The sequence below is a fragment of the Mustelus asterias genome, chromosome 8, assembly GCF_964213995.1.
Source record: "Mustelus asterias chromosome 8, sMusAst1.hap1.1, whole genome shotgun sequence".
Taxonomy (NCBI): Eukaryota; Metazoa; Chordata; class Chondrichthyes; order Carcharhiniformes; family Triakidae; genus Mustelus; species Mustelus asterias.
This window is the reverse complement of record NC_135808.1, coordinates 84,725,673-84,869,851: the sequence shown is the minus strand read 5'-3', so window position 1 is coordinate 84,869,851 and position 144,179 is coordinate 84,725,673. Positions and strand designations below refer to the sequence as shown.

Sequence of the window (144,179 nt, the reverse complement as noted above, 5' to 3'; positions counted from 1 at the left end):
GCAACAATTTTTGGAGGAGACATTGATCTAAGACCATTATTTGTGTTGCTGATTGATATCCACTAACCAATACTGCATATGTTAGGTATCAGGTTTGGCTGTTAAATCCACAACAAAATATCCTGCTATTCGAGAAGGTTCTGATGGTTGATCAGTGCTTGTGGAACCACAGGTATTAAAAAGTAGTTGTTGCAAAGCTAAAAGCTGAGATGGTGACCATATACAACCCCATCTCATCTGCAACTCAAAAAGTTTACAATGGGCCAAATGGCCTCTTTCTGCACTGTATCATATGATTCATTCTGTAACAAGTAGTTGACATCTTGGCAAGGGTGAAAAATTGCAGCAATAAAAGCTGGAAATCAAATTCCTTCCATCCATAATTGACAATTTGGTTTAATGTTAGCACTAATTACAGAGCTGGAAGGTTTCTGTTCAGGATATAAGGACACACACACAATCTAGGCTGACACACAAGTGTAGCAAAATCCTAATTTTAGGAATATCCTAAAATCCTATTTTCTTGCATCGTACCATAGAAATAAATGAAATGCATAGTGCTTTTCACAACCACTAGATAATATAATTATTTTACGTTTTCATAGCTTTAATTGATTTGTCACTCTTTCTGCCAATACATGTCTTTTTAAAATCCAAAATAATTAAAGGTTATTACGTGAATCTTTCCTTTCTTCACCTTGTCTGCAGCTACCATTTCAATGTACAATTTAACAGTGCTGGCGGAGTCTTGTGGCACACTGGTAGCTCCCTAGCAATGGACCAGAAGCTCCGGGGTTGAGTCCAACGCCAGGACTTGTTGGCCACAGAGGGAACACTCATGATGCAGTTCAATAGAACATAGAACATTACAGCGCAGTACAGGCCCTTCGGTCCTCGATGTTGCGCCGACCAGTGGTACCAATCTAAAGCCCCTCTAATCTACACTATTCCAATATCATCCATATGTTTATCCAATAACCACTTGAACGCTCTCAACGTTGACGAGTCCACCACTGCTGCAGGCAGGGCATTCCACGCCCTTACTACTCTCTGAGTAAAGAACCTACCTCTAACATCTGTCCTATATCTCTCACCCCTCAATTTAAAGCTATGTCCCCTCGTGCTAGCCAACACCATCCGAGGAAAAAGGCTCTCACTATCCACCCTATCTAATCCTCTGATAATCTTGTATGTCTCTATTAAGTCACCTCTTAACCACCTTCTAACAAAAACAACCTCAAGCCTCTCAGCCTTTCCTCATACGATTTTCCCACCATACCAGGCAACATCCTGGTAAATCTCCTCTGCACCCTTTCCAACACTTCCACATCTTTCCTATAATACGGCGACCAGAACTGTACGCAATACTCCAAATGCGGCCGCACCAGAGTTTTGTACAGTTGCAGCATGACCTCCTGGCTCCGAAACTCAATCCTTCTACCAATAAAAGCTAACACACCGTACGCCTTCTTAACAACCCTATTAACCTGGGTGCCAATTTTCAGGGATCTATGCACATGGACACCCAGATCCCTCTGTTCATCCACACTACCAAGTATCTTACCATTAGCCCAGTACTCTGTATTCCTGTTACTCCTTCCAAAGTGAATCACCTCACACTTTTCCGCATTAAACTCCATTTGCCACCTCTCAGCCCAGCTCTGCAGCTTATCTATGTCCCTCTGTAACCTGCCACTTCCCTCCGCACTGTCTCCAACTCCACCGACTTTAGTGTCATCCGCAAATTTACTAATCCATCCTTCCACGCCCTCATCCAAGTCATTAATAAAAATGACAAACAGCAGTGGCCCCAAAACAGATCCTTGCGGTACACCACTAGTAACTGAACTCCAGGATGAATATTTCCCATCAACCACCACCCTTTGTTTTCTTACAGCTAGCCAATTCCTGATCCAAACCACTAAATCACCCTCAATCCCATGTGTCTGTATTTTCTGTTAAAGCTTACCATGGGGAACCTTATCATACGCTTTGCTGAAATCCATATACACCACATCAACCGCTTTACCCTCATCCACCTCTTTGGTCACCTTCTCAAAGAACTCAATAAGGTTTGTGAGGCATGACCTACCCTTCACAAAACCGTGCTGACTATCCCTAATCAAATTATTCCTTTCTGGGTGATTATAAATCCTATCTCTTATAATCCTTTCCAATACTTTGCCCACAACAGAAGTAAGGCTCACTGGTCTATAATTACCAGGGTTGTCCCTACTCCCCTTTTTGAACAAGGGGACAACATTTGCTATCCTCCAGTCTTCTGGCACTGTTCCTGTAGACAATGACAACACAAAGATCAAAGCCAAAGGCTCCGCAATCTCCTCCCTAGCCTCCCAGAGAATCCTAGGATAAATCCCATCCGGCCCAGGGGACTTATCTATTTTTACCCTTACCAGAATTGCTAACACCTCCTCCCTATGAACCTCAATCCCATCCAGTCCAACAGCCTGCATCTCAGTACCCCTCGACACAACCCCCCATCCGTGACATTCATTGTAAACAGTACGTTTTTTAAAATATGATTTATGGTCCTCAGTGGCTGCATATGGAGCACCTCCGACTCTGCTTATTCAAATCTAGACTAAGGTTCGCCACATAACAGGTTAGTCACTCCCAAACAGGAGTACAAGACTCACTGGCTTTAAATATGTTACATTATTTCTTATTATTATTTGGGTTTTTTGCATTCTGAGACATTGAAGCCTCTGTAACTATATCATATGACAACTCACATTGTTATAGTCAAAGCATATTCTCCCAATGTTGAATTTGAGTGGATTTTGCTCGGACATTTAGATGTTTGGATCAAGCCTGACTAATGTCGTTCCCATTCAGAGCTTGCCACTTGGGCAAGTACTGAAGGGTGGCTGGCACCTTTTTTTTCCCGATTATCAGCCCATTGTTAGTCAAGGACAGTATTACGGTGGCAGAAAGGACATTTGATGAGTCCCTCTCCAGTGTGAATACTGACGAAAAATATTCATTTAGTGCCTCTCCTATCTCTTCAGACTCCACGCACAACTTCCCACTACTGTCCTTGACTGGCCCTAATCTTACCCTAGTCATTCTTTTACTCCTGACATACCTATAGAAAGCTTTAGGGTTTTCCTTGATCCTACCTGCCAAAGACTTCTCATGTCCCCTCCTGGCTCTTCTTAACTCTTTCTTTAGGTCCTTCCTGGCTAACTTGTAACTCTCAAGCGCCCTAACTGAGCCTTCACGTCTCATCTTAACATAAGTCTCCTTCTTCCTCTTCACAAGAGATTCAACCTCCTTAGTAAACCACGGTTCCCTCACACGTCTGCTTCCTCCCTGCCTGACAGGTACATATTTATCAAGGACGCGTAGTAGCTGTTCCTTGAACAAGTTCCACATTACAATTGTGCCCATCCCCTGCAGTTTCCTTCCCCAACCTATGCCAGCTAAATCTTGCCTAATCGCATCATAATTTCCTTTCCCCCAGCTATAACTCTTGCCCTTTGGTATATACCTATCCCTTTCCATTGCTGAGGTAAACGTAATCGAATTGTGGTCACTGTCTCCAAAGTGCTCACCTACCTCCATATCTAAGACCTGGCCTGGTTCATTACCCAGTACCAAATCTAATGTGGCCTCGCCTCTTGTTGGTCTATGTACATACTGTGTCAGGAAGCCTTCCTGCACACATTGGACAAAAACCGACCCCTCCAAAGTACTCGAACTATAGCTTTTCCAGTCAATATTTGTAAAGTTAAAGTCCCCCAGTACAACTACCCTGTTATTTTCGCTCCTATCCAGAATCATCTTTGCAATCTTTTCCTCTCCATCTCTGGAACTTTTCGGGGGTCTATAAAAAACTCCCAACAGGGTAACCTCTCCTTTCCTGTTTCTAACCTCAGCCCAAACTACCTCAGTAGACGAGTCCTCATCAAATGTCCTTTCTGCCACCGTAATACTGTCCTTGACTAACAATGGGCTGATAATCGAAAAAAAAAGGTGCCAGCCACCCTTCAGTACTTGCCCAAGTGGCAAGCTCTGAATGGGAACGACATCAGTCAGGCTTGATCCAAACATCTAAATGTCCGAGCAAAATCCACTCAAATTCAACATTGGGAGAATATGCTTTGACTATAACAATGTGAGTTGTCATATGATATAGTTACAGAGGCTTCAATGTCTCAGAATGCAAAAAACCCAAATAATAATAAGAAATAATGTAACATATTTAAAGCCAGTGAGTCTTGTACTCCTGTTTGGGAGTGACTAACCTGTTATGTGGCGAACCTTAGTCTAGATTTGAATAAGCAGAGTCGGAGGTGCTCCATATGCAGCCACTGAGGACCATAAATCATATTTTAAAAAACGTACTGTTTACAATGAATGTCACGGATGGGGGTTTGTCTCTAATGTACAAATAGGTCCAAACCCAGTCCTTGGAGGAAATTGCATTTGAAACGACACAACACTGGCACACATTATCGATCGTTGCCTTTCCGTGATTAACAACACTTTATTTTTTTGTGCAAGAGACGAAAAAAATACGCTTTAGGCGATATTGCAACAGCGTTCACCCACGAAGAACAAAACAGAAGGCGCAAGTTAAAATCGTTCCCAGCAATGACAAAAAAACAAGTAAAAAGCGGGTCGACTTTAAGTACATCGCGTTATGATTTCTTTCTGCACCCTGGGGAGTTGGAGAGGGACCCGGAAGTTTTTTATATATCACATGGCTGAGAGAGTTAATATAAACACAAAAATGGCGGCAGTCACATTGGGAGAGTGTGTTTGCTGCGTCATTAAATAATATGCATGTAAACAAAGAGAGGAGAGAGAAGAAAAAGGGGAAAAGACAGAGCGAGCGAGCGAGCGGCGGGCAAGCCAGCGATCCAGGAGCATCTGGGCTGCGGCTGATACAGAGACAGAGAGCGGCTGCAGCAGCAGCAGCAGCAGCAGGGTGGGGGCTCCGGGGGCTCATTGTGTCTAGACTCTGTATGGAGCAAGTCTCTACCTGTCTTCGTCAACTGTCTGGATGGATCCGGGGGGCAGAAGTTTACTACTTTTTTTATTTAATAGCTATGCATGCATGCATGTACAAATTAAAATGCAGTAAATGATACTTTAAACACCCGCTCATGGTGTTAGAAAAGTCAGCGCTAAAATGACGAGTTAAATTAGGGCAAAACTGGCACTATTTCAATGTACGGTGTCAATTTCTAGAAGCTGATGGAGTCTTTTAAATGTCTTGGTGCCAGTTAATCTGGGTTTCACGTGGGGTTTATTTTGTAAGTGCGATTTGAATGCATTTTCCCCTAAAATACTGTATTGTTTCGGGGTTTTTTTGTATTGTGTAGTTGTCAAGGGGGTGGAGTTTTTTGATTTTATTTAATTTTTCCAGATTTACGTTTTTTTTCCCCTGGAGGTTGCTGCTGGCAGGAAAGATTGGAAACAGCGCCCAGATCCAACTTGTTTACAAGCGAGCGAGGGTCCTGCCTATAAGGGGGAAGGTGGAAAAGTGAATCTGCTTCTGATAGATCCCTGGGTAAACCAGCTCCTCCTCACTCCGCCCACCCCCCAAAAAAGGGTAATGTGCAAAAAATAATAATCCTTTCAGATCTTGTTGCTTATTGGAAGAAATCTTGAGATGCCAGTATATCTGCATTGAAACCAATCTATTCATAACATGCTTGAATTCGTTTTAAATTCTTCATCCGTGATGTTAGCTTCTAATTAATATTGATAAACTGAAAAGAGGGACCATGGCAGATGCAGAAACACATGCCGCCAGCCAGACCTCTATTTGTTTACACTGCCTCTACATGTTAAGCTTTGAAAGTTGCCTGCAATGTTAGTGCAAGGAAAGGTGCCTTTCATATTATTTGTGCAATAATACCTTTTTTTTTATTGTAAAGCTAACATCTTGCATTTATGTAGAAAGTTTACCTTTAATAAACCATCTCAGGTCATGATCAAGCAAAATTTGACGACAGCTGACTAAAAACCCTGATCGAAAAGAGGTAAGTCTTCTAGAAGCTTCTAAAGCAGGAGAAAGAGACGGAGAGGTTTGGGAAGGAAATTCCAGAGATTTTGACCTTGGCAACTGGAATGATTAAAAATTGGAGATGCTCCAGCAGCCAGGACTGGAGAAGTACATGACTGTAGGGATGGGGAATTACAGAGAAATCCAAAAAGAGGGATGAGAATTTAAAAATCAAGCGTGGAATTGACGACCAAAGTAGGTCAATGAACACGGATGATGTGTGAACAGGACTTGCTATTAATTAGAACATGGGCAGCAGAGTTTTGGATGAACTCTATAGAAGCTGGAAGACAAGGCCAGTGGAGAGAGCGTTGGATGAGGCAGATGAGCATTTCAGGAACAGAGCTGAGTTGGAGTCGTCATAGAGATAGAAGTCATGGTAATCCAGTGGAGGTTCATCTCAGGGTTAAATATTGAACAGTTTGTGGATGGTCTGGTTCAAGTTGATAATATTTAAAAGAATCGCAGTTAACCTGGTACCAATTCTTCATCCAATATAAATATTAATAAACTGTTGAATTCTAATCAACAACATTGTCTTGTAATTGTATGGTAAGGTAGATAAACATTCCAGGGGACTTCAGAGATGCACAATGAGACAAAAATGGGTACCAAAACAACGGTAGTTAGGAGGGGTGACTAAAAGCTTGATCAGAAAGCCGGACTTACAGGAGTGTCCTCGTGGAGGAGGAGAAAGTGGAGAGGCAGAAGTGTGTAAGAGAGGGAATTCAATAGCTTTAAAACCTAGCTGGCTGATGCCATGGCTGCTGGGGTAAAGGAAGTGATGATCCACAGGAGACCACTGTCAGAGGGACAGAGAGTTCAAGAAATTGTTGTAGGTCTGGAGGAGGTTACAATGACGGTGACAGGCAAGGCTGTCAATGGATTTAAACATGTGGATGAACATTTTTACAACTTGAGGTTTCAGAACCTGGAAACACCGTAGGTCAGCATGGCCAGTGGTGCTGAGTGAGCGGGGCTGAGAGAAGATGGGGGATAGGAAGCAGAGGTTTAAATGTGATGATGTTTACAGATGATGGAGAATGGGTGATCAGACATTGCATTTTGTTTAATGTGAAATTGAGAAAACTTGGTAAGGGATCAAGGCATATGGTTGAAAAGAGTGCAAGAGAAGATAAATCAAGAACCAGTAATTTATTGGTTTCCTGACTTTTTATTTGTTCATGAGATGTGGGTATTGCTGGCTAGGCGATTTGTTGGCGATTCCGAATTACCCTCAAGAAAGTAAGTGGTGGTGAGCCCCTTCTTGAACTGCTGTAGTCCATGTGGTGTAGGTACACCCACAGTGCGGTTACGGAAGGAGCTCCAGAATTTTGATCCAGTGACAAGGAAGGAATGGTGATGTAGTTCCTAGTCAGGGTAGTGCGTGCTTAGAGGGGAACCTGCAAGTGGCGGTATAATTGTCTGTCTGCTGTCCTTGTTCTTCCAGGTCCTTGGAAAGTGCTGTTGAAAGAACCTTGCAGTGCATCTTGTAGATGGTACACACTGCTGCCATGTGCATCGGTGGTGGAGAGAGTGAATGTTTAAGTTGGTGGACAGGATGCCGGTCAAGCAGTCTGCTTTGTCCTGGATGGTATCGAACTTCTTGACTGTTGTTGGAGTTGCACTCCACCAGGCAAGTGAAGGGTATTCCATCACACGCCTGACTTGTGCTTTGTTGATGATGGACAGGCTTTAGGGAGTCAGGAGATGAGTTACTCGCTACAGGATTTCAAGCCTCTGACCTGCTTTTGTAGCCACAGTATTAATATGGCTGGTCGGCTACAACCTCCTTATTGTTAATGCAAGGTTAAATCATTTGGAGCTAGAGGAGGTAAGAACCAGTGGGGCTGAGAGGGGAAATGATGCTAATGCTACACTAGGGAAAGTTGGGAAGATGTAGGGGATATCAATTTGAAATGGGCATTGAAAGTAACTAGTTCTGGCATGGAATTTGGCAGGGTGAGAAAGATTGTTACCTTAAACTGAGGGTTGGGGTGACGGATGAAAATGATCAATTTGAAAGAAGCAGGGGAAGGCCGAGAAAGCTAGGGTTATCCTCGTAAAAGATTACATCTGCAGTTGAACGTAATAGAAGAATAATGACCTCATGGCAAGCATTTGAATGGCTGATGAAGAGAAAAGATTTGTATACAGCTGTTCATTTTAGTGTGAATAGAAGACTTCAGAGCTTGAGTTTTTCACACGACTGAGGTCCTTTAAAAAATTGGATTTGATCAGAGACTTTTTAATAGGTTTTAATTTAAATTTAATAACAACCTGGGGGAAGGAAGGACATCTGAGTTTGTATGTTTGGAGTTTGGGTTGAACATAAAAATTGCAGGAGCAATGACTACAGTATATCGATTGCATGGGTGAGAATGGGGAGAGGGATTGCTGGGTAGAAGATTGGTATATGTACAATAAGTAATCTTGTGTTCTGTCTAGGATTGCAAGAGATGCTGGAGAACTCTCCCCGATCTGGGAATAATGTTGAAGTTTTTGGTACTCAGAGAGTTGAACAAATACTGTAAGTACCATCTCTGGTTTGCATTAAACATTGTGGCTGCACTGATTTTTTTTGCACACTCCAGAAGAATACAACTCTGATGCTGTATTCAGATTTAATGGTGAAGATTTTAAAAATTATTGTTTTAAAGATATTTGTTCAGGTCAAGTTAACTGATCTCAATTGAAGTGACATCAGAGCAATTGGGTTGAAAGGGGGAAAATTAGCCAGGATCCCGATCACTGTCCAGTGTCGCGACTGGATATTGGGCTCAGCCGTGATGCTTCTGGTTAAGTAGCCTGTCGACACTTGCTGTTTAGGCTCTTAACTGAGGTGTGGTCATTTTACCAAAGTGCCGGAGAGCAGCTAACCTATGGAATTGTGATCCTGAATGCTGGTCCCCATCCTCAGTGGTGAAATGGTGGTGGATGGGATGGTGCAAAGTATAGCTGATGATCTTACATAAGTGTTTTCATTTGCTTGTTGACTAAACTGACTTGTAAATTCTTAATGCTTCCATTGTGCTTTTTTCACAGCCATCTGTACGTACAACATCTACCATTGTAGTATTTAATTTTATTGTTAAATATTGATGGCATCTATCTGCCATAGTTGCTTTTACTCTAAAGCCCAAGTATGAATACTGACATTTCCTTGGCTCAGTGTTACTCAAATCTGAATGACAAATAGTGAGTATTTGAGATCTGTGACTTTTCACAAGAAAGGCCATTGACTTTTAACTCTGTTTCTGTCTCTACAGATGCTGCCTGACCTGCTGAGTATTTCCAGCATTTTCCATTTTTATCTGCCCAGTTTAAAGCTGACTGCAGTTATAGTTTGCAGTAAGAGTTTTTATTGTTGTTTCTGTTTCCCCCCCCCTGCCCCCCCCCCCCCCCCCCAAAAGAAAGACTTGCATTTATATTGCACCTCTCATGACCACCGAACATCTCAAAACACTTTACAACCAATGAAGTACTTTTGAAGTGTAGTCATTGTTGAAATGTTAGGAGAATGGCCCATTTGCCCACACAGTGTGACAATGATCATGTCTCCTGTTTTTCTGATGTTTGAAGAATAAGTATTAGTCAGGGCACCTGGGATTAACTCCCTTGCTCTTCTTTGAAATAGGCCCATTGGATCATTTCCGTCCACCGGAATACAAAGTTGGGGCCTTGATGCTACGTAACTAGTAGAATAAATAAGGAAGAACCAGTTGATGTGTATTTGGATTTTCAGAAAGCTTTGATAAACATAGAACATAGAACATAGAAAGCCACAGCACAAACAGGCCCTTCGGCCCACAAGTTGCGCCGATCACATCCCCACCTCTAGGCCTATCTATAGCCCTCAATCCCATTAAATCCCATGTACTCATCCAGAAGTCTCTTAAAAAACCCCAACGAGTTTGCCTCCACCACCACCGACGTCAGCCGATTCCACTCACCCACCACCCTCTGAGTGAAAAACTTACCCCTGACATCTCCTCTGTACCTACCCCCCAGCACCTTAAACCTGTGTCCTCTCGTAGCAACCATTTCAGCCCTTGGAAATAGCCTCTGAGAGTCTACCCTATCCAGACCTCTCAACATCTTGTAAACCTCTATCAGGTCACCTCTCATCCTTCGTCTCTCCAGGGAGAAGAGACCAAGCTCCCTCAACCTATCCTCATAAGGCATGCCCCCCAATCCAGGCAACATCCTTGTAAATCTCCTCTGCACCCTTTCAATGGCTTCAACATCTTTCCTGTAATGAGGTGACCAGAACTGCGCGCAGTACTCCAAGTGGGGTCTAACCAGGGTCCTATAAAGCTGCAGCATTATCTCCCGACTCCTAAACTCAATCCCTCGATTAATGAAGGCCAGTACGCCGTACGCCTTCTTGACCGCATCCTCCACCTGCGAGGCCGATTTAAGAGTCCTATGGACCCGGACCCCAAGGTCCTTCTGATCCTCTACACTGCTAAGAATGGTACCCTTCATATTATACTGCTGCTTCATCCCATTGGATCTGCCAAAATGGATCACCACACACTTATAAAGTCCCACATAAGATGTTAATGTGAAAAATTAAAGTGCATGAGATTGGGGGTAATGGTTAGCAGACAGGAAGAGTAGGAATAAATGGGTCTTTTACAAAATGGCAGGTGGTAACTGGTGGGTTACTGCAGGGATAATGCTTCTGCCCCAGCTATTCACAATATATATGAATGTTTTGGATGAGGGAACCAAATGTAATATTTCCAAGTTTGCTGGTGACACAAAACTAGGTGGGAATATGTGTGGTGAGGAACTTGGTAAGAGACTTCAATGTGATTTAGACAATTTGAGTGATTGGGCATATACATGGCAATGCAGCATAACATCGATAAGTATGAAGTTTCCATTTTGGACAGAGAAACAGAATGATGGCGAATTATTTAAATGGTGATAGATTGGGAAATGTTGACATACAAAGGGACCTGGGTGTCCTTGTACACCAGTCACTGAAAACAAGCAGTTAGGAAGGCAAAAGTTATGTTGGCCTTCATTGTAAGAGGACTTGAGTACAGGAGCGAGGATGTCTTATTGCAGCTGTACAAAGCCTTGGTGAGACCACACCAAATCTCCTTGCCTAAGAAAGGATATACTTGCCACTGAGGGAGTGCAGCAAAGGTTTACCAGTCTAGTTCCTGGGTGGACAAGATTGTTGCATGACGAATGAGTGGGTCAACTGGAGTGTATTCACTGGAATTTAGAAGAATGAGAAGGGTCTGATTGAAACGCACAAAGTTCTGATAGACCTGGACAAACTGGATGCAGGGATGCCATAGCCCCACTTGCCAATGCTTGTCAATCACTCACTCATCCTCACAACCCTCAGATTTTCCCCGCACTCAGGTAGTGGCTGAGTTATATTTGCCAGTCTCTAGCTGCACCAGTCAGCTTACAAACATCTGGGGACCTTTCAAACTCCTCTGAAATCAAGGAGCACTTTGGGCTTGATGGTAATGGTTGAGTGTAGGCTATATGAGACCATGAGGTTACAAATTGAGGTTGAATACAGTCTGTCGCTGCTGGCAGTCTACAATGTCTCAAAGAGGCCCAGTTTTGAGTTGCTAGATCCATGCTGAATCTATGCATTTAGCATGGTGATAGTGCCACACAAAACGGAAGGTGTTCCCTGTGTAAAGATGGGACTTTGTCCTCACAAGGATGGTGCTATGGTTGCTCCGACCAATAATGTCATAGACAGATGTATCTGCAACAGGTAGATTGATGAGGATGAGGGCAGGTAGTTATTCCCTCTTTGTTGACTCTTTCGCCATCTGCCAAGGCCCAGTCTGCCAGCTCTGTTTTTCAGGACTTTAGGTCCAATTTCAAGTCCCACAAAAATCAAGACCGACACTCCAGTGGGGTACTGAGGAAGTGCTGCACTGTCAGAAGTGTAGAAATGATCTGTTGTGTCCATAGCTGTCCCAACAGTGCCACCAGACTAATTGTCTCCCCTCCACAATCGCCATTCCTGCCTCAGAAGAGGGACTGTTTGTGATCCCAAATCTAACCTCTGTGACCCATTGGGGGTTGCAACTCACAGTTTGTGAACCCCTGTTTTAACATCGCATCCAAAAGATGGCACTCCTGACAGTGCAGCACTTCCTCAATACACCACTGGAGTGTCGGTCTTGACTTTTGTGGGACTTGAAGCTGGATCTAAAGTGGGATTTGAAACTGGAACCTTGTGACTCAGCGCTACCAACTGAGCCACAGTTGATGTAGGAGAAATGACCTTACTCATTAGAGAATGGTAAGAATGCGGAACTCGCTACTACTGGAAGTGGTTGAGACAGATTGTGTAGCTGCTTTCAAGAGGAAACTAGACAGAGAAAAGGGAAAAGAAAGATATGGTGAAAGGCCGATATGAGGCAGTGGAATGGGAGGAAAACCATGTGGAGTGTTAACGCCAGCACGTTGGATTGAATAACCTGACTCTGCTATACTGCATAATTCTGTGATATACTTGGACATGTACCTGCATTTTTGTTCCTTCAGATGGCCATGCTGCTATGGACAAGTGCTAAATAGTGGAAAGGAATGGATGAATTTGCCTTGTTGTGCTTCACTTGCTTAATGGGTGTCTTTTGGCATGGCATCAACAGATGTTGAGGAGCACATTTCTTTTCTGGGTGTTCTTTGGCTATTGAAGTTTGGCGGATAACCAGGAAAGGGACACTGTTTACTTTAGTGTTCAAATGGAGTAAGCCTGGGAGTACTAAACATTGATTCCAGCTCCTGTGATGTCTCATGGGATCAGGTCAGATTTGGGCAGGAAAACGAACTGATAATTAATTACCATCTACTGTCCTCCGCCAGCTGATGAATCAGTATTCCTCTAGTTGAGCATCAGGTGGCAATGGTACAAAATATGGGCTAGGTAAAGAGTCGGAGAAATGGGCCTTTTGGAGGGTTGGTGCAGACTCGATGGCCAAAATGGCCTTTTTCTACACTGCAGGGATTCTATGGATAGGGATTTCAATGCCCATCACCAGAATGGCTCCACTGCTAGCTGGGTCCTGAAAAACAGAGCTGGCAGACTGGGCCTGTGGCAGATGGTGAGAGAGTCAACAAAGGGGGAATAACTACCTGCCCTCATCCTCACCAATCTATCTGTTGCGGATATATCTGTCCATGATACTATTGGTCGGAGCAACCAGAGCACCATCCTTGTGGGGACAAAGTCCTGTCTTTACACAGGGGACACTCTCTGTCTTGTGTGGCACTACCACCATGCTAAATGCATAGATTCAGCACGGATCCAGCAACTCAAAACTAGGCCTTCATGAGGCATTGTGGACCGCCAGCAGAGACATAGCGTATTCAACCTCAATTTGTAATCTCATGGTCTGATGTAGCCTACACTCAACATTACCATCAAGCCAGGAGATCAGTCCTGGTTAAATGAGAAGTGCAGCAAGCATACCAAGAGTGGCAACAGGCATTCCTAAAACTGAGGTGCCAACCTACAACTCAGGACTATGTACATGTTATACAGCAATAGCTGTATGTGTTAGATTGAGCAAAGTGACCCCACAACCAACAGATCAGATCAAAGTTCTGCAGTTCTTCTACATCCATTCATAAACAGCCCCATTCTTAATGATAGGGGAACCCAGCACATCGATGCAAAAGACAACATTGAAGCATTTGCAACCATCTTCAGTCAAAAGTGCCAAATGGAGGATCCATCTCTGCTTCCTCCTGAGGTTCCCAGCATCACAGATGCCAATCTTCAGCCAATTTGATCCAGTGCACATGATATCAAGTCATGGCTGAGAGCACTGATTACAGCAAAGGCTGTGGGCTCCAACCAGACCCTGGCTGTAGTGCTGAAGACGTGTGCTCTAGAACTAGCTGTGTCCTGAGGCAAGCAGCTCCAATCCAGTTTCATCTCCGATATCTATGCTACAATGTGGAAAATTGCTCCGTTATGCCCTGTCCTCAAAAAGTAAGACAAATTCAATCCGGCAAATTGCCCTCTTTCACCTCCCCTAACACCAATCAGTCTATCCTTGATAATAAGTAGCGAGGTGAAGAAATGCGTTGTCAACAATACCATCAAGCAACATTTACTCATCAATACTCAGGTAGTGTTCCATCGCTTAGTGCCAGACCTCTTTACAGCCTTGGCTAAACCTGGACAAGAGCTGGATTCCAGAGGTAAGGTTAGAGTGACTGCCTTTGACATCAAAACAGCATTTGACTGAATGTGATGTCTAGGAGCCCAAGCAAAAAATTGAAATCAGTGGTAATTGAAGAAAACTCCCATTGGCTGGATTCATGTGCAGCACAGAAGAAGATGGTCATTGCTGCAGGAGTTCCTTGGGGATACTCAGAGTGCACACTCAGTTTACAAATCCTCAGGTAATGAAGCATTTTATGTCTGCTTGCACCTCCCCTAACTCCAACATTCAGGCTTGGGCAGTGTGCACCATCTGCAAGATGCACTGCAGCAACTCACCAAGGCTTCTTTGATAGCACTTCACAAATGCACAATTTCTGCTATGTCAAAGGACAAGGACAGCAGATGTGGCAAGGGAACACCATCATCTGCAATTCCCCACCAAGTCACACACCATTCCTTCACTGTCACAGGAAACTCTGTGAATTTAACTGCATAGATGGGCTGCGGCAGTTCAAGAGGCAGCTCAGCACCACCTTCTCAAAGGCACGTAGGAGCAAAGCCTGTATACCATGAATTAATTTAAAAAGGAGCAAGTCTGGTCATGTTCCTTTCCTTATTAGTTAGTTTTTCTTTCCTATATGATTTGTAGTGAAACTGTTGCATAGAGTCTGCTGTTGGGATTTTGCATCTACTGCTGCAGCATCCTTCTGTGGGTTCTGAGGGTGAACCTCTCTTCCCATTTTCATTTAATGTGGCAATTGTTTCCATTGCTCTCTTGCTTCCCCCATAATGAGCTGAGATCAAGCATTCAGTGGTGTGAGAGATGTACTGGGTATTAGTACAAAGTGCTGGACTGCTGATTTTATTTTTCTTTAGAATTTTATTCTCCATCTCCTTTCCCCTCATCTGTTTGCCTCACCCAAAGATATTGCCTCCTTTTTCTTGGACCTCTACAGCCACTTGGTGTTCAACAATAACATGCCTGAATCCAATTATTGATTTGTGGCACTTATCTAGTTTTGATGTGCCATTTAACTGTGGGTGGTCTCGCAGCAAATCTCAATTTTAATACTTCTCTCCTTTGTTCTCACACAGGCGCACATCCAAGCGGATTGCTGGAATCCTTGCCTCAGGCACCAACAGCATTCTTATCCCTCACCCAAGTAGCCACCCTTCATTATGACTATTGAGTATCCCAGACAATTTGACTGCTGAGGGAGGAATCATAGCCAGGTCCAGTAAGAGTACTAACTAATATTAATAAAGGACAGGAACCCTGGCTGATTTTAGTTTTCCCTCTCTCTTGCCCTGGACCTTAGGCTGTCAATCGTAGGTTTTAAGTCATTGCAGATGAAATTACATAATACAGACAGAATGTCACTCCACAGAAGGAAAACAAGTCCAGCTGTCTGGCTAACATGATGCCTGCAGACTTTGCTCATGTCTTTTTTGCAACAGAGCCAAATAGACAGTTGTTTTTTACATCAGCTGTATCAAGTCATGAGACTTGGATGGCAAACTCAAATAGCTATTATTGCTGAGTGCTGAAGAAGGAATATATTTGCACAAATACATGTTCCAGTGATTAGTATGTAGCATTTTTAATTTTATTTCAAATAGCTTGTGACGAAGCCTTGAGGGCTTAAAAAAAATTGAAACTTGAAGGCTGTTAGTATTCTATTTCTGGATCCCACTGAGTACATTTTGTGGTTCCTCATATTTATGACTGTTGAATTAACTAAATTATAGATGAAATACTTTCAGCAGAAATTTGTTGGAAATCTGAGCTACATCCTAAACTATCCAAAGTTGCTGGTTATCGAAGAATGCTGGAATGCAGTCGTACATAAACATTAGGCGCTTCTCATTTGTGCTGGTGTCTCCCCCTCTCCTTCCAAAACACATTCACTCCCATTTTTCCACAATGAACTTCACCTGCCATTGATCTGCTCATCCTGCTGGCCTATTTGTGCCTCGCAGCAGTCTTTCAACAGTTGCCTCCCTCCCTAATTCAGTGATATCAGAAAATTCTGATATTGTTCCATCAATTCTGAATTATTTAATTTATTAATATAACCCCAAAATAAGCCTTTGCAGCGTAACACTCGCCATACCTTTCTGACCTCAGAAACTTCCTCTTGTCTTTTGATCTCTGTCCTTGGAGCTCCTCTCTATTCATTTGATTACATTTCGCTTAAGTTTATCTATCCACCATTATATTTGTCACTACGTTATCAAATACTTCTTTGGGAAATTCATACATATCATAGTCACCATATTTGCTTTGAACATTCACAAAGAATTTGATACAGTTGATAAGGAATACCCTGTCCTTTAGAAATCTGTGCTGACTGGTCCTTATTAGTTCAAGTTCCTCCAGCTATTTGGTAATTTAATCCTGTAGTAGGCTTTAGTAGTTTACCAACAATTGAAGTAAAAATAACTATTCTTTTGAAGAAAGAAATGTCATGTGTAGTCGAATTTTTATGTCAAAGAAATTTTAGAAAATAAAATTACAGCCTCTGTTTTTCTTCCTTACCGTCCCTGGATGCAAACTATCAGATTCTGGTAATGTCTCTGTAGCGTGTCTGACTCCAGATCTGAAGGTTGCGTGTTCAAATCACATCAGGCTCATGAGTTTTTCTGCAGCTCTGGTTCCAAGAGTGGCATGGTGGCACAATGATTAACACGGCTGCCTCACAGCGTCAGGGACCTGGGTTCAGTTCTGGCTTTGGGTTTGCACATTCTCTCGGTGTCTGTTTGTGTTTCCTCTGGGTGCTCCAGTTTCCTCCCACAGTCCCTAGATGTGAAGGTTAGGTGGGTTGGCTGTGGTAAATGGGTGGGGTTAAGGGGATAGTGCGGGGATGGGCCTTGATGTCATGCTTTTTCAGAGAGCTGGTGCAGGTTCAATGGGCCAAATGGCTTCATTCTGCATTGTAAGGATTCTATGACTCAAAATTTCAGTAACTTCTTTAGTGTAGTCATTCTTCTCTCACTAATTATTTTACATCTGTCTTGAGTGGTTCCGTCGCTCCGTTTCCTGTGGCGGGCGAGGTAGTAAAATTCCAGCCATAGAATCTCTTCACAGCCTGGTGCTATGATATTACATATATAATGCTTGGCTACCTTTCCTCCCTTTCTTCCTCCCCTATCCCAAGAAGGTTTTATGTTATCTTTGCGTCTATTTATAGAATCCCTACAATGCAGAAGGAAACCAATCGGCCCATCGAGTCGGCACTGATCACAGTCCCACCCAGGCCCTATTCCCATAACCCTACATATTTACCCTGCTAATCCCCTGGCACTAGGTTCAATTTAGCATGGCTAATCAACCTGATCCACATGCACACCTTTGGACTGTGGGAGGAAACCGGAGCACCCTGAGGAAATCCACACAGACAATGTGCAAACTCCGTACAGACAATGTTCCGAGGCCAGAATTGAACCCTGGTCCCTCGCGCTGTGAGGCAGCAGCGCTAACCACCGTGCTGCCCGTTCCTAACACAGCTGAAGCCATGTCAACATTTTTTTGTTATACTTGACTGGTTTTCCAATTTGCACTTTACGCATTGATATACACCCATTTAGTTTGGATTTCTGTGGTTTTATTTTATTTTTTCCTCTTTTTACCTTTTCCATATCCTCATTTAATTTTGAACCTTTCCTTCCAAGTAATTAATTTTACTTTTTTAAATTTTGTTTTGACCTTACTATATTAGTTTAAACCCACTCTAAAGATCCAGTTAGCTTCCACCTAAATATATTGATCACGGCTCTGTTCAAATGTGGGCTGTCCCTTCAGCAATACCCCAGATGTGGTAATGATGCCTCAGGAATATAGAACCTTCTCTCTTACATATTCACTCCCTCATTTGTTCCTGTATTAGGCAGTGCTTCACTTTAATGGTACTTCTTAGATTACTACCTTTTGAGATCCTGTTCTTAATCTGCCTCTTAACTCCTTCAGATGGCCTTGCCAGACCTGAATATTATTCTTTTCAGCGTTATTGGTTCTACCAATAAACCTTGAGTTGTAGCCAAAACCCTCTCTAAGAATTTGGGTGGCACGATAGCACAATGGTTCAATTCCAGCCTTGAATGACTGTGGAATTTTCACATTCTCCCCGTGTCTGCATGGGTTTTCTCCGGGTGCTCTGGTTTCTTTCCACGGTCGGAAGATGTGCAGGTTAGGTGGATTGGCCATGGTAAATTGACCCTTAGTGTCAGGAGGATTAGCAGGGTAAATACATGGGGTTCTGAGGATAGGGCCTGGGTGGGGTTGTTGTCGGTGCAGAGTTGTTGGGCCAAATAGCCGCCTCCTGCGCTGTAGGGATTCTATGATTCCAAACACTCCATTATATTTGCTCCCCTGCAAAGTGGAATACAAGACATCTATCGTGACTCATATTACAGAAATGATTACCTACTCCTCTCACTATCAAATATCTCATTAGCATTCCTGCACTTAACTCTTCCCCATAATTAACCATTGTTGCAGGGTGCTATGATGTTTCTTGTGGTTTCTCTTTCTGAGTTGCCATTTTCTTCTTGCTGCAGACCCCTCAGGAATATTCTGCGTTATCTCCACCTGAATCTGCATCTCTCCCCATCCACCCTGAAAAAATGAAATGGTTCTATTCTTGTCTTGCTCTGGCTCATTCTCTTCCTTGCTGTTGGTTGGGAACATATTGCAATATGTAGTTTTGGCGCACAGTTTTTTTAAGTTCAGTAACGTTGAGGCCACCTTGGTTATGCCAATGGGTTTTCTGGATGCTCGCAATTTTTAAAAACCTCCATCTCCACAATGTGTGTTTTGACAGCCATAAAAATGGACTAAAAAGAAACCTAAAACTAATTGCAAGTCCACTATATTCAAATGCCCCACTCCACTTCTGGCAAACCTTTCGTCTGTACTTCTCTGCCTATTCGTGCCACTGGCCTCTTGCTCAAGTAGTTTTCACTTCTACAATCTATTTAAATCTACTCCATACAGTCAGCATGCACACAGTTTCATCCCTGGCCTTGCAGATTCAGGCTTATACTTTTTGTTTGTGCGGAATACCTGACCATTATCAAACCACTTCCCTTGCCTTCTTTCACAAAAACTCATCTGTAAGCTTCTCATCACACGAATATCTTAAATAATTAGAATGAAATACGATTACACTGGAAATGCAATGTACATTGATCAACTTTAACATCTTTCAATGCTAAGTAACTGCAATTTATATAGATTTTAACCCCAGTTTTCTCACCTCTGCTCTAATTTGGGTTGTACTATTTGTACAAATAGTAGGTCATGAAGTGATCATGAACCTTATTCAATGACAGTGGCATTGGAGCCAATTCCAGTTCTGTTCTCTGCTGACAGATTTCAAAAAGTCATTAAATGCTAATCCTTATTGGGAAGGAATAGAACAATCACTGGGGAGATTGAAGGCCCTAAATCTAGTTCCAACTGAGTGACTCAGTACTCTACCAAGAGCTTCATTTTCTTCCTGGATCACTGAGGCAATTTTGTATTGTACATGCTAGGATTAACAAAATTAATATAGTAACTGTTTTCTCTCGGGGCCATCTGTGTTGTAACCAATAATTCAGCAAAGATTAGCTGAATTTGGGTGAAGGTTAAGTGCCACTATTAACAGTGGTAAGATTTAAACCTAAGGGTCAGATTTCTGCTACCAAGGCAGACGGCTCGAGTTGGGGAAATTTTCTGACTAAGCTCACTTGCTTCAGTTCAAAGAACAATCTTCTCCCTGGGGAGGCAGGGGGTATGAAGGAGAGTGTCAGGCCTGCCAGCCTCGCAGCAGATCTTAGACCACCACAGGGTGGGCAAGTGTGGAGACAGGTTGGTTGGGAGGCCTAATCTTTGTTCTCTGGGATTTCATCCCACTTGTATTAGAAGCTGTTAAGCCCTCTAACCCTCACTGTTCACAAACTCTCATGAACCCCTCCATGACCTTTTATGCACCTCCTTGTCACCTCCATTCCCTTCCATGACATCCATGCCCCTTTGCCAACTTCATGTCCATTCACCCAGCATGCATTCTGTACAGAGCCATTGAGTTATATTATTATAATGGCAAGTGGTGAAATACTGAAATCTGCTTTGAAAATAATTGCTGTACTTACAACCCCCTAAGTGCCAATCAGACAGGGCCATTATAATATCAGTAACAGAAGCTTTACCCACTTCAGACTTTGTAATCTTGTTAATAAACATACAGACATTAGCAAACAGATCACAGAATAGCTTAAAATGTCATAAAGATATCAGTCAAGCATCGTAAACCTTTCACTTTAGTTTGTCCAAACTGAACCCCACTGAGCTAATGCATTTGAGGGTCTTGGAGCTCAACCAAGAATAATGAAGCCCTCTGTGAACTGTATCAGCAGAAATAGATGGCTAGGCATCTGGTTCTCCAGATGGCCTCATTATGAATGCTTGACACTCATTCAACTCAGCGAAATTCCAGGCCCATGTCTCAGTCAGTATCTCTGGCCAGACACACACAGCCGGCATGGTCAGGAAGTAGAAACTGTGTAGGTAGTGAGTACTGTAGCATTCATGCATGACTTAAGTCATGCTTGCATATGAAATTTCAAAACAACTAGGACATTGACCAATAAAGCAGCTGATGAAGATGAAGTGTTATATGTAGGTCACAGAGTAGTGTTTATAAACTTGTAGACGCCACACCAATCAATTTGCATACCACAAGCTACATTCAGATGTGGTACGTTTTGCCTTTATTGGTTGGTTGGGTAAAGCGACTTAAAACAGACAGGTTGCTGAAAGTGAAACTGTTCAAAACCAACAGGAAATGTCTTTTGTGCTGGCTGTAAAACTTTTTTAAAAACTAAATGCTTTTACACTTTTGTTAACATCCTCTGTAATTATCCCAGCTCTTGGGCAAGGTGCAAAATTCATTTTATTTCAGATGTTCTGTAATATTGGAGGACTTATATCAGGCCCACTGTGGCCCCATTCTTCCTTGGCTACTCCTGATATTTTGAGTGAATATAGAAACAATGTCCATGTCATGTAGTTGTGGCAAGTTGTAGGTTACGGATATAGAGACAAACATAAAGAATTATTTCTAGAAGTGACCATAGAGTGTCACTATCCACTCTACATAACATAAAATGGTATTTGTAGCACAGAAACAAGTTGTTCGACCTGTCAGATGCATGCATTGTTTGTGTTCCACATGAGTCTCCTCCCACCTTTCTTAACCCATCAGCATATCCTTCTATTTCCTTCTCCTTCATTAAATACATCAACACTAATCACCTCAACTACTCTTTATAATAGTGAGTTCCACATCCTAATCACACTGTGAATAAGGAAGTTTCTCCTGAATTCCCTCTTGGATTTATTGCTGACTCTCATATGTTTATGGCCCCTTTTTCTTGCCTCCCCCATGATTGGAAAGAACATCTCCATGTCAAATCCTTTCTTAATCTTGAAGCCCTGTGTCAAAACATCCACCCAAAGACCCACAACAGCCTGTTCAATCTTAGCTGACCACTATACTCACTCATTTCTGGTATCATTCCAATCAATCCCTTTTTGCATCTTTTCCAGTTCCTCCATATCGTTTTTGTAATATTGAGACCTGAACTCCCAAATATGTTTTAATCAATGTTGTGGCAAGTTTAATGTGTCTTTGCTGCTTTTCAAACCTGTCCCTTTAGAGGTGCTTCATTTGCTTTCATTATGGTCTTATTATCCAATGTTGTAAATTCTAGTGATTTGTATTTGTATTCCTTCTGCTCCTCTACCCCACTAAGATACTTATATTCCAAAGAGTATGTGGCCTTCTTATTTTGCCGACCGAAATGTATTATCTAGCATTTATCTATTTTAAAGTTAATTTGCCAATTTCATGCCATTTTGCAGGCTTTTTAATGTTGTCCTATATTTGGGCAGCATAATGGCACAGTGGGTAGCACTGCTGCCTCACAGTGCCAGGAACTTGAGTTTGATTCCGGCTTTGTGTGACTCGATTTGATATATTATTTGTATATGTATTAGTATACAGTGAAAAGTATTGTTTCTTGCGTGCTATACGGACAAAGCATACTGTACATGGAGAAGGAAAGGAGAGAGTACAGAATGTAGTGTTACAGTCATAGCTGGGGGGTAGACAAAGATCAACTTAATGCGAGGTAGGTCCATTCAAAAGTCTGAGGGCAGCAGGGAAGTGCCAAATCTGTAAGAGATTGAATTAAGGCATTGTTAGAGAGTTTAAAACAGCTAGAATGAAGTTTTAAAAGCATAGAACAAGAGTAAAAGATAGAATTAGAAGGTATGCTGGGCACAGCTTGTAAGAAGTCACCACGCTCTAGCAACTGTGTGTGGAGTTTGCATATTCTCCCCGTGTCTGCGTGGATTTCCTCCCACAGTCCATTGGTGTGCATGTTAGTTGGATTGGCCATGGTAAATGTGTGGGGTTACAGGGTTAGGACGGGAGTGAGCTGGGTATGATGCTCTTTCAGAGAGTTGATGCCGACTCTATGGGCCAAATGGCCTCTTTCTGCGCTGTAGGGATTCTATGACTCTAAATTTCAATAAGTTCTTTAGTATAGTCATTCTTTTCCCACTAATTATTTTACATCTGTCTTTAATGATTCTGTAATCTCAACGTCTAACCACTCTACAACACAATTTGCAAATTTTAAAATTGTACTTCCAATTCTTCAATCCAAATCATTCACTTGAATATTTCTGTAGGCACCAGCTATGCAGTTTTGTACCCGTAATGTCCAGGCAAGTCTAGTAACCATCATGTATTCTTAGTATAAACAAAATGTGAAAATGGATTATCCACCTCCTGTGATGGTTTAGTGATTTGAATGCAGCATACTGTATTGAACTGATCTAAAAAAGACCAAATCTGTCTTGGGCCATAGTCAGTTACTTGTTCTCATCTGGATGGTGCACTAATGGGGACCATGACCTGGCTTCAGCACCTCTAGGCTAAGAAGCCAAAAAAATAGCCCTGTCTCCTGAGAAGAACATAAGAAATAGGAGCAGGAGTAGACCACACGGTTTTTGAGCCTGTTCCCCCATTCAACATGATCATGGCTGATCCTGGGTTTCAACTCCATTTTCCTGCTCGCTCCCCATACTTTTATTTCCCAATTTATAAATTTTAGCTTTCCAATTTTGCCACCCACACCATCCATTAGGTGTGATACTGAAAATTCTGAATTAAACTGATAGTTGTAATTTGATTTAGACAGTAAGAGCACCAAGTGAAATGCTGGCAGAGCAGTTTGAGAAAACTTCTTTAAATTCAAAAATATTCCCACTTTGAACTACAATTATAGTATGAGCCACTTGTGATATGCATGTGGTTACTGTACCTTTTCTTTTTCAGCTAAAAACCTTGACAGCAGCTGAGTGCTCCCATACATTGACTGTCTGGCTGCCCTGGCTCAGTTATCACAGTGCTGATGCTGTTCATTCTCAAGGTACAGTACTGTGATAACTGAAGGATGGCAGCCACCTGGACATCAGAGTCCTTGTGAAAATGTGAAAGATGCTCCAAAAGAAGGAAGATGGTTAATGTTACTGCCTCTTCTGGAAGGTCACGTCTTTTTCTATTCCATCTTGAATGTGAAAAAAAAGTCAGAAATTATGCCAGTTTGGAAAGGGAAGTTTTGAGGTTGACCAAGTGAATAATTTGCAATTATAAGTTGAACAGATGAGACACTCCAGTTATATGGATATTAGTATAGCAAATTGGTTATGTATCTGGACTAGTAACCAAGGGGTGGAGACTAATAATCAAGAATCATGAGTTCATATTCTACCATGGCAACTGGGGAATTCAAATTCCCTCATAAATGTGAAATAAAATGCTGGTATCATTAATAATAGCCATACGAGAACCAGACTGTTCTAAAGGCCTGTCATGGTTCACCACCTTCCTTTAACACCTGTAGCTGTTCCAGCTGATGTGTGACTCAAGACTCAGCAATGCAGTTGATTCCTAACTTTGAATGGCTTAGCAAGCCACTTTTTGTATCAAACCACAACTGGCAAGCACATAGGAAGTATTTCAGATGGCAACTGCAATGCCCATCACCAAAAATGGCTCAATGGCACCACTACTGCCTGAGTACTAAATAGAGACGTGGCAGGCTGGGCTTGAAGCAGGAAGTGAGAGGGTCAATGGGGGGAAAACTTACTTGCTCTTGTCCTCACCAATCTATCCATCACAGTTATGTCTGTCCATGACTTTATTGGTAGGAGTGACCATAGCTCCATCGTTGTGGAGACACTGTTCAATTCCATTCATATCTCAGATATTTCAGCAGTCTGTGCCCACAATGCAGCAAGTGCTGGACAACATTCAGCCTTGGACTGCTAAGTGGCAGATAACATGCACACCACACATATGTTAGGTAATGACCATTTCCAACCAGTGAGAGTTTTAACTACATGACGTTGACATTCAGCAGCATTATCATCGTTCAATTGCCCATCACTGACATCCTAGGAGTCACCAATGGCCAGAAACATGACTATATGAGCCATAAAACATATTGTGGCACAAAGAACGGTTCAGAAGCTGTGCATTCTGGGATAAATGACTCATCTCCTGACTTCCTAAAACCTGTCTGCCACATGCAAGGCAGGCAGCAGGAGTGTGCTAGAATACGCTCCAATTACCTGGATCAGTATAGCTCCAACAACACAAAGAAAATCAACACAGTCTAGGACAAAGTAGGCCACTTGATTGGCTCCCCATCCATCGCTTTAAAAATTCAATCCCTCCACCTGTGTCACACAGTGGTTGCACTGCAGCAACTCATTGAAGTTTCTTCAGTCAGTACCTCCTAAATCCATGAACTTTACTACCTAAAGAAACTAGAGCAGCAAATACCCAGGAATACCAGCACTTGCAAGTTTCCTTCCAAGTCTGACACCATCCCTGACTAGGAACTGTATTCCTGTTCCTTCACTGTTGCTGGGGCAAAATCTGGTAAATCTCTCCCTACCAGCACTGTGTGATGGCAGGAATTCAAGGAGGCTACTCATTACCACTTTCTCGAGGTCAGTTAGAAATGGGTAATAAGTGCTGACTTTGCCAGGGTGCCCATGTCTCATGAATCTGGGAAAAAAAACTCTTTGTGTGGCAAAGTATTCAAAAACCAGATTGTACAAGGTTAAAAGCAAGTTAGTAAATTAGAAGTAAGAAGGACAGTCAAGGAAGTCTTTTTCATCTGAAGAATATATAAAATAGTGGAATAGGGCACAAGGAGAGGACATTGAAGCAAATAGTATTAATAGATTCAATTGATGTGTTTCTCAAAAGAGAACTTGTGTAGGTGGTAGAAAGTAACAGGCATTCTACAGTTAATTACCTTTCTCTATTAGTAAAAGCGTGTTTTTAAAAAATCTACCAAATGCCAGTAGGAAAGTTCTGCCTGTGAATCCTTTTGCTATTCAGTGTTATCCCCTTGTATGTAAAGCTTGAAAAACAAAATTAAACAATCATCTCTAACTGCAACTTGTTGTGCTGCTTTAGTTAACAATATATTACAAACCAGAGGGAACTTCCTGTCTGTAAAATTGTGTCCAGGATTTTTGTTAACATGTGTCGTGGTAATTGTATCCTCTCACCAGTGATGATACTACAATGCCTGAGTTTTCACTCTCCCAGCTTCTCACAGGAAGATAATTCAATTATTTTTTTACAATAATAAGGTGGTTTCAGTTCCTTTCTTAGCACCAAGTATGAAATGCTTAACTGAGACTGTATTCAGCTTGCTGTACTCGGTCTGCATTGCATGGGTTATTGAAAACTGACCATTCTGAGGTTAAACTATTCACTTATTTCAACCTGAGGCTGTGGGTCTTGGGTGTGATTCCTGAAAATGTATACATTTGTATATGTATACATCCCACATTGAATACTCCTGGGGCTTGCACACAATTCAGTGTCCGGTGCAAAAGAGGTTTACTGATTCCAGAACTGAGAAGTTACACCTGACAGGAAAGATTAAACAGGCTGAGGCTGTTTTCTCTAAACAAGAGGACACTGTGGAGTGACCAGATAGATAGAGGTCTCTAAGGAAAGTGTTTGACAGGGCAGACAGAGAGAGGATATTCCATTTGCAGGGAAGTTGAGAACCAGGGGCTATAAATTTAAGCTGGTAATAAATCCAGTAGGAAATTCTGAAGAAACTTCCTCACCCAGAGAATGGTTAGAATGTGGAACTTGCTACCACAATGAGTAGTTAAGGTGTCCAGTATTGAAGCATTTCATGCAAAGCTGGATAACAACAAGAAAGAAATGAATAGGAGGAGGATATGTTGCTGGGGTTAGATAAAGAAGTGTGGGAGGAGACTGGTGTGGAGTATAAATACTGGCAATGACTACAGAAATGGCCTGTTTCTGTGCTCTACTCAGTAATGCTATTTAACGAGCAGTGAAGTTAAATTGGCAGAGAGGAATGAAAAGTAAACCCAGCAGATTTGTGCAGGTAAGGCAGCTGGTTCCATTGCCCTTAGGCAACAAGCTGGTGAAACGTGAAAGGCAAAACCAGGCTGTTCAGGCACAAGTTCGAGATGGAGCCAGAACTTTTCTGACATTTCCTTAAGTACATCCCAACCACATCCCATTGCTCAGGTGGCGCTTAAAAGCAGCAAGGAAAAAGGCACATGTAAACACAACATTAAGGAAGGGTCAGTTGATTGTGTGCACTGCGGAATTCAATGCAGTTAACGTAATGATCTGTTACTGATGGAGATTAAAATCCAACAGAAAAGGGTGCCTTATGTGGTCATTATATCTCCACTAATAGGCACTTTCATGGAAAAGAGCAAACAGAGATGATGTGCTATCATGTAGTGGTTTGAGGTGTTGAGCACACAGCTTCAGGAGTAGCAGCAGTTGGTGTTTGAGGTTCTGAAGGGAATCTGAAGGATAGATGGAGCAAAGCAGACTCAGCAGCATGGGAGTAGAATGCAGAGCAGTGTGGGAATTGTCAGGAAGGGATTTCTACCCTTGACAGTGCAGAAGCCAACCAGTTACTGCAATAGAGCCAGTCCGACAAAGAATATCATCTTGGCAGAAAACAGATGTAAAAACAAGTAGACGTCTTAGCTGTGTCTTGGAACAGGAGGGACACAGGACATTACTGCAATGGTACCACAGCAACCATAACTGTGCCTCCTCCCCATTTTCCAAAAAGGAAGAGCCATTGTCTCAAACCACTACATGATAGCACATCATCTCTGTTTGCTCTTTTCCATGATAATGCCTATTAGTGGAGATATAATGACCACATAAGGCACCCTTTTCTGTTGGATTTTAATCTCCATCAGTAACAGATCATTACGTTAACTGCATTGAATTCCGCAGTGCACACAATCAACTGACCCTTCCTTAATGTTGTGTTTACATGTGCCTTTTTCCTTGCTGCTTTTAAGCGCCACCTGAGCAATGGGATGTGGTTGGGATGTACTTAAGGAAATGTCAGAAAAGTTCTGGCTCCATCTCGAACTTGTGCCTGAACAGCCTGGTTTTGCCTTTCACGTTTCACCAGCTTGCTGCCTAAGGGCTGACATATGCTGCTGTCTAAAAAAACATGAAAATGGCACACACACACACACACAAAACCGTCATTCCAGCTGTTGCCATTCATTGAATACTGAGATGGTTGGTCTAATGGTAGCTATCAGATCCTGAAAGTCTTAGTGTCATAGCAGTCTCTATCTGGAACCAGCTATTCTTGTCATGTGCTATTCTGTTGCCTATTCCCCAGAGGTGCAGTTCATTTTTTTCATGGAGTCATGGGCTGGTCTCTGCATGCTTCTTTAGCTCAGGAGCTGCTGCAGATAAAGCAACCACTTGCTCCATTGATACCTACAAGGAACTCAAATCTTTGATTATGGTGCTGCAAAGGATAATTGTAGACTCAAGGGTCCACTATTGTTACATGTAGGTATGAAGTTCCACAAACATCCTTCTTTTCAGATTAGTAACCATGGGTCACATTACTATGAAGACACTGGCATCCGACTTCCTGGATTCGATTGAGAAAGGGGAACATCCTTATTTACTCCTCTACTGTCATGGTTCCCTCATGCTGTGTGTATCACCTGATGCCACATGTTAATTCCATTATCTAATTCCCACTCCCTGCAAACACAGGGGAAATCTCTGAACTGGCACCTGTGAGAGGAAACAACTTCTATCAGACGTCAGAAGAAGTGTTGTGCAGAGAAAGGCAAAGCAAGATGAAATCAGCTGCAATTGGTGGTTAGCCTAATCCTAGCCTTCTTCCTCTTACCATCACAACAGGGGATGAGGGACAAAAGAGTCCCCAGTTCCCCTGTTTGATCATTGTCCTCCAAGTCTTCTATAGATGTAGTGAATCCAGAGCAGAAGAGGGTGGTAGTTAAGAATAGGTGGAATATTATCCCCTCCTGACTAAGAACAAAAAAAAAGAGGGTGCTATTGCCTGTGTGGTACTGAGAGATGTGAGTGATAATGTAGGTGCTCATTTACCAACCTGGCACCAGCAGGAAGTCACTGACTTCAACATCACCGAGAGCAAATCTAAATTATTGCACTTGTGTTTATAACCTGTCCTCAAGCAGGGTGAGTGAGAAGGTTAAAAGTGAGGATGCTCCTGTGGTGGTCTGCTTTTGGTGAGCATTGTGTACTAGCTTGTCCTGCAAGAATATGGTAAGGCTAGCAGCTCTGTGCTAATGTGGTGTGGGAAAGGTGAAATGAGGGATGTGAGGGTACCAAGCTGCTTATAAGTGGAGGAAGTGGTTTTAGGGTTGAACATGTAGTAATTGCTGTGAGTGATGGTGGTTAGTGATAGTGCAAGAGCTGCCCTTGTAGTGTAAAGTTTCATTGTAGAAGTATTGCTGTAGGAGGTGAAGATTGCCAGTGGCCAGAGTAATAAGACAGAAAAGGAGTGAGCAAGAAGGCGGTATTTTTGAGAACCTCTGATGGCATATCTTTGACCTGAAATGTTAACTCCCTTTTGCGTTCCACAGATGCTGCCAAGCATGCTGAGTATTTCCAGCATTTTCTGTTTTTATTGTTATGCTTAACCATTGGATTGAGCTAGTGCTCAGGAAGGTTCAGACTCAACCAGTGCCGAGCTATCTGATCCCTCAAAACTCCTTGTTCAAGGATGGAAATATCAGCAAGGAAACCACCCAGAGTTATTATCCAGTGCCTCCTGCTGGAGAAAGTACATGTTATCCATCGAACAATTTTTTGAAAAAGTTAATTTGCTCACAACTATGTTTGTCACTTATTAATCTCCTGTGACATTGCATACAAGGAGGGAATCGATGAAATGTAGGGAGAGATCTTACCAAAGAAATTCTAAGTCCCAAACAAGCATGAAAACTGAAGAGTTTCAGATCCGTTTTTTTGGCGAGGCCATGAGTCCAATCTAATGCCACCCTGTGCATTTTTGCACAATCTGTTTCCCGCCAGGAGGGGGTGGAATCTAAGGTCGCCGGAAAGCCAGCAGCTCACAGTAGAGGACGAAATGTGCAGATTTCTCTGTTCTATGCAACAGAACAGAAAGATCTGGCAGTCACCTCCTCCCCCTGGATATCACACCCTGCGTGACCATGATCACTGGGCGACCTGGTCAATTGCCGCCTCCCTGGATGATTGCCGGTTACAGAGTGCATAGTTCCTGCCCCCCCCCCCCCCCCCACTCTCCAGCCAGGCCAATCCTAGTCCAGAGTGTGCAGCTTCTCCCCACCTGCTTCTCCTTAGACCCTACCCCCTTGGCACTGTGTGCTGCCAGGCTGGCACTGCCCAAGGGGCGCTGCTCTTCCTTGCCCTCGGGGGCCTCGATGGCCTCTGGTCGTGCTGGCAAGGCCATCACAACAGGTTCCTGTTGATGGGAACCGTACGTGATCCTTGCCGGTGAGGATCCTTGCTGGTGAGGACCTTCACTGGCGAGGCCGCAAAGACAAATGAGCCCGGATGATTGCGTCCCATCAGAGCGCAAGGCTGATCTCACCGGAAATCCAGGCCTGGTAAGATCGTGAGAGACAAAAAATGGGGTGCGAACCCAATTTTCCACCTCTTGCGCGATCTTACAGGCTCGCTCCCACCATCGACTGATGGGATAAGAAGGTAAGATCACCACTGTCGCCTTCAGCAGATTAGAAGGCAGGGATAATGAACCAGGGTCAGCAGCTATCATTCGGCCCCAATTTGACCTTTGTTTTTTGAACATAACAGTTTCTCTGCACTACGGGCAGTCAAGTATTTATAATGGAAAAGTTGACAGAAAATATGTAGATCATTTAACTTCTCTTTGTAACACACGTTGTAAAACTAATTTTATGATTCCTCACATGAAAACCTTTTCAGAACAATTTAGCAAAATAAATATATCTATAATCCATATTGTAAAGCTATCAGAAAACTTGCTGTTTCATAAATCTCTTGCTAGTTAATGAGAGTTGATATAAACAATAAAAAAGATGCGAAAAAGACAGATCAAGTGATCTAACCCATAACACACCTGTAGGTGATTTGAGGTGAAATAAGCAATGAACCACAATTAAACCAAATTCTGATTTGGTTTAAAGTAGCGACTAAATGTGGACAGACAGAAACTGTTTCCAATCCCTGGAATCTATTTAGGGTGAAGGTAGGACTAAGCTCTACTCACGCAAGGTTAACCAGAAACGTCCCAACCATAAATTCCTTGAAATATGAGCTGTATCTGCAGCTTTAAGGTGAACAGTTTAACATGTAACAGGAAAAATGCCCCACTGCTTGAGTAAAATTAAGGAAAGTAAAACTGGGTCAAAATATGCAAGTTTGTGTTTGTATTTTTGTACTGAAGCTTAGAAACTGAAATTTCTGTGCGCTTCTCTCAACTGTATGTATATCTATAGCTGAGGATTTGGTGAGTCTTGTCCCAGATGCAAATTGCTGTTTTCTGGGATGTTCACCAAAGTTGGAACAGTGATTGAGGAATCCTTACAGAAATTCACAAGATATTTATCATGCAACCTAATGCAGCAGGCTGTTCAGCTTTTTATGTTGAATTATTTTATTACGCAGTAAGCTATGGTCGTGGTTCAGTCATTTAATGATTACATTGTTTATCTTAGTGTACAGTATTAATTTTCTGATGAGAAAAATCTTTGTGTTATGGGTTAGATCATTTGACCTGTCTTCTTAGGATCTTTCTCATTATTCAAATCAACTCTAATTAACTAGCAAGTGATTTGATTTTAACTGGGATACATGAGAGCTGAATTCTTGGGACTGTGCTCTGACTAATTTATATTATGATGTGGAGATGCCAGCGTTGGACTGGGGTAAACACAGTAAGAAGTTTAACAACACCAGGTTAAAGTCCAACAGGTTTATTTGGTAGCAAAAGCCACAAGCTTTCGGAGCCTTAAGCTCCTTGGAGGAGCTTGTGGCTTTTGCTACCAAATGAACCTGTTGGACTTTAACCTGGTGTAATTTATATTAACCATTCCCCAATCTGTCTGTGCCCTTTGTCATTTCTTTAAAGCAGTCCAGTTTAAGTTGGAAGGAGATGGGAAAAATAAATGGATTAAAAGTATCAACTGTTGAGACCTTTTCAGGTTTTTTGCTTTTCTTTCCTTTTTAATGTTATTGGACTTGTAAGGCAGTTGAAAAGCTGGTGTTGATGTTTGTAGGCAGGCGTTGAGAGGCATGTGTATTATAATGTTTAATACACAATGCAATATTTTGTTGAGTTCAGTTCTCCTATTGTCTCTTCAAGGTCACAAGGTATATTTGATGCTATGCAAATTTTGAAAGTCTTTGATTTTGTAGAGTGTCTCTTTTGAAAATCCCAGGTTTATCCCCAAACTCGGATGAAGCCACCAGGAAATAATGGCTTTCTTTGTATGCTTCTTTAAAGCAGAAGTTAGAACAGAAATATTCGTGTGTGGCACAGTGCAGTGTCTGGAGGGCAATGGGCTCAACTCAAACATATGCATTACACAGAATTTCTTTGTCATTAAACTCAGTTGGATTAAGAGAGCCACCGACAACCATTGGACTTTAGCAAGTTGCAAAGATTTTCCCTGGGCGATGGCTAGTTGTTCATTGAGTAAAAATTCATTGATCAGTAAATTTGCGTGGTTTGCATGTATATTAAAATAGACTTGCCATTCTTAAAATAAGTTCAAAGGACTGTATGGTACGCTGCACCCACATATCAAAATGGTTACACAATTTTACTCAGCTATAATATAGCCACATATCTCAAATGCCCAAAACATTATCTAACCTAATCTGGCATTGAATGACCTGAATGTTTTTGCTGCCATTTAAATTTTACATTTAAACATTTTTCAAAATATTTAGTTTGATATATAGTATGTACATCTAAAGCGTGCTTTTCCAATGTGTAATTAACATCTACAGAATGTGATTTTCCCCACCTCCTCAGAGGAGGAAGTGAAAGTCAGTGTAATAACACTGCAGTACTGAGCCAAGTTTCAATTTTTGTGATTTAGAAAGCGCAGGAAAATCTGTCTCCCCTCCCCCCAAATCCACCCCCTCAATTTAATGCTATTAACATGAAGTGATATGTGGTGTGAGAGAGATTACATTAGAAAACCACCCTTTAAAAGCAATTCTTTCTGTCCTGGTAAGGGCAGCTGTACTCTTGGTGTCTGCTTTTACATTTAATAAGTAAACATCAATTATGAACATGATACATTTAAATATATACAGATAGTCTGTAATTGTTTACTGGAGTGACTGAGCAGACACCACTGCACAAATCCATTTTAGAATTAGCATTTTATATCGCTTGCGTTTGTATGTGCTATATTAAGATGTTTCCATTTAGCTTAAAGTTTCAAATGGCACTGACTGTGCAGTAGTATTGTTTAAAAAATTATGGAAATTAAGTGCTGCTAACTGCCAACCTTTTAGTGCAAATGCCAATAATGATTTTATTAACATTTAGCCAGTCCTAATTTCAAAAATGTGCAGTTACTCCAGATGAGTAGCCGCATTTTATTGGTGGATTAAAATATGGATCAGTGATACCAACAAATGTGTTCCGGTTGCTTCCCATTTTGCCAAAATTAAACTAAATGAGAAAAAAATTGAATAACTTTTCAGTTTCGAATTTCTGGTGGAAAAATGAGGTTGTGCAACGTAAAGTGTGTTTATTAGTGTCACAAGTAACAGTGCAGTAAAGTTACTGTGAAAATCCCCGTAGTTTAAAGTCACGTTTCATTAAATGGATGTTCTGTTTACTGCCATCTAACCAGTGCATACATTTAGAAACAGTGTTACTATAGTGCTACCTTAGATGCTTAAAAAGTCGAATGAGTTTTACCAGCTACGTGTTTTGACGAATGACTAATATTGTGTTTGCTGTGATTGCAGCCCCTACTCATTTACCGTTTCCGGCGGGGTGGAAAAATCTCACGTTTTACATCGGAAATACAACCTTTAGAAATTGTCTCGGAGAGAGAAAAAATGCATATACGAAAGCTATCTGAACTTTCTAGATTGCTGTGTATTTTTGGGGGGAGTTGCTCTATTTAAAGCAAAACCAAGGAGTTTTTTTTCCACTAAGATTTTTTTAAAACTCCAAATTGCAAAGTTTTTTTTTCATTTCAGTCCCTCCAAAACGGGTTCAGTTCCAGTTGTTTCTGTTATGACGCACTCTGGGGATGAGTGATAGAGGGGCCGAAAACGCGCATTCGTGGTCAAAAACACGTTGCAAATGACGGGGAAGAGTTATTAGTTGACCATTGCTCCATCACAGCACGTTGGCCAGATATTTCTAGCTGCCTCATCGTGAGTAGTGGAATTTGCACGCCTAACCCACATTGTCAGAGTTGCGGGAAGGCAGTAACATTCTGGGAATGTTTCTGCTGCAGTGTGTAACAGCAACTGATGGTGTTTGTTGGTTGAGCAAATACTTCTGTAGGATTCGCTGCTGCCCTCCAGGACACAACTCATGCCGATTTTAGCCGGTGTCGACATCTGTTCTGTGGTGCTTCCAGAAACTCAACTCTCGAACATCAAGTCAAATGAAATATAGCTTATGATGGCCACCGGTGCCAACAGGACATAAGAGCTGCAAATGGAAATTTCCAATGTACATACATCGTATGAGAGTTTTAAACATGCCACACCTCTGCATATTTATCTGATTTGGTATGAAAACGCTGGACTATGAATTGTTAATGCTGTTACAAAAAAAACACACGGAGGTAGATTTTGTCTTCCCAAAACGGCAAAATCAGAACTTTCTGGTTACTGGTATCCCTATAATCGCAGGATTGTGAAGTGATCGTTTGGGAACAGGCACATCCTGGAAATCCATTCTCCGAAATCTAGAATTCCACGTTCAAAATAATTGGACGAACGGGGGATCCAGTGCGTCATTCCCATACAGTTTCCAAACTTTAATAAAATTAGATGCGCTCGGTGTGAGCTTATGCAAAGTCAGTTTATGTAAAACTGATTAAATTCGCTTCCTTTTCGGGAGCAAACTGATTTCCCTGGCTATCTAAAAGTCATCGGTCAATACTAAAAATATTGTCCTTAATGTATTGACTCGAGGTTTCTACAGTAAACAATTGGCCGAAATAAAGTGCCGACTGCTGCTGCCAAATGCAAGGGCCTTCAGTCCTTCAACTCGCTTACAACTAATGTCCTCAGCTGTAAAAGCGGACATGATTCTTGGGAATCAGCTGTAATGTTAGCGAGAAATGCCCGCCCCTGTAGTACGGGTAGCACTCTACAGGTCATCTGATTTCCCGTAAATTTCATTTGGTTAAAAGCCGCTGCGCCTCCGCCCTACATTTCTGAGATACTTGAATTTGAGGTGAAGCTTTTCAATCGGGAATAAAAAGTGTAAAAAGAGACTGAGTCCCTATCAGGTGCTAGCGAAATCCAGCGGTGCGTCTCCCAGTGTGTTTAACACTAATTCCCATCCCCATCTGGAAAAATAATCAATATGTGATGGGAAATGTGCCATTTCAGCCATGAACCACTGTCGGTAAATATCCCCAGCCCACGTATACTTTCTGGCACTTGCGTGTGTTCTACGCAAGCCTCAGTGCGGAAGTCCCTCCCCTTAAACACATTGGAGAATGTTGTACTTGGGTCACACTGCCCCCTGCGTTACATTTCAGCTGAGAAACCTTTTCCACCACAGTATAGTCAGACCAACACACCTGTATATCTTTCGCATACCAACCAAATAAACGAACTCAAATTAACTTAAGGACAAATTAAAAAGGGGAGCTCCCCAAAAGGAGGGGGAACAGCCCGAACAAAAAACAAAATCGAAAGGAAACTTAAAACATCAAATTGAAATGTGATTTCCGGGGTTTATAATACACCTCATTCCCTGCGGTGCCCAGCGGGCGGGGAAGGCGTCAACTGTGCCCATGGACACTGCATGCTCCCTCTCCAGGGACACCTGGCCGCGAATGTAGCCGCAGTAGAGGGGCAGATAGTCAGGATGGACGACCCCCTCGATTGCCCGCTGCCTGGACCTGTTGATGGCTCGCCTCGCCAGGAACAGGTTCACGAGGAGGTCGCCATCCCAACCCTCCCTTCTCCGCACCAGGTGCCTGTAGATCAGGAGCGTGGGACTGAAGTGCAAACAAAACATCAGTAAAAGGTTTTTGAGAAAAACAAAAAGGGTGTGCAACCTAAGACATAAAACGTAGACATGGTCCATGGACTCCACAAGACCACAAAAGGCCAACACACCTGTACATGTTACAGCTGAAGACAAAACGGTATTTTAACATAATCACCCTTGTTTAACTGGGATAGTCTGCAGGTGCAACAGGTGATCAAGAAGGCAAATGGGATGGTGGTCTATATCGCAAGGGGGATAAAATATAAAAGCAGAGATGTCTTGCGGCATCTCCACATCATTGCTGCATCTGTACAGGGCATTGGTGAGGCCGCAGCTGGAATACTGTGTGCAGTATTGGTCCCCTTATTTGCGGAAGGATATATTGGCCTTGGAGGGAGTGCAGAGAAGGTTCACCAGGTTGATACCAGAGATGAGGGGTGTTGATTATGAGGAGAGACTGAGCAGATTGGGTTTGTACTCGTTGGAATTTAGAAGGCTGAGGGGGTATCTTATAGAGACCTATAAGATAATGAAGGGGCTGGATAGGGTAGAGGTGGAGAGATTCTTTCCTCTTAGAAAGGAAACTAGAACTAGAGGGCACAGCCTCAAAATAAAGGGTCAGTTTAGGACAGAGTTGAGGAGGAACTTCTTCTCTCAGAGGGTGGTGAATCTCTGGAATTCTCTGCCCACTGAAGTGGTGGAGGCTACCTCGTTGAATATATTTAAATCACGGATAGATGGATTCTTGATTGGTAAGGGAATTAGGGGTTATAGGGATTCAGATCAGCCATGATCTTATTGAATGGCGGGGCAGGCTCGAGGGGCTGGATGGCCTACTCCTGCTCCTATTTCTTATGTTCTTTTGTTCTTATAATAAGTAAGCATAATAAATGTTCATTTCAATTAAAAAGTGTACAGTGTATTATATCATTGAAATTCCTCACCACTACACAATTAATTACTTTGAAATGTAGTAATTCATACGAAAACAATGAGAACTTATTACCAACCTTTACATTGATCAGTCTTATGTGTTGTGTCAAATATTGGCTTGGTTGCAAAACATTTTTATAAAAGTTCCTCAGGCAGCACCTTCCAAACCCACGACTACCACCATCTAGGAGGACAAGGGCAGCAGGTATCTGGGAACACCACCACCTGGAGGTTCCCCTCCAAGTGATTCACCATCCTGAGTTGGAAATCTATTGCTGTCCCTTCACTGCTGCTGGTTCAAAATCCTGGAACTCCAGCCCTAACAGCACAGTGGGTGTACCTACACCTCCGGGACTGCAGCAGTCCAAAAGGGCAGCTCACCATCATTTTGAGATCAAATAGGGATAGGCATTAAATGCCGGTCTAGCCAGCGATTCCCCCTCCCATAAAACAAATTTAAAAAGGGGATTTTTCTGATCTGGAACCGGAAATATTTAAGCAGTTCCAACTGTTCTTTCATTGGCCCAAGAGGTTAGAAGCAGGCACAATTACTTGCACTTACCTTGTTTATTCAAGTTTAATGTCCCTTCATGATGAACAGTTGTTCAGAGGCTTTAACAGGGAACAAGGCACGTTTAGCTCAACATCATAAATGTTCCATAGCGCCACTGAACACCTTCCCCAGATAAAATGAAGTCTGCCTTTAACATATTGATGAATCATAGTTCTTACCAAGTTTTATGCAGCTCTAAGAGTCATCCAGACTTGACCCCTTAGCTTTGTTCTCTCTCCACAGCTGCAGCCAGACCTGAGATTTTTTTAGTTTTTGTTTCCAGCATCTGCGGTAATTTGCTTTTATATTCATGCTTGCTGTTTGCAGACAATGCAATTTTATTGTAAAGAAACAAGTAACTTACTTCACACATCCCCCATAGTTGTTGTGATTTACATCCTACATTGCCCTTTAACATCTCTTGTTCTATCCAACTTGTTGCAATATAATGCAGTGATTGAGTTGGTATTAATTGTTTAAAGATAGCTAAAAGATAGAAAATTAAACCATTCTTCTAAAAAATGAACTTGTATTAATAACTGAATCTTGAACTTTTCTTCATCTTTATGTGCTCACTTCTGGGATCAAAATAATGACTTCCAAATCCTTAAAATATTTATTTTTAAATAGCTATTTTCTGAAATAGTAAACATCCTTTTCTGTTTGCTTTGTCCTTGGGAGGAAGACAGCAGACGGGAAATTATAGGCCAGTTAGCATGACTTCAGTCATTGGCAAGGTTTTAGAGTCCATTATTAAAGATGAGATTGCAGAGTACTTTGAAGTGCCTGATAAAGTAGGACTGAGTCACTACGGCTTTGTCAAGGGGAGTTCATGTCTGACAAATCTGTTTGAGTTCTTTGAGGAGGTAACAAGGAAGTTAGATAAAGAAGTACCAGTGGATGTGATTTATTTAGATTTCCAGAAGGCTTTTGACAAAGTGCCACGTAGGAGACTGTTCAATAAGTTAAGTGCCCATGGTATTAAGGGTAAGATCCTGGCATGGATAGAGGATTGGCTGACTGGCAGAAGGCAGAGAGTGAGGATAAAGGGGTCTTTTTCAGGATGGCAGCCAGTGAGTAGTGGTGTGCCTCCAGGGTCAGTGCTGAGACCACAACCTTTCACAATATACATTAACGATTTGGAGGAAGGAACTGAAGGCACATTCTCCTCGTGTCTGCGTGGATTTCCTCTGGGTGCTCCGGTTTCCTCCCACAGTCCAAAGATGTGCGGGTTAGGTTGATTGGCCATGCTAAAATTGCCCCTTAGTGTCCTGAGATGCGTAGGTTAGAGGGATTAGTAGGTAAATATGTAGGGATATGGGGGTAGGGCCTGGGTGAGATTGTGGTCGGTGCAGACTCGATGGGCCGAATGGCCTCTTTTTGTGTTGTAGGGTTTCTATGATTCACTGTTGTTAAGTTTGCAGATGATACAAAGATATGTAGGGGGACAGGTAGTACTGAGGAAGCAGGGGGACTGCAGAAGGACTTGGACAGGTTAGGAGAGTGGGCAAAGAAGTGGCAGATAGAATACAATGTGGAAAAGTGTGAGGTTATGCACTTTGGAAGGAGGAATGGAGGCATAGACTATTTTCTAAATGGGAAAATGCTTAGGAAATCAGAAACACAAAGGGAATTGGGAGTCATTGTTCAAGATTCTCTTAAGGTTAACGTGCAGGTTCAGTCAGCAGTTAGGAAGGCAAATGCAATGTTAGCATTCATGTCAAGAAGGCTAGAATACAAGAGCAGGGATGTACATCTAAGGCTGTATAAGGCTCTGGTCAGACTCCATTTGGAGTATTGTGAGCAGTTTTGGGCCCCATATCTAAGGAAGGATGTGCTGACCTTGGAAAGGGTCCAAAGGAGGTTCACAAGAATGATCCCTGGAATGAAAAGCTTGTATGAGGAACGGTTGAGGACTTTGGGTCTGTACTCGGAGCTTAGAAGGATGAGGGGGCATCTTATTGAAACTTAAAGGATACTGCGAGGCCTGGATAGAGTAGATGTGGAGAGGATGTTTCCACTTGTAGGAAAAACTAGAACCAGAGGGCATAACCTCATATTAAAGGGACGATCTTTTAAAACAGAGATGAGGAGGAATTTCTTCAGCCAGAGAGTAGTGAATCTGTGGAACTCTTTGCCGCAGAAGGCTGTGGAGGCCAGGTCATTGAGTGTATTTAAGACAGAGATAGATAGGTTCCTGATTAATAAGGGGGTCAGGGGTTGTGGGGAAGAGGCAGGAGAATGCGGATGAGAAAAACATCAGCCATGATTGAATGGCAGAGCAGACTCGATGGGCCAAGTGGTCTAATTCTGCACCTCTGTCATATGGTCTTCTAGTCTCCTGATTTTAATAGGTTAAAAAAACTGATTGTATCAAGGTGCGAGTTCCAAACCTTTACCATGTCCACTTGTCACAGTGACTCTTCCAGATGCCACTGAACATCTGTTAAAAGGAGTAAACTATTATTGATTTAAACATAAAACAAAATATCCCCATTAACCACCACTAATTTTCTGGCAACACATCTTAATGTACCATATCTTACCAAGTATCAATCAATTTGTAGAAAAAAACTGGATAAAAGCAAATTACTGCGGATGCTGGAATCTGAAGCCAAAAGAGAAAATGCTGGAAAATCTTTGACAAAAGATCATCTGGACTCGAAACTTCAAGTCTTTTCTCTCCTTACAGATGCTGCCAGACCTGCTGAGATTTTCCAGCATTTTCTCTTTTGGTTTCAATCAATTTGTAGGGTAGGAAAAAAGTGCCCTGATGACTTCCTAATACTGGCAATATCAAGTCTAAACAACCTTCATTTATTTACAAGGAACCAGCAATAATCAACATCTGTAAACCGAACGCAAGGTTTCGCATTTAACCAAATGCCTGACAGCAAAAATAGATGAAAATCATGTCAGATGGACATGATGCCTTGGTATCCCCCGGTCTGCATTTTATTTAAAAAAGGTTGTCATTTATAGAACCAAGTCATTTATATACCACAGGAGATAGAGATTTAAAATCCCGAAAGCAGACAGTGAAGCGTAAAGATTCTATGTTCGCAAAAAAATACTTTTAACCCCACGCACTCCATCAAAGCGCGAGTATCAATTACATCAATAACTAACTTTGCTGCATTCGTTGCCATTTTTCCTGAACTTGAGGCTCATACAGTAATACGTTGTTAAATTTATCTCTAACCACTGCTTTGTTTTAGAAACCTGAAAGGCGGGTTTCTGAAATTAAAAAAACACAAAATAAAAAAAGAGGATGCTGGAAAACCCCAGCCGATCCGACAGCATCTGTGGAGAGAGAAACATAGTTAACGTTTCGAGTCTAATATGACTTCTTCTGTGTCGTTGGTGGCAAAGTGCGGAACGGAGATTATTTGTAAGGAAGCTGGACTTTGTAACGATCGACACCCAGAGGCTGGCAGTTTGATTCCCGTCTGAACCATACAGTTCGCTGTCTAATTCTTGTGATATGCAAACTTCCATTGTCTTCATGCGCTGACTACACCTTTATGTTTAAATGTGGTGAGGAGGCGATGCCGGGAGTGCAGGGGGTTCCCGAATGTTCGTGTTGGACCCCAGAGCTTTGATCGAAACAAAGCAAAGAGCTTGGAAACTGTAACAACATTTGCTGCAACATTAGATCAGATACACTGAGGGGGATTGCGCAGTGGAACAGCTCTGTGCGCCTCTAAAACTGTACAGCCGACTGCACAACTATACCCCAAAGACAGAACAGAGCCATTAATGAGAATTAAATGCACCAACACACCCGAGTAAATACACTCTGATCAGACTCTGCCTGCAGATCCATTACTGTAAGGCCCGGATCCCAAAATAAGCCGCTTGCTCTTTATTGATTCCTCGACTGGGACTGACAAGAATATTGATTTAATTTTTAATACTTCGATTTTCTGGATTGAGTTACAAACGGAAAGGAAGCTCCGCGCCGTTTAACGAGAAAGGAACTACAATTCCCAGGGACCACAGTGAGAGGCGGGCCCAGGCACTAAGCTTTCATTGGTGAACTTGCTCAGACTGTGACCTGACGCTGCGGAGTCCCGTCCGAGCTGTCGTCCACAGGCAGCAGCAGCAGCGCAGCCAGGGTCGGGGCTTCACAGCGTGTCTGGAGGTGGGGGACTGGCCGACTTGGAAGTTTCTATTGCCCTCAGTTATAAGCACATCGGGGTCTCTCAAACTAGAAATAAAGTCTGTCGGATTCTGGGGCCCTTTCTGTGGCCTTTCTCTGCCGGAGAAAACGACTTGGAGGGTTTTATTTTATGTTTACCGAGGAGTATTACCGGATAAGACGAGCAGCCACTCGACAAGGAAGTGGTGAGTAAAGCACAAGAGCCGATTTCAGTGAGTTTCAAATGAAACCGATCAGCATTTTGCTACTGACGACGAACATGTTGCGTGCTTGCAACATTTATTGGAGAGAAAAATATAGCATATACAAATATATAGAATCATTTAAATGTATCGTATCATTTGTTGCATATATGGTCATGTACTCATAAATTGTGTATATTTTTACACATTTGGATATATACTCATATTCTAAGAACAGGGGAAATATTACACGATTCTTTTTTCAATCACTGTTAAGATCACTATGAGGGAGGGATTGTCGGGAAAATGTGATTTTCACATTAGTGGAATTCCCCTTTTCCTTAAACAGAAACTTGACTCGATGCTATGACCATTTGTTGAAGTGCTCCTGGGAACTCGGTTTCTGTGAGCTATTTAACCCACGCTTTCTCAGTCTGTGTTGTTGAGGAGTGAGAGAGACAGTGTCGTTTGTTGTGTTTCGCAGGGCGGAGAGAAAGGGTGAACTCCCAATGATAACTCCTACACTTCGACACATACATTGCGGAAGAGTTTGAAAGGACGGATGGCTGGCAGCTTGTTTATTCCGATCGGTAATGGATAGGCAATCCTTCCTACAGATCTTTTTAAAAGAGGGAACAAAAATGAAACGCGGGATGGTCATTTGCCTACAACACCTGCAATGGGCAATTCCAACCCCTCTGGTGTAGTCCCAATATCTCAAGGAGGCTTCGCAGAAGCGTTAACAAACATAACTTGACACAGAACCACAAGGGGTATTAGGACAGTTGACCATAAACTTGGTGAAGGAGCTAAGTTTTAAGAAGTACCTTAAAGGAGGGGGAGAGGTTGTTGGTAAGAATATGAAAGGGAAACAGAAAGATATCGGGTTTTACACAACCAGCAGATATCTCAAAGCACTTGACTGTAACATTAGATTCTGCACTCTCCTTTCCTCATCTCTGAACGGTATGTTCCGTCTGTACATCGCGCAAGAAACAATACTTTTCACTGTATGTTAATGCATGTGACAATAAGTCAAATCAAATCGATGAAGTACTTTTGGAAATCCCTACTGTAAGGTTGGAAAGGCGGCATATTGGCACACAACAAATTCTCACATGTAGCAATGTGATAATTACCAGCGAATCTTTTTATTAGCGATTTTGACTGAGAAACATTGCTAGGATAACTCCACTGCTCTGCAATAAGTTTTTTTTACACTACCCAAGCAGGCAGATGGGGCCTAGGTCCTAATGCTTCATCCCAAAGCACCAGGATTGCCGGTCCCGATCTTTGTGTTCAAGGCCTGAAGTGGGATTTGAACCCAGAACTTGGTGAGTTCGAGGCAAGAGTGCCACCAACTGAGCCACGGCTGACACACACAATATCGGAGTCAGGCAGCTGAATGTTTGAAGTTAAAATGTAAAGTCAAAAACAATTAAAAGCCAAAGTGATGAATTACCTAGTTTGGAAATAAATAAGATAGTTAATATTTTGGATACAAATTAGCAGCAGTTACATTCTTTCTAATATATTAGTTACATTTCCATTTTACACTTCCTGAAGTCACAAGGATTTTTGACAAAATTTCTATTAAGTTAAAAGTTCTGGATTAAAATTTGTCAAGTTAGAGGTGTAGTTCTGTTGTCTTGGGTAGATTGTAATTGTGTTAAAGTATTAGTATTTATATTTACAAGACTTTGCTTCAGTATATTTACTATAAGAGAACCTCTATGCTGCTGATACACCAGAGGATATGCAGCAGTGGATCCATGGTCAGCCATAATCCTGCTGGAACCTGGAACCTTTCCAGTCCAGCAAAGTGGAGCCCTAGTGATCGCAAAAGTATCTAAATAAGATTGGGATTGTTTTCGAATTATTTGTGAGGATCAGCAGACAGCCCAAACACTTTGTAAATTAGAGAAGTTTTATACTCCAAAAGGTGCAAAAGCACCTTCAGAGGGTTTCTATCTTACTCCAGAGTGACATTGTCACATTTGTGTCACTGGGAAGTTTGCAAGCCCAGCAGTGCAATTGTGTTTTCCAGTATTTCAGTTCTGATGTGTTAGGGAACATCATAAGCTATCCAGCTATCCTGTACTTCCCTCCCCTCAAGACACCAGACAAAACTTTTGGAATTTTAAATCAGCCTTTATTCAAGCTATAGCAGAGGAAACCTTTTTCCACCACATGTTCCCTGGACAAAGGAATACAATGGTAATTATACCTTTAGGCTCAACTACAAGTAATTTGCATACACCAATTGAAATTGTACATTTATTCGAAGGTAATCAATATCCTGTCGCAATCAATATTTCTGATTATTTCATTTGTTTCCCACAATAGAATTTAACCAATTACAGTAACTCTGTGCATGTCTAATTACAATTCCAATCATCAACAAGGCACATACATATACCTTTACTATCAACAAACATGTCAATTGCCTGGCACCCTGAGCGGTGATTTATGGCTTCTATCAAAACACATTTGCAATTCTTGCCTGTTATCTGGAAAGCAGTGATGTATGTAATTATAATCCTCTTGTGGTCTATCAAAGCACCCCCCCCCTTCCCCCCCTCCCCCGTCCATTGTTTTGCAAGTGTACCCTGCAGCCTTAGCCGTTTCCCAGAGATTTTACAGCAATCAATGATTTTTAACCCCTTCAGATGAAAGGTCATTAACTTGAAATGTTAGCTCAGTTTCTCTCTGCACATCTGCTGAGCATTTCTAGCTAACATCTGTAGTACTTTGCTTCAGTAAAAGTTGAACATTTGGTGAGGGTGAGAATTTTGTGCAGGGTGGGAAGAAATGCTGTATTTTTATCCAGTACTTGTAGTGTTCTCGGCAAATATTTAATTTAATCTACCTATAACTTCGACTAGATCAAATAATTAGTTAAAATTGTTTAAGCTAAGTTGATGAAATAGGTAAATGTTAGTTAAATATAATAAGGTTATGGAGGGATGGCAGTGCAGATGGTGTGTCACTACAGCAGCATGGGGTAGTTTGCGGTGAGCATGTGATCCAGGACATTCACTTCTGCCGAGTGTGACTTTGAGTTAAGCAGATAAGGGGACCAATTGCAGTGCTGCAGGCACCTGAGTGTATGCCCTTATCCAATAAGTATGAGGTTTTTGTTGTCTGTGTGGATGGTGGCTAAGGCAGCAAGGTGGATGAGCAACCAGACATGACACCTTGGTACAGGAGGCCATTCAAGTTGGGGAGGCTATTAGAAAGGAATGTGCTATTGATAGGGCCAATATAACTGGAGATAGATACTGTTCTTTGGAACCATGACCAGGTGTCCTCAAGGTTGTGTTGCCTGCCTGTTCCAGGGTTAAAGATGTCTCTTCACAGCTAGAAAAGAACTTGGAGTGCAAGGGGAAGAATCCAGTTGTCTGCATATAGGGGGATGTTATGGCATAGTGGTTATGTCAGTGAAATAGTAATTTGACTAATGACTAGAACCAGGGTAATTCACTGGGGACATGGGTTCAAATCCCACCATGGTAACTAGTAGAATTTAAATTCAATTAATAAATCTGGAACACAAGGTTAGTCTCATAATGGTGACCATTGCAAATATAATTGATTGGCGCACTAATGTCTCATTGGGGAAGGAAATCTGCCACCCTTACCTGATCTGGCCGACATGACTCTTAACTGCCCTCTGAGATGGCCTAGCAAGTCATTCAGTTCAAAGGATGGGCAACATCTGCTGACCATGCCAGTGACACCCACGTCCCATGGGATCAGAATGGTGAAAGTGACTCTGCTGAGAATGTTTAATAAGTGGAATTTCATAGATAATTTCTGGATTACTGCGTGAGCTATATGCAAATTGGCACAGGGTGAAATAGATCAGAAAGTTGAATTTGTGGCTGAAAGAATGATGTGGGAGACAGAATTTTAATTCATGCACACAAGCATGTACTGGGGAAAGAGGGAGCTATTCTGATGGGAAATACTTCACTTAAACAAGCCTAGGGCCAATGTCCTAGCAGATCGATGAACTAGGACTGCAGATTCAATTTAAAAGGTGGGGCAAGGATGCAGTGGAGAGTTCAGGTGAGGGGAAGTTTTTAAACTCAATAGAAAACTTAAGGTACAGTGATTTGAGAAGTTAAGGCTATAGAGTAGTGATTTGAGTAAAGATAAGCACAGAGTGACAAGGAGGGAGAAAAAGCTTGATTGCAACTAAATAGTAATGGTGCATCAATTAGATCCAATCAAGGAAAAATGGTAACAAATTACAATTAACGATGCTTTCTCTGAATGCGTGAAGCCTTCGTAACAAGACAGATAAATGAACGACACAGGAGAATAGCTATTAAAGAGATGCATGCTGAACAAGATTGGGAACTAAATATTCCAGGATACTTGACATTTTGAAAAGATGGACAAAATGGAAAACAAGCGAGGTGACTTTTTTTTTCTGTTCATTCATGAGATGTGGGTGTCACTGGCTAGGTCAGCATTTATTGGCCATTCCTAATTGTCCTTGAAAAGTTAGTGGTGTGCTGCCTTCTTGAACCGCTATAGCCTGTGTAGTGTAGGTACACCCATAGAGCTGTTAGGAGGGGAGTTCCAGGATTTTGATAGTGACAATGAAGTAACAGCAATGTAGTTCCATGTCAGGAAGGTGTGTATTGGAAGGGAACGTGAAGCTGGTGGTGTTTCCATACATCTGCTGATCTCGTTTTTCTTCGTTGTAGATGTTGCGGAATTGGAAGGAGCTGTTGAAGGAACCATAGTGAATTTTTGTGATGAATCTTGTAGATGGTGCACACTGCTGCCACGATGCTTTGGCATGGAGGGAGTTAATGTTGAAGGTGGTGGATGAGGTGCCAGTCAAGCAGTCTGCTTTGTCCTGAATGGTGTTGAGCTTCTTGAGCATTCTTCCAGGCTAATAGAGAGTATTTAATCACATTCCTGCCTTGTAGCTGGTTGAAAGGCTTTGGGATGTCAGAGGGTGAGTTACTCTCCGCAGAATTCCAGCCTCTGACTGCTGTAGGTACAGTATTTACGTGGTGGGTCCAGTTCAGTTTTTGGTCAGTTATAACCCCCAGGATGTTGATAGTGGGGGAGTCAACGATGGTAATACCATCAAGGGGAAATGGTTAGATTCTCTCATGTTGGAGATGGTCATTGCTCGGTACTTGATGTCATGAATGTTACTTGCCACTTTTCAGCCAAGGCTGGATTGTTGTCCTGGTCTTTTCTCATATGGATACATATTACTTCAGTATCTGAGGACTCTCAAATGGTGCTGACCATAGTGCAATTATTCACGGAGAAAGATCATTGATGAAGCAGCTGATGTTGTTTGGGCATAGGACACTACTCTGAGGTACCACCGTCGTGATGCCCCAGGGTTGAGATAATTGACCTGCAACAATCACAACCATCTTCCTTTATGAGAGGTATGACTCCAATTAAAGGAAAGTTTTCCCCCTTTGACTTCAGTTTTGTTACGGCTCCTTGATACCACAGTTGGTCAATTGCTGCCTTGATGTCAAGGGCAGTCACTGTCACCTCACCTCTTGAATTCAGCACTTTTGTCTATGTTTGGATCAAGGTTAAGAGCTGAACCCAAACTGAGCATCACTGAGCAGGTTATTGCTGAATAAATGCTGCTTGATAGCATTGTCAGTGACACTTTACATCAATCTGCTGATGATCAAGAGTAGACCGATGGGACGGGAATTGACCGGGTTGGATTTGCCCTGCTCTGATAGTAAAAGACTAGATAAAAAGAGTAATGATCAGGAATGATCTTCATTTGGAAGAGCAAAATGTAGAACTACTAAAGGCAGAACCAAAAAATAATAATGGACAGAAAACACTGGTAGGAATATTTTGTAAGATCCCTAAAGGTAGTTATACTGTCAGTGCATTCGTCAAGAAATAAGTGAAGCTTGTAACAGAGGCAATACAATACCATTTGTGACAGCAATCGTTCTACTGGACATATCAAATAGGCAAAAGTAGTTTGGAGAATGAGTTCATGGAATGCATTCAAGGCAGTTTCCTGGAACAATGAGAGAATACACTATTTTAGATCTTGCTTGGGTACTGAGACCGGGTTACTTAATAATCTCATAATTAGTATCGTCTGGGAATGAGTGATCATAATACGATAAGTGCATCACTTCAAATTTGATGTGAAATTCTAAGTATGCAACTAGAGTATTAAACTTAAACAAAACCAATTACAGACCTATGAGTCGGGCAAGACTAAGATAGATTGGGAAATTAGATACGAAGGTACAGGTTAAGAATGATAAACGTAGATTAATATTTCACAGTTCTGAACTAATACACTTACCATTGAGGGGAAAAAAACTCCATGGGAAAAATAATTCACCCCATGGCTAATGAAAGAGGTTAAAGAATGATGTTAGATTAAAAGAAGAAGCTTGTACAATTGTTAAAAACAGTAGTAAGGCCTGAGGATTCAGAGAGTTTTAGAACAAAGGATGCCCAAAATTGATAAAGCGGGAAAAGTTAGAATGTAGAAAGACTAACCAGAAATATAAAAACAAATTGTTTGAGCTTCTACAAGTACATGAAAAGGAAGATAGTAACAATAGTATATGTGGGTCCATTAAAAGCTGAGACAGGAGAAATTACAATGGAGAATAAGGAACTGGAAGAGAAATTGAACATATATTTGATGATGGTCTTCATAGGAAAAGAGAAAAAAATCCCACCAGGAATGGTGGGGAACCAAGGGTCTAATGAGCATGAGAAACAAAAATTAGTCATCAGTAAAGAAAAATACTAGAGGAATTAATAGTGACATGCCTTAGATCTGATCTACACAAGGTGAGGCCGCAACTGGAATACTGTGTGCAGTTTTGGTCCCCTTATTTGCGAAAGGATATATTGGCCTTGGAGGGAGTGCAGAGAAAGTTCACCAGGTTGATACCGGAGATGAGGGGTGTAGCTTACGAGGAGAGATTGAACAGATTGGGTCTGTACTCATTGGAGTTTAGAAGGCTGAGGGGTGATCTTATAGAGACATATAAGATAATGAAGGGGCTGGATAGGGTAGAGGTAGAGAGATTATTTCCACTTAGAAGGGAAACCAGAACTAGAGGGCACAGCCTCAAAATAAGTGGGGGCCGGTTCAGAACAGAGTTGAGGGGGAACTTCTTCTCTCAGAGGGTAGTGAATCTCTGGAATTCTCTGCCCATTGGCTACCTCGTTGAATATGTTTAAATCACGGGTAGATAGATTTCTGATCGATAAGGGAATTAAGGGATATGGGGAGCAGGCGGGTAAGTGGAACTGATTCGCTTCAGATCAGCCATGATCTTGTTGAATGGCGGGGCAGGCTCGAGGGGCTAGATGGCCTACTCCTGCTCCTATTTCTTATGTTCTTATGTTCTCACAGAGTTGACTGCAGAGATCGTGAGTGCAGTTTTGGAATGGTCCCAGTGGATTGGAAGGCAGAAAATATAAACCACTATTCAATAAAGGAGGGAGAAAGAAAATGGGGAACTACAGATTAGTTAGCCTGACATCAGTGGTCAGGGCAATGCTGCAATCCATTATTAAGGTAATGGTAGCACAGTGATTAGCACTGCTGCCTCACAGCTTCAGGGACGCAGGTTCAATTCTGGCCTTGGGTGACTGTGTGGAATTTGCACATTCTCCCCATGTCTGCGTGGGTTTCCTTCGGGTGCTCCGGTTTCCTCCCACAGTCCAAAGATGTGTGGGTTAGGTTGATTGGCCATGCTAAATTGACCCTAGTGACAAGATATTAGCAGGGTAAAGCTTCACTGGGTTTATTCCTGGGGTTTCCTGTATTGTCCTAATGAGTAGAATAAGCCTATACTCTCTGGAGTTTAGAAGAATGAGAGTTGAGAACTTGAGTGGCTAGAGATGAGAGAAGGATCACCTATCAATACAAAAGCAAAATGTTGCAGAAGCAGGAAAACAGAAATAAAACCAGAAATACTCAGGCGGTCTGGCAGCATCTGTGGAGTTCAGGTTGTGATTTTTTAAATCAGAACTCTGTTGTTTGTTAACTCTGTTTCTCTCTGCACAGGTGCTGCCTGACCTGCACAGTATTCCCAGCACTTTCTGTTTCCATTTCAACTCACGTAACTTAGTTTGTGAATAGGTGTCTGTCAAAAATCAAAGACCCTGTTTCCACCCAAAAGCATTTTCACCAGCAGACTGTCAAAAGATGAAGAATAGACAGAGATAATCAAATACCTCAGCCCCAACCTCAGAAGATTACTGTCTACTGCAAGAAGATGTCATATTTTTACATTTTCCACAACGGCTTTCATGAGGTTGCTAATTTAATGTCCTTTCTAACTCAGCCAGAAAGAAATGTGATATTCCACCAGTGGATTTGAATTGGGGTTGCTGAAGCAAAAAACTGGGTTGTGGCAAAGTTAGGGTTTCTCTGGACGGTTTAATCAAGATGGATTGAAAGTTTTTCTTAATGTGTAAATCATCTTGTGATGTTGTGAAAATCCGTTGCCCAGTTAGTGCATTTCTGTTAATGTGGGATGTGCAAGAAGGGTCAGAAGTTAGATCAGGATTGAGGTATATGTTGGGTCCTTGCTTTGAACTGCGAATGGTACAGAGCTTTGTAATGAATGGAGCCTCTGCCTTCCACTTACAAGGCTAGGAGAGGGCGAGGCAAGTGAGAAAGGACCCTCAATGCTGAACCTTCCTGTAGCCCTGGCCTTCGGCACCCAAAGCATTATTGGTAGTTGTGGAGCCTTGAAGGAGATTCATGCTTTGAATTGCATCCAGCATTTTCTGGTATTATTTCACAACAAGTTGATTCTGGCATTCAACATTAAGTGTCAGAGTTCAGTTTATATGCTGTTATTTCATATGGTTCATTGATGCTGATCCCAATAGGATCAGTTGTAGTTGGAGATTTGGCGAACTGGGTTCAGGATCAGTGACAACATGATAGCTTTATAGCTGACCAAACTTTGAATTTTCTGGTATCTGCCAGGACAATAGGCTGAGAGGGAACTAACTTTATCATGAAACTATTTTCCTAACATGTTATTTATTGCATTTCTATTGGAACGTGTTGTAGCACAGTGGTGAATGCAAAGATTTGTCTTTCTAGAACTGCAATAATGGGCTTACTTCCATATGTCTGTACTCATTGACAGGATGTGGGTGCTACTGGCAGGGCCAATACTTATTGCCCATCTCTGAATGCCCTTGAGAAGAAGGTGCTGAGCTATCTCCTTGAATTATTGCAGATGCACATATTGATATTAGAGAAGAATTACTAGGACTTTGACCCAGCAACAGTGAAGGAATATCGATAGTGTTCCGAGTCAGGATGGTGTGTGATTTGCATGTGGTGGTGTTCTCATGAGCTTGCTGCCTTTGTTCTTCTAGGTGGGAGAGATTGCAGGAATGGAAGGTGCTGTCAAAGGAGTCTTGATGAATTGCTGCAGTGCATCTTGTAGATGCTATACACTGTGTGCCGGTGGTAAAGGGAGTGAATGTTTAAAGTGATGGATGGACTGCTGATCAAGCAGGCCATTTTGTCCTGGATGGTGTTGAGCTTCTTAAGTGTAGTTGCAGATCTGCTCTGATCCAGGCAAATGGACATGGACAGTAAGCTTTGGAGAGTCTGCAGCTAAAGTTACTTGCCAAGAATTCCCAGCCTCTGACCTGTTCTTGTAGCCACAGAATTTAATTGGCTGGTCCACAGAATCATAGACTTGTTACAGCACAATAGAAGGCCCACTGTAAGGGTACCAGCTCTCCAAATAAGCAATTTACCTAGTGCAATTCTCCCGCCTTCTCCCCATAACGTTCCACATTGTCCAGTTCAGTTTCTAGTCGATGTTAACCCCCCGAATGTTGTTGATGCTTTATTCAACAACGGTAATACTGTTGAATATTAAAAAAGGTGGTTTGATTCTCTTGTTGCAGGTGGTTATCACCTGGCACTTCTGTTACTTGTAACCTATCAGTCCAAGCCTGAATGTTGTCCAGATATTCAGGCGAGACTACTTCATGATCTGAGGAATTGTGAATGATACTGAATACTATGCAATAATCAGTGAAATTCTCCAGTTCTGACATTATGATGGAGAGTAGGTTATTATTGATGAAGCAATTGAAGGTCGTGGGCCCTATAACACAACTCTGAGGACTGAGATAATTGGCCTCCAACATGCACGACCATCTTGCCTTGTGCTAGATATCATTTCAACCTGTGGAGTCCTTGCTTCCAATTGATTTCAATTCTGGTAGTTTTCCTTGATCCCACATTCAGTCAAAGGCAGCCTTGATATCAAGGGTTGTCATTCTCAACTTATCTCAGGAATTCAACTCTTTGTCTAGGTTTCGACCAAGGCTGTAATAGGATCTTGAGCTGAGTGTTGCTGGCAGAACCCAAAATGAGCAGTGGCATGTAGGCTATTGCTGAGTAGGTGCTGCTTGATAATATTGTTAGTGACATCTTTCATCACTTTGCAGATGATTGAGAGTAGAGTGACGGGGTGGTAATTGGTCAGATTACATTTGTCCTGCTTTTTGTGGACAGAGCATATCTACTCAACTTTTCACATTGTCAGATAGATGCCTGTGTTGTAACTGTACTGGAAAGCTTATTGAGTTACATGGTTAGGTCTGAAAGATTGTTCATGTGGAGCAGTTTCAACTCACAGCAACAGGATAATGATAAAAGTTGTCGGTACAGACTTGATGGGCCAAATTGCCTCCTGCACTGTCTGGATTCTTTACCATTTCAGAATCCCCCATACCCATGTATCTTTCATAGTGCATACTTGGTGAGTGGCTATGTACAGTCCTCAGGAGTAATGCAATAGCAACGGGATTTTTTTTTGGAAAAAAATAAACCTCTGAAAATTAAATAATACACTGAATTTGAACACTAACATTGATTCAGGAAAATGAACTATTCTAGTGCAAAAGTATTGTAATTCTTTAAGTGTCAATCAGGTTTTTAAACAAACAGGAGAGCACATCAAGGATATATTCTGTTATTACAGCTTCTTAAATATTTTAGTTGTTCTTGGACAGTTAGACCACTGAAGCTGTTATAAGCTTTTGAAGCCCAGTCAAGCACTTATAATGGCTACAGCTGTCATAACATTGCCTGAGACTGACAGACCAGTGTCCCATTTCCATTTCAAAGCAGAGTGTATGTCAAGCAATGGAGGGGAACAGGGGCAGAGATGTTTTTCAACTTTACAGAGAAGGGTTCTTTTTAAAAGCCAGAGCTAACAGCTCATTCAACTCACAGCACAAAACACAACAGCAGAAGATTTCTACATTTCTAATGTATTATGGCACTTTCAATAATTGGAAAAGTACTGTAATGCATTTCAACAATAATAGAATGCTACTTAATGTAAGGGCCAAAGTTTGCAGGACAGATCCCTATGACGGATGTATTAAAAACATATCTACATTACTTCCCTGTGTTTCTAGACAAGGTATTTCAAAAAGCTTCCAAAGAGTGATTGCCATCTCCGGTAAAGATAAAACAGCATCTAAGGTGATTTGAAGGGGTCAAAACATTTGACATTTGCCTCTCAGAATGTTCTTGCCTCTTCAGCAGGCTTCTCCCAGTAGTCACACACTCTCCACGGAGGTCTTTGTGTTTTTAGTGCTTCCACGATCTGCAGCGGCACACTAAAATAGTGAGCGGGAGGAAATACCAATCTCTAGTGGCCCTCATAATGGGAACTCTGACCTCAAAAGAGGTGTTGTGTTTTGCACTCAAGGGCTTCCTGACCCATAAAAAAGGCCAAATGAAAATGGTGTGGGATTGGGAAGGTAGAGGGAAAAAAGATAATTTCAATGTTTCGTGACCTGATTTACACTTCCTTTGGGAGTTAACAGTTCGGCCTCTGATCTCACAAATTTTCTAGAGTTTTAAGTGAATCATCAAGCCTAATTATTGTAACTACATCTTTTTCCTTGGTAAAACTGGAAGTATTTGGAAAAAAAAGTAGTTCCCCCTAAATGCTACTTCCCTTTTAACAACCTTTTGGTAACTAGCTCATGCAGCAAAAATAATTTGCACATATGTGAGAGGATTTGCTTTGAGGAAGGAACAACAAAGTGCAGACTCCATTTCTAATAAGATTAACATTCCTAAATCTCCCAAGCTATATAGCCACAGTTGTGGTTAAAGCAAATTGTGTACTTGTTTTCTCTGCAAATCCTTACAAGTGTTTTTAATCATGGAACAAAAGATATTTACAAGAGTCATGGTCGAAGAATTATTTTGAAAGAAAAAGAACATACATTTTCTGAGTTACTGAGGAGAATACAAATTTGTGTATCCCTGATGGAGATATGCCTGTATTATGGCTGCTTGTTTCAACTGAATGAGATTCATATATTGATCAGCAGTGGTTAAAGTGTCAAAAGTAAATGCAATTTTAATGACCTGTGTAATGATCAGCCCTGGTAAGGTTCCCCAGAAGTTGTTGATCTGGGCGAGACCCTCAATTTGTCACCGTCTGGCTGGGATACCCCCCCAATTGCTACAAACTAAGGTGAGGAAGGATGACTGGCTGTCTGTCTTCATTCAACCCTCCCTTTGCTGGTAGTCACAAGGATTAATCTAACAAGCTTCCCTTTCCCTTAGATACCTTTTCCAGACCCAAGAGAGTCAATTTAACCAGACTTTCTTAAGTTAAGATAAATTTGTTAACTTCCACAAAGGTAGGGAGAAATGGTAAAATACATGCATCAACATTCATATTAGAAGTAACAATTGAGACCAATAGTAACTAAATATGGAAGAAAAGTTACATGGAATAGCCCTGTTTGCAAGGTGTAGATGTATTTGGCTATTCCCGCAGAACCTAGTATAGTTGATTTCTGCAGGCCAGTTGTTAATTCTTCGATTTGGGTGTTCTGTGGTCTCCTAGAGATTTTTCAGTTCTTTTTTCCCAGCTGTGATCCTTTTTGCTGGCTGGTTGATGCCCACTGTCAGAAATAGAATTTTAGATCTTCCTGCAAAAAGTGCACACTCACGCACGTTTTGTCTTTACCGGAGATGGCAATCAGTCTTTGGAAGCTTTTTGAAATACCTTGTCTGGAAACACAGGGATGGGTTCCATTATCCCTTGGAGAAAAGCCCTGCAGCCATTCTTGTCAGTGGCTAACTGTACATTCTCAGGCATCTACGGGATTTGTGTCCATTTCAAAATATAAAGTCTGGTCTTTTTAAAGTCCATCATTTCTGACTATAATTCCATAGTTTATTTCTCTCAATAATCATAATACCTACCTACAACCTGTTCCTCCAGCCTTAACCCACAGTTAACCCAATATCTTCTCCATACCCGGAGCCTGAGACAGTTTAACTCAGGTTACAGAACTGATCATTGAACATATTTTTTTCAATGCGCAGCTTCTACCCTCCTCTTTCAAAGATTTGTTTTGACATGTTTGAGTTCATGTTGGTTTCTGGTACTGTACAGTATGTCAATTATTCACATATAAGTTTTGTTAATAAATATTGACAAACTATTCAATCAGAAGTGGGATAGTACATCACAGCTTGACCCCAATTCTATCTTCATTTAGGGTTCAAACATTTGTACATTCAGATAGAATCACTGGTGGTCAGGAACCTGAACACTGCTTAACGTTCTCTTCCCCAACCATCAGGAACCAAGTCCAGTTGTAGCATCCTGACTGAGATCAGTTGCATGATCAAAGACCGTGGACTGAACATGGGATCTTCTTTGTCTGTATGGTTCAATTAATCACTCTCTAAACTTGTTGATTGACTGGGGAAGCTCTTTCTTTAATATATTTCTAAAGGTGTAACAAGCAAATTAATATGATGAGTTTGACTGTTTGACAAGTGCAGTGGCAAAAATAACATTCAACATTGGTTTTATTACCAAATTGGAGGTTAAAAATTCACTGGTTTTCTGAACCGTACAGTGTTGAAGCCACAACTTTTTGTTCCAAACTATATGTTGCGTTTGTGTGAAACTGGGGAGCTGTTAAGTACTTCTACTGAAAATGAAAACGTAGCCTGAAAATTGATATGAAAGGGGGAGGGTGCAGTGGTTGGTGGAGTAAGGAAGTGTTTTAGTGTTTTCCAAAGTGGGATTGGATAATACATTGCAGATATATCACCACTATTTTAGTCAAGGGGAATTTTCAAAACTTTCATCAAGTGTCACGTGAACTATAAAAGATACCTCGTAGATTTTTGTCCTTCTGCATTTTGAGAGAGAGTGCTGAACTGTAGACAATACCAGGTAAAATGCTCATGGTAAAGGTAGTGTCACTGGTGATAGGATTAAATGGAATTGGAGAATTGAGAGTACCAGACATAATTTAAAGGTTATGTCTGATACTCTCTTAGGCACATTTTTTTACAGTGACAACAGAAAATCTACTTGAAATAATAGCTTTTGTTATGGGTGGCTAATGATCAGTGCAACTGTATGGAAGCTTATACTATCATTTTATAATTGCCATAGAGTGATGAATTATGGAATGGGCTCCCAGCAAAATTAGTTAATACTATGCTGATTAGCTTTCTCAGAAGTATGGTATTCAGCTCTCTTTAAAGAACAGACATTGCCACATATGACAATGTACTTTATGAAGTTTAGATCATGTGTTCATGTGATATGACGCAATGGATCTGTAGAAAATAGCCTAGTTAAGACTTGTAAGTGTGGGTTGTAAAGTTGACCAATGCCATGGAATTTTGCATGATTATCATGAAATCAGAGTTTCTTATTGGAAGTTGACTAGGTTGGTTGTGTTGAGTAGGTAAAATGTATTCAGCTCGTGGAGAGACTTGGCAATGATGAATCGTGTGTCTTTAAGAGTTTTATTTGCATATTGGATTGTCAAACTTTAGGTGTCAGAATTTTCTACCCTTTTCACAACCTTGGTGTCATATTTGATGTTGAGATGAGCTTCCAACCACATATCTGTGCTATCACTGTGACCGCCCCCGTAACATTGCCTGGCTCCATCCTTACCATAGATCAATGCTCAAGTCCTCATTCATGCTTTTTTAACCTTTAGTGTTGACTGTTTAAATGCACTCGGGACTGGTTTCTCACATTCTACCCTCTAAGTGTGAGATCATCCAATCTCTGGTGCCTGTGTACCTACTAACATAAAGTTCCATTCACCCACTGCCTTGTGCTTGCTGACCTATATTTAGCTTCTGATCAGGCAGTGTCTCAACTTTATAATGCTGATCCTTCTTTTAAAACTCCTCCATGGCCTCATCCCTCGCCATCTCTGTAATCACAGAATCACACAGTACAGAAGAGGCGTTCGGCCCATCGAGTGTGCACTGACACATGAGAAGCACCTGACCTACCTACCTAATCCCATTTACCAGCACTTGGCCCATGGCTTTGAACATTATGACGTGACAAGTGCTCATCCAGGTACTTTTTAAAGGATACAAAGAACAAAGAAAGAACAAAGAACAGTACAGCACAGTACAGCCCTTCGGCCCTCCAAGCCTGTGCCGCTCCTTGGTCCAACTAGACCAATCGTTTGTATTCCTCCTCCTCCAGGTGAGTGTCACTCCTCCTCCAGGTGAGTGTCACTCCTCCTCCAGGTGAGTGTCACTCCTTCATTCATCTGAAGAAGGACTGACACTCCGAAAGCTTGTGCTACCAAATAAACCTGTTGGACTTTAACCTGGTGTTGTGAGACTTACTGTGCTTGCCCCGGTCCAATGTCGGCATCTCCACATGAAAGAAAGGCACCGATGATAGCTTTTTTGTTATTCATTCACGGAATGCGGGTGTCACTGGCTCAGCCAGCATTTATGGCCCATCCCTAATCACCCTTGGGAAGGTGGTGGTGAACTGCCTTCCTGAACTGTTGCACCAACACCCAGCAGTGTTGGTGCATTCACAGTGCTGTTAGGTACGGAATTCCAACATTTGACCCATGACAGTGAAGTAACGGCGATATATTTCTAAGTTGGAGGAGAACTTCCAGGTGTTGGTATTCCCATGTGTCTGCTGCTCTTGTCCTCCTCGATGGTAGTGGTTGTGGGTTTGAAAGGTGCTGCCTAAGGAGCCTTGGTGAGTTCCTGATGTGCATCTTGTGGAATGGTACACACTGCTGCCATTGTGTGTTGGTGGCGGAGAGAGTGAATGTTTGTGGAAGGGGTGCCAATCAAGCAGGCTGCTTTGTCCTGGATGGTGTCAAGCTACTTGAGTGTTGCTGGAGCTGCACTCATTGAGGCAAGGGGAGTATTCCATCACACTCCTGACTTGTGCCTTGTAGATAGTGGACATGTTTTGGAGAGTTAGGAAGTGAATTACTCGCTACAGAATTCTTAGCCTCTGATCTGCTCTTGTAGCCACAGTGTTTATATGGCTAGTCCAGTTCAGTTTCTGGCCAGTGGTAACCCCCTAGGATTCAGCAATGGTAGTGCCATTGAATGTCAGTGGATGATTGATAGTCTCTCATTGGAGATGGTCATTGCCTGGCACTTTGAGTGGCACGAATGTTACTTGCCATTTGCCAGCCCAAGCTTGGATGTTGTCCAGGTCTTGCTGTATTTGGACATGGACTACTTCAGTATCTGAGGAGTCGCGAATCGTGCTAAACATTATACAATCATGAGTGAACATCCCAACATCTGACCTTACAGTAAAAGGAAGGTCATTGATAAAGCAACTGAAGATGGTTGGGCGTAGGACACTACCCTGAGGAACTCCTGCAATGATGTCCTAGAATTGAGATGATTGAACTCCAACAACCACGACCATCTTCCTTTGTGCTAGGTGGAGAGTTCTCCCATTGATTCCTGTTGACTCCAGTCTTGCCAAGGTTCCTCAATAACCATACTTGGTTAAATCTGGAGTTCAGCTCTTTTGTCCATGTTTGAACCAAGGCTGTAATGAGGTCAGGAGCTGAGTGATCTTGGTGCAACTGAAACTGAGCATGAACGAGCAGGTTGTGGTGAGTAAATGCTACTTGATAGTGCTGTTAGTGACCTCTTCCATCACTTTACTGATGAGTGAGAGTAGACTGATAGGGCTGTAATTGGCCTAGTTGGATTTGGCCTGATTTTTGTGTACAAGCCAAACCTGGACAATTTCCCACGTTTCCGAGGAGGTGCCTGTGTTGTAGCTGCACAGAAGTATTTGCAGCAATACAGAAAACAATATTGAGGAAGGTACTTATTATTCATTTGCATTCTGTGCAAGTGTTTTCAACTGTTGGTGACTTTGTGTCTGAGACGAGACCTTCACACTAGCATCTATCAGAGCCTGACGTACAATTCTTGCTGCCTGTTCAGTTAAACATGGTCAAAATCTTGCTCTTCCTTCACCTGTAAGTGGGCATACTGGAAGATACTTTAATTGTGCACATATTTATATGTAGGGTTCGGATTGTTTTATTCTCATGATTGGGCTTTTTGCTTTCATTTTACTTGTACATAGCTAGTGGATTAGCTGTGCAGTTGGAAATAATAAAATTGTTAAAGATCTTCATTCCTAGGCCTTAGGCCTTGATATATTAGGGTACAACTTACTGTGCTATTCAGCTTTTGCTGAAGGTGCAGGAAGTGTGAATCATGCCTGTTGTCTTATTTTTGTGACCACATTGTGAAAAGCAATAGCCAAGATAGTCTTAAGATAAGGAAACAGGAGGAGAGTTACATGCCTAGATGATAAAGACTATTTGGATGTTTGTAGGAACTAACTCATTCAAGGCTGCTTCTTTCGAGCAACACTTGTTATTCTTTAATGAATTGGCAAGAACAATGTGCATAACTGAAGGTTATTTAAGATCTTCAATTTTCCTTAACAATTTGTAGAGAGTGTCAGGATTGGAAAAAATAAATGATGGCTACATCTCTACCAAGAGGAAAGAAAGGATGACGTGTTATATTTCACTTTGTGTGCATCAAATACTTGGTGAACACTTGAAAAGGATTAAGTTGTAAATTATTGTTGGATTCAAAATACATTTGCCACAGAATAGACTTCTTTGAATGACAAAGTTGGGTGACATGCAGCAGACCCCAGCATGGTTGAACCGAAATGTACCTGTTCTTCTGCTTAGGCAACTGGTGTAATGTTTCAAGATGCCCAAAGTATGGTCAAAAATGATCAACATTCCTTCATGGTTCTCATTGTACATGTTATTCCTGAAAACCATGGAATTGTATGCCAGATGGATGCCATCAGTAATATCCTGGAATCCAGGAATCATAGAATCCTGCAGTGCAGCAGGAGGCCATTCGGCCCATCGAGTCTGCACTGAGCACAATCCCACCTATGCCCTATTACCGTAACCCCACATATTTACCCTGCTAATCCCCTTGACACTAGGGTCAATTTAGCATGGCCAGTCAACCTAACCCGCACATCTTTGGACTGTGGGAGGAAACCCTCGCAGACACGGGGAGAATATGCAAACTCCACACAGACAATGACCCTAGGCCGGAATTGAACCTGGGTCCCTGGCACTGTGAGGCAGCAGTGCCAGCCATTGTGTCACCGTGCTGCCCTGTAGAAAATACCTGCCATGTAGAAAACTAGGGCCTGCTCATTCTGTCCCCACTTTCCCAGATGAACAATGCTGGATGTAGCTTTGAACTGCAAAGTGAAGCAGACATTTTCTGAGGCACTTGGAAGGAGCTGGAAGCATGAAGGTTCTGGGCTGTGTTGATCTTAAGTAACACTGGCAGTTGTATTGATGAAGTAGAGATTCTCTGCAAATAGGCAGTCTATTCAATAGCATAACTTTGCCACTGCCTCTTGATAAAGAAACACCAGTGAAGACAGTTGTAGATAAACTAGTGTGGATAAGGCCTGCCTCTGGAGAAAGTAAACCTGTCTAACGTTCCTCCTTTCCTTCTCTTCCTTTGCTTCCAAATTCACTAATAGAAAGGAGTATTTAATCCAAATCCTTAGACATTCCCTGGAAGTGTGATACAATGACTGCTACAGGATTGAGAGAGACATTTTGGATCTTTTGATATGGGCTTTTAATACAAGTTTTAAGGAAAACTAAAGAACACACTGGAAACTCTAGGTTTATTAAACTTACAAAATCAGAAGGTATGCTGGCAAGTTCACCAAATTCAATGGTAATATGAATGTTATTGCCTCATACTGTGAAAGGGGGAAAAAAAGAAAGAAATGCATTAAAAATCACCTTGCAGAACCAGAGGACATCCCAAAGTGCTTCACAGCCAAGCAAGTAGCTTTTAAAGTTTAGGCACTGTTCTAATCAAGGAAGACTAACTACTGTGTTTGAGAATTGACTTGTGCGGTGACAAGGTCAGAGATGAAGTTAAACCGTAACAAAGACAGCTGTCTGATTAGACCTTGGAGAAACTATCATACAAAGCAGCAAGTCGCTTTTTCAGCTGCAGCAATGTTATAAAATCAGCCATTTTGAAGTGATTTCTAGGACCCACAGAAGAAGCAGTTCAAAGAAGATGCCAACAATTTTGAATTTCGAGATATACATCTGGATACAATTGTATACCCCTTTCCCTGTAAGACTGTTACATCTTACTGTCAGCAAAACCAATCATTTGGAAATATTTTTCAATTTTAATTGATTCTTGCCTCTTGTACCCAAAAGAATCAAGAGTTTAAATAACCCAACAATTAGTGTGTAATTGGGATTGTATGGAATTCCAAATGCTGCATTATGCATTACAGATAAAATTCTGGTATTGATAGAGGTAGTCTAAGAAGGTGCCAGTTTAATTCTAAATAGGTGTTCAGCCTCCTAGATATAGGCATGTATGATTGTTCTGCATTATTTGTGCCTTGTCACTGTAGCCTTAGTGCGCTATTGGCATAATCTTGCTTCTTCTTTGGCTTTCTTCAAATCTCCCGCAGCTCATGTCTCAATGTTGTCTACTCGTCCAATTATTCTTCTTCCTCTTATCTCACTTTTAATTTCGCCTTTTTATAGTGCCAGGACAGGGCTGTTGATTTTATGTTACTAGTAGCCGTACTTGGCTATTTTCATTTTCTAACTGTACTTCGCAACTCTATTGATTCCTGACCTTCTACTCTTGATCCAACCCACTCATTTGTCTCTGAAGAAGAGTTATCCTAACTAGAAACATTAACCTTCTTTCTCTCTCCACAGATGCTACCAGACCTGCTGAGTTTTTCCCAGCAGTTTCTGTTTTTGTTTCAGATTCCCAGCATCCGCAGTATTTTGCTTTTATTACACTCATTTATCTTTCAGACCATCCAGCTGATTGTGAGCCATCCTCCATCATAGCCACATTTCAAAAGCTGCCATGTGCCTCTCACACTCTTTCTTTAGAATCTCACCCTTGTATCGTAGAGTGCAAGTCATGTCACCAGAAAGAATAAGTCAGAGTTCCTGCTCCTTGTTGCTAGCCAATGTTTCATTTTGCAGCCATTTGTGTGTATACTTTGTGTGAGTATTGGATGGGCTCAGCTATGGTGTTCCGCCATCACAAAGTCCCCACTCTCATCCTCGTCACCACAGTGGAGCAGTCCTCAAAACACTTGATCCAATCTCAGTTATTAAGAATGTCCACTTGGGTGATGTGCTGGAAGATTGTCACACTCTGGAAATATGACATATATCGGTTTGTGAATATGAGCCGCGTTTTTGCCCAGTTTGTGCCAATATTGTGCAATCCTATTTTGTGCTTAGAAAACAAGGATGTCATTGGCAACTAAACATCCAGATGATAAAGTTTCCACATAAAGGGTGGCCAGGATGTCCTGGAGAATTTTTGATAGTGAGTACGATAACTGTTGTCAAAGAAATTTCTTCTAATGTTTGGAGGGAATGTCTGCCTATTTAGTATGGGTGTCACAGACTTGGCAGATGAAAGTTCAGCTGTCATCTGTTGTTTCTTGCAGTAGAATAGAATAGTTCTATTGGGTAGACAGGGTGGATGTTATTTTCTGTGCATTTTCACTTAATTTTTAAAACACCGTTTTTCTCCTCTTGTGTTTCCTTCCTGTCCTATAAGTGATAACATTTGTCAAATTTGGTCATCATACCATAGCTTGGTATGGTATAAATAGAATCAACTTATTGCGGATGGTGGAATCTGAAACAAAAATAGAAAATGCTGGAAAATCGCAGCAGGTCTGACAGCATCTGCAGAGAGAGTCATCCAGACTCCAAACATTAACTCTGTTCTCTCTCCACAGATGCTGTCAGACCTGCTGAGTGTTTCCAGAATTTTCTGTTTTTATTGTGATCTATATTACAGTGTTACGCAGAAAGAGTTACTGGGGAGTGATCAGATGTAGAAACTTGGCTGATTTATGCCAATACTGAGCCAAGGGAATATTGATCACAGTACAGACCTGGCTGGGATAGCTCGGTAGGGAGTCAAAATTGATGTTTTTTCTTAATATCATGACAAAACACCTATTTTTTATCTGACAAATTTTCTCCAATTTGCTAAAGCATTGTACAACATAATTGTTCTGTTTGTTTGAATTTTGCATGCTTCATTTTGTATCCATACTTATACAGTGCGTTAGTACCATTTGAGAATTTATTAATATTTTCATGCTGTAGTTTGCATATTATATTTTGTATATTATCTTCAAGCAACAGTCTCGGAGTTGTTTCTGAGTTGGTTTTACAAAGTATCTTTTCTCACTGTGAACATTATGGCATTAGTTTGTCCAGTGTGTTGCCTTTCATCTTGGTCAAGAGAAAAAAACATTGAGAAGGGACATGATCCAAGATTTTAAAATGTTGTTGAGCAGAATGGGCACTTTGGACATCAAATTATTTAATTTGGATTATGAGCACAGAACTAGAACATAACTGCACTAGAGTGTCAATCTTGAATTTGTGCTCAGGTTCTGCAATAGAAATTGAACTCCTAACCTTCTGGCTTGGAGCAAGAGTGCAACCAGGGCAGCACGGTGGTTAGCACTGTTGCCACACAACGCCAGGGACCCGGGTTCAATTCCGGCCTTCTGGGTGACTGTTTGGGTGGAGTTTGCACATTCTCCCTGTGTCTGCGTGGGTTTCATCTGGGTGCTCCGGTTTCCTCGGGCAGTCCAAAGATGTGCAGGTTAGGTGGATTGGCCATGCCAAATTGCCCTTAGTGTCCCAAGATATGTAAATTAGATGAATTAGTCAAGGTAAAATGTGTGGGGTTGCAGAGAAGGCCTGGGTGGGATACTCTGTCAGAGAGTTGGACTCCTTCTGCACTGCTGGGATTCTATGAACTGAGCTACAGCTGACACCTAGTTAACAATAGATGGAGAACATTAACTACACTGGACTTCTGGGACCTCGGTGATATGTCAAGTAGGGCAAAGATATAACCTCTGCCATGCAGGGATGGAAAGATGTTTTTGAATTTTACATGGAGTAATTTTGGGAACAGGCAGACATATTGCAGGCAGATAAAATAGTTTCTACATGATCTGTGGCAAGAGGAACCTGAATGAGTCAAATAACTTGTGCTTGTTCATTGCTGTTTTGTTGTCTTCCTTAGCAATGGAAGTACTGAGTAGTGCAGATCAGTAACACATTCTTGTTGGAGCAATGTTTCGAAACACGAGGCTGAGTTCTGCCTTCATTACAACTTTCTGAGCATTTATTGTATACACTATACTTAACAGAGAGTTGCACAGTTCTAATTATCTGCTTTTTAAAAAAATTCCTTTTGAGCATTAAATTTCAATTTGGTGTGTTATGTATATTGCCTAATTTGATACTTAGATAATGCACATTCTTAAGTGCTAACAAAATCTTAAATTATCAGGAGTAGACTTTTTTTGAGATTTCAGATGTCCATTTTTCGTACAAAAGTCAAATTATACTGCTGGATTTGTCAAATTGAATTCCAGATTGAAGCACGTGCTAATCGTTTACCTGTAAACACAGGTTAAATTCTTCGTCAATCAAAAGTCTTTCTCTAATTTGTTTAAGTGTTATTTTTTAAATAATTGATTTAATTCTCATCGTCTCTTTTGTGACATGAAATGAACAGCACAATCTTCCAGTGGTTAGCACTGCTGCCTCACAGCGCCAGGGACCCGGGTTCGATTCCTGGCTTGGGTGACTGTGCAAACTCCACACACATTCTCACCATGTCTGCGTGGGTTTCCTCCAGGTGCTCCGGTTTCCTCCCACAGTCCAAAGACGTGCTGATCAGGTACGTTGGCCATGCTAATGCTGCAGCTTTATAGGACCCTGGTTAGACCCCACTTGGAGTACTGCGCGCAGTTCTGGTCACCTCATTACAGGAAAGATGTTGAAGCCATTGAAAGGGTGCAGAGGAGATTTACAAGGATGTTGCCTGGATTGGGGGGCATGCCTTATGAGGATAGGTTGAGGGAGCTTGGTCTCTTCTCCCTGGAGAGACGAAGGATGAGAGGTGACCTGATAGAGGTTTACAAGATGTTGAGAGGTCTGGATAGGGTAGACTCTCAGAGGCTATTTCCAAGGGCTGAAATGGTTGCTACGAGAGGACACAGGTTTAAGGTGCTGGGGGGTAGGTACAGAGGAGATGTCAGGGGTAAGTTTTTCACTCAGAGGGTGGTGGGTGAGTGGAATCGGCTGACGTCGGTGGTGGTGGAGGCAAACTCGTTGGGGTCTTTTAAGAGACTTCTGGATGAGTACATGGGATTTAATGGGATTGAGGGCTATAGATAGGCCGAGAGGTGGGGATGTGATCGGCGCAACTTGTGGGCCGAAGGGCCTGTTTGTGCTGTGGCTTTCTATGTTCTATGTTCTATATGCTAAATTCTACCTCAGTGTCCCCGAACAGGTGCTGGAGTGTGGCAACTAGGAGATTTTCACAGTAACTTCACTACAATGTGAATGTAAGCCTAGTTGTGACTAATAAATAAATAAGATAAAATAAAAATAAACAAAAGTTACTGTGAAATTGTGGAATGAGTATACTTTGTAATGAATGTCTCTTCCTCCTTTGCTTCAAGGTTTTAAATAGTGGTACTGGTGATTGACTGTTTGTTTCTTGCCAAATACAGCAGCATAAAAATGCCAATCTAACCAATGGCATGGGTTTCTCCAGTAACCTTTTCTATGAGTTCCTGAAAGCATGAAATAGAATTGTACTTGATTTGACAGATTTGTAGGAGGTACCAAACAGCTTCCAGTTTCTAGGCAACAATATGTAACACATCTCTACACCTCCAGCTAGGAGAAAATTGGACCAGAAATATTGGGGAGCAAATACATGCACATAGACTCGCAGCTAAGTAGAATCAGTATTATTTAGATTATTTTTTATGTTTTTTGTTTGCTTGTGGACACAGCTTCCTTCTGTTGACTTTTGATCACATTTGTATGCCAATATTTACTATTAGAATTTGCTATTAACGTTTCCAATTTCATTTTGTTATATTAATTGTGATGATGAAGTTTCAGCCTGTGTAGAGCAGGTTTCTGCCAACTCTTGTCACTATCTTGTGTTTAATTTATATTTATCAGCAGACCAGGCAATTTACTAATATATATCTCTGCATACACTTCCTGCCTGCAAAACCCGATTTCCTGCTGCCTCCGCTCTGTTCTATTGGAAGCCCATTCCAAATTTTGATTATGCTTTGTGTGAAGGACTTCCTGTAGAATAAATTGCCAATAATGTGGATCAGTTAAGGAAAGTCAGCACGGATTTGTTAAAGATAAACCATGTTTAACTAGCTTGATTAAATTTTTTAACGATGGCAACTTGTTGATGGTTGATGTTGGCAATGTGCTTGATGTGGCGTACTTGGATTTCCAAATGGTGTTTGATAAAGTGCAACAAAGTTAAAGCTCATTTTAAAAAAAAGACAGTGGCAGCTTGGACACAATGTTGGCTGAGTAACAGGAAATGGTGGTGAACTGAACTAAGTGTTATTTCGGACTAAAGGAAGGTATATGGTGGAGTTTCCCAGAGGCCGTGATTGGGGCTACTGCTTTTGTTGATCTATATTAAAGACCTTGACTTGCATGCTCTGCGCACAATTTTGAAATTTGTGGATGACACAAAACTTTGCAAGTATTGTGAACTGTGAGGAGGCTAGTGAAGACTTCAAGAGGACATAAACTGGTGCACAGAGCAAAATCATGGCGGATGAAATTTATTTCAGTGAAGAGTAAAATTGTATATTTTGGTAGGAAGAACAAGGAAGTAATACTAACTAAAAGAGCAGAGGGACCTGGATACACGCAAAAATCGCTGAAGAAGGTAGGGGAGGTTGAGAAAATGGCTAATAAAGGAGGTGGGTTTTATACGTGGAGGCATAAGAGTACAAAAGCAGAACAGTTATGGTCAACCTTTATAGAATTCTGGTTCTGCCTCACTTGGAATATTGTGGTTAATTCTGGGCATCCCACCTTGGAAAGGATGTGACGGTGATAAAGAGGTACAGAAAAGTTTACAAGAATAGTTCCAGAGATGAGGAACCTCAGTCAGGTGGATAGATTGGAGAAGCTGGGGATGTTCTCCTTGGAGGAGAGAAGGTTAAGAAGAAATTTGATAAGGTATTCGATATCATGGAGGAGCCAGAACAAAATAGATAGGGAAAAAACTGTTCCATTGGTAGAAGGATGGAGACACGGTAAGAAGTCTCACAACACCAGGGTTAAAGTCCAACAGGTTTATTTGGTAGCAAAAGCCACTAGCTTTCGGAGCGCTGCTCCTTCGTCAGGTAAGTGGGAGTTGTGTTCACAAACAGGGCATATAAAGACACAAACTCAATTTACAAAATAATGATTGGAATGCGAGTCTTTACAGGTAATCAAGTCTTAAAGGTACAGACAATGTGAGTGGAGAGAGCGTTAAGCACAGGTTAAAGAGATGTGTATTGTCTCCAGACAGGACAGTTAGTGAGATTTTGCAAGCCCAGGCAAGTCGTGGGGGTTACAGATAGTGTGACACTCTGTTCTCTTCCTGTTGGGGAACACTTCAGCGGTCACAGGCATTCGGCCTCTTGATCTTCGGGTAAGCATTCTCCAAGGTGGCCTTCACGACACACGACAACGCAGAGTCGCTGAGCAGAAACTGATAGCCAAGTTCCCCACACATGAGGACGGCCTCAACTGGGATCTTGGGTTCATGTCACACTATCTGTAACCCCCATGACTTGCCTGGGCTTGCAAAATCTCACTAACTGCCCTGTCTGGAGACAATACACGTCTCTTTAACCTGTGCTTAATGCTCTCTCCACTCACGTTGTCTGTACCTTTAAGACTTGATTATCTGTAAAGACTCGCATTCCAACCATTATTTTGTAAATTGAGTTTGTGTCTTTATATGCCCTGTTTGTGAACAGAACTCCCACTTACCTGACACAGGAGCAGCGCTCCAAAAGCTAGTGGCTTTTGCTACCAAATAAACCTGTTGGACTTTAACCTGGTGTTGTGAAACTTCTTACTGTGTTTACCCCAGTCCAACGTCAGCATCTCCACATCAGAAGGATGGAGAACCAGAGGACATCAATTTAAGGTGATTGGCAAAAGAAGCAGAAGTGACAAGAAGAAAAACCTGCTTTGTGCAACGAGTGTTTAGTATCTGGAATGTACTGCCTGACATTGTAATAGTGGCAGATGTCGATAGAAAATGAGACAATTATTGGAATAAAAAGAAATTGCAGGGCTGTGGGGGTATGGGAATAACTGAGGTGTTCCAGCAGAGGTCCAGCTTGGACGCAGTGAGCTGAATAGTGCCCTTCTATACTGAAACCATTCTGTGATTCCGTCTCTGCAGTTTGATCATACCTTCCTCCCAGAAATGGTGTTTTATAGCCTCTGTTTTGCACTTCTCAGACTTGCTCTCCACTTGAACATTAATTTGTGCTATTTGCTTCAGAACAGTACTATAAAATCAAGGCAGTATGTGGGAAAATGGACAAAATGTCTGAGTTTAAAATGGAGCCTGAAGCCTGCATGCCCAGATCTCATGAGGCCCACTTCATCTGAAGATTAAACTTGGTCTTGCTTCCCCATGTGTGGCCTGCCTGGTGTGAAAGCAAACCAGTAAATCTTCTGTACTGCTGCTTGTGGCCAGTGTACAGGAGCTTGCAGTGAGCAGAGAAGTGCATGGAAGGCAGCACAGGAAGTGGAGGCTAGGAGAAGTGAGTCGACTTGCTTGAGGTCATTTGGCCTCAATGTCTTTGGGCTAGCGTAAGGTGAAAAAAATCACCCAAAGTTTTGGCTTCTGATTGCTGTGGAGAGACTTGCTCAGAAGAGTGTATATGTTGATGCCAGGTGAGGACAGCATTGGGCTTGCCTTTGTTTGCTGTTACTGGTTGGGCTCAGCATTGACTCCTATGTGATTACTCAGGTGAATTGTCAAAGATGTTACTAATCCACATGGAACTCCAGAGGTAGTCAATGCCCTGAGGGAAGTGGCATTCTGTTTGAAAATAGACTAGTTGTCTAATTATCTAACTAATGACATCTGACCATGTCATCACTTGAACACTTCTCTTTCCTGCATCATAAGGGCAACGTAAAGACAGCTAGTCATAATGATGGAATTGGAGCCAAACTTATAATCTGAATTTCTATGAATTTTGAAACACAGGACTTGAGTAGGAACAAGTGACAAAAAGCCATGAACAGGGATTTGAATCCCGCTGAAGCATTGACCATGACTATTGGACTTCCTGATAGTGCTTTATCCAATCAGCTTATTGGTAGGGTGCAAGCTATTAGTTGAGTGATCAATTTTTTCACTCGGTTTTCCACACGTTGCAGTTCTTGGCCACCAGCCAGTAGTCCTCTTAATTGACTAGACTTCACGTATAACCCTAGATGGTGAGTGCCAGCAGACCATTGTGCAGTGGGTTGGCATCATAAAATCAAACTGTTCTTTCTTTGTCGCACTTGAGGTGACTAGATGTCTGTAAGGAGCATGAATTCTGAATGTGTTTCTTTCCTTCAAAGAGCTGGGAAGGTTTAGTCACACCATTCTGTCCACCCTATCAACACATCATCTAAGATCAATTAACAGCCCACACAAGATCGACTCTGGAAGCTTTCTGCTCTGTAAGGCTACTCTGTAAGTAGCATACTAAGCAGCAATAATTACCAGTGTAGTTATTGAGGGTTGTGTGTACCTCCTCGAAAAACTCAATCAATTTTTTAAGGCATGATCTCCCCCTGACAAAGCCATGCTGTCCTTCCCTGATCAATGCTTGTCTCTCCAAGTGGAGATTAATTTTTCCCTTCGGAATTTTCTCCATAGTTTCCCTACTACTGACGTGAGATTCGCTGGTCTGAAATTCCCTACATTATCTCTACCACCCTTCTTGAAAAGTGGAACCATATTATCTGTCCTCTGGCACCTCCCTGTTTGTGAACAGAATTCCCACTCACCTGAAGAAGGAGCTTAAGGCCCCGAAAGCTTGTGGCTTTTGCTACCAAATAAACCTTTTGGACTTTAACCTGGTGTTGTTAAACTTCTTACTGTGTTTACCCCAGTCCAATGCCGGCATCTCCACATCATGACCTCCCCTATGGCCAGAGAGGAATTACAAAATTGGGTGAGAGCCTCTGTAATTTCCTTCCTTGCCTCCCACAGCAGCCTGGGATACAAATCATCCAGATCTGGGGATTTGTCCACTTTTTTAAGTCTGCCAAAATCTCCAATACTTCCTCACTCTCTATGTTTAACAGTTCAAGAACCTCGCAATCCCTTTCCCCAAATTCTGTACCTATATCTTCCTTCTCTTAAGTGAAGACAGATGTGAAGCATTCATTTAATACCTACCAATGTCCTCCGGTTCCATGCACAGATTGCCCCCCTTGGTCCCTAATGGACCCTCCTCTTTCCCTGGTTATCCTCTTCCCCATAATGTACAGATAGGAAGGATATCTTGGGATTCTCCCTAATCCTACCTGCCAGTGCTTCATCATGCCACCCCTTTGCTCTCCTAATTGCTTTCTTAGGTTCCCTGCTGCACTTTCTATGCTCCATTAAGGCCTCTGCTGATTTTCTCCCTTTGTACCTTCTAAAAGCCTCTCTTTTCTTTCTAATCCAGCCTTGAATATTTCTAGACATCCTGGGTTCTACAGGCTTGTTGTTCCGACATTTGTTTGAGAAGGAAATATCCTTGCTGAATTCTCAGTACAAATTTTTCACAAGCTGTTCCCCTAATGTCTTGATTATAGATCGTAGATAATACCAAAGCTACCAGAATTATCCGATCACCATTGACTTGGATTGGCACTCTTCATCTGCAGATGACCTCACAGTCATTTTCCTTATTCTATTGTACAATTGCTGTTAATTTCTAGGCTATTAGCATACAAGTACATAAAATTGGAGCAACAGATTATGCATGGAATTAAAAGATTCTTTAGTTTCCTTTTACCTACTTCCATTTTATGGATTATGCTTATTAATTATTATTCTTAGACTTCACTTGTCCCAACCCAAAACTCATTTTGCTTGTACTTTAATTTCACTCCTTACAATCTCAATTGTTTTAAAGTCACTTTCTCTATAGAGTATGTATGAGTGCCTCAATCATTTAAAAATGTTGTCTTACTCTTCAGGCCATATTAACCATTTCTTGTCACTACGTTTATCAGGTAGCTGAGTATGTCTGGGACCCATGCTTTGGTGCAGCTTCACCATGCACTCCACATGTTTGCTAGTTTACACAACAAATTACTTCTGCAAACTGCACAGCAGTGTTCCAATTCCTTCTTTAATCCTCTGTTAGAATTTCACATTCGTGAGGCATCTTCAGATATTTACCTGGCTACCACCAGGTAATCAAATTCAATTCTCTCAAAAAATTCATAGGCAAGGACACAAATACCTCCCAGACAAAGTGTTCAACTTATCAGTTTCAACTACGCTTCTTTCACTGGAATATACATCAATACCAAATTTATATATTCCATTAAACTCCACCCAAGGTGAGTTATCCCAATTTCCACTTGGTGTTGTGTCTTTTTTCCAAACTCTATCTGCTGTCCTCACCCACAACATAGAATCACAGAATCCCTACAGTGCAGAAGGAGGCCATTCGGCCCATAGTGTCTGCACCGACCACAATCCCACCCAGGCCCTATTCCTGTAACCCCTCATGTTTACCCTGCTAATCCCCCTGACACTAAAGTTAATTTAGCATGGCCAATCAACCTTATCCGCACATCTTTGGAGTATGGGAGAAACCGGAGCACCCGGAGGAAACCCACGTAGGCAAGGGGAGAACATGCAAACTCCCCACAGACAGTGACCTGTGGCCGGAATTGAACCTGGTTCCCTGGCGCTGTGAGACAGCAGTGCTAACCACCGTGCCACCACTTCCTCAAACTGTTTTACGGCTGCAATAGTTTCACCTTATCTCGTTCCAGATCCTGGAGGAACTTTACAGTCCAATAAATAGTTTCTATAATAAAATTAAACATTCTCACTTTATTCCAGGCCTGACCATATTTTGCGTGTTTGATCTTTGAAACATTTTATTTTCTCAAAAGTAACCAGCTAGATTGTACCTGACTTTTATTATAAAATTAATCCCAAATTCAAATTGCAATTTTGTTATGCTGACAGGTTTTGTTAGTGTTCTATTTATTTATTTCCAGAACAAACTTTCTTTTTTGATACACACAAACCACTTAGACTACTTTCTGCATTAGCCTATTTGAAAAATAACTTCTGTTTATCCCTTTAAACTTCAGGTAAATTTCCATTTGAATGCTTGAAATAGAACATAGAACATAGAACATTACAGCGCAGTACAGACCCTTCGGCCCTCGATGTTGCGCCGACCTGTGAAACCAATCTAAAGCTCATCTAACCTGCACTATTCCAATATCATCCATGTGTTTATCCAATGACCATTTAAATGTCCTTAATGTTGGCGAGTCCGCTGCAGGCAGAAATGGAAACTCCTGTTGAGTTATTTTATCAGTTCCAATTTCAAAAGTAGTTATGCCCAGCCTTGCTAGTTTTAAATGATGCTCTTACATCAGAGATAGAAATACTTGCAATCACTTTAGCAGGAAGTTCCACCTGAGTGGTTGTCAAAAACTTTGGGGATGATCTTACCAAAAACTTTAAGTGCCAAACGAGCGTGAAAACGGGAGAGACTTACACCCATTCTTTGGGCGAGCTCTCAAACGCTGTCTTATGCCACTTAGAGAAACAAATCAGACAAAATGTGATTCCCACCAGTAGGGGGAGTGGACTGAGTCTATTCACGCTGGGACGCTGGCTGCTGACTGCTAGAGGACGCCATTGCGCATGCGCCTGATCTGGCAGTGCACTGTGCACAATAGTACATAGTGCATTGGAAGATTGTCATTCTCCTGGTCATCGCGGCCCCCCCTTCTCACCACCATCCCCACAAGGTGATCACTGCCTTGATGATCCCCAATTGTAGAGTGTGCAGCTCCTCACATGCTGCCTCCCCTTCAGGCACCACCCTTTGGCACTGGCCAGTGGGCATTGCCCAGTGTCTGGTGGGCACTTCCAGGGTGCCAGGCTGGCAGTGCCCAAGGGCCACTGCCCCCCTCTGTCCCCAAACACCCGGGGGGCCTCAATGCCCTCCAATCCCATCTGTGAGGCCATCACGTCTGCTCCCCATTGCTGGAGACCATACATGATCCTCGCTGGTGAGGACCTCCACTGGCGATGCTATTAGGGCAAGTGAGCCCAGATGATTATTTAGATTTAAATATTAAAATCAGCCTCTTCAGGCTGATTATACTGGCAATTCAGAGCTGCTATCATCGCGAGAGGTGAGAAACTAGGCATGAACACGGTTTTTTGCCTCTCTCGCGATCCACTGCTGTGACATGCCAATAAGATCGCCCCCCCCTTGTCTCGAAAGATAACAAATGGCCTTGAAAGACCATTTCACCATGTCACAATGTCACATGCTGTGCTTTATTTCTCAAAACTACTGGATTTTTTGCTGCCCCATCAGTACTTATGAGGTAATGAAAACCTATTTTCAAAAATTGAATTGTGGCTCTGCTTAGAAGGCCAATGGGTTAATAATATTGTATCATATCTGTAAATTTAGGACTTTAACATTTAGTAATATCCAAAAAAATATACATTTAGCAATACATAATTTGAGCAGTGAGTTTTATAACCTCCCAGCTTGTTTTTATAAGGCGTGGAGCAAAACATTCCCACAAAACAAACACCCACAATTGTGTCACTTTATGTAATTCATTAAAAACTCTCTCAATCAAAAAACAAACAAACTCTGTTTTAAACTCTGGTTTAAAAAATTATTTTGTTATTTTTTTTCAACTTTTCCCAAATTCAGATTAAATTCCAACAGCAGAACTCTACCACCTTGCCCACCACAGAATCGGAGCGGGCGAGGGGCGGACAACTGAATTATCCGTGGACTTTGAGTGGGAATTTTCAGTCTCGCTCGAGCAAGGCCATAAAATCCTGCCCCAATTGTTTCAAAACCTTTTAACGGTTCATAAGGCGTTTCCCACCCAAGATTATTCTTTTGCTACTTAACCAGGATTTCAAGACCAAAAGAGTTAAAGTGAGACGCCGGCCTCTTAAAAAGACAACACTACATCCAAACAGACTTAACTGTCGCAAAAAAATAGAATCCTGCCAATATCTCTTTGTTTTTTTTCTCCTTTTAAAATCATTTTCAAGTAACCAAGTAACCAAATTTGAAAAACATAAATCAGCAAAAGGTGTTTTCAATTTGAATTTTAGTAATTCCTCTGGTACAAACGTTTTGAAAAGTTCAAATTGGATTTCTGCTAAACTTTTTCAAAGCCTTAAGCTTATCTTTATATTTTGGGAGAAAACTTTTAACTTTCAAAGCTGTACAAGTGCATTTTAATTTATACTTAGTCACATATTCAACTAGCAACTTTATGTTTAGGAAAAACACCCCACTTTAACAATAGAAACATAGAAACATTCATCACGATCATCGCTAATCGTCCAACTCAACAGCCTAATCCTGCTTTCTCCCCATAACCTTTCGTCCCATTCACCTCAAGTGCTACATCAACCGCCTCTTGAATACATTCAATGTTTTGGCATCACCTACTTCCTGTGGTAATGAATTCCACAGGCTCACCACTCTTTGGGCGAAGAAATGTCTCCTCATCTCCGTCCTAAATGGTCTACCCTGTATCCTCAGACTGTGACCCCTGGTTCTGGACAAGCCCACCAATGACTTGATAGTGTTGAGAATGTATGGTAAGCTGGATAAGAGTACAGCTCATGGGGTTAGGGTAAGAATCATGGATGGTGGTGGTGGGGAAGTCAGAGTTGACTAATATTAATAGCTTCCATTATTGACAGTGCTGTCCACTTCTCTCCTACTAACATTGTATTTGCATAGCCTCAATTGCTACCTCCAGTTTCTCTAACTGATACTCAACAAGTTTGGGACTCACCTGTACAGGAGGTGGGGGAAAGCAGAAATCACAGCTCGCCTCCACAATACACCTATTGTGGTAGTCACTTGTGGCCCAGGTAGTTACAATTGAAACAGTGCACTGGTGTGCCCTTCTTGGCACCAAGTTCCTGAATAGTCTATATTGTGACTCGGCAGTGGAGTTTCGACAGCTGCTACCTTAATTTTATGGGTGTTCCATGGGAGGTTAGCAGGGACCTGGTCCTAGAAAGTACCAGTCTGGTGGATCAACTTCTCCCCGACCACTGCCTTACAGTTATGAACGCCCAGCCCATTCCAGATTAATGGCTGGAGCCCAGTCAGGAAAAGGCTCTTCATTACCATCCTTGTCCTCCGCCTCTTCCACCCCTTGTTTGGTCTTACCGTTACAGTTGTAATGTCTCTTTGCCAATACACTCAGACTATCAGTGGGGTCCTGTTTGCTGCTAACTAGGACCTGGTGAACAATCAAATATTCTCTTCTGTGGGGCCCTAAGCAGGTCAGCGTCTACCTCCTTGAATTTAGCTAAACGCAGGGTGTGTAGTCTGCTTCTGGGGAGGTGAAACCTTTTTGCTGAATCAACTTCCTCGAAGCTCCCCTTGCATCTTCTAACTTTTCAATATAGTGTTCTAGTTCCAGTGTTTGGTCTAGTTTTTTCCCCTTGTATAACAAGGGTGGCACGGTCTCGCAGTGGTTAGCACTGCTGCCTCACAGTGCCAGGGACTCCGGTTTGATTCCCGGCTGTGTTGATTAGTCACTGTGCGGAGTCTGCACGTTCTCCCCGTGTCTGTCTGGGTTTTCTCCGGGTGCTCCGGTTTCCTCCCACAGTCCGAAAGACGTGCTGGTTAGGGTGCATTGGTCATGCTAAATTCTCCCTCCGTGTACCCAAACAGGCACCGGAGTGTGGTGACTGGAGGATTTTCACAATAGCTTCATTGTAGTGTTAGTGTAAGCCTACCTGTGACTAATAAAAAAATATATAATAACATGCCCTTTCATGTGCTTCCTGTTCCCATAATAGATAGTGTTGGAAAACAGCATTGTTCTGCCAACCATCACTTTCCTTATTGACCTGTCCCTTTATAGCTGAATAAAAAGTAAAAGCAGTTAGAGCAAATATATGCGCACCGTAGGCCAAATTATTCTAAACACATTTTCAACTTAATCTTTCCTTTTTGAAGCTCCTTCGAAAGCCTATCAAACATACACTTGTAATCTCCAGAACATTATTCTACACCGCCGAGGATATCTTTCACTCCAGACACGCTTGTTTTCTCAGTCCGACTTTATCAGTTGTTCTCCAGCAAATGCCAATGTCACTGGGACTCCTGGTTTCGCTTAATAACGACTCCACAGGCACTTACAACCTAAGGTTGTTGCTTCTCAAATTTCAAGCCAATAATACCTCAACTGTTGTGGATCCCAATTCGGACAGCAATCTGTAAAGTTTTGGGTTTGGAAGCCGCCGATGGGATCCTAAGATATGCTGTCACGGATTCGTAGGCAAGTTTAGCGTGCCTTATTAAGTCGAAGAAGCAGGTTTAGACATGATGTATTAGCTAAATGGACAGGAAAAGCATGTGACCCGTGACAGTTCAGAGCAGTTGACTGATCCCAGAGGATGAACGGACCATTGGCACAGATTATGTTGATCTTTAGTTCTCGGGGCTGGTAGTTTACCTATGTCAATCACTTGTTTGTACCTTTCTAACCAATGAATACAGGATAGGTATCCTAGATGACAAAAACAGAAAATGCTGGAAAATCTCAGCAGGTCTGACAGCATCTGTAGGGAGAGAATAGAGCCAATGTTTCGAGTCTAGATGACCCTTCGTCAGAGCTGATGTCAAGATGTCAGGTGGTCAACTTCCCCCTTATCCATCACTTAGCTCCACGTCACCTCTTAGTTTACCTCATGCTGAACATCATTTGCTACTCTTTACCAGACACTCGTATAGATAAAAAGGTACAGAAGGCTCCATCCTAGCGACTTAGGAATGTCAACATGGAAGCCTGAGCCAAGAGACCTCACCATTTCCAAGGACAGTGTATTTTTCCAGAGAGGGTAAGAAAAGAGTTTTTCTGCTGCACTGCTCCAAAGGAATTTATACTTATTCTGAAAAGTATCAATTATTGAAGGTCCCATTTCTTACAGAATGCACATGTCTTTTGTTTCTCTTTGTTTTCTTACAAACTCAGTATTAGCCACTAACAGGCCTGAATTAGTGCAGCTTTGCCTTGAGTTATTGAATTGGCAGCCTTAGATTTTGTTGTGACTGTCACATTCACCACAAAACTTGTCCCATTGATTCCCAGTGCAAGGTTTTGGTTTTCATGACCAACTGAATGAAAATTTGATTAGATACTCAAATAGTCTTCAAGTAGCTTTCCAGTTATAGTGTGTCACCCATAGAAGATGCTTACTGGAATTTGCTCATCTTTTTGTGGGCATTTCCCATTTGTCTCACTCAACAAAGCAAAACATATTGTTTCTTTGAACGAGGTTGCGAATTCAGTGAAACAGGAAATGAATGTTTTAGTAATTGTTCAAAGTGTTTTCCCATTTACAGTCTGAACATTCTGGACAGATAATGTTACCACAGGCAGGACTGGTTGGCTTATTTCTACAGATGATTTGAAAACAAATCTGTGGGAAGTGGGTTTCCCCCAAGGGTTTGTGCAAGAGTGCAGATTATGACGTGTTTAAAAAGATATCCCACATTCATTCCTCAGCCAGATTATGTCATTTGGGGTGATGACTTGGGTACTTCTGGATGAGGGAAGAAAAGAATTGCGCAGTTTCTTTCCCCTTGCGATCCAGTGACTCGTGGTGGAAAGCGTGTGTGTGGACCTGAGCTGAGGACACAATATGGGCTCATTGCAATGCCTCCCCAGGATTGAAGAGCCTGCCTGGATTTGCCCATCTAAGATAATTTGGTGAGATATTGGACAGCTGAATGTGCCTTCAGAGCCTTACCCACCATGAGGCAGCCTCTTCAGTAGAGAAAAAATTGGGAAGGAAATCTTAGAGCATTTATGAGGTGTCCAGAACTGAGCGTCATAATCCAAGGATACAGAGTAAATCGTTTAGGACTGAGATGGGGACAAATTTCTTCCCCCAGAGAGTGGTGAGCCTGTGGAATTCACTGCCACAGAAAGTAGTTGAGGCCAAAACATTGTATGTTTTCTAGCGGAGTTAGAAATAGCACTTGTGGTGAAGGGGATCAAAGGATATGGGGTGGGGGGGGGGGGGGGGGGGGGGGGGAAGGATATCAGGCTATTGAGTTGGATGATCAGCCATGATCGTAATCAATGATGGAGCACGCTCAAAGGGCCAACCGGCCTGCCCCTATTTTCTATGTTCTATTTTTCTGCCCTGCAGGGATATTCAAGCATGTTGCGTAATATAGATCTTATACTGCCTGTCTATGGATAAAAAGAATAAAAATACACCAAGAACACTCTTGCACACGATTATGCAAAGATTTCCTCCCCTAAAGGGCATTATTAAAGCAGGTGGGTTTTTACAATCCAGCACTTTTGTGACCAAAAGTTTCAAAATTTTAACCTAGTTTAATTATGACCCGGTACAGTCCTGCCCTGTAAATCTACAGTCAAGTATTGACAAAGTTCATATATCGATTTGAAATAAAGAATAAAATATTTTTACTGTTTGAAATACCTGTTTGCTGGTTTACAATTCAAGCTGCGATTGAGTGGAGTATTTATTCTACTGTTTTCCAAAGTCCACGCAAAGGCATGTGATCTAATCGGCAAGTCATAACATATTGGGGGCAGTTTTCTGCTGATCCCAGCTACAAACTACTTAGACCGTGAGAACATAAAGATAAATTTCCTTGGTGTTGAAGTCAAGTTCATAAAGATAAGGACTCTCCCACAGGATTTGTCTGGGACATCGAGGTGAGGAAAATGACTAACATAAAAGCTCAGAAATGTAACTGATAATCTGTCGGTAGTGAAGGAGGCGGGAGGCCTGTAAGTAGAAGAGGTGAGCAGGAAGAGAGAAAGTCAGAGAGATTAAACCTTGAGAAATGCATAGGCCTTTTGATGAGAGGAATTAAATCTGGGATATCAAATATGTTTCCCCAGTGGTGGCATTTTCCATAATAGTTTAGGATATTGGCAGGGAAACTTAGGGGGAAAAAAATGTTCCAGTGAACTTTGACAATAATTAAGGTTATGTCTGGGGTCTCCAGTAAGGAGAACAAAGGGATTACTGATGTTTTGAAACTATGGGCCAGTTTTCACAGAGTCAGGAAGAATCTGTGAGCCTTTTAAAAATGGTGGGCAGGACTCAGATTCAGAAGTCCCGCTCTCATTTTGAGCCAGAACTATTTTGTGGATGGGAAAGAGGTCAGGATGTGATTTGAATGGTGGAGCAGGCGTGAATCTGGTGCTCCAATTAGAATTTATTGAGAGTTGAAACAGACCCCATTTTGGCTGTTGCAAGGCCCTCAATGTGCAGCGTGGGAGTCACAAATTGATGTGGTCAATGTAAATGCCCTTGAAGGGCATATAAGCGCTGTATAATTGTCATGATCAGAAGATTTTTAAAAATTCCCCGCTCTTTAAACTTACTAAAGAACACAGGTTGCTGCTGTCAGTGAGAGTTGAAAAACCCTTTGCTGGACAACTTTGATTGACAAGTGTAGGTTAGTAAAACATTGCATCTGTTCATGGAGTCTTAATAGAACTCTTTGTTGACATTTCCCCAAGGCTTCTTAATATGTCATTATGAATGGCTGAGTTTTGAAAGAAAGAATTACTTCAGCATGGAGTTCTGAGTTCGCTTTTTGACAAATTAAGGAAACTATTGAAGGATCAGTCGCCTTTCATAATGAAAACTGTTTTTATAAGAAATTAACTACTTAAGAGATTTATGAATGGGAGTTTTTTCAAGTATGTAGGAGTGAGAGCTTCATTAGATCATTGAAAGATCTTTTCATCTGCACATGGCTACTGAGGTCTGCCCATGGTAGAGTCTGGTTGAGTGACTATAGAGTGACATGGAAGATATGAGGGGTTATGGGTGGCTTTGAGTCGGTAGGAGGACAATGCTGGATGGGAGCATGAGTTGGCATGAGAGGGCATGGGGATGGGGGTTGTGGGGCTATGAGGGGTGAGGGCTGGAAGACGAAACAGCTTCTGGAACAACTGGGACAAAGTTCCATTGAAGCAGGGTGTGCCTCCTAACCAGCCAGCCTCAGCACTTCCTTTTGGCTGCCTACACTGCAGTTCTTTGGTTGATGTCTTAATTCTATTCCATACCCACCACGCAGAGTGAACATTTCACGTATTGGGGTACTTTCGACTGAAATTTCCCAACTTGAGCCACCTGTCTCAGAAGCCAAATAATTCTTAATTGCTTACAGACACCTGACTTTCATCCGTTAAGCCTGGCTTCAGTTGTTACTTAGGAAAGCAGGAAACCCTGGAATTGGATGAAATGTTGGTTTTATACACCAAATGGAGTAAAGTCAATTGATCGTGTCAGTTAAAATTGTCTCAGTAAGTTGCGGAGTTGAAATAATAGCATGAAATCACCCAATTTCTGCTGACTTCACTTTCCTTTCTGTATTTTGAGCAAAATAATAATTGAACCATTTGAATCTTTCTGCAGAATCTAAATGTAAGTGGACCCAGACCATGGCCTTTTGCCTGAAAAAAAGAAAATCAAACATGTTGCAATTGCATGCGACAACCCCAGAGAAAGGCATGGAAGTGTTCATGTATGTGTCTAATACATCCATAAAATGCCATGAGGGTGAGCATATTGCTGAAGATTTGTGCATTGAAGCTGCCAAGAACTGTGGTAAGAATTTTGTTTTTAATTTTCCTCAAGAAAATATGAGTATATGAAAACAGCAAACAGGAAGTTGCCCAATGCTCCCTCTGGCCAGCCAGACACAATCATAAAGTTTCATAGCAAAACATATCCAACTCACCGTGGGGTGGGGGGGGAGGGGCACCGCAGGGTTGGTGGAGGAGGGGGGGGGGCACTGTGGGGTTGGTGGAGGGGGGCGCTGTGGGGTTGATAGGGAGAAGGGCGCTGCGGGGTTGGTGGGGGAGCAGGTGCTGCAGGGTCGGTGGGGGAGGGGTGCTGCGGGGTTGATGGGGAGAAGGGCATTGCGGGGTTGGTGGGGAGAAGGGCGTTGTGGGGTCGGTGGGGAGAGGGACGCTGCGGGGTTGGTGGGGAGAGGGGCATTGCGGGGTTGGTGGGGGAGGGGCGCTGGGGTTGGTGGGGGAGGGAAACTGAATTTGGGGGAGGGGTGCTGTGTAGCTGGTGGGGGAGGGGCACTGCGGTGTCAGTGGAGGGGGGCACGGCGGGATTGGTGGAGGGGGGGCACTGCGGGTTTGGTCGGCAATTGAGCTGTTTTGCCTTCCAGTGGATTGGATTTTCTGAGTATCCATACAGTGCATTGGCCCATCAAGCCTGCACCGACAACAATCCCACCCAGGCCTCATCCGCACAATCCCATGTATTTACCCTACTAATCCCCTGACACTAAGCGGCAATTGAGCAGGAGACACGAGTTAAAAACCTGTTGTGTGGGGATTTTGTTTTTTATAAAAACATTCGCTTGTTAGAGGGAATGGAGGGGGCAGGCTGAGCAATGATTTCCCCAGGAAGTGGTCAGAAAATGGAGGCTCATGTGGGGAATGGGGGAATAGGAAACTTGCTCACTGAGTGTAGTAACATCTTTCCTCCCTCTACAACTGTCAAATTATATTTGGCAGCTTTTCTGTCCAGTGGAAAGACTGGCATTTTCTGTCCTTTCTCTCTTTAGTTTGGGGATTTATTGGGGTGGTTTAGTCTGTCATGTGAGATTAATTCGTGCCCTGATGTTTCCAAAATGTCACAAGGTATTATATTGACAGCTTCCTCAGAGGACAATGACGTTGGACATTTAAGACCACTCACCATTTTTAATATTTTATAGAAGACCCTGCTTCACTTTCTACTGAGCTTCAGTTGAATAGTTCTTTGGTATCTATGGGTTTCATGTCAAAATATTTACAAAGCATAGACAAGGGTTATGTTTTAATACATAGGGCCATGTCGCAAGAGGGCACAAGTCTGAGCCCACAGTGTTACCAATCACAGCGGTTACGTAAGCTAGTGGGAAAGGAAAGCAGCAAGACAGCTATTTTCCTGCTTTCGCTGAGTAGTCAGCTCCTTTCAGCAACAGAAGCAATATTCTTTAAATTGAGAAACTGGGTTGAAGGACCATGGTTTAGTTCTGGCCACTGCAGAAGTCCAAAAGGGTAGGATAAGCAAAGAGAGAAAAGTCAAAAGTTCAGAATAGCATGAACAGTAGTAATATATTTTTAAATGTTGATTATCAGGATTTGGGCATTGCTCACAAGGCCAGCATTCACCCATCCCAAGCTGCCTTTGAGAAAGTGCTGGTGTCACCTTCTTGAATCACTTTAATCAACACAGTGAAGATACTTCCATAGTGCTGATTTGTAGAAAGTTTCAGGGTGTTGATCCTGCAATGTTGATGACATAATGATAAAGTCAGGATGTTGTGTGACTTGACCATGCAGTTCCCATGCACTTACTGCCTTTGATCGTGCATATCTATGAACGAGGAGCTGGAGTAGAACATTCAGCCCCTCGATTCTGCTCTGGCCCTTGATAAGGTCATGGTTGATCAAATGGTGGTGTCCACTTTCCTGTCCACCCCCAAATACTTGCCTCCCCACCTCACTGGGCAAATGAAAAAAGACTTGGTGTGGGATTTTCTAGCCCGCTCGCCCCAAAACCGGAAAATCCCACCCGAGGTCAACAGACCTTTGCATGGTCCACCCCTCGCCCGCTACGATTTCCTTGGTGGGCGGGGTGGTAAAATTTCCCCCATGAAGACTTTCTAAGTGGTAGAGGCTGTGATTTTGGGAGGTGCAACTAAAGAAGCCTTGATGAAAGAGAGGAACAAAACTGATTATGATTGAATTTGGAAGAATTGGTGACTGCTCTGTTGAAGGTTTAATGAGCTGACTGATCTTTTTGTTACTTTCATTGTGTCTCTAATATCATTTTATATTTGAGATGAGATTTTGAATTTTTCTTTTATCAGGTATTTCTCCATTATGTCAGAACCTCTTTACTCTGTACGACCCAAACAAAGAACTCTGGTTTTCACCCAATCATATCTTCAAAGTCAATGAGCAAACATCTCTGAAGTTACATTATCGAATGAGGTAGGATTTAAATATTCTTACTTGTCATACTTTAAGTATGTAAAACAAAAATATATTTAGTCCACTAAATTTCCAAGTGGGGAAGTGCTCATTTGTTTTTGTAATTTTCCTCTATTCTGACTTTCTCAAGTGATTATTTCTCAGAGGTAAACCTAGACATTGAACTGCTAGCCAACACTCAATCATGAGAATCCTTCAAGGCTAGACCAGGTGATTGCAATGTATAGTGTGGGGCTCACCCCATAGTTGGGCGGGAGTGGGCAGACTCCTTTTTCAACACTCTTTCAAAGGGTGGGAAGGTAGAGGAGTACTGTCTTCTGGGTGAAGGGGACCCTCTGCACATTGGGGTTCAACATCCCCCCCACATTCTTCCTATCCGTCTGCTCTATAAAACACTCTGCCCCCTCCCTCTTCCCTAAACCATCCAGACCCCTCTGCCCAAGACCCCAGACTTAACCTGGCTCTGGGATCCAATGGGCCTGCTTCTTGGTGCTGGTTGCCTGTACTGGGGAGGATGTCACGCCCTCGGGGCAGTGTCCAATCAGATAGGCTGGCAGCTCCAGCAGACTCAGCAGCACAAAGAGCCTATTAGTGGGTGCTGCCAGGAGCTGTCAGCTAATCCGATTGGCTGCTAGTCCCCGTGGGTGTGACTTTCTCCCTCAGTGTGGGGCGGTGTTCCCACGTTGCCCCTATTTTACCCACGTGCAGCGCAGTATAACTGTGGGGCAGATTGGCTCTATGTTGACTTTGCTTCTGGGGAGATGGGAGGGACGTGTCAGCATCCCATAATATGCTGCCCAGGGAGACACGGAGACAATCAGGTGCTGGAGGCAATGCACAGAGGATAAAATTGATCCTTAATGTCAAGGGTCTGAGATGTGTGCAAAGACTGGCTGTACTTGGTTATTTCAGCTTGGTAAGGAGTTGTCTGAAAGATGAAGGTTTGGAAGTATTTAGGGTAGTATAGAGCATAGCAAAGATATTTCTATTTCTTCAAATTCAATTTCAGTAGTTAAACCTCATGGCCTTTAAATGTTTAGGGATTAATAGATTGTTACCCGGTATGATTTTGCTCTCCATATGAAATTATGTACCTTTATATTTTTATTAGTGTCACAAGTAGGCTTGTGTCTTATTGTGAAAATTACTGGATTTAATTATTAAAATGAGAATCCAGTTTACTGCAACCCTTCTCTAAAATCTGAATACTGTAGGAATGAAGGGTTTGTCATTTGAGGAGCAGTTGAGGAGTCTGTGCCTACACTCTGGAGTTTAGAAGGATGAAGGGGGATCTAATTGAAACTTACAGAATACTGAGAGGCCTAGATAGAGTGGACATGGAGAGGATGTTTCCACTAGTAGGAGAGATTAGAACTCAAGGATACAACCTCAGAGTGAAGGGACGCTCCTTTAAAACTGAGATGAGGAGAAATTTCTTCAGCCAAAGGGTGGTGAATCTGTGGAACTCATTGCCACAGAGGGTTGTGGAGGCCAGGTCATTGAGTGTCTTTAATACAGAGATAGATAGTTTCTTGATCAAGAAGGGGATCAAGGGTTATGGGGAGAAGGCAGGAGAATGGGGATGAGAATCATATCAGCCATGATTGAATGGCTGATATGACAGATGGGCCGAATGTCCTAATTCTGCTCCTATATCTTATGGTCTTATGTGTAGTTTCAAACTGCTAAGAATCAGTTTCTTCTGCGATGAACACCTTTTCAGAACATTGTTCCATTATTAGTTTATTATAATTGCTCGGTATTATCTGTTCAGTAAGTAGACCCTGGAAATATTTGATTTTTTAATAGCAGAGCTTTCACATTTCAGTAACTTTTTCTCGAAAACCATTTTTTAAATCCATCTCTGATTTCTGTAATGTTCAGTGACTAAACTCATTGCCCACAGTAGAACTGAACCCCACACACCAAGAGTCTGCTCTGTGTTATTTGATCTCAGCCACTATTTATCAAGAAGAAATTAGATATAGCTCTTGGGGCTAAAGAGATCAAGGGATATGGGGAAAAGGGGGGTATCAGGAGATTGAATTTGATGATCATCCATGATCATAATGAATGGCGGAGCAGGCTCAAAGGGCTGAATGGTCTACTCCTGCTTCTTTTTCTATGTTTCTTTGTGAAAACATATCTGCTTGAATACCAGATGCCTGCTGTCACTCCTTATCCCAAAGTCCAGTAAAAGAGAAAAGGAAAAGATGAAATGTATGAGGGGGAAATTGAGATTAATTTTAGCAGGTTAACATTTAAATAGGAGCTGTCTTTTTTTCTCCTGTATTTGCAGGCGAGTATTTGTAGGTGACTGGTAATCATCCAAATATTTGCATAATTTCTTAATTCCCCGAGGAAAAACAGTTTGTTTCTATGGGTTCATCTGATGTTGCCATTCTCTAAACAACCAACTAGACAAAAAGAAAATGGGTAGTCCAAACAAACTTGGACAAAACCCCTGCCTTATATGAAAGGGGAACTTTAGGCGTTCATGTTCTGAGCTGTGGTCTATGGTTAGATGTTTGGATAAATTATGGCCCAGGACAAACAACAGATGTTATGAATCATGAAGTGCAGAGACAATATTGGATACAATATTGTTCTTGGCATTTGAGTAACGTACATGCATTTTGCATCATTCAAGAAAAGTATAGCAAGCTTGCTATAGCTTTAAAAATGTAGATATTAATCTATCGTGAACGTTATGGAGAGCATATTTTCATTTCTCCGTCCAAGTTGCATCATGTGTAAGGATGAGACATCCACCAAAGTTATTTGAAAGTGATAGTTTAGAAGAGCTTGTTTATAATGCTGCCTCACAAGGAGGCTCCTATTCTTCTCATTGTCTATCCATAGTCAAAATGTAGCAGAGCATGATAGGGTTAGTGGGAAGGATGAGGAATGTTGGGTTTCACACTCAATGCTGTAGTGTACCAATCTTCGAGTAGACATGTCACTTCTTGCGAGTCTAATCAGCATCATTGATCTGTTGAGTCAGGGAACAGTTATTGACACACAATAGTTGATTTATTCTTAATGTACAAACAGAACAAGGTGGAAATGTGCAGCAGCTCACTCAGTAGCTGTACAGTGAAAAGACAAGTTCTGACATTTGTTATTGAAGGGCTCGCACAAAAACCTATCACTTTCTTTTTACAGATGTTGATTGTCTGGCTGTGTATTTCCAGGTTTTCCTTTTTATTTTGCTGCTTGTTTTTGTTTGGTTGATTTGGAATAGCTATTTATGGATACAAGCAGTTTTTAGTGGTTTTTGGTATAAATGGACTACGTAAATAACATTTTGACACAAACATTTGAGGCTGTGTCTGCTTATCAGGAAGACCCAGACTTGAGATATTTGCTCTTGAACCAGTCTTGTCAAGGCTCCTCATTAAAGTACATAACTGTTGACAACCCTTCCAATATCTGGCTACGTTTAATTCCATATAATATTAATTCGTAACTCATTTTGATGGTTCTGTAGGTAGGTACACTGACCCAGGTAAGGTAAACCCCAAGTTCAATCCCCAGATCTCAGACAGGATAGCTGTAGAGAGGCAAACTTGTATATCTGGCTGGGTTCCTGCTCTTCTGGTAGTTATTCATGCAGGCCTGCTGGAAAGTGCACATGGTGAGACCGGTGACTCAGCTTTTGGACAACCCATGTTCACAATACTTTGGAAATTACCTCAGCATGAGTCAGCTGGTGGTAGTACTTTGAAAATGACACCTTTTGAGTCACTGTTTCATTGTTAAACCTCCAATACTTCACTGATAGGCACCTTAGCTCGCCAATGCCTCAATTGGTAAGTACACAACACACTGTGTCTTACTTGTTATTTTCAAATCAGAAAATCTTGTAGGTTAAGTGTCTGGCTTGTGTTGATTGTCTTCCTACTGATGCCACAGCCAAAACTGAGAATCTATGGAGTCTGTGAGAATATAATAGTGCTCAACCATCCATCTGCAGCAGATTGGCAGTCGGATGCTTTCTGCCACTGTTGCCTGTCTAATTGTACAATCTACAGTATCTGTTGCCCTCTGCCACTGTTACCACACTGACTGACTTCCAATTCCAATAATACACTCTTTCTGCAGGTTCTTCTTTGGAAACTGGCATGGATCCAATGAAAATGAGCAACCGGTCTGGAGACACTCTCCTACAAGAAAGCAGAAAAATGGTTATGATCCCAAAAGTACAGAAAATGGAACTCCTCTTCTGGATGCCAAATCCCTGGAATACCTGTTTGCTCAGGTAGACTTTTAAAAGACAAGTTTTTGGTATTGGGATTTAGAAGGTTCCTAGCCTCCAGGAACTTTGGTTCAATTTGTGAATGATTTGAATTTCAGTGAACTTTGTGTGCAGCTGTAATTCTTATATTGCTAAAGAAAGCTGTCTACAGCCTCCTAATCACATCATGCTTGTTCACGTGCTCATCTGGATACCCTAGTCAGCATAATAATGTTGCTGGCAACTTCTTAATTTAATGCATAGAAACATCATTCTTCCAAGTTATTGTTTATTCCTCATCAATTTAAATACTGGCTGATTCCTATCCACTAATATGACTGGGGTGTTACCTCCCTGGTCCCAGGGTCCGGGATGTCACTGAACGGCTGCAGGGCATCCTGAAGGGGGAGGGTGATAAGGTAGATGTTATGGTACATGTTGGTACCAATGACATAGGTAGAAAGAGGGATGAGGTCTTGGACCAAGAATTCAGGGAGTTGGGCAATAGACTAAGGAGCAAGACCTCTCAGGTTGTAATCTCTGGATTACTCTCAGTGCCACGAGTTAGTGAGTACAGAAATAGGAGAATGGCACAGTGATGCGCGTTATCATACACGAGGCTTGATGCTCAGGAAATAAAGGCTTTTATTTGCTGTAAGAAGGCAACTACCAATTATATACACGATCCCAGACTGAGGGGTCCCAGCCAGAGCAGGGACCTTTATACCTCTCCCAGGAGGTGGAGCCCGACTGGGATGTACCACAATACTACAATACAAAGGTGTAACAACCCCACCCTAACCCCAACAGCAACAAGTAGAACAACCCATCCCTAACCCAACAGCAACATATATACATACTTGTAGTACTGGCCAGACCCTGGCTCAGTACTACCTAGTGGGAACCAACGAAGGTTCACCACATTCACCCCTCCTTTGAAAGCAAAGGCCGGCGGGGTACAAAAACAGAATAATTTGTCATCAGTCTATAAGTTCAGACGGTCAGGGGGACCGCACCGTCGTTGTGACCTCCTCAATACCGGCGATGACACCGGAGTAGGCACTTGCGGTGGCGTTCTCCCCAAGGCGATGTCCAACTGTCCCTCCACAGACTCACGGGCCGGTTGACCCTGAGGTGACGGTAATCCATGGAGTTCCGACACGCCCTGAAGTGGCGACCATCCTCTGGACTCAGGCAAGCTGTACACGTGAGTAAAAGGGTTAAGTAATGGTCCCGATGCTGCCCGCGCCGTGTCCGGAGGGGAAACAAGAGTTATGGGGTTTGTAACAGGGGGTATGGGAGCGACAGGGGTTGCGACGTCCCCTGCTGGCGCCAGGTCTCGGATCGAGACCGTGTCCTCTCACCCGTCAGGGTATGCCACATAGGCATACTGAGGGTTGGCGTGGAGGAGATGGACCTGTTCGACCAACGGGTCGGACTTGCGGGCCCTTACATGTCGCCGCAGGAGGACAGGTCCTGAGTACGTCAACCAAGATGGTAATGAGGTCCCCGAGGAAGACTTCCGAGGGAATGAAAACATCCTCTCATGGGGAGGTGGTGGGATGGTTGTAAATGCTCCAGCCCCAGTGGTTAAAGAACTTGGCTGCCTCCAATGTAAGCATAATGTCATACAATGTCTGTAATGTGAAGCCCACAACCACCTATGACGCTCAAGAGATTTTCTCCTATTTGTTTCTCTGAGCCTCCGTTCATATTCTGCTATCTCTGAGAGAGATAGACAAAGGAGTTAAGTCGGACAGACACAGACCCAGAAAAACAAACAGAGAGACAGACAAAAAGTGAATGAATGTAAAAGTCAGAGACAATGCTCGTCAATGAGGGACCCTGATAAACAATGCCAGTATGTAGCCCTTTATGCTCTTTTCTCATTGGAGTTCACAATTTGTTTCTTCTTCCAGGGACAGTATGATTTGATCAAAGGTCTAGCACCTGTTCGAGATCCTAAAAACGATTATGAGTTTCACGAAATTGAGAATGAGTGTCTGGGAATGGCTGTACTGGCCATGACACATCAGGCTCTTCACCAGAAAATCCCACTGCAAGAGATTTCCAAGGAAATGAGGTGAGATTGTGAAGAATCGGCAGAGGGGATGTTACTTTGGAACATAATTTGTCACATGGTGGCTTTTTAAAAACTTCTCTTGCTCTCCACCAAATTATTGTAAATTATAAATTATTAAATTGGTCATGGGCTCAACAAATTCCTTTTTTTAATTGTCCTGAACATCTCTTCTCCATCGTCTCACTAAATTCTTCAAGCTTTCCCCTCTTCAAAAAGATATTTAGTTGTCTCTTGAATCCACTCATACTGTCTGCTGAAATGGTCCTTCCTGCTTATTTAGCCTTCAACTCGTGAGTGATAAAGTTTTTATCTGATTCCCCATCTGGCACCAAGTTCCTACTTATTAACTTGTGTTTCCTAGTTTGGAACAATGCACACAGTTCTTGCCGACAGAACCTTACTTTATTGTTGGCATGTTTTATTACACTTTTGTGTCTAACTTTTCTCAGTTGAATGCTGGCCAATTGGCTGCAGGGGAGAATCAAGTTCCCTTTCTCCTCCCAGGCTTCACTAAGGAAAGTTGACTTCCTGACAGGTTCACCGGTTGGCATGGTCACAGTGGCTGACCCATTCAGCAGGGGGTCAAAATGCCATTGGAATATTGTGTATGTCGTGGGACACCAATTTCCTTTCATTAAAGCCTCCATCAATACCAGGGTATTAAAATAGTAGAATGGGGGAATGGAGTGGGAAATAGAGCCACTCTGTTTTAACTGCTCCAACATTCCTTACCTCTTGCATAGCCAAGAAAATGGCTGGAGATCCCGTAAATGCCAGCGATGTGGAGATCAATGCAGAACCGCAGCTGGGGACAGGCACTGGCAAACAGAAGAGTAAAGCCAGCAATGTGGTGAGGGGAGAACAGTAATCGGCAAGGTAGCAGAGAGAACTCAAGTGGCGGGAGAGAGGAGATGAAGAGACTGTGATTGGCACTGCGAGAAAGTGAGAGAGAGTACAGTCACACTCCCTCTCTCTCTCCATCTGCTCATTGGCAAGTGAGGAGAAAGATGAGAGAGTGAGTAATTGACAGGAAGCGAGATTGAGCAGCAGGGTGAGAGAGAGAGAGAGATTGGCAGAGGGAAAAGTGCAAGAGGCAGGGAGAGGGAGGGAGAGACTGCACTCGACAGGGGGAGAGGGAGGGACTGCACTCAACAGGGAGGGAGGGAGAGACTGCACTCGACAGGGAGATGGGAGGGAGAGACTGCACTCGACAGGGAAAGAGGGAGGGAGAGACTGCACTCGACAGAGAGAGAGGGAGGGAGAGACTGCACTCGACAGAGAGAGAGGGAGGGAGAGACTGCACTCGACAGAGAGAGAGGGAGGGAGAGACTGCACTCGACAGAGAGAGAGGGAGGGAGAGACTGCACTCGACAGAGAGAGAGGGAGGGAGAGACTGCACTCGACAGAGAGAGAGGGAGGGAGAGACTGCACTCGACAGAGAGAGAGGGAGGGAGAGACTGCACTCGACAGGGAGAGAGGGAGGGAGAGACTGCACTCGACAGAGAGAGAGGGAGGGAGAGACTGCACTCGACAGGGAGAGAGGGAGGGAGACTGCGCTCGACAGGGAGAGAGGGAGGGAGAGACTGCACTCGACAGGGAGAGAGGGAGGGAGAGACTGCACTCGGCAGGGAGAGAGGGAGAGAGGGACTGCACTCGGGTGGGAGGGAGAGACTGCACTCGACAGAGAGGGAGGGAGAGACTGCACGCGACAGGGAGAGAGAGAGGGGGAGACTGCACTCGACAGGGAGAGAGGGGGAGACTGCACGCGACAGGGAGAGAGGGAGGGAGAGACTGCATTCGGCAGGGAGAGAGGGAGGGAGAGACTGCATTCGGCAGGGAGAGAGGGAGGGAGAGACTGCATTCGGCAGGGAGAGAGGGAGGGAGAGACTGCACTCGACAGGGAGAGAGGGAGGGAGAGACTGCACTCGACAGGGGGAGAGGGAGGGAGAGACTGCATTCGGCAGGGAGAGAGGGAGGGAGAGACTGCACTCGACAGGGAGAGAGGGAGGGAGAGACTGCACTCGACAGAGAGAGAGGGAGGGAGAGACTGCACTCGACAGGGGGAGAGGGAGGGAGAGACTGCATTCGGCAGGGAGAGAGGGAGGGAGAGACTGCACTCGACAGGGAGAGAGGGAGGGAGAGACTGCACTCGACAGGGAGAGAGGGAGGGAGAGACTGCACTCGACAGGGAGAGAGGGAGGGAGAGACTGCATTCGGCAGGGAGAGAGGGAGGGAGAGACTGCATTCGGCTGGGAGAGAGGGAGGAAGGGACTATACTCGGCAGGGAGAGAGGGACTGCACTCGGGAGGGAGGGAGAGATTGCACTCGGAAGGGAGAGAGGGAGGGAGAGACTGCACTCGACAGGGAGAGAGGGAGGGAGAGACTGCACTCGACAGGGGGGGAGAGGGAGGGAGAGACTGCATTCGACAGGGGGGGAGAGGGAGGGAGAGACTGCATTCGGCAGGGAGAGAGGGAGGGAGAGACTGCACTCGACAGAGAGAGAGGGAGAGACTGCACTCGGGAGGGAGGGACTGCACGCGGCAGAGAGAGGGAGGGAGGGACTGCACTCGAGAGGGAGGAAGGGTCGGCACTCGACAGGGAGGGAGGGAGGGAGGGACTGCACGATAAGGAGGGAGGGACGGCACTCGGCAGAGAGAGGGAGGGAGGGACTGCACTCGACAGAGAGAGAAAGACTGCAGTCAGTAGGGGAGGAGACAGAGAAGTTAAATTGAAGTAACTGAGATTTTCTATCATTATTATTCCACAATTTCACTGACTGATTGTAAAATAAAGCAATTTAATCATGGAGTTTGAATTTCAGTTAGAGCGAGGATTGCTTTATCCAGTTTATATAATGAGAAGGTTTGATTGTACCAACCCTCCAAGTTCTGCCAACTTTCCTTCTGCTCCTGGTACCATGCCCGAAGAGGGCATTGGCATTATATTGGTCTATCATCATGCTGCAGTAGTTTGCCTTTACCTTCTATAGAATGGCTGACCAGCAAACTCCCCCACTCTTCCTGCCTGTCTCAGGCATATTGGAAGGATTTACAAGTTAAAAATCTCCCACACTGCTATATTACACCTTGCTATTGAATTATAAAAATAATTTCCAAACTCTGAAGGCATGGGTCCAGTTCTGGGAGTGACAGTGAATCGATGCTGGGGAAACTGAGAAAGAGAGAGAGAGAGAGACAGTGGATGAGGGGTGGGGGAAGAGCACCCGTGCACGAGGGGTGGTGGGGGAAAAGAGAAGTGTGTGCGTGCGCCAAGTGTGGGAGGATGGAGGTGAAAGTGCACACTTGGGTGATGGTGGGGGGGGGGGGGGGGGGGGGTGGTGGCTGTGGGGGTAAGGGAGAGTGCGTGAGGGGTGGGATGAGATGGAAGCAGGGCTGAAAATGAAACTGAGCGCCGGGCTCCACGAATGGTAGATCAGCCTCTGGTCCTGATCAACTGTGAACATGGATTGTTGGAAAGTAAAAGCCACGAGGAATCTGAGTTAATTGCATAGGATAGATTAACAGGCAACACTTTGTGGCAAGCATATGAAGACCAATCTACCTATTTCATGATCTGATTAGTTAAATATACTGGGGAAATCTGTATCTCTTGTCAGAGAGGTTGTTCCCATGTCCCACCACGTGCGAGCCATGCTTCACTGAGCTCTTGAAATGATGATGTCCTGATAAGTATAATTCTTCTTACACTCGCCCCCTAATGCATGAGGTTAATATGAGTGAGCACTCAGCTCCTCAAGGTTGTGCAAACATCCCTTTTACCCATTAGTTGCTGGAGTAAATTTATTCTCAGCATCCCAATGGCCACTTTACTTTAAATAGATACTACAGCCTTAGTGTCATTTCTCTCAATCGCTGACAAATTTTATTCACTATTTAATATCACAGGTAATTAAATAGGAAACTTCCACAGTGAAAGTTGCCAGACCTGTTCGCAAACAGTAAATCATTCAAAATACAACGTGATCAAGGCATATGATGTGGGTCAGGCTGAGCGCCATTCCTGCCCTGGACTGCAGTATTTCTACCTTTTATGTTCTCATTAGATTCCATCGACACGCTGAATTGTTTTATGATGATGTAAGATGCATCCACATGCCCCGAATATCAATGAAATAGAAACCGGGGATGGGGGTATGTAACAGACAGCCAAACTGCTAGCTTTCTAGGCCTCTGGCTAAAATGGAAATGATCCTGATTGAAACATTGAAGCACTTTATCACTCTCTGTTTCCCAATACTTTTCCATCATCTAACAGCTACTCACTGAATGATCATTTCAGCAGTTCCAGTATTTTTTTTCACTTATGGTAGCATCTCGCAAGATGATGATGACAACAGTTGTTATTTATGTAGCAAAATGTTCACAGGTGCCTCACGGGAACATTATCAAACAAAGTTTGGCACGGAGCCACATTCGGAGATATGAGGACAGATGATCAAAAGCTTTAGGCATAGAGGTAGCTTTTAGGAGCTACATATTGGAAGTCAGTTGGTGAGGTTTATCAGAGAGTGTGGGTTTTCTCCAGGTGCTCCAGTTTCCTCCCACTGTCCAAAAATGTGTAGGTTAGGTTAATTGGCTATGCTAAAATTGCCTTAGTGTCAGGGGGATTAGCAGGGTAAATACGTAGGGTTCGGGGGATAGGGCCTGGGTGGGATTGTTGTCAGTGCAAGCTTGATGGGTCAAATGCCGCCTTCTACACTGTAGGGATTCTATGAGATGCAAATAAGGCCTAAACTGCAGGTAGAGCTGACTAGATTTGGTGTTATCTTGAATCTGACTGAATACTAAGACTGCCCAAAAGCAAATATAGTAAACACATTAGCCGTAATAGGAAGGCATGGTTTCATACTTTTTGAAGCAGAAGTTAATGTCTATCCCTAATTGCCACTACAGTCCATGTTGTGTTCGTACACTCACAGTGCTTTTAGGGAGGGACTTCCAGGATTTTGATCCGGTGACAGTGGGGGAGGCCGCAGATTTGGAAGGTGCTGTTGATGGAGCCTTGGGGAGTTTCTGCAGTGCATCTTGTAGATGGTACACACTGTGCATCTGCCGTGGAGGGATTGAATGTTTAAAATGATAGATTGGATGATTGGATTCTTCCACAAGGAGAGACAAAAATGAAACCGCCAGCACACATGATGTGCAGAGGCACATCTAGGAATACGTCTACTGAGGGGCACAGATAAAAGGGATGTGGGCCACAAATGAGACACATTCAAGAGTTCTTTCAGTTGTTGGAGCTTTGATCACTGCCAGCATTAGAAGGAAACTCATCTCTCTTCATACCTATTTTGTTTTTAAAGCTATTTCTGTCACACTGACACATCGGTGCTGCAGTGTGATTATTAGTCAGATATAGCTTAACCTTTTAAAAGCACTGGGTACCTTCAATCACTGAAGGAGTTTAGTGTTATTCTTAGGATTATATTTTCTGTTTTTTCTTCTTCATAATAGTCAGATTCTAGCTCTTAATGTGGTGGTACACAAATCTGAAGGGTTAGGGTTAGGCTGCTGTACAACACAGGACCTGGGATATGTGCAGGGCTGTAACACTGTGGTTCTGTAGTGTTAGCCTCTCTGAGTGTTAGGTATTGTTAGCATATCTCATTAGATATCGAGTTAATTTGGAAAAAATGAACTAAGATATCACATTCTGTATGTAATATATTACAACTGTCTTCTAAAATCAGTTTAAACAAAACATAAGGGTAACGCTAATTGCAGTGTTGGCCCACAGTGAAAAAACAAAATAAATTACCGACATGTAACATATTATTGGAAAATAACATTTTCTTTGCTTTCTTTCAGCTATAAGCATTACATTCCAGAAGCATTGAACCGAAGCATCAAACAGCGAAACATCCTGACCAGGTGTCGAATCGATAATGTCTTCAAAAACTTTCTGAAAGAGTTCAACAATAGGACGGTGTGCGATAGCAACGTGTCCCCTCATGACCTCAAGGTCAAGTACCTAGCTACCCTCGAGTCTTTGACCAAGAATTTTGGGGCGGAAATATACAAGCCAACAAGCCTGCTGATTTCAGCAGAAAATGAAAGGGCAATGACCAACTATGAGCCCTTTGAGAAGGAACAAAAAGAGAGAGAGCATGAGGTGATGATCACAGGAAGTGTGGGAATAAAATGGAGATGTGCACCAAAAAAGGTAAGAGTTCATTTCCCCTCACCCCGCCATAATCTTGAAACACATCTTCTCCCCTTCCTTCCTGTGAGAGATGGCGACTATTGCAGCCCTTCAGTACTTCATTCTAATGGTACCTCACATATGAACATAATGAATATTGACACAATATTCAACCATTGGGAGCATCATAACACTGCCCATTCCTGCCTGTTTCACATAGGCACCGATTTCTGGCAAGTTTTACTAGATTGGAGTCAGGAGTAGCTAATTTATTCTGCGTTGGAATTCAAAGGAGTTAGCACTGCCACGACCACCCCCTGTTTTAAATCAACTAATTCAATTCTGACTAGTGATCTTCGACTCGTGATCTTCTCTGAGATCTTCTTTATCCATTGCACTGCTTGTGCATTGTGCGGCAGTTTATTTTTATTATTTCTACAGTAAAAGAGCCATTTGCATGTGGCAGGTTTAAATATGGAACAGGCTGACAGACAATACTTAGTGGCATGCATGCAGCTATCAACCTGGTTCATGACACTAATTTACTAAATGGTGCCAACTTTTCAACTGGTCTGCTCTGTGCATCTTGTCAGAGATTTTGCAGGATGTTCAAGAGTTTGGCGTTACCCTCCTTATTGGACAGTACTGGTCTATTTCTTGTGGTCAGGTTCATGCATTAAAAAAATGAAAAGATGAATTGAGCCCATAAGTAAATAGCATTCTCTCTATACACCGCAAAAAGATGAATAAAGAAATCAATTGTGCTCCTCATGTTGCTGCCGTTATACAAATAAGTAAATCCACAGATGCAACTTGTTTTAGTTGGATAAATAAAGGTGTGACAGGAGTATACTGTGTGGACACCATGATGTCACCATATTGTTGGACAATGTGCATCAAAGTACAGCAGGGTTGAGGACCAAGAATCAGGGGGAGTAATTTGACTGCGTTGTGAACAATAGGGAAACTGGAAGAATATATCAGATATCCAGAAGTCTGCAAAGTATGCTGTGCTGTTCATGGAAGAGGGAGGAAGTTATTGGAATTAAACTTTTTCAAAATTGTTAGCATGTCATATTTTACTATTTACTTTTTATTGTTCACGTCTTCTCTCACTGTCACGTGACAGGAAAAGAAACCGAGGCCATTTCATTTTACGTGCAATCTGTTTCTCAGGATCTTTGCTGCACCGAGAGTTGGTCTTGCAAAATATCCTGCAAAACAAAAACAACATTGAAAAAAAAGCACAGAAGCCTGGGATGGGAGACAGGTTTCAGTGCCGCACACCACACAGTTCCTTGTTTGATCATGAAAATCCACTGAGTTAAACACTGGAGCCTGAGTCAGAAACCCTAAGTGGAAAGAAAATGTCTGTCGGTTGGAAAGCAGACTGCTGATTTGTGCCCATTTTGATATCATGTTGAAGACCAAGTTCACCCCCTGCAGTATTTTCTAGAAAAAATGAATTGCTGCTGACAACCACAATTGGTAGTGTTCAGCTCAAGGGTGTTTTGTTATTTGTAATAAGATGTGTAAGACTCTTTCTACATGTTGGTATGTTATCTACTACTACAAGGAAGTGGCTGTGTTTTTTTTACTGAAACCACTTCCTCTGTCAACTCAGGGTGAAGTGTTTTGAATATGTGAGTTTTGAACTAGAGGGGGAGAGAGAGAGAGAAATGCAATGCTTTGCTGATGATGGCATGTTGCTCTGCCGAGATTTTAAATTACAATGGGCCAAATCTCAGTTGGATAATCTGAGCCTCCAAAAAGGATCTTAACCCCGGTTTGAATCTAACATGCTTACGAGAAATGGTCATGTTGGAGTCAGGCAATCAGTGTACATCCCGGCTGATTTTATGCTCATCTGAATTGAGTGTGCCTCATTCTTGAATGCCCAGTTTAAAAAAAACTTCTGCATATATAGCCCCAACATGTGAAATTAAGGTGTTACACAGGCTTTATAATTTACAGTGTATCTACTTGTATTTGAAGGGAAAATACACAAGTGCATCAGAAAATAGGAACCAACCTATACTAAGGTTAAGTTAGCTGAGGTATCACAAACTTTCCGAGAACCTAAGATTGTTTGCTCTGGAAAAGAGAGGCTGAAAGCATATCTTATACAATTATTCAAAACTCTGAGAAGATTAGATTGAACCCTGACAATATGTTTAAGATTGTCAGAAACTCCAGAAATACGTACACAGATGAAAGCTTAGCAGGAACATAGAGAGAAAGTTTAGATTAGACTACCTTGTGAAGAGGATAGAGAGTACTTTAATATGTTCAATCATTGTGATTAGAAACTGTACTTCACTGATTTATTTTCTGACAAACATTCTGCATAAATACTTCCTGGTTTCCAAAACTTATAAAGTTGAACTCATTCTAAGAGGAAATTTGTAAAGGAAGAGGTGTCACATGGTTTCTACCAGCTAACTAAAGAACAGTGCTGGGAGACCACAAGTTCTATGGATGTGGTCCAAATACAGACCTTCACACAAATAATGATTAGATTGAAGCATTGTGGATCCAATTGGACAGCCAACTATATTTTGCTATATTTTTTAGAATGATCAATTCTGTAGTAGGCCCTAAAACCATCACTACATCTCCACAGCTTATGACATGTTCTGTTACATTGCTTCTTTTTCTCCCAATTTAAGTCCTTGGTGAATTTGAAAGAGAAGAATAAATTGAAGAAGAGCAAGAACGGCAGCAAAAGCTGCAAGACTGGCGAAAGCAAAGGTGTTCAAAATGAAGGCTGGAACCTATTTTCTGACTTTTACGAGATCACACACATTGTCATAAAGGACTCCACTGTCATCATCAATAAACAAGACAACAAAAAATTGGTAGGTTCTTCCACAATCCTCTGGTTTTCTCCCCACTGTATTGACCCTTGCCGGGTCACAATTTAATGGAGCATCAGTTATTTTTTGATAAACCACCCCAGCAGTGTTATTTATGAGACGTGGAAGGAGTAGATCTCATAGCCAAGCTTTATTCTATCTTTAGACCACTTTCAGAGGTGTGTCTGGAATTTTCTGGTCATTCTGTCCCGTAGGATCTTCCGTTTCCACCAATGGCAAATCCCCACCGCAGGTTCCTCGGTGGCAGGGGGTGCATAAAACGGGAAACCCCATTGACAGCGGTGGGACTAGAAGATCTCACTGATGGCCAATAGTGGGCTGCCTCTGCCACCGCGAAACACACAGCGGGAGATGTGGAAAATCCCGCCCTCTTTCCCAGGAGGGATCATTGAATAGTAATCTAGAGCAGGAAAAATAATTTAGGCTGTCAAAGAATATAAAGCAAATGATGTTGAGGTACAGACCAGCCATGATCTAATACAAGTGGCAGCAGTGGCTCGAAGCTTTCAATGACCTATTCCTACACAATATTCTTAAATTATGTATTAAATCCTTTTACTGTTGCATTTTATTAGAGAGGTGGGATTGGGAAAAGGTGAATATATATTGCCAGTAAGGATGCGTCATCCCACTATGTTTAATAATATATATTGGAGCTGCCAGTTATGAAGTGAGATATGATCCTAGCACTGCACTTAATGTGCTTGAGTTTTAATGCTGTTAATGAAAGAATCGTCATTTAGTTTTTGAGCAAACTGGCTAAGTGCTGATGAGTAATCTGCAAAAGAGTTCTATAGCCAAACCTGCCAAATTCAGAATGAAAAGGGATAAATAATGTTTTTGTTAAAGTTTCAGGTGAATTTCATGTTCATCAAGATTCAAAAAGTTCCAATTGAGGTCTGAAAGGTATTGCCCGTTTTTGTCAACTTGCAACTGCTACTAGCCATTTTCAGAGCAAACCTCTCTCAATGCTGCCCAGGCTTCCTTAATAGAACACCCCAACTTGCATCAATGTGATGTATTTTTGACTATCTACAGCAGGCCCAAACAATATTCTCAGTAGCTATAACCATGGGGTGCATTATTCCTAATATTCGTCTTGACCTCTGCAGCCTTTGGTACGATTGATCCTCCTTCAATAGGTCTTCTGCATTGTCTAGGAGAGTTAGACTGCCCTATACTGATCCTATTGTCAGAGCTTCGACAATAGGACAGTGGCCCTTCTTCCTGCCCTGTACTATAACCTCTAGAATCCTTCAAGGATCTACCCTTGGCTCTTCCTTTCTCTCATCTACATGCTGCCTCTCATCAACATCATTTGAAGACCACATGCACTTAGAACATCCCTGTTGTACTTCTTCACTACATCTTTAGAACCGTTTACTGCTTCAATTCTCTGTCTACTTGCCTAATATTCATTCCTAGATGCTTTACATTTTTTCCTGTTAAAATTGCAAAGAATAAAGCTTTAGTTTCCATCATAAAATCTGTACGCATGGCAGCTGCTCCTTCCTTCCTGTCCCAGAGAGTGGTGGATAATTAGAAGTATTCAAAGTGGAGATGGATAACTATTTGATGGATCAAGGAATAGAGGGCTCCGGGGAAATGGCACAGAAAAGGAGTTGAAGCTGGCATAGATCAGCCATGATTGTAGTGAATGGCGGGGCTGCCTAGAAGGGCCTGGTGGCCTACTGCTGCATCGATTGTGTTCTTGATATTTAGTATATTAAAATCTGTCTGAATTTAATATCTTTTGTGTTTCAGGATCTTAAGCTATCTTCCTTTGAAGAAGCTCTTTCCATGGTATCCTTGATTGATGGCTACTTTCGATTAACGGTAGACGCCCACCACTACCTGTGCACGGAAGTGGCTCCGCCTTTAGTAGTGCATAACATTAAAAATGGCTGCCATGGACCAATACGGTAAATTGGAATTTAAAAAAAGACCATTTCATTGTCCTCCTCTGGTAAAACAGTTGTTGTTATGCAAAAGCATTGTACCTAACTTCCTAGTTTCTTATTTGAGTCCTTTGCTAATGTCTTACATAATTTTGAAAATGCAATTTGGTCAATTTCGTGTCGCCTATTTTCCAAAGAAAGCAAGGCCAACTTCTTTAACCTTTCCTCAGAACATTAATAAATGCAGACCATAATCATGACCTTTTCACAATTTGCCTTTATCAGTACTGATTATGCTATCAACAAGTTGAAACACGAAGGCAATGAGGATGGCATGTACGTGTTACGTTGGAGCTGTACAGATTTCAACCACATCCTCATGACAGTTGCATGCAGTGGAACCACTGAGGTAACAATTGAGAACACTTTTTTGAACAATTATCTTTTTTCTTCCTACCCTATGTTATAGAGGAAGGAACATATAGGGATTATAATTTGTACATAAAATGAAAATTTCTAATCTCATTGGAGAGATGTGCCAGGATTTTCACTTCTGAGTGGGATCACATGAGTCCTCTAGCCCTCAGCCGTCACAACCCCTCCATTCACCCCCAATGGTTTCTCATGCACCACTTGCCAAATCATCTCAATCATCCATCCCTGTGGGCCATCATATGCCCTTGCCAACTCATGTCCCCATCCCACTCCCATGGGCCTTCATGTCCTCCATGCCAACTGATGCCCTTTTATAGCATCCAATGCATGTTGAATACAGTCTCATGCCAACCCATCCAGAACTCTTTGCCCTTACAACACTGCATGCCAAATCATCTAATATCTACAATGGGCAGACTTCAGGACCCATGTTGAGATGAAATAAAATAAAGGACTAAATATCTATTCCAGCCTTCACTATTATTTAAAAAATCTCATATTTGTTAAAGCCTATTCAAAATGTTTAAACCCCCTCAAGAACTTAATCCATTATAAAAATAAACAGACTTCTAAATAAACAGACTGCACAACAAAGATGGCTAATCTTTTAATAATCTCTTTTAATTGTCAATCAAGCAATGAATTTAGAACCCATGCTGGGATAATTATAGGTTGCAGAAAGCAGCTAAGCATTAATAATGACATACTACCCTTAGGGTAACATCAGCAAATAACAATTGTAACCCCTAAACCAGGTTTGCTTTACCTCTCACTGACATAGCCAGCCTATTTATTTAATTTTTTTAAGGGACTAGGAATTTAAATAGCTCTGAAGCTTGAGTTTGTTTTTCTACCTCTTGCTGACAGAGGCAGGCTGTTTTAATTCTTAAAGGGTTGCAGATTTAAAAAAAAACTTTACAACTTGCTAGTTCTACAGACCTCCTCCATCCTTCAAAGCATTCATGTCCAACTAAAATTTTCTAACTGCCACACTGCAGCTTAAGGCATTTGCTAAAGTGAAAATGGGGTCTGTTTGAACTTCACATTGAGTTTAAATAGTCCGACCGAGTTTGGGTTTCCCGATGTCTGAATCACCTTTCCCCTGTCAGCAAAATGGGGTCTGCTGGAAATTGGGTCAAGACTTCGGTATCAGGTTCCCACCCGCAATTTTGAAAGGTTCAAATTGAGGTCATGGGATTGTGGAGTTCTTCCTGTCCAGACCTGTAGCCAGTTCCTGACAGGGAGAAATCACTTGTACCCAATGCTACCACCATTCATTTTAATGTAGCTGCACTTGCAAAATGAGATAAGAGAAAGCGAAGTGAGTATTTTGCACAGAAAATAACTTGCCTCTCCCTGACATTTCCTCTTAATAAAATAGGTGACAACAAACATCTCCTAATTAATCATAAAATGCAATTGTTTTCTTAAAGCACACTGTCGTCTGTGATGGAGGCATTAGCTCAAGACCACCAAAACAGCACAAGAACTTTCAGATTGAAGTGAATAAGAATTCCGGTTACAAGCTACATGGCTCTGAGAGCTATTTCACAAACCTTAAGGAACTCATGAGCCATCTCAAAGGTCAGATTCTTAAAACTGAGGACGTAAGCTTCCAATTGAAAACCTGCTGCCCACCAAAACCAAGAGGTAAGAATTACAAAAGTTGCATGAGTTGTTACCATTTTTGATTAAGAAACCATGTCCATCTTTCCTCGAACTCCATGTTTGAGTCTTCCGACGAGGTTTCTACCCCTGTCACAGTATCAAAATGGCTCTTTTCAAAGTCACAAATTAAATATTATCTAACTGTGATATCGCTGGACATTTCCCTCCTCGTCCTTCTCAACCTGTCTGTAGCCTTTGCCGTGGTTGATCACACCATCCTCCTCCAACACCTCCCACTGTCCTCCACCTGCGCTCACTTGCTTTCTTAGCTATTTATCCTTGGCTAGAGAATCACCTGCATTAGCTTCTCCTCTTGCACCCACACTGTTACCTGTGGTATCCCAGTGATCTATCTTTGCCTCCCCCTCCTATTTTTCACCTACTTGCTATGGCTACATCATCTGAAAATGTGAAGTTTTGACAAAAAAACAGCCATACCTCATCACTATCTCTCTTGACCCCTCTACTGTCTCTAAACTGTTATAATCTTTGCTCAATATCCAGTACTAGATGAGCAGAAATTTTCTCCAAATAAATCTTGGAAAGACTGAAGCCATTGTCTTCAGTCCCTGCCACAAACTCAGCTCCCTCGCCATCGACTCCATCCCTCTCCCTGCCAACTGTTTGAGGCGGAACCTGACTGATTGCAACTCTGGTGTCATATTTGATCTTATCTTGAGATCAACTTCTGATTATATAGCACAGGCATCACTACGATTGCTTATTTCCACCTCCATAACTCTGCCCTTGCCTCAGCTCATCTGCTGCTGAAATGCTCATTCATGTAGTATCATAGAATCCTTCAGTGCAGAAGGAGGCCCTTCCCCATCAAGTCTGCATCGACCACAATCCCACCCAGGCCTTATCCCCACAACCCCATGCATTTACCCTGACACTAAGGAGCAATTTACCAAGGCCAACCCACCTAACCTGCACATCTTTGGACTATGGGAGGAAACCGGAGCACCCGAAGGAAACCCACGTAGACACATAGAACATTACAGCGCAGTACAGGCCCTTCGGCCCTCGATGTTGCACCGACCAGTGAAACCAATCCAAAGCCCATCTAACCTACACTATTCCAATATCATCCATATGTTTATCCAATAACCATTTGAATGCTCTTAATGTTGACGAGTCCACTACTGCTGCAGGCAGGGCATTCCACGCCCTTACTACTCTCTGAGTAAAGAACCTACCTCTAACATCTGTCCTATATCTATCACCCCTCAATTTAAAGCTATGTCCCCTCGTGTTAGCCATCACCATCCGAGGAAAAAGGCTCTCACTGTCCACCCTATCTAATCCTCTGATCATTTTGTAAGCCTCTATTAAGTCACCTCTTAACCTTCTTCTCTCTAATGAAAACAAGCTCAAGCCCCTCAGCCTTTGCTCATACGATTTTCCCACCATACCAGGCAAATCTCCTCTGCACCCTTTCTAACACTTCCACATCCTTCCTATAATGCGGTGACCCAGAACTGTACGCAATACTCCAAGTGCGGCCGCACCAGAGTTTTGTACAGTTGCAACATGACCTACTGGCTCCGAAACTCAATCCCTCTACCAATAAGAGCTAACACACCGTACGCGTTCTTAACAACCCTATCAACCTGGGTGCCAACTTTCAGGGATCTATGCACATGGACACCCAGATCCCTCTGTTCATCCACACTACCAAGTATCTTACCATTAGCCCAGTACTCTGTATTCCTGTTACTCCTTCCAAAGTGAATCACTTCGCACTTTTCTGCATTAAACTCCATTTGCCACCCCTCAGCCCAGCTCTGCAGCTTATCTATGTCCCTCTGTAACCTGCCACTTCCCTCCGCACTGTCTACAACTCCACCGACTTTAGTGTCATCCGCAAATTTACTAACCCATCCTTCTATGCCCTCATCCAGGTCATTAATAAAAATGACAAACAGCAGTGGCCCTAAAACAGATCCTTGCGGTACACCACTAGTAACTGAACTCCAGGATGAATATTTCCCATCAACCACCACCCTCTGTTTTCTTCCAGCTAGCCAATTCCTAATCCAAACCACTAAATCACCCTCAATCCCATGTGTCCGTATTTTCTGTAAAAGCTTACCATGGGGAACCTTATCAAACGCTTTGCTGAAATCCATATACACCACATCAACCGCTTTACCCTCATACACCTCTTTGGTCACCTTCTCAAAGAACTCGATAAGGTTTGTGAGGCACGACCTCCCCTTCACAAAACCGTGCTGACTATCCCTAATCAAATTATTCCTTTCCAGGTGATTATAAATCCTATCTCTTATAATCCTTTCCAAAACTTTGCCCACAACAGACGTAAGGCTCACCGGTCTATAATTACCAGGGTTGTCCCTACTCCCCTTCTTGAACAAGGGGACAACATTTGCTATCCTCCAGTCTTCTGGCACTGTTCCTGTAGACAATGATGACACAAAGATCAAAGCCAAAGGCTCTGCAATCCCCTCTCTAGCTTCCAGAGAATCCTAGGATAAATCCCATCCGGCCCAGGGGACTTATCTATTTTTACCCTTACCAGAATTGCTAACACCTCCTCCCTATGAACCTCAATCCCATCCAGTCCAACAGCCTGCATCTCAGTACTCCCCTTGACACTGTCCCTCTCCAGTGTGAATACTGACGAAAAATATTCATTTAGTGCCTCTCCTATCTCTTCAGACTCCACGCACAACTTCCCACTCCTGTCCTTGACTGGCCCTAATCTTACCCTAGTCATTCTTTTACTCCTGACATACCTATAGAAAGCTTTAGGGTTTTTCTTGATCCTACCTGCCAAAGACTTCTCATGCCCCCTCCTGGCTCTTCTTAACTCTTTCTTTAGGTCCTTCCTGGCGAATTTGTAACTTTCAAGCTCCCTAACTGAGCCTTCACGTCTCATCCTTACATTAGTCTCCTTCTTCCTCTTCACAAGAGATTCAACCTCCTTAGTAAACCACGGTTCCCTCACACGTCTGCTTCCTCCCTGCCTGACAGGTACATATTTATCAAGGACGCATAGTAGCTGTTCCTTGAACAAGTTCCACATTTCAATTGTGCTCATCCCCTGCAGTTTCCTTCCCCAACCTATGCCAGCTAAATCTCGCCTAATCGCATCATAATTTCCTTTCCCCTAGCTATAACTCTTGCCCTTTGGTATATACCTATCCTTTTCCATTGCTAAGGTAAACGTAATCGAATTGTGGTCACTGTCTCCAAAGTGCTCACCTACCTCCAAATCTAACACCCGGCCTGGTTCATTACCCAGTACCAAATCCAATGTGGCCTCGCCTCTTGTTGGTCTATCTACATACTGTGTCAGGAAGCCTTCCTGCACACATTGGACAAAAACTGACCCCTCCAAAGTACTCGAACTATAGCTTTTCCAGTCAATATTTGTAAAGTTAAAGTCCCCCAGTACAACTACCCTGTTACTTTCACTCCTATCCAGAATCATCTTTGCAATCTTTTCCTCTCCATCTCTGGAACTTTTCGGGGGTCTATAAAAAACTCCCAACAGGGTGACCGCTCCTTTCCTGTTTCTAACCTCAGCCCAGACTACCTCAGTAGATGAGTCCTCATCAAAAGTCCTTTCTGCCACCGTAATACTGTCCTTGACAATGCCACACCTCCCCCTCTTTTACCACCTTCCCTGCACTTACTGAAACATCTAAACCCTGGAACCTGCAACAACCATTCCTGTCCCTGCTCTATCCATGTCTCCGAGATGGCCACAACATCGAAATCCCAGGTACCAACCCATGCTGCAAGCTCACCCACCTTATTCCGGATGCTCCTTGCGTTGAAGTATACACACTTCAAACCACCTTCCTGCCTGCCAGTACACTCCTGCAACCCTGAAACCTCATCCATGACCTCACTACTCTCAACCTCCTGCACACCGGAGCTACAATTCAGGTACCCACCCCCCTGCTGAATTAGTTTAAACCCTCCCGAAGAGCATTAGCAAATTTCCCCCCCCAAGATATTGACACGGAGAGAATATGCAGACTCCAAACAGACAGTCACCTGAGGCCGGAATCGGCCCTGGCGCTGTGATGCAGAGGGCTAACCACTGTCCCACCGTGCCGCCCATGTCTTGTTAATTATTAATAATTGGTGTTTGGGGAAGTTTCCATTGGTCCCAGCTGACTCCAGTATCACTGCAAATGATCATTTTTCACACGTGTGCTGAGCCTGTGAGTATCAGTGCTACAGGACTGTGCAGGAACCCTCAGCTGAACCAAATCCTTTCCCTGTCAATTGAGATGTAGTTTCAGATAGAGTAGCTGTATAATGATCAGTGGGTTTTTTATGTGCCCATCCTAAATGAGATGAGTAAAATTCTTTTATATAAAGAAAAATTGAGAGTTGAGAGCTCAGAACGAAAAGTTGAAAAATGTTTTAGGAGGAAATTAAGTTGCAAAAATGTTGTGATGTTTTATTCTTCTCTAGTTTTCTAATATGTTGTGACTTTTATGTAAATACATTTCTTCAGAGATTATGTAGAGTTTATTAACTGCTGCTTGTGCAGCATTCAGCAAGTAGGGTCAGCCACTGAGCAATCCGAAGAGGCAAAGGTTTTATGTAAAATTCGTAACTTTAATTGCTGCTTGAAAGTGCAGTTTTGAAGCTATTAGTTAGATTAATATTTTAGTTACCACAGCACTTATTTGCAATAGTACATTTCGATATATGTTTGAGAGTTACTCCCAGATGAACAAAATTAAGAAAGGAAAATCATGAATGTTGAAAATCTGAAATTAAAATATTACCCTACCTTTTCTTCTTTTTCAAATGCTGTGACTACCCAATGTCCTTTTTTGTTTGTTTATAAAGAAAATATTTATCTTGATTCTTGAAAAGAGCAGCATATTCAGTGACTTAAAAATGTGAAAAGAACTAAGTTCAAAATAATTTGATATCGAAGTGTCGTGTGTATCAGTTGTGATTCAATAGGTAGCATTCTAACCATTGAGCCAGAAGGTTGTGGATTCGAGTCCCATTCCAGACGTTGAGCACTAAAATCAAGGCTGATGCTCCTTGGCAGTCCTAAGGGAGTGAATGATGCACTGTTGGAGGTGCCATCTTTCAGAAATGTTAAAGCAAGTCCTCCTCTGCCCTGTTAGCTGGACATTTTTTAAAAATCCCATCAAAGATTATCCCTGGTCTCCTGATCAATATTTATCAACACAAAAACAGATTATCTGTTTACTATCACATTGCCTTTTGTGGGAGTTGCTGTTCACAAATTGATCTACATTACAAGAGCGACAATACTTCCAAAGTACTTCACTTAAACCACTTCGGTGATCATGAAAGATGTGGTATAAATACAAGTCTTTCTTTCTTGACATGGAGTACAATGTAGGTTTTTTCATTGGCAGAAATCATAAAACAATTACAAATTTCAAGTCTTTCTATAGAAATCTGAATCTGACGCCTTTATGTTTTCCTCTACTTAACAGTATGGGAGACTGGCAGGGTCACAAACTGCTCCACTATGTTAAGAACAAACATATAATTATGTTTAGAAGATTTATTTATTTAATACGCATTATTAATTCTGCGCAAGCTATTACTGTGATTTAAGGATGTGAATTGGATGCGAGAATTGGTTACTGATTGTGATCTACAATGTTAGAAATCTCCCCAATAATTATTTAATATTTTTAATTTTTTGTTTTGCGATTTTGCGCAGAGAGGTCGAAGGAATCTGTTTTCTTTGGGTGTTTATTGCAAAAGGAAGCTCCTTATCAAAACATCTTGTTCTGACTGACCTTTACATGTGGTTGGTGTGATTTGCTGCATACCCTTTAAGCTGTCACTTGGTGAAAGAATCCTTATTTATTTTCAAATTGGAGATTTGGGGAGGTTTGCTTAAGCAACTACTGTTTCCCTTGAAGCCAGTAACTCAGGAAATCTTTGCGAGTGTGATATCTTATACCTGCTCTTTTACATTTAAAAAAATCATTGATCTCCCCACATTCCGCACCCCTTTTTGTCTAAAATATTTGAGAACATTTAGCGCAGGAAGGACATAGTTAATGTGGTCTTATTTTGTTTATCAACTTGCTGTTTCCTGTTTGATTGAAGGAACAGGTTGACTTGCACTGGAATTTAATTGAAATATATGTTTCTGTGGGGCTTTCACAGGAGAATACTCATTCTTTATGCTGTAAATTCTAAACAAATATTCTTCAGACTATGAACACTTGTGCAGACTTGATTTTACTGGAAATTCCAATGCGTTTAAGCCTTCCTTCACAAACCATCTGTCAGTAGCTTAATTTCACAATGGAGTTATAGTCTGCCATAAAGAGTTATCATGTAGTATTGATTTTCTAAAATGAGTCGCCAATAATTAATTTGTAGCTGATTTGTAAGCTGACATTGTTCAAAGCCACATGCATGCACCTTTCCTTCTTTGAACCCACACATAGAAACCAACGCACTCCTCACAGCCCACACACACACATATGCAGCCCCACATATTCGCCCACGCAGTCCTTTTAACGGACGTACACATTCTACTTTTTGAACTTTAAATTATCTATGAATATAGCTGCAAAGAAAACCAAACAAAAAACATGAGCACGGAGAATCATCTGGGCCAATGCTCATCTGCGATACTGCCATTGTCAAAGGAGCAGCTACCATTGTGAAATCTCTTTAACCCGAAGTGGTCTCAACTGACCTTTCTACTTTAAAGTTCAATTTATTTTAGATATGAAATCAACAATACGCATCGCTATTTGGGTCTTAGGCTATACTGTCCGTTCCGCTGTTCAGTTAGACTATAGTAAGAAGTCTCACAACACCAGGTTAAAGTCCAACAGGTTTATTTGGTAGCAAAATCCACTAGCTTTCGGAGCGCTGCTCCTTCGCCAGGTCAGTGGGAGTTCTGTTCACAAACAGGGCATATGAAGACACAAACTCAATTTACAAAATAATGGTTGGAATGCGAATCAGTTAGAATATGGCAGCGGATATGTGGCTCAACTGCAGTCACCTGCCTTTGAGGCTTATCAATTAATAGCTTTACCTAGTAAAAATCTGTCCATTTCCATCTTGAAATTTTCAATTGACCCGGCGTATACAGTCTTTTGGGGTCAGAATTCCAGATTTCTAGCACTTCTTGTGTGAAAAGGTGCTTCCTTATTTCACTTCTGAATTGGGTGATAGAATGATTAGCACTGCTGCCTCACAGCACCATAGACCCGGGTTCAATTCCTGCATTGGGTGTCTGACTGTGTGGAGTTTGCACGTTCTCCCCGTGTCTGCATGGACTTCCTCTGGGTGACCCAGTTTCTTCCCACAGCCCAAAGTTGTGCAGGTTAGATTATTTGGCCATGCTAAATTGCCCCATAGTGTCTAAAGATGTATAGGTTAGGGGGATCAGTTATTGTAGATGTGTGGGGATGGTCTTTCAGAGAGTTGGTGCGGACTCGATAGGCTGAATGGCATCTCTCTGTATTGTAGGGGTTCCATGGTTTAGCTCCAACTTTAAGATTATGCTCTCTTTTTCAGGATTCCCTAACCTGAAGAAATAGTTATTATACATTTGAATCCCTTTATCATTTTAAAGATCCCAATTAGGTCATCCCACAGCTGACTATATTCAAGGAGTTCAAGCCAAATTTATGCAATTATTTAACTGTATACCCTGGTATTAATCTGGTGAATTCCACTACACCACCTCCAAGGCCAGGATGTCTTTCCAGAGATGCAATGCCCAAAACTGAACTTCGTACATCAGGTAGGGTTTAACCATCTGTATGTCTGATACATAATTTCCTCCATTTTGTATTTCAACCTACTTGAGATAAAGGTCAACATCCATTAGCCTTTCTGTTTCTTTTCTATACCTGTGGATGAACTTTCACTAATCTGGGTTCGTGGACATCTAAAACCTTTTGTTCCTCCAAATTTCTTAGTCTTTCACTGTTTAGAAAATATTCTGATTTGTCTTTCTTGTATCCAAAGTGGGTATCCTTGAGTTCCCCCAATTTGCTGTGGCTTTAAACATTCATTTAATCTGTTGATCTCCCTTTGTAACTTTCTGGTCCCATCTCCAAAGCTTACTGGACCTCCTAACTCAATGCTATTTTCAAATCTGGATATACTACTCTCTGTATGATTCAAGTAATTTCCCCATAACTGGTGGTCTCTCGGACTCTTCCTCCTTCCTTTCTTAAATAATAGAGCGACATTTGCAGTTTTCCAATCCAGCAATTCCATTTTCTGACTTGCATTAAATTTAATAAGTTCCTCCTCATGACCTACTTTTATGTTCCTGTGCCGCTGGGGTTTTTTTCTCTCTGTGAAAACGGATACAAAGCAGTCATTTAATAAGTTTGCCGTTACCTTATTATACATTAAACTATCGACTGAGTCTATCATTAAATGGTCCACATTTCCCTTTACCTCTCTTCATTTATTTACTGGTATAAAAAATTCTACCGTCAGCTTTGCAAGTTAACCCTTACAAGTTTTGTCATCCTTTTTTGCACCTCCTATATTTCTTATAACAATTATTTATATTCTTTGTATCACTTCGTTACTTTTCATAGCTATCCAAGTTTTGCTGGATCTTTGCTTTTCCTTGCACTTTTCTTTTAGCTCAATATTGATCATTATCTTATTTGTTGATCATGGTTGCTTAACTGTAGATCTGATTTTAAGGATATGTACTGGTTTTGTATTGTAGCATAAAATTTTGTAGAATACTGTTTGCCTGTAGATTTTCTCATTTAACAGTTCAGCTCCGCTTATGAAATCATTGATCAATTTATTTCTCACCCCTTCTAAGTTTTTCTTAATTAAATTTCCAATCCTGGTTTGTGTCTCTCTCCTCCCTTTCAAACTCAAATCAAATTCAATCATTGGTTCGAGGGGATAAGGCAGTATGGAGAGTGAGGGGGTGAGGAGGAGTGTGTGAGGGGTGAGGGTGTATGTAAGGTGAGGGGGTGTGTATGGGTCTGGGGATGAGGGGGTGTGCCTGGATCTGGGGGTGAGGGGATGTGTATAGGTGAGTGGGTGTAGCAGTGAGGGATGTTTGTGGGAGTGAGGGGGTTTGTGAGGTGAGGGCTAAAGAGCCTTGTGGTTTTATTATGCTGAGAAAAGGCCAAAAGCGCCATGATAAACCTTCTAAGCAGCCCACCACTGCACCTGGCAACCCCTGAGGCTGCCTCCAAACTCTTTCCTGAGGTGGTGGGCCTGACTCCAGCGCACATCTGCCACCCTCCTCCCACCCCACCTGAATGAAAAATCCCGTCTTTGTGGGCACCTTCACCTGTGGAGGATGCACCGAGCCAGGAAATTTCCCAACTCTCGCTAAATGCCTCCAAGATGAAAATCCATTTCAACGTCCAATATCAGGCAAGCTACAAAGTGAAACAGTAAGCAGAGTGCATGCAGCACCATTAGGATACATTTATGCTACTGGTTTAGCTTCCCAGTAACACAAAACTTACAGTCTAGATCCAGAGTCTGGGCCTGATTTCACTCCACCGAGAAGTTATGCTAAATCCAACCGAAGGCCAAGTGTCATTCAGCTTTTGTTTGAACCACATGAAGTGCAAATCTAACATGGTATTGAGCTGGGTTTAAATCTAGCTACTATCTAGCAGTTAGTTGTCCAAAAGCAGTTAGTTGTTCAATGATTTATGTACAAAGTTCTCTCCTGAGCAGGGTAACTGGGACTGATAATGCAGCAACTGGTTTGATGGCATAAATTTGACCATAAAGAGACTTTTAATGATGTTAGCAGGCACCAGGATTGCAGTATACTGACTAACAAGAGCAAATTATTCCAGTGGAGAGTTCCAGTTGGTGTTTCCCTTCCATAACATCCACCTTACCCATACCATGTCTGTGTCTGCAAATCACTATCTATAATATCATCCTTTTTTCAGTTACTTTTTGTGAAGTTTATACTTAAATGAAGAATGTTAATATTGGGAGTAAACAGTTTCTCACATTGTGCACCTAGATGCAACATTAAACTTTTGCAAGGTTAGTTGCAGCAGAAGTTAGATACAGATCAAAGCTTCCTCTAATCGGTTGTCGACAATGCACCTTAACTATTAAGCTGAGGAAAGCACTCTGATCTTTCTGAATCAGATTCTTAAAAACCATGTTTTCCTATTGCAGATGAAATATGAGCCTTTGTGCACGTATTTGGATAACTTTTGCTGCAGTTGTAGTGCAAGTTTCTTTACTTTCTGATTTTGCTTTGTCCTCCTTTCCTGTGATTAAAGGAAAATGTTTTGATCACTTCTGGTGTTGTGGGACTATATTGCCGGTAGTGGCAATTCTAACCGAATATCTGTGGATAGGAATTCCTCCAGAAGCCCCTTTTGCTTTCATAAATTTGAGAAATCAGAAACACTGTGCATTAGCAACCTTTATCACAGGAGTCAGGTGGCACAGTAGCACAGTGGTCAGCACTGCTGCCTCACAGCGCCAGGTACCTGGGTTCGATTCCCGGCTAGGGTCATTGTCGGTGCAGAGTCTGCATGTTCTCCCTGTGTCTGCGTGGGTTTCTTCCGGGTGCTCCAGTTTCCTCCCACAGTCTGAAACACGTGCTAGTTAGGTGCATTGGTCATGCTAAATTCTCCCTCAGTGTACCTGAACATGTGGTGACTAAGGGATTTTCACAGTAACTTCATTGCGGTGTTAATGTAAGCCTATTTGTGACACTATTAATTAAACTTTAAAAAATCAAGACCAGGATTGCCTGATTGTGTTTGGTAGTAGTGAAAACATTTACCTTATTTTTTGCGGAGGTCAGGGAGCGAAGGCATGTCTTACTCTACATTTTCTCCCTCTCTCATCACTCCCTTTGTTGGAGTACTGTTCACAGACTCTCTCTCAATCATAATGTCACTGGGCAAAATTTCATGATGCTCTCAGTAAGATCACTAATTAGGCAAAATGTGAAAACAATTAGTGTAGACATAGCTCCTTGAAAACATTTAGTGATGTAAGAACCTGACCATTCACCTTGTTCTGTCATTTAGGTTTTGCTTAAGGAACTGACACTGACATTTATTCTGCCTCTTCCAAACCCAAAACCCTTCTACCAAATCAGGAATTCATCTTGTTCCCTTTTGTGTGTGTCAGAGCTGATATACAAGTGAGATCAGCAAAGAACACTTCCCCTTTCAGTGTTCTCAGTTTTATTCCACAATGATTTAACTTTTTAGCTGCCACACAAATGAATAATAGAAAAACTTAGCCTTAAAAAAAACTCTTCCTTACTGGAGCTGAGCACAAGAGCTTTTCCATTCTGCATGGGACTGTTTGTACTGAAACAGATGTGAAATTTTTTTCCTCCTTTTTTCTTGTCACAGAAATCTCAAATTTGTTAGTGATGACAAAAAGCCAGTCCCAGATATCACAGATGACTGCAAGCAACTACAGTTTAAGTCAATTGAGCTTCCACCGGATCCGCAAGGAGGAGATCAGTCAGGTGGGACCACTGTTACTGACTTATGCTGGGGTTCAGTTTTATAGATGCTTGAGGTTGTCTGTTACTCAATTAAATGAACATTCTTGCTATATGGGCGGGATTGTACAGCCTCGCTCGTCCCGAAACCGTAAAATCCCACCTGACGTCAACGGACCTTTCCATAGTCTGTCCCTCGCCTGCTCCGATTCCTGTGACAGGCGGGACAGTAAAAGTCCAGCCTATGAGTCTGAAGAATAAATGTTGCTATGCTTTTTTGACACTGAGGCCCACTGATTCTGATCTTGTCCTCACCAAGTGTTTGCCTATGCATTTCCTCGCCATTCTTTATTGATAATGAATAAAAGTGAAATAAAAGGCCGTGACCGTGTTTTATTTTTAAACTTCATTGTCCATGGCTGCTGAAATCAATGGGCACTTTCCACTATTGTCATAGTTGAGATCAGTTAACTCATTAGATTAGGATTTGAAATTGCGTTCTAGCGCGTTACAACATTCGGCATTCATTCATTCATTGAACCTTTTCAAAGACTATTTCCTCGGGTGGATGGAGCTATTACAAGGGGGCATAACTATAGGGTTCGTGGTGGGAGATACAGGACGGATATCAGAGGTAGGTTCTTTACGCAGAGAGTGGTTGGGGTGTGGAATGGACTGCCTGCAGTGATAGTGGAGTCAGACACTTTAGAAACATTTAAGCGGTTATTGGATAGGCACATGGAGCACACCAGGATGATAGGGAGTGGGATAGCTTGATCTTGGTTTCAGATAAAGCTCGGCACAACATCGTGGGCCGAAGGGCCTGTTCTGTGCTGTACTGTTCTATGTTCTATGTTCTATGTTCTTTAAACCAATTACGGTAGGAGTAAAACTGAGATTAGATACTTGGCATTGTGTGAGCTGCCCCAACTTCTCATTCTGCTGCTTTAGCTTTTAAGTCTAAAACAACTACTGATCTAAATCAGTTTTTCACTTCGAAATGCATTTTATTGCTGGGGTGTGTGGGATGGGTGTGTGTGTGTGGGTGTTTGGTTTGACACCTGGTCTGGTGCAGGGTATATTTAATTGATTTGTATCCGATATCAGCTTGAACACCTTGGAAGAGGAACCAGGACAAACATTTATTCTGGGACACTGAATTACAAAGATGATGATGATGAGGATGGAAGTTTCTACAATGCGAAAGACATCCGGGTAGTCCTCAAGATTCTCGATCCCAGTCACAGAGACATCTCACTGGTATGATTCATAAAAAATCTACAGCACAGAAAGAGGCCAGTTGGCCCATTGCATCCGCACCAAACAAACCATCCAGCCTTATCCCACTTTCCAGCAATTGGTCTGTAGTGTGGTGGAAAAATAAGATTCAGAGACAGTCAGTCATTGATAGGAACAACGTTTATTTTACTCTGCAGAGGTCGCGTTCCTCCAGCCACTTCAGAGAGTGTGGGGGAAGGCGCGCCTGAGTACAGCAAACGACAGTCTTTATACCTTTTTTACTGCTAGCCTGGCTACACAGACACACATGCAGTAATGAGCCAATACAATATCAGTACTTTTCCATCCTGTATTAGGGAGTTGTTTTTCTTTGCTGTATATTCCTTATCTTCCTCATTCAGCCAGTTTCAATCATTCTGCTCGCTCCTGCTGTTTCTCAACCACCCCCTTGTGCAGCTACTCAACCTTGAGTTTTAATCATTTTACTTCCTCCTTATCAAACTAGCCCAAGCTTGGCCATCCTGACCTGTGGTCTGCTTTATTCTTTATCTTAAAATTTTCCATTACAGTAGCCTTGCGGGTTATGGCATTTGAGATCCATTTGCAGACACTTTTTAATGAGTTGCGGGTTTCTGTGTCTGCTACTCTTTCAGGCAGTGAGTTCCAGACCCCTACTGCGATCCGGGCAAAAAAAATTGTTCCTCGTCACCTCTCTAATCTTTTTACCAATCACTTAAATCCATGCTCCCTAGTTACTGACCTCTCGGCTGAGGTAAATAGGCTCCCCTCCACTCTATCCAGGCCCCTCACAATTTTGTACATTTCAATCAAATCTCCCTTCAGCCTCCTCTGTTCCAAGGAGACCAACCCAGGCCTATCCAATCTGTCCTCACAGGTACATTTTTCCAGTTGCCAACATCCTTGTAAATCTAAAATAAAAGCAAAATACTGCGGATGCTGGAATCTGAAACAAAAACAGAAAATGCGGGAGAAACTCAGCAGGTCTGACAGCATCGTTGGAGAGAGAATAGCTCTGATGAAGGTCATCCTGACTCGAAATGTTGGCTCTATTCTTTCTCCACAGCTGCTGTCAGACCTGCTGAATTGCTCCAGCATTTTTTGTTTTTGTTGTCCTTGTAAATCTTCTCTGTCCTCTCTCTGGTACAATCACATCCTTTCTGTAATGAGGTGACAAGGACTGCACAAGTTGTGGCAAACCAATGATTTATGCAGTTGCAGCATCCTTGTTCTCATATTCTATACCTCGGCTAATAAAGGAAAGTATTCTATATGCCTTTTTAACCACCCTGTTGATCTGCCCTGCCACCTTCAGGAACCTGTGGATATTCACTCCCAAGGTCTCGCACTTCCTTCACACCTCTCAGTTTTCTCCCATTAATTGTGTAATCGTTTATCTTGTTCACAAATGCATCACCTCACACGCTTCTCCAAGTTGAATTCCATTTGCCTCTTTTCTTCCCACCTTACCAGTCCACTGATATCTTCATTGGATACATGTCAGTAACTTTGTTTGGATTCAGTAGGATCTTTTGGAATTAAGTTTCTACTAGTCACACCTTTTCAGCACTGAAGATATGTTTACTTCTCTGGGCAAGGCTTTGGAGATCACCTCTTTCTGATTTGAATATGTAACACATTCCATTAGTTGGCCTGCTCCTATCTCTAATTGACTGGAAAAACTACTATATAAAACTTGGTCAGTTAAAATTTTAATCTTTACTCTTATTTCCAAAGCAACAGTGGGAGCCGAGAAAAGGAAGGTGAATGAACAGTTGAACTATAGGAGAAAGTTTAGATTTATAGGCTATTTGCAACTTCAATGTCCTGTTTAACTCTTAATTGAATTTCAAGCCAAATCCTCTGCATCAGAAAGCCTTTGTACCTTCACCTCCATGACATCTGTGCTGTTGAAATTCTTGCCTTTAGATTGAATTATTCCAATGCCTTCTTGGCTGCTATTTCCTCCCTCAAATCGCATCGAAACTCCGTTGACCATATATCCTGCACCAAGTCTCTGTTGCTCCTCACTACAGGTTCTTGCTGCTTTTCTCTGACTCCTAGTTCCCCAGTGTCTCAAATTTTAAATTCTATCCTTGGGCTGAGTTTATGCAGTTGGTGTAGGCAGGTAGGTGAGATTTAGAAGGCTGTTTTTAAAATAACCTTGTGGAAAAGGCAGTAAGGAGGGTGGGATATTTCTTTTGAGGTAGTGCCCTTGTGTACATCACTGGGGTCTCCCCAGAATGTTCCCTCCTCCCTTTGTGCCTCCCTACCTGACCTCTGAAATCCGTCCCCCCTCCCCATTTGCCCACGCCCCCTCCCCACTCACCCACCCCAATGTTTTCAGCACTACAGCACAAGCTGAAGTTACAAAAACCAATCCGATCTGAGAGGCTGAATTTACCTGCTTTTGAGGGTTAAGCACCAGTTTTCTGTTTTTTTTTACTAATCAAACAAATGGTCTTTCCTCCATAGGCTTTCTTTGAGACAGCAAGTATGATGAGGCAAGTTTCTCACAAGCACATTGTACTTTTGCATGGTGTTTGTGTTCGAGACCTGGAAAGTAAGTACCATTTTGTTTTGTAATTATTGCCTATAATTAAATTAATCTAATCAGAAAAGATGACCTGCAGCACACTGTTATTGTGTTACAATCCATTTAGGGACTGTTAACATTTAAAGAAGAAATCCAAATACCCATCCATTAACTGACAGAACTACACCACAATACTTCATGTTTATTCAACAAAATCTTACTTTGTTGTATGTCAAAAATAATTAGACAAAATAAGCACTATTAACTGAACAGTATAGTTTACAATTCATTATGAACTTGATTTTATGTTTTACTTCCTCAAGACTTCTCTTATGAAATCTTGGAAGTTCATTCATTTTCTTGTGACCAACCAAAAATTATTCCACAGCCCTCCAGAATTTACTTTACTTCTCCTTATTATTCCATGGACTGTATTTCTTATTATTGATGTGGAGATGCCGATGTTGGACTGGGGTGGGCACAGTAAGAAGTCTCACAACACCAGGTTAAAGTCCAACAGGTTTATTTGGTAGCACGAGTTTTCGGAGTGCTGCTGCTTCATCAGGTGAGTGGAGAGTTGGGTTCACAAACAGGGCATATATAGACACAAACTCAATTACAAGATAATGGATAGAATGTGAATCTCAACAGGTAACTCGCATTGTCTGTACCTGTAAAGACTTGATTCCATCCATTATCTTGTAACTGAGTTTGTGTCTATGTATGCCCTGTTTTTGAACCCAACTCTACACTCACCTGATGAAGGGGCAACACTCCGAAAGCTTGTAAGAACATAAGAACATAAGAAATAGGAGCAGGAGTAGGCCATCGAGCACCTCGAGCCTGCCCCACCATTCAATAAGATCATGGCTGATCTGAAGTGGATCAGTTCCACTTATCCGCCTGATCCCTATAACCCCTAATTCCCTTACTGATCAGGAATCCATCTATCCGTGATTCAAACATATTCAACGAGGTAGCCTCCACCACTTCAGTGGGCAGAGAATTCCAGAGATTCACCACCCTCTGAGAGAAGAAGTTCCTCCTCAACTCTGTCCTAAACTGACCCCCCTTTATTTTGAGGCTGTGCCCTCTAGTTCTAGTTTCCTTTCTAAGTGGAAAGAATCTCTCCATCTCTACCCTATCCAGCCCCTTCATTATCTTATAGGTCTCTATAAGATCCCCCCTCAGCCTTCTAAATTCCAACGAGTACAAACCCAATCTGCTCAGTCTCTCCTCATAATCAACACCCCTCATCTCTGGTATCAACCTGGTGAACCTTCTCTGCACTCCCTCCAAGGCCAATATATCCTTCCGTAAATAAGGGGACCAATACTGCACACAGTATTCCAGCTGCGGCCTCACCAATGCCCTGTACAGATGCAGCAAGACATCTCTGCTTTTATATTCTATCCCCCTTGCGATATAGGCCAACATCCCATTTGCCTTCTTGATCACCTGTTGCACCTGCAGACTGGGTTTTTGCGTCTCATGCACAAGGACCCCCAGGTCCCTCTGCACAGCAGCATGTTGTAATTTCTTTCCATTTAGATAATAATCCAATTTGCTATTATTTCTTCCAAAGTGAATAACCTCGCATTTGTTAACGTTATACTCCATCTGCCAGATCCTCGCTCACTCACTCAGCCTGTCCAAATCTCTCTGCAGACCTTCTACGCCCTCCACACGATTCACTTTTCCACTTATCTTTGTGTTGTCTGCAAACTTTGTTACCCTACACTCAGTCCCCTCCTCCAGATCGTCTATATAAATGGTAAATAGTTGAGGCCCCAGTACCGATCCCTGCGGCACGCAGGGATTTGTGCTACAAATAAACATGTTGGACTTTAACCTGGTGTTGTGAGACTTTTTACTGTTCCTTATTATTGTATCTAGAGGTACAAATTCTATGGGGATCCTTCCATTAGGCGGCCCTACAGATTATTATATTAATTTGTCTGTAATCCATGACAATAACTAAGATCTACACTCACTATGAACTTACTAATATCTCATCTTTATAATTATGACAGAGTTAAGTTGATGCAGATAGTTTGTACCTGAATAAAGATTGCTATCCTCTTTCGTGATGTTACTGGATGATAATGATGATTAATGATATTTTACGTTAATGATGCCATATAATTGACTGCTGTCAAGCTGCCTCGAAACAGCAGTATAAAGCTGATTAAATGAAATACATTATATGCACAACAAGTGCACATAAATCTTACTTTAGGAGTTAAATGCAAATCCATATGTTAACATTTTTCTTTATGACCCCCACCCCGTACGATCGCCAACTAAAAGGGAGGGCAAACAGAGACAAGTATGACAATAAGAATGCAAATTACATTTGGCTTTTTAAATTTTTCCAGATATCATGGTTGAAGAATTGGTTGAGTTTGGACCACTTGATTTGTTTATGCATCGAAAGAGTGAACAGCTTTCAAATAGCACACCCTGGAAATTTTTGGTTGCTAAACAACTGGCGAGTGCACTGAGCTATCTGGTAAGATTGCCGTGCTCTGTTACAATATTTTGGATGTTTGGATACTGGATGATTTGATAGGGATGTTTAAAATTATTAAGGAATGGGTTGGAGCACATGGAAATAGATTATTATCAGTAATTGAAGGCTCTAGAAAAGGGGACTATAGATGTAATATTGAACATAGGGTGATTTAGTACAATAAAATGAGAAGCTTTCCTCCACAGAGAATTGTGAGGTTATGGATTTCAGAGTTAGCGTTTGAAGTAGACACCATGTCAGTTGTGCATAGTTGGTTGATTAAAACAACAGGAGAGCAGGATAGGAAGATAGCTGTCAGGACTTTGTGGGAGAAATGCTAACATTAACTGGTCCTTATTTCTGTGTTTTAATTTCTGTGTAATGAAATTGCTTAATCATAAATGCTATAAAGAGCAATATTCATACATCGGTAATCTCTCTCAATCATATCTTCTCCTATTTTAATGCTCAAGACCTGTTAATTAGAGGTCTATGTGGAACTGACCCCTAATGTGATGTGAACTTCCACTTTGGATTTGTAATGAAGTGGGCTAATATAAGGCACATGCAGCAGCCTCTCTTTATGTTTGGCAGAACATGATGTTTCCCTCGCTTGTGATGGGGGAAGAAAGTCAGCTTTGAATAGTAGAGATAAGGGATGGATGGATATTTTTCAGTTTTGTTTGATGTCTTTGGGAACCATGATGTGTTTCTACAGGACTAAAACTTTGCTGGGATGATATGGGATGAATTATACAAAATGACGTGGAAAGACTGGTCGTGATTGAACCATCTTCTCTCATTTCATTATTTTTTACATAGTTTATCGCCACATGGATTAATTCATACATTAATTTGTTTTAAATGTCAATTACTGAGCTAACATGGATCATTTTATGAACAGGAGGACAAGAATTTAGTGCATGGCAATGTATGTACAAAAAATATTTTGCTGGCAAGACAAGGAATTGAAAATGATGGAGGCCCTTTCATCAAACTGAGTGACCCAGGTGTTCCCATCACTGTGCTGTCCAGAGAAGGTAATATTTTCAGAAGGATGTAGAATTTCCTCTCTTTATCATTTTAGAGACAAAATGGCTCAATGTGATGTATTATATTGGGAACACTGCTTTTTAGCTACAATAAACACAGGAAAATATACCCCTTATTTACAGTTTTATAGACAAGTAGCACATCTCCTGTGAAGTTACTTATGGGTTGAAGGCTGTGCTGCAATGGAGTTGAAGGAAGCAGATTTACTTGGAGACTGTAAGCTGCAATTGAGGGGTGAGGTGAGCAAGGGCCAATACTGAAGTTTTGGGGACCAGGTATGGGAGTGACAGGCGAGTAAAGACAGGGGTTCTGGGTGTAAATTAGACCTGGGTATTGGCATGGACAGATAGCAAAAGTGAGCCCTCTAACACTAGAGGTACAGAAAACACAGACTGCAACTCAGGAGTGTAATTCTTTATCTCTGTCATCAAAGTGTAGGGGTTCCCCTTTCCTCAGAGACCCTCCACACACTAGGGTTCATGACATTAGATTTACCTGTGCATGGCTGGAACAGAATGACCAGCGAGACTACTTTCTTCTGATACTTCACAACAGTTTTATTGAATCACCCACAACCCCCACAGTAAAAGACCCTAAAATTTAAAACAATCCATTCCCAGTACCTGACACAAAGTCACCGTGATTCAGTTTAAAGTTACAAAAATACATGCAAAACATCATGTATTGTCCCGAAATCTTAAATAAAGACCCTCAGACAAGTATTACTACAATATGGCTGAACCAAATTACAAGTTACCGGCAAAAAGCACATAAGTTTCACCCCAAAGCCTTACAAAACCTTCAGACCAATATCACCACCATATGGCCAAAAACACTTACAATCCCCAACACAACTGTCTGTTGTGTGTTGACTGTGTTTCAAGTTATATCATGGAATGTGAATTGTTTGTGGTCTCAGCTCTAGGGCAGAGGAATCCACTCAATTGGTAATATTATTCACTGGATATTAACTCGGTCTATGCCATTAGCTACACTCAGCCCGATTGACAGTAGACTCACTACCACTGGCCTGTGTCCCTGTGCTAAGGAGGGCCAAAATTACAGAGGATTCCAGCTCTTAAACAACAACCACTCCTTTAAAGTGTCCATTTGTGGAGAGCACTGGGCTCGATTTCTAATTCCAACGTAGTTGAGCAGTCTGACAACACTCATTGACAGACTCTCTGGGCCCTATTTTACCATTTTGATTCTAAGTGCTGGGCGAACTTGAAACTGGGAGTGTTTTAGATCCGACTTTTAGACCTGTTCTCAGGTGCCCCCATACGTACTCTGCCTGAAAAAATATCAGCAATTCCGAATCGCGCTGCACCAGCCTGTGGGCGGGGCTTAATGCGCCCGAAATCCTGCAGCTCCGATCGGCACCTCCAACTGCGCATGCGCAGTAAAAAGATAGAATGTGGCTCCCCTGCCACATCACTTTCGGGCCGGATAATGCTTCCCCCTGACCCCACAGACATTGCCCCACCCTCAGAACATTACTGACCCCCTTATCCCCCCAATCCCTCTGCCACCCAGACCGTTTGCGCTTCCCTCTCCCTTTTCCCCTCACTGATCTCAGGCAGAGTGGCAGCAGACCCCCTTTTCCGCCTCACTGATCTCAGGCAGAGTGGCAGCGGACCCCCCCTTCCCCCTCATTGATCTCAGGCAGAGTGGCAGTGGACCCCCCCTTCCCCATCATTGATCTCAGGCAGAGTGGCAGCGGATCCCCCCTTCCCCCTCATTGATCTCAGGCAGAGTGGCAGCGGACCCCCCTTTCCGTCTCACTGATCTCAGGCAGAGTGGCAGCAGACCCCCCTTTCCGCCTCACTGATCTAAGGCAGAGTGGCAGCGGACCTCCCCTTCCCCCTCATTGATCACAGGCAGAGTGGTAGTGGACCCCCCCTCCCCCCTCCTCCTTCTCCCCCCCATTGACCTCAAGCAGAGAGCCATCAGATGCTTGGCACTTACCTCTTCATTAGCTGGAGCGCCCAAATCGGACTTTTGTAGAGCATGTCTGTTTTGTGCCGAATTTGCATGGGCAAATGCGGTGGTAAAGGTGGAAGTGCCGGTAAGGTTGGGCATGCAGCCCATTAAGTCAATTTAAATGCATTTAAATGGCCATCGTGCCTGTTTCGGGCACGGTCCTGATTGCGGCCATTTTCGGGCCTTGATAAAGGGGGAACCGGCGCTGAGGTGGGCGCGGATTGTACTATTCGCCTCATGCCCAACTTTACCAAATTTCCACGCCTGAAAACAGGCGCAACATTATGGCAAAATTGGGCCCTCAGACTGAAGAAGCTATTGGGGTACTGACGATAAAATGGAATCCTTTGGAATTACACTCGAGCATCAGCCAGTGCTTCCCAAAGAGGGTGATATCCCTTAAATCTACATTAAATAGGTGGGCTATTTACCATGCATTACAACTAATTCAGCAACCTTCATCTAAAAAGAAAATTCTCAATTTTACAGGCTTCTAATTGGGGTCAAAGAGGAAGTTTGTGGGAACATGCTCCTTATATTTCACTGTATTTTACTGTTCTAGAACGAGTTGAGCGCATTCCATGGATTGCTCCTGAGTGTGTAGAAGACTCCAAAAACTTGAGCATTGCTACAGACAAATGGAGTTTTGGGACAACCCTGTGGGCGATCTGCTATAATGGAGAAGTGCCTCTGAAAGATCGGAGCCTGGCAGAGGTAGTTAATTATAAGTAACATATCTTGTGTATATATTTAAGTCTGTGCATTTGACTTATTACATTTTTATCACACTTTTTGTGCCAACCTTTTCCTTTATGAATGTCGGGTCTGGTTAGCACGGGATTTTTTCTGTTAGTACCGTGAGTTAACTTTTCACTTTTGGGAGGATCCAATCTATCCCCAACAGCCTGGAATTGATCATTTTGTGCAGCGCTGGGATGCTCTGAATTACATTTGGATTGTGATGTCTGAGCTATGCATATCATTTTCTAAAGGGAATCATTACTCAGCTGTCTGCTACACTCTATGAAATATTTTTCTCTTCAGCTTCTAACAGTTTCTGATCAAAGGTTTTTCAGAATCATTTAGGGGTAAAAAAGCTACATACACTTTTTAAGCTGAGATAAAGTTCATTATTTTTCAATGCCTTATCAGTGACAGAAAACAAAACATTGTTCTGATTAGTCTCCTGCTGTAGCCTTTGCTTTATCTTATAGACATTTTTGAAACTATACGAGATATAGCAGGTTGAAAGAGTGAACCTTTATGTAAAGAGTGAATCTTTCTTTATGTAATGTTACTTCGATTATCAAAAAAGTTGAATTTTGAAGCTAACTAATTGGCTCACCTGTGTTTCATTAACAGTCAGAAAAGGCCAACGAAGATAAGACACCTTTGTAAAATTACATTTTGAAAGAAAACCAAGTCACTTTATAGGAAACAAACTGGAAGGAATATAACTTGGAGTCTATCTGTTTTTAAAATTGATTTTATTTGTTCTCGAGTTGTGGGCATTCCTGGAAAGGCCAGCATTTATTGCCTGTTCCTAATTTCCCTTGAGCAGGTGATGGTTAATCTGCCTTCTTGAGCCACTGCAGACCATGTGGTGTTGGCCCACGCAGTCTGTTTAGGAAGGGAATTGAAGAATTTTGGCTCAGTGACAGCGAGCGGTCGTATCTACAGTGAAGAAAATAAGAGGGGCCCAATTCACTTTCACTGTGGGTTACTGAATACAAGACTAAAAGAAGAAAATTCTAGTTTGGTCATACTGTTCTTCCTCCGAATTCCTTTATCCTACAGTTTCCCAGACATTTAAAACTCAAGATTGGCATCATCTAATTTATTTATTTATTCCATTTTCTCTCCACCTCTTTTTAAGCCATGATGACGTCCTACAATATTTGTACCTAAAATATTTAATTCACGTATATTATAACCAATATTTTCCCATTTGTTTATGATGCAGAAAGAGAGATTCTACGAGGCTCGGTGTAAACTCACCCCCCCATCCTCCTGTAAGGAATTGGCTGAGCTAATGCAGCAGTGCATGACCTACAATCCACCTGAGCGACCATTCTTTAGAGCCATCATGAGAGATATCAACAAATTGCAAGAGCAAAGTAAGAGGCTGTAATGGCAAAAATAATGCACGTAGTCAAAAGTAATTGTTTCTAAGTAAATCAACAGTGTATATATTATGACCGGGAACATTTGCAGACCCGAGTCCCTTTTAGCTTGGCTTTTGGCACACCTGTTATTCCAAATGCCGAGAGACTTCCTCTCATGACCTTTGGATATTGTGACTAAAATTTAGTGTGTTTCTGTTCTTATTCTAAAGCAAAGAAAGGCAGGGGAACTCTTGTAGGAGTCAGAATTGTCCCATCATCCATAAAACAAATGAAAACACACTTTCGAAAAGGAAAAGGCATTATAAGTTCTTTAGGTCTGCCTTGTTCCGAAGCCGAGGCATTTTTCTTTGACCTGGTAATTATCCACAGTAACATGATTGTATTCACGTCACTTTGAGAGTTTTTAAAGTTTATTTATTAGTGTCACAAGTAGTCTTACATTAACACTGCAATGAAGTTACTGTGAAAATCCCCAGTCGCCACGCTCCGGCACCTGTTCGGGTACACTAAGGGAGAATTCAGCATGGCCACTGCACCTAACCAGCACGTCTTTTGGACTGTTGGAGGAAACCAGAGCACCCAGAGGAAACCCACGCAGACACGGGAAGAACGTGCAAACTTCACACAGACAGTGATCCAAGTCGGGAATTGAACCCAGGTCCCTAGCGCTGTGAGGAAGCAGTGCTAACCACTGTGCCATTTGTGCCAATAAGCACAGCTAAAACTAGGGCAGGATGTCGCTTGGGATTGAGGATGTCAACGTATAGTTATTGACATTATCATAAGAGACCAAAGGAAATACATAACTTTAATCATCTGATCTTTTACTTTATTTTTACTGTTCTTTTGTTTTAATGTTAATGGTCAGATCCAAATATAGTTCCTGAAGATAAACCCAAGGCAGAAATTGATCCAACTCAATTTGAGAAAAGATTCCTCCGAAGGATAAGGGATCTGGGTGAGGTAAGCTGCTGCTTTTATTTGCCTACTGCACCTAGAGAGAGTGTTTCTTCTAAATTACTGCATGGAAGTTCAAAGGCCTAATTGCAGCAATTCACCAAGTTTGTTTGACCAGGGTGGGAGAGAAGACAACTTAAAAATTAATTAGCTGATAACCAAATTTGGGCATTTAGATGCCTAAAGATTTGTAGGCGGAGTGGAAAACTGAGGGAAGAAATTCTGTAGTTTTGAGGTGTAGATGATGGTGCACTGAGTTTATTTGCTTCAAATTTGATTGGAGATAAAATGGATAATGTAGATGCAAACAGGTTTGTGAGAACAAAAATATAAAATTAACAAATCTTAACCTAGACTTGAGATGAGAGAGACTTTTTCTTCCAAATAGTAATGTGTGTAGGTTAAACTCTCATTTAAATCATAATTCTATCTCCTTCACGATAGCATTGGAAAGAGATAGGATCAGGCAGGCTAGGAAAGTGTTTCTCTGGAGTAAAGGGAAATACAGTGTCATCAGGGAGGAAATTAGACGGGTAAATTGGAAGGAGGCATTCTTGGGGAAAAGTACCGAAGGAAAGTGGAGGATTTTCAAGGAATGTTTGTCTGGAGCTCTGCATGACAACGTTCCGATGAGACAGGGGGGTGTTGGTAGGGTACGGGAACCGTGGTGCACGAAGGTTGTGATGAACCTGGTGAAGAAGAAAAGAGAGGCGTACAGAAGGTTCAGAGAGCTAGGAGGTGTTAAGGATTTAGAGGAGTATACGGGATGTAGGAAGGAGCTTAAGAAGGAAATTAGGAGAGCGAGAAGGGGTCATGAGAAGACCTTGGCGGGTAAGATTAAGGAGAATCCCAAGGCTTTCTACAAATATGTCAAGAGTAAAAGGATGAGATGTGAAGGCATAGGACCCTTAAAAGGTGAAGGGGGAAAAGTTTGTGCGGAACCGTTAGAAATGGCGGAGCTGCTTAATGAATACTTTACCTCGGTATTCACGGTGGAAAGGGATCTGGGTGGTTGTACTGCTGGTTTGCGGTGGACAGAAAGGATCGAGCATGTGGACATAAAGAAAGAGGATGTGTTGGAACTATTGAATGGCATCAAGGTTGGTAAGTCGCCGGGACCGGATGGGATGTACCCCAGGTTACTGTGGGAGGCGAGGGAGGAGATTGCGGAGCCTTTGGCGATGATCTTTGCATCGTCGATGGAGACGGGAGAGGTTCCGGAGGATTGGAGGATTGCAGATGTGGTCCCTATATTCAAGAAAGGGAACAGGGACAGCCCGGGAAATTACCGACCGGTGAGTCTAACCTCAGTGGTTGGTAAGTTGATGGAGAGGATCCTGAGAGACAGGATTTATGATCATCTAGAGAAGTTTAGTATGATCAAAAGTAGTCAGCACGGCTTTGTCAAGGGCAGGTCGTGCCTTACGAGCCTGGTTGAGTTCTTTGAAAATGTGACCAAACACATTGACGAAGGAAGAGCGGTGGATGTGGTCTATATGGACTTCAGCAAGGCATTCGATAAGGTCCCCCATGCAAGACTTCTTGAGAAAGTGAGAGGGCATGGGATCCAAGGGGCTGTTGCCTTGTGGATCCAGAACTGGCTTGCCTGCAGAAGGCAGAGAGTGGCTGTGGAGGGGTCTTTCTCTGCATGGAGGTCAGTGACCAGTGGAGTGCCCCAGGGATCTGTTCTGGGACCCTTGCTGTTTGTCATTTTCATAAATGACCTGGATGAGGAAGTGGAGGGATGGGTTGGTAAGTTTGCTGACGACACCAAGGTAGGTGGTGTTGTGGATAGTTTGGAGGGATGTCAGAAGTTGCAGCGAGACATAGATAGAATGCAAGACTGGGCGGAGAAGTGGCAGATGGACTTCAACTCGGATAAGTGTGTGGTGATCCATTTTGGCAGATCCAATGGGATGAAGCAGCAGTATAATATGAAGGGTACCATTCTTAGCAGTGTAGAGGATCAGAAGGACCTTGGGGTCCGGGTCCATAGGACTCTTAAATCAGCCTCGCAGGTGGAGGATGCGGTCAAGAAGGCGTACTGGCCTTCATTAATCGAGGGATTGAGTTTAGGAGTCGGGAGATAATGCTGCAGCTTTATAGGACCCTGGTTAGACCCCACTTGGAGTACTGCGCGCAGTTCTGGTCACCTCATTACAGGAAAGATGTTGAAGCCATTGAAAGGGTGCAGAGGAGATTTACAAGGATGTTGCCTGGATTGGGGGGCATGCCTTATGAGGATAGGTTGAGGGAGCTTGGTCTCTTCTCCCTGGAGAGACGAAGGATGAGAGGTGACCTGATAGAGGTTTACAAGATGTTGAGAGGTCTGGATAGGGTAGACTCTCAGAGGCTATTTCCAAGGGCTGAAATGGTTGCTACGAGAGGACACAGGTTTAAGGTGCTGGGGGGTAGGTACAGAGGAGATGTCAGGGGTAAGTTTTTCACTCAGAGGGTGGTGGGTGAGTGGAATCGGCTGACGTCGGTGGTGGTGGAGGCAAACTCGTTGGGGTCTTTTAAGAGACTTCTGGATGAGTACATGGGATTTAATGGGATTGAGGGCTATAGATAGGCCTAGAGGTGGGGATGTGATCGGCGCAACTTGTGGGCCGAAGGGCCTGTTTGTGCTGTGGCTTTCTATGTTCTATGTTCTAAAGCAATGCTGAATAAATACCTTTTGTGAAAAATTGGATTAAATATTTGGATGTTATAGGGGTAAGAATTAACAGAGATGATTCAGTACTGTGTAGAACCTAATGAAGTTCCAAGACACTGGAGCTATAGAAGTATCTTTCAAAGGAAGGCAATAATCAGAGGTATATAATATATGGTATAAAGTTAGATAGGTATTCTGGAGTGGTGCTTGGTTTATCTTTGGGAGCAGGGAGAAAAGTTTGCAGAATCTTTTCTCAAAAGATCATTTGGGTTAGATAGATAGTAAAATTGGAATTAGCTATGGCGTGTGAATGAATGAACATGATTTTTCCAGTGTTTTCTTTGCATTATATACCTTATGTAATATTTAAGAGTTAACAACACTAGTAATGTAATGTATCTTGTGTTGCGCTGTAACAATTTAACCAAAATGACTTGTTTTAAGTTATTTGGCAGCACAAATTGTACAATATCAATGTACACAATGTCACAAAGATTGTAAGATTTGGTCACTGGGCTTTTTAAAAAATTGATTTTGCCCTCAGCTGGGTGATATTTGATTTTTAGCTTGTATGTCTCTTGATTCAGACAGACACATACAATCCTTAAATGGATAAATGGAGCCTTTTCAAGAACTAAAAATTGGAGAATTACTTAAAATTTATAAAGTATGATCAGTGAATGAAGCCACTGGTCAGATTTGTAATTCGAATCATTGTGGAATTCTGAGTATTTCCAATGTTTTCAGATTTTTATTTCAGATTTCCAGCATCTGCAATATTTTGCTTTTGCATTGGAAATATTATGCAGATAAGTGGAGATGTGTTTGACCCGAAGGTGGATGTTTAATTTTAGACAAATTTGGGTCCCCAGCATACGAGATTCCCACTGTAACTTTTAGTTTTCTAGTCATTACCTCCCTTTGGGAGAGAAAAGGACCATGGAGAAGCCGCATACTGAATTTGTTACATTGACAATATAACAAAATAGCATTGACAATTGTCATAAAGAAATCCATGGTCAAGATCAGGCTATCCTTCTGGGAGGTAAAGAATTCAAAAATGAACGACTGGGGATTTTAAAAAATTGTTGCTTTGAAAGGAAAAGGTGAGACAAAGGTGGTCTGATCTGTTTTCCATGTGGTGTTCCATTTTACAGCCACCTGGTCAAGATTGGAGAGGATATTAGGCTGGTTTAAATTTGAAATCAGGCCTCCCTCCCTTGGAGCTCCTTGATCACCCTGACTTGGAATAAACTGTTCAGAAAAAGTGTTTTTTTTTATTTGCAGTGAAATTGGAGATTTGGTAACTGCTTTTTTTCTTTTAATTTCACAAGGGCCATTTTGGAAAGGTTGAACTCTGTCGCTATGACCCAGAGGGTGACAACACAGGGGAACTTGTTGCTGTCAAATCTTTAAAACCAGAAAGCAGCGAAGAACACAAGGCAGATCTCAAGAGAGAGGTTGAAATCCTGAAGACTCTATATCATGACAATATAGTGAAGTATAAAGGAATATGCACCGAGGAAGGTAAGTCCCCATTCTTGTTTTTTTTTTGCATGTTTTCTACAAAATGGGAGTTAAACAAAATTAATTAAGTGAAGAACAATCATATGATTTAAAACCAAGTCTGGCTTGAGATGTGCTGAATCCTTACTTTGTAAATAAAGTACATGGTATGGTAGAGAAACCTACAGGCCAGGGACTTTTTCATGTTCAACTGGGGGAACTAACCTGGGAAAGCTGTAAGAGTTCTACAATTGGTGCCAGTAATCTTATGTTAAGGAGGTGGAAATATCAGCCAGAGTCCCTGAGTGCTAAATAGTGACACTTGCTGGAATTTGTACTTGAGTGAATGTAGGATTGAGCTGAGCAACAAAGCATCTTATAGGTATACAAATAGCTACTCGAGCAGGCACTAATGGATCCATATCACAGCAACAGACATTCCCCGCGGGAAAGCACATTTCTGTGGGTGTGTGCTGAGATCAGCAATTAGTTTAGTTGTGGCATTGCTCACACTGTTAAAGCTCAAACATGACTAATGGTGACTTAAGCATGGCATTGGAAGCTATTGAACTGTACACCCTATAACGGATTCAACACCTTAAGAGGAGAAAGGAAGCAAGTTTTTTTTTAAAAAAAGAAACCCTAACTTCTAGCTCAAGATTTGCAAAGTTTACATTTTATTTGATTATCTGTTACGCTGAAATTATTCCATGAAAGACTCTACACAAGTCAAGAACGTATCAATAGGTTGTAAAATCCATCTTTCATTTACAGGGAGGAACATTTCAATTGGAGGTGAAATGGGTTGAATTGTCGATAGAGAGGATTGCACATAATCTGTTGAATGCACATGTTTGGTGGACCAAATTGCTTTTTCTCATTCATGTTTCCCTGCATAATTTTGTGTCGTTTTTAACTCCATTTTTCTCTCTTTGATCTCTTTCCAGGTGGAAAAGGGATGAAGTTGATCATGGAATATCTTCCTGCTGGAAGCCTTAAAGAATATCTTCCACGTAATAAACAGAAAGTTAATTTGAAAAGCCAAATTCAATACGCACTGCAAATTTGTAAGGCAAGTGATTGTCTAGTGGTAAATTGTTATACCGGTAACAAATTTCAGTTTTATAGTGAATAACACAAGTTATATTGACTGCACCTGGACCAAAGAATATATTTCCATGAGTAATTTATATACTCTGTTCTGGAATATAATCAGTATTTCATATTTTTTCTATTGCTTGGGTGTTTTCTATCGTTTAGAAAATTCTCAGTTTTATTTAACAAGTCCTCTTCTGCTTCAATGGTGAGGCCATAACAGCCATCCCATCCTGTCCTCCCCAGCAACCACACAATTGCACTTTCCAACAAGAGCAATTGGAAAGCAAGGGCAACCGGGAACACATACCCTGGTGTTCTTTTCCTTGAGTCAAGCCCCCAGAAAAAGGAGCAGCACAAATCTCTACTGCCACTAATACTCCCTGTTGAGATCAGCTAATCTCATACTTATCAGTGCCACACTATCCAGTGGAATTACCTTGGAAGGAGAGAGCTGGCCATCTTTAATAAATATTGTTGTTGACCAAGAATAGTTCTGAAAAATTGCTTTGAAGTGCCTATCCTTTCTACTTGGTGCAGATATCCTCTCTGCATTCTGCATAGATGGTAATAGATTGACCTGTGTTAACAATCTGCTGTCACAACCTCTTATTTTTGGTCGATCCATCATAGGATGCACATTGCAACTCCCTATAAATAATATCACTCAGCAAAATAGCAAAGGCAGATAATAAATAAAGAAATTGATTGTCAGAAATGTAGATTTACTCTTAACTATTATGGGGAGCTGTGAACAAGAGGCCTATAAGCAGGGACAGCAGAGGGGAAGTGGGAGAAAGAAATCAAAGCACAGGTTTAATAATCTCTCCTGAAATTGTGAAATTAATGGGGTCTGCTGACTACACTGAGCAATCTGGACATTGGGTAACATAAAATGCTCTTTAAAAAAACATATTTACATGAATTAGGCTGCAGTTACATAGAATGTTGACTTTAACACGGTAATAAGAATTGCAAACTATTGTTTTAGGGAATGGAGTACCTGGGATCTCTGCAGTATGTTCATCGAGATTTAGCTGCAAGAAACGTCCTTGTTGAAAATGAAAACCGGGTAAAAATTGGAGACTTTGGACTAACGAAAGCCATCCAGACAAACAAAGAGTATTACAAAGTCCAAGATGATTTGGACAGTCCTGTGTTTTGGTAAGAGTTGACGTTGTCTATTTTTTTTTTGCCTCATCAAGGTGAGGGATGTTAGCAAGTAAGACTTGCTAATGCTCTGCAGGATACATTGAGGCAGTGAGGGTCATGGAATTGGTCCATAGTCATATTTGATTTTTCTGACAAGTGGGGCTGAATTTTCAGGATGAGTTCCTGATCCTGCCGTTGGGATGAAATACAGGTCAGACTCATAAATGCCAACAATGTGACCAGGGGGATGATTTTGAAGAAGTCACATCCAGATGAAGGATGGCAGGTGGCTCCGGGTCTGGAAGGTGAATGGGAAGCCTTCCAGCAGTCAAGATTGGCAGCCCACTGTCAGAGGTGGGAGCTGCTGAAGCAGGTAGGAAGATGTAAGGGTGTCTGCATTCCCGGTCAGCAGCCACAGATCAAGAGCTTTAAATTGTTCTTTACAGAATTCACTCCTTTCATGGCCAATAACTCCTGGGGTAGCACTTGAACCCGGAGCTTCTAGCGCAGAGGGAGGGTTGCTATCTCCCTCCACCCTTCCCATGGTTTTCCACACAATTGCTGTTCCTGTGGATTGTCATGCAATTGCGCCACCTGCTGTAGGATGACTTGTGATCAACAATTGAGCCAGAAACATTTCTTCTCCTCTTTCATGTCACTGGACCCTACCCAACCATCTCAGGGCATGTGTCATTTCAGGCGATCTGTAGTGGACACCAGTATCTTGTAAGTGGCAGACACTGATTACAAAGGTGATAGTGATCTCTTGCACTCCAGGGAAGCCTAAGAGCACTCCAGTGGGCAGCGAGGTTCCTCTTAACCTCATTGATCTTATTGTCTGTTTACATCTTCCTTCCTTTAATGTAATGTTCAGATGCCATTGAAGCATTGAGGTATGGAGCACATGAATGGCTGTTACACAGGCTGGAACCACAAGGCCATCTGTAACCAACAAGTCCATTGCGGTTTTTACATTTGGAAGAAAAAGAGAAATATGGCGGGGAGGAATTCAGGGGAGGGTGTGGTGGCAGGGGAATTCAGGGTTAATACAGCTGACTACGCCAGCCTAGGAATACCTGCTACTAACAGCCAATGGTAAAGTGGGAGGCAAATGTTCCATTCCCTAGCGCAGACATCCCATACTTTGAAGAGCAATATATTTTATATGATTTCTATTTCATATTTTTAAAGTATAATGGAAAAGCTCTTCTGATCATCAAAAGCTCTCACACTGGCATGTGAATGACTCAATGCAATTTTTGGATTTGATTCTGCAGGTATGCACCAGAATGCTTGATCCATTGCAAGTTCTACATTGCTTCAGATGTGTGGTCCTTTGGCGTTACTTTGTATGAATTGCTCACATACTGCGAATCTGAACACAGTCCAATGAACGTAAGTGACTGTACCTCCACTAGCATTTCCACTTGTAGATTATCCATGTCTATGTACTTAAAGTATGTAATATTGCACATTGTTTTAATTCTCTCAGATGTTCCTGAAATTGATTGGTCCAACTCAAGGTCAAATGACTGTCACAAGGCTTGTTCGGGTACTCGAAGAAGGCAAGCGTTTGCCATGTCCAGCGCAGTGTCCTGACGAGGTACAGCTAATGTATATTTTATTCTGCCATATAGTACTCCAGTCTGAACTTAAAACAGGTTTGAGCTCAAAACTTTGTGAAGTATCATTTCAATGCAAAAAGCTGGACTTAAAATTGAGCAACATTGAATATTGCATGTACTGATATCTGTTGTTCATTATAGAAGAAAATCTTACATTAACTTACAGGAAATGGAGCTATGCACCCAAATATAGTTGTTGCCTATATGTTACTCCTTTCTTCGCGATTAACGATTATTGGCCTTGATTTTTGATGGGGTTGAAAGGGGAAAGAATCCCGAATTTTTATATACATGCATATCAAGTGAGAGTACGTCAGACACATGGACTACTACTGTCCATTGTTGAAGCTCATATGAGGAAGGGCTTGGGTTAGTTACCTGTGCCCATGGAATTGTACCCTAGCAAGGTGTCCAAGACACAGGCTCAGGTGCCGCACCCCTCCAGTATTCATTTGAGCACAGTTGTTCAATGATCATTTGAGCAAACAACATTTGGCCTTATCCCTGACTTGAATAGTTATGTCGACTCATGCAAAAAAAAAAATTGAGTGATGTACTTAATAGTTCAAATGTCAGACTAGCTGAATTGTCACTGCCATACTACCTTAAATCATAGAAACCCTACAGTGCAGAAGGAGGCCATTCGGCCCATCGAGTCTGCACCGACCACAATCCCACCCAGGCCCTACCCCCACATATTTTACCCGCTAATCCCTCTAACCTACACATCCCAGGACTCTAAGGGGCAATTTTTTTTTTAACCTGGCCAATCAACCTAACCCGCACATCTTTGGAATGTGGGAGGAAACCGGAGCACCCGGAGAAAACCCACGCAGACACGAGGAGAATGTGCAAACTCCACACAGACAGTGACCCGAGCCAGGAATCGAACCCGGGACCCTGGAGCTGTGAAGCAGCAGTGCTAACCACTGTGCTACCGTGCCGGTGAATGCATATTGCATTCACCAAAAAATAAAAAATATTTTGAACACACTCATGACCCCATGGAAGATTAAAAGGAGAATCATTCCTGCGAGGAAGGGTTAATATACTATAAGACACAAATGAAAATTTGGAACGGTAAGATTACAAATTGAAGTGGAGCAATTTTAGAATAAGGATGAATTTTGGTGATTGAACTAGACAATATAAATCAGCTCAAAACAACAATACGCTTCTGGCAAGAGAAAGGATTTAGGAAATTGGCAAATAGTGTACTGGTGTAGTTAATCTTTAAAAAGAAATAACCTAGTGGGCCCCTATTTCATTTCCTTATTTTAATAGCCTGGGAGGAAACCAGGTGTCAATGAAAAGTACAATGTGCTGGCAGACTATATTTTAAAAAGAAATTGTATATAGCACCCTTTATAACTTCAGCATGCCCCATAGTAATTCACAACCAATGAAATATTCTTGAACTGTTGCAACATTGACAAACAACAGCCAATAGATGGACAGCAAGTTCCCACAAATGCCAAAAAGATAAATGAGCAACTAACTTGTTTCTGGTAGCGTTGGTTGAAAGATAAGTACTGGTTGTCACCGGAAGAACTCCCTTGATCTTCTTCAAATAGTGTTATGGGATCTTCTTTGTCCATTTAATGCCTCAGCTGAAAGACAGCATCTCTGACGGTGCAATGTGCTGTCACTACTGCACTGAAGTGACGTGTCAGCCAAGACTATTGTGCTCAAGTCCTCAATTGACTCACCAGAGCGAGTACTGCCAGCGAACCAAAAGGTGACAGTCAGCTCTCACTCAAACAACTTTTAATCGCCAGTTATTTTGCTCATTCTCAGGTTTATTATCACATGAAGAAATGTTGGGAACACAGTCCAAGCAATAGAACCACTTTTGAAAACCTCGTGCATGTATTTGAGACTTTGCTACGGAGCTCGTGAATTTAAAAAGGAGATGCTGAAGAAATGGTGAATTTGACCAATGCAAGACAAATGAGCGAATGCCATTAAGTGTCCATTTATAGTTATTAATGTACTTCTACATTACTATATGTTCTATTTTTAAATGGAAATTTATAGAAGGCACTATTCCAATATGTAGCAATACTCATTCAAATTTATCAAGCAATAGTGCAAAAATTGCTTCTTTAACCTTGTCGTACAAACTTCTACATTTCTTGGCATATAATTTTATCTGAATGATATTATTTTGTACATAACCATTGGATTTTATTTTCTTATAAACTTGAGTGGGAATAATTTTCTTAGAAGGTGCAGATGTAGGTTGCTGATAAATATATGGAAATATGCACATACGTGGTTCTTAAATAGAGAGGGATGGAATAGGCTTCAGAAATGCAAGTCTCATCTTCATTAGGTCCATACTCAAGAGTATAGATTTCCTGCAAATAATGTGGGCATTTATTCTGGGAATGGATGGTAAATAGCATGCAGCCAATGCACTAGTTGGGCTGTTATGTTTGTCTATCTGCTGGCAGTATTTCTCATTTCAGGTACTAAACTAGCCAAGTATGTGTGATAATAAGCTTTATGTCATGTCTCACAGGATTTTTCTTTCTTACTCATTTTCTTCTCGTATCACTCAACTTAAAATAGGATCAATTACTGTCAACAGCCTCAAAAATGCAAGTTGTAATTTTTCTATTTGGTTTCTGGCTGGTACACAAATACAGTTCTGCCTTGATATCTAAACAGAGAGAAAGCGTTTAATAGAATAGCAGTCATGTGGAAGAACCCTAGAAAACTTAAAAAAAATAAGAACCTTTGACTTGCTAACTCCGGATTAGTTGCAGCAAATACCACTGAAAACAGCCAGCTCAGCACAGACATTAATAGATAGGAATTTCTTGGCTGTTATACAGTGTTACATCAGGGATACACTATGTGAAATTTCTTTTACACTCCCTAGTTGCTTTAAATTGATTTTAAAACCTGTTGAGGGGAAATTTTACCTTCAATACAGCTTTAAACAATGTTTGCTAATAACTTTAATAATTTTATATAGCGTAACTACTCTGCACTAAACATCCCTACTGAACATTTAAAAACAACAGAATAAGTGTGTGCATCTCCAGTAAATGTTTTTTCTCTTTGAAATTAGGCAACCAGCTATTAAAAAAATGATAAAATCCTGAACTGCATTAATTTACCCCATTCCTATGTAGTACCTCCATTTGTTTAATATTTTTTGTAACAAATTTATCAATACTTTTAATTGATTAATTGTAAAATTGATGCTTAATCAATAAAAATTATTAAAAGTCATATTTCTTAGCACAAAACAGGTCTTTGCATTTTGCTGAGTGTATTTTTTCCTGATGGCGCAGTTCTATTTGTGGGCAGTTACCAATCTGTGTCTTGCCCAAGAATAAACTTAGTGAATGGTAGGTATTACAACAGATGGTCCATCATTATATTGTAATCGTCCAGACACACATTCAACCAATCATCATCTATTAGTTAGGTGACTCAGTAGGTGGAATCTTGAAATTCTGGGCATCAACAGTTGGAATCTTCTGGGAGATGGCCAATTAATAAGGCACCTGTGCATTGTTGTCCAATTAAGGATAGTGGGCAAGTTCCTGAGGCAAGAGGCATCTGATGGTTAGTGAGGTGACCTCTGCTGGGGCACATAGGAAAAGAGTGCACATGGATATGACCTTCTCATTCTAGTTTTTGAGAGAATGTGTTGATGGTTTCTTTCCTCACGCACCCCTCCATGCTTGCCTGCCTACAGAAGGCTATCTGATGACACACATCAGATCTTGGTGGGCTCTGGAAATAAACTTGAAGTAGGACCTTTATTGACTGCACATCTGTGAAGCAGCAATCACATATGAGGCAGCAAATTGTTGGGGAGCTGACCAGACATGCAATTTGAAATATTCCTTGCTCTTCCCCACACTGCTCCCATTCCCCACCTTCCAAAGCTTCCTCAGCTGGCATAATGAGATTTTTCAAATTGTTTCCCCAAAATTGACCCTTAGAACATTTTTAGACATGGGTAGTAGCCATATTTAAACTATCACAAATAGCATGCAAGTAAAACCAATAGCCTGCCACCTGATGTCCAAACAGGGAGAGGAGGTGGCCACTGGAATACCAATCATGAGAAAATACTTTTGCAACCTTTTTAAAAATAAGTTTTTTAGTCTTTCTAGCTCAGATCAGTTTGAGCAAACACCACTGGAAACAGCCAGCACTACAGAGACATCAATAGATAGAACCTAGGAATTTCTTGGCTGTGTGATGCATTATCAGGGAAGTATGTGAAATTTATTTTACATTCATTCATCTACTTATTTTAAACTGGTTTTAAAACCTTCAAGACAACTTTTAAGACAATGTTTAAATACAATACTCATTTCTTCCATCTCCGTGGAATGGCCACAATAGGAGCACAGAAATAAAAACAAAAATTGCTGGATTTCCAGCAGCTAGAGTATTTTGCTTTTGTTACTAAGGATGGGGCTAATTGATATTAGGGCACAATGGTAGTTGTTTAACATTCCGTAGTAGCTAAAAAGGCACTAATTATTCAAATAATTAAGTTAGAATTAATTATGACAATTTGAATAGACTGGGTGCATAAGAAAATTGGATGGATTTCTAGACAGGAATGATTTCCAAAATATGGAAGGTTCTGAACTGCCAAATTGCTGATCCCAAAATTCTTGATTCATACAAATAGCACTGGCACTACATGGGTGGGGGTGGTTCATGTAGATACTGCCAATAGATGTGGGCAACATTGGCCTTGTGGAAGCATAGGTTTACTTCAAATCCTGGATCCTGACTGGAACTGGACTAATGATCCATGTAAACCTATTGTGAAAAAGAAATACATTATGGCGAGAGTTAAACCTGTCTGGTTTGACTGATGCATTAAATAGACTTGACCTGACAGTAATATCTGATTGGCAAGCAAATTATATTTTTTTCTGTACTGAAATAATCAGTTTCAGCAAGTTAGGTACACAGGCTTAGCAGCTGTTTACGTATAAAATAGCCAACGTTAGATGAAGTTCAATAGTCCAGGATCCTGACAGACTGCAAACCAAACATGGGGACATATGTGCATAAAGAACAAAGAATTCTGAATTGGATAGATAATTTAATGCTTAATTCCAATATTAGGTGTACAAAATAAAGCAAATAGTTTCCAATATAGCCCTAAGATGTTTAAAATATCAAATTAAATTCTAAAAACAGAAATATTAGCATAAACTGATCTCTAGAGAAAAGCAAATCTCATACAGTTTACTTAAATTATGTAGCACATTCCAAAACATTTCTAGCTGTATAGCACTTAACTATTTGCAAGGAAATTTTAAAATTGTAAAAATTATTCCTTCATGCCTGATTGTTATCTGGTATTTCAATTGGTGCAGTAAGTCAAAAGTATTTAATTTGTCAGGTATGGGCATATAAGCAACTTTAAGAATTGGAAAACACAGAACTTTAAGAATTGGGAAAACACAGGTTGGTTTTTTGATACCCATTCACCCCTTTTATAGATGGGAGATAAATTTTAATCCACACCAATGGAATTTTCTAAAATGTCTGATATCAGATGAAAGATCAAGTTAGAATTAATTATGACAATTTGAATAGACTGGATGCATAAGAAAATTGGATGGATTTCTAGACAGAAATTTCTAAAATATGGAAGGTTCTAAACTGCCAAATGGCTGATCCTAAAATTCTTTCTTCACATTCATGCAAATTGCACGATAACTACGTGCACATTTGAGCATTGTTGCTATGACGTCAATACTCAGACATGACTTAAGCCAGTCTTGCTTCCTCCTCGATTCAAAAATTCCCTCATTCCAGGATGATTGAGAATAGATAAATGTAGTAGTAATTGACCAATTTAGATGTGCACTGTTACCTGTGAACAGAACATACTGGGGAAATTTGCCACCTGCTGTAGGATTATTTAGATCCAAAAGGTTAGCTGTTTCTGTCCACAGATGGTGCCAGACCTACTGAGTTTATCCAGCATTTTCTGTTATTTTAATTTTGCACTTTGTTGGGTTGATACTATAGGTGTACTGAAACAGTTACTCCTTCAGCACTAAAACTCAAATGTTGTCAATAGCCTTTGTTATATCCTGTGCACTCAGCTGTTTCTTGATATCACATGGAGTGAATCAAATTGGCTGAAGATTGGCATATGATAGCAGGGTCCTCGGGAGGAGGACAAGATGGATCATCTCGGCTTTTCTGGCTGAAGATGATTGCAATATTTTAGACTTACTATTTGCATCGACTCTATTATCATTGAAGATGGTCATTGATCCACCTCCCCATGTTAATTATTTAATTGTCCATCATTTACAACTGGACGTGGTCAGACTGCAGAGTTTAGAGCCAAGTAGTCCCACAACCAATGCCTCAGATCACACTAGCATGCTGCAACCACTATTTAGCATGCATGTAATTGTGTATTGTACCTTTACCAGGTTGACATCTCATTTTTAGGCATAACTGGTACTGCTCCTGGCATGCTCTCCTACACTTAATTGAACAAGGGCTTGTCCTGTGGCTTGATAATAATGGTAGAATATAAAATATGCCAAACAATGAGGTTACAAATTGTGTCAAAATACAATTCTGTTGCTACTGCTGGCCCATAGTGTGACATGACCCCAGCTTGAGCTGCTGTATCTGTTCTGAATCCATCCCATTTAGCAGTGATAGTACAACACAGCACAATGGACGAATGATGACAGAACTTCATGCCACAATGACTGTGGCAGTCACTCCTACCACTTGTAATGGAACAAGAGCAACTAGGTTCTAAACTCAGTTGATTCTTACTAGCTGCCAAGAGCCAGGCTGGTAGCTATGTCTTACAGCACTTGGCCAGCTGTGCTGCTACTGTTGGTGATGAATATTGAAATCAGTTATCTGGGTCTGCTATGTCTTCGCTATCCTCAATATGACAATGCCACAGGCTTTCATAGTGTCTTTATACAATGATGACTCCCCGTGCCTCTTGACTCCATACTATTACACCACCACCTCCCTAACCTGTTTCTTGAATATTCTGTCAAGCAGCTCTCCCAATTTTAGCACAACTCCCTATGTATTAGTAAGGATGACTTTACAGGGTCAATTCAAGTTAGCATGACAGTATTGCCCCAAGGGTGTAGAGCCTGCCCAATTTATCTTTTCATTGTGGTTTGATACAACTGAGTCACTTTCAAGCCCATTTGCGAGAGCAACTAAGAATCAACCACGTTTGCAAGTCTAATATCAAATATAGACCAGACTGGTTGGCAGCAGCAGATTACCTACTTGAAAGGTCATTAGTGAACCCATTGGATTTTCATAAAGTTCTAGATATTAATGCTTTATTACACATTTTTATTTAATTAACTATTGAAATATCCAGCTGCTGTGATGGGATTTGAACTCATGGTCCTGGATCATTAATTTAGACCTTTGGATTATTAATCCAGCAGCAAACACTATGCTACCATACCTGATCGGCCATCTTTCAAATGTTTGTTGACAACGTACCGTAAGACATAGGAGCATAGGCTCCTCAGCCCATCGAGTCTGCTCCACCATTCAAACATGGCTAATTTTCTTTCATCCCCATTCTCCTGCCTTTTCCCCATAACCCCTAATCCCCTTATTAAATCAAGAACCCATCTCTGTCTTAAATACACTCAATGACCTGGCCTCCACAGCCTTCTGTGGCAAAGAGTTGCACAGATTCACCACACCCAGGCTGAAGAACTTCCTCGTCTGTTTTAAAGGATCGTCCCTTTAGCCTGAGGTTGTGCCCACTGGTTTTAGTTTTTCCTACTGAAATATCCTCTCCATGTCCAGGCCTCGCAGTATCCTGTAGGTTTCAATAAGATCCCCCCTCATCCTTCTAAACTCAACAAGTACAGACCGAGTTCTCAAATCGTTCCTCATACGACAAGCTCTTCATTCCAGGGATCATTCTTGTGAACCTCCTCTGGAACCTTTCCAGGCCAAGCACATCTTTCTTTAGATATGGGGCTCAAAACTGCTCAATACTCCAAATGGGGTCTGTCCAGAGCCTTATTACAGTCTCAGAAATACATCCCTGCTTTTGTATATTAGCCCTCACGACATGAATGCTAACATTGTATTTGCCTTCCTAACTGCGGACTGAACCTACACATTGACCTTGGGAGTCATTGTTTAAGATTTTCCTACGTCCCTTTGTGTTTCTGAAGCATTTTCCCATTTAGAAAATAGTTTATGCCTCCATTCCTCCTTCCAAAATGCATAACCTCACTTTTCCACATTGTATTCCATCTGCCACTTCTTTACCCACTCTCCTAACCTGTCCAAGTCCTTCTGCAGCCCCCTGCTTCCTCAATACTACATGTCCCTCTACACAGTTCACTGTGTTGTCTGTCTGCCCAACTGAACACAAAAAAAGGTGAAGGCCATTTGTTCTATTTGAATTCATCGAGCTAAAATAATCCACTTTAATGTACAGATGATTTGTAAATAATTTCAGGGATTGTACCTTTATTCCACTATAGAAGTAGCTGTTGCAAATTTCAATCACTGAGTAAGGACTTCAATACCAGTACTAAATGAGTCTTCAACTGGTTAAAAGTTTTTTGCAATTCAGCAAAATAAGTGCACCAAATTTATATTTTCAGAACAGATTACTCCTGATTGCATACTGCCAAGCTCACCTCCTGGATATCGTTTCCAGTCTGAAGTCCAAATCAGTGTAGTCTTTACTCATAACTCCAAACTCCAATTTCAGCATGATCAGGTTGGGATATGACCTTTTTTTTTAAATGCTCAAATGTCTTCTCTTGTTTTTAAGTAGAAATTGACATGATATTCAAATATCAAACTATATAGTACTCTGGTCAGATCATGACTTCCTATGTCATTCACCATTCTATCAGCTTTGTTAATTGTTTTTCTGCATTAGTTAGACACATTCAAGCTGCAGATGTATCAGTACTTTTTCCCAATCTAATGCAGAACAAAAAAAATTAAAGCCATCTTGCTTGGTTTCCACAACCACATACCAGTCAAACCCTTTGTTGTTCACTCTCAGGATGTCAGGTAACATTCTAATCACCAGGATTGCCTGCATCCATCTTTATCACTTATCACATCACTATCGCTACCTGACCCCACCACTGACAAAACATCATTTTACACTTTGGTCACTTCCAAGCTTGGCTTCTGTGAGATAAGCCTTTATTTCTCTCAAATAACTCCAATTTATCTGCAATTCTGATCTTGAAGTTCTCAGTTTTGTATCTTGACTTTGTCAATCTTCCTTAGGTTCATGATTATGTATGTTCATGTCAACATCCTTATGCCTAGCAAGTAAACTATGGCTTTCTTGCACCATATTTCTCCAGTTCCACCTTTTTCAATTCAACCATCCTTGCACCAAATTATTTTCATATTATCTTTCAGTCTTGCCATTTCTCCCTGCATCTGCAAATTCTACTTCTGGAGACACCAAGACAATCCTGGAGGGTTGACAATGCTAATGTGAAAGCACCAAGCAATTCTCAAGAGGGAAAAGCAAAAAGAAAACAGGCCATATGCACCCCAACTGGCCACAGGTTTTTTTTTGTACTGAGACCTGGGAAAAAGTTGCACACTGCTGCCATGAAGACCAGAAAGACAGACTAAAAGGTAATAAAC

General features: G+C 42.0%; 1 protein-coding gene across 5 annotated transcripts; it reads left to right on the top strand.

The window, feature by feature from the left end:
• Positions 1-41,407: 41,407 nt before the first annotated feature.
• On the top strand, positions 41,408-137,784 carry jak1 (Janus kinase 1). Of its 5 annotated transcripts, none has more exons than XM_078218420.1 (25): positions 41,412-41,667; positions 42,149-42,254; positions 80,666-80,857; positions 83,127-83,250; positions 87,355-87,511; positions 89,407-89,570; positions 95,402-95,756; positions 98,405-98,593; positions 100,376-100,533; positions 100,795-100,918; positions 102,378-102,594; positions 113,970-114,088; positions 115,172-115,324; positions 117,797-117,884; positions 120,236-120,369; positions 121,274-121,409; positions 123,968-124,119; positions 125,369-125,522; positions 126,400-126,494; positions 130,479-130,671; positions 131,598-131,722; positions 132,737-132,909; positions 134,175-134,292; positions 134,390-134,500; positions 136,320-137,784. In XM_078218420.1, exons 2-25 carry the CDS (start codon positions 42,227-42,229, stop codon positions 136,419-136,421), a joined length of 3,561 nt encoding a protein of 1,186 aa, XP_078074546.1. In that variant the 5' UTR covers positions 41,412-41,667; positions 42,149-42,226; the 3' UTR covers positions 136,422-137,784. The 5 variants fall into 5 exon arrangements, with proteins under 5 accessions (XP_078074544.1, XP_078074546.1, XP_078074547.1 ...); XM_078218421.1 differs by lacking the exon at positions 42,149-42,254 and adding an exon at positions 64,652-64,816 and having other exon boundaries at positions 41,414-41,667; XM_078218418.1 differs by lacking the exon at positions 42,149-42,254 and having other exon boundaries at positions 41,408-41,667.
• The last annotated feature ends 6,395 nt before the right edge of the window (positions 137,785-144,179 follow it).

Coding starts and splice junctions, on each gene's coding strand:
- jak1 (XM_078218418.1), top strand. CDS start 41,613: ATGTTTACCGAGGAGTATTACCGGATAAGACGAGCAGCCACTCGACAA. Junction 80,858..83,126: donor TGAAGCTGCCAAGAACTGTG/GTAAGAATTTTG, acceptor TTCTTTTATCAG/GTATTTCTCCATTATGTCAG. Junction 121,410..123,967: donor CACTGTGCTGTCCAGAGAAG/GTAATATTTTCA, acceptor TTACTGTTCTAG/AACGAGTTGAGCGCATTCCA.